The sequence below is a fragment of the Cervus canadensis genome, chromosome 24 (assembly GCF_019320065.1).
Source record: "Cervus canadensis isolate Bull #8, Minnesota chromosome 24, ASM1932006v1, whole genome shotgun sequence".
Taxonomy (NCBI): domain Eukaryota; kingdom Metazoa; phylum Chordata; class Mammalia; order Artiodactyla; family Cervidae; genus Cervus; species Cervus canadensis.
In genome coordinates, this window is record NC_057409.1 from 29,170,046 (window position 1) to 29,314,224 (window position 144,179).

Below are 144,179 nucleotides of genomic sequence, written 5' to 3' on the forward strand. Positions count from 1 at the left end.
TCCCTTTCTCTGCTCCCTCTCCTCTTTCTCTTTCTGTGTTCTCTCCTCTATTAATCCTTCTTCTCTGCTGTCTCTCTGTTTCTCTCTCACATATTCTCTCCATCTTTCCCACATCCCCATTTTCAAGCTTCAGGGTTCGCATTTGATGACTGACATGTTAGCCTGGTCCTCATTCCAATGTATTCCTCCAAGCTGAAGCCCAATTCCCCTCTCTCAAAGATGGATCCAGCGTTGTGACTTCAGTGACAAGCAGAATAATGGCCTATGTTACGCGGTGTGACTTCTAGGTCTGGGCTATAGAGCATGATTTGCTCTGTGTTTGCGTGTCTCTCTCTCCCTGGGAACCCAGACTCCATGCTCAGAGCAAACCACAGGAAAAGGATATACGTAGGGTCCTGGCCACAGCCCCATCAATGTCTCAGCTCATGGTCAGCATCAATAGTTATTCAAGTGAGTGAACAAGTCTTCAGATGGTCCCAACCTTTCAGCTGCCCCACTGGAAGTGTGATGGAGCAGAGATGAGCTGTCATCACAGAGATCTGTCCATATTTTAGACTTAGAGCAAAATAACTGTCACTGTTATTATAAGCCACTCAGTTTTGGAGTGGTGTGTTACACGTCAGTAACTGAAACACCTTTACCTCATCCTTCCCAACAGATAAAGTACCTTTACATTTTCTGAAATTCCTGACTCTGTCTTAAGACCCTCCTTCCTGAGTGTTCTAGTCCTAACCTGGCTGGCTTCCATGAACTGATCTTATGGAACACATCCTGATGTGGAAGCCCTTTTACCGGTTCCCACCAGTAATTAACTTTGCAATGACAATGGTAGCTTCGGGCGGTGTCAGTTTCTTTAAATGTGAAATGAAGAGGTTGAGCTACATAACCTCTAAGGCTTCTTCCAGTTTAGTGTGTGTCTCCTTTCCCATGGCATGGGATCTGCCATCAAGGGTGAGCCTGCTTTATAGAAGTTTAACTGCCAGTGACTGATGATGGCTAAGCACCACGTGACCTCTCTTTGTACGACTCACTGGATGTATCAGCTGCCTACAGGGCCTTTCTCCAGCAGAATGGGAGCATGGTTTAGACTCTGTAGTAGGTGTGGGGATGGCTGTTCTGTACTGGATGGAGGATTTTAGTCTTGACCTAACTACTTCTAGATATTTGGGAGTTGGCTTAGTCACTGGTTTCCTTCTCCTTTACATGTACCTTGAGATAAGTGAATCACAATATTCCCTGTCTGAGTATGGAAGTTTAATGCTCTACTACTTCTGGGAATGACCTGTGAGGACCTGGAGGGTAGATGATGTGTCTCCATGAAGAGACAGGGTAGATCTCTGAAATACTCCAGAGTTCTGGACCTCTTCCTGGTCCCATTGAAAATGGGGGCCTGAGCAGTGTTTCTCCCTTCCTAAAGAATCAGGATAGAACTTGTAATCAAATAAGGAAACTCCATGAGAAGTATTCATGTCCAGAGAGCAATCACTTCTTAGTTTCTCCTGAGAAACAATGAACTGGCTCAGAGAGATGGGGGGAAGGCCAAAGTATGTTGTGAAACCAAAAGCAAAAGAAGAATGAAAAAGAGGCTGGAAAAATAATAAAAAGGATTGGAACTCATAAAAGTCCAAACCAACAGTGGTAATTCTGAAAAGTGTAGGATTTGATTACACTGCCTCATAAAGAGTTTAGTCCTGAGCATGTGCTGCTAACCACACCCTCTCCCTCAGACCTTGGTTGCTCAGGCAGAGGGTCAAGCCTGCTGACTGGGCACTTCTAGTCCTTTTTTGAATCTGGGGTCTCTCCCTCACAGTAATGTTGCTGAAGGCTAAGATTGGTCTGAATTTACTAACTCTCAAATGCCAGATTTTGAGCCTGAGACTAGAGACTTTCCATAGCAAGCAGCTCAATGTCGTGTTCTTATCAGGGACACTTTTACCAAATCCAGATACAACTTGCCTCCTCTGTGGGGCCTTTTCTGACCTTTCAACCTCTGGAGGTGTCTGAAGTCTTCAAGTTCTTCCAACATCCCTTCATTCTCTCCATGCCTGTTACCCATGGGTCATTTTAAAGCTAACTCAATGTTAATAGGAATAATAAATAAAGGATAAATGGGAAAGATTGAAGGCAGGAGGAGAAGGGGACGACAGAGGATGAGATGGTTAGATGGCATCACCGACTTAATGGACGTGAGTTTGAGTAAACTCTGGATTTTGGTGACGGACAGGGAGACCCAGCATGCTGCAGTCCTTGGGGTCACAAAGAGTTGGACATGACTGAGTGACTGAACTGAAAATAAATAATGAGAAGAATAAATCCATTCTATGATTTAAAAAAGGATACAAAGGGATATATGGACATGCATGTGTATGTGTGTGTGTGTCTGTGAGTCTTTCCAGGGCATTTGTCAAGTACACCATCCTTTTAAGATTTGTAGGTTTATGGCATTTGTATGCTACTTTGTAATTATAAGACTTAAAAAGACTTTTTCAATGTTGATATGAATATTAAAATCAATAAACCGGATTGGCAAAGTATTATTTCCTCCAGACCTGGTAATGTATTTGGACCTACAGAGAAAGAGCAGAAGATGTCTCTTGTCACTGAAAAGAAAATACTTCAAGGCTCAAGATCCAATAGATACTGTTTTTAGACTTACTCTTATGCAGATTTATGCCACATATGGTGATACAAAGGGAGGAACACAAGTAAAGAATCCTGGAAGATTCTAAGATAGATAACTGAGGTCAAAGGAATATAGAGAGTGGAAAATGATCACCAGTGTTTTCTCATCAAGGGACTGTGGCAAAAGAAGTGAGGACAGAGAGGGAAGCAAGATGCTGAGCAGATGGGGTGGTAGGCGGAGCAGGCCTTAGGCATCCCAAATACGTAGATATAGGGGCTGCCTCAGTGGCTCAATGGTAAAAATCCACCTGCAATGCAGAAGATGCAGGAGACACAGGTTTGATCCCTGGGTCAGGAAGATGCCCTGGAGGAGGAAATGGTACTCCACTCCAGTGTTCTTGCCTGGGAAATGCCATGGACAGAGGACCCTGTGGGGCTATAGTCCCCGAGGTCTCTTTGAGTCAGATGCCACTGGGCACACACATGCCACAGTAGATTGAAGGCAGGGAAATCTCTCCCCTGTCTTCCGGAGGGGCTCACCTGGGAAGCACCAACCAGGAGGTGGCCACAGTAAAACCAAACTGATGATGCCCAACAGTTTGGGAGTGAGAAGGCCTGGGTTTTGTTCTCTTAAGACGCTCTGGATTCCTGTGTAACTTGAGCAGGAAGTGAATGTTCTGGGCTTGCAATTGGGAAGGAGAAGTTGGCTGAGAAGCTGGAAAGGAACTTACTGAGGGCATGAGAATGGATTTCTGGAACAGGGCTAAAGAGCCTTGTAGCTGTGGAATAGATTGCTGTGCGTGCATGCTAAGTTGCTTCAGCCATGTCCGACTCTGTGACCCCATGGACTGTAGCTGGCCAGGCTCCTCTGTCCATGGGATTCTCCAGAGAATATGGGAGAGGGTTGCCATTTCCTTCTCCAGGGGATCTTCCTGACCCAGGGATTGAACCTGCATCTCTTATGTCTGCTGCATTGACAGGCAGGTTCTTTACCACTAGAGCCACTTGGGAACCTCTTGGAATAGATTATTTGAAAACATATTCTGGTTCAAAAACCAGAGGAGTTTCCAGCTAGACCTCAACAACATCGATAGAGACAGTAGGAGCTCAAGTAGGACCAGGCCAGGGATTCTGGGCTGAAAGAGGTTAAACCATGAGGTCTACCAGCTAATGCCCTGAATAGCCAATTCCAGCAGTTTGCCCACAATAGAACAATCTTCCTAAAAGGTCCTTCTCTACCTCTAAGGTCAATAAGGATTCAGGGAACACTATGTGGATTCAAGAAAGTGTTCTCTCTTCACTGATTTGGGGACATAACAATTCATCCTCATAAGCCTTATTGGGCAAGAAAAGGGTAGGAGATAAAGTCAAACTCTGAGACGGACCTAGAGATTAGCATGCTAAATGAAATGAGTCTGACAGAGAAAGGCAACTATTATAAGATATCACTTTCTTGTGAAATCTAAGTTCAGTTCAGTTGCTCAGTCATGTCCGACTTGTTGCGACCCTATGGACTGCAGCACGCCAGGCTTCCCTGTCCATCACCAACTCTCAAAGCTTGCTCAGACTCATGTCCATAGAGTCAGTGAAATCTAAAATGTAGTACAAATAAACCTTTTTATAAAACAGAAACAGACCTGGAGACACAGGAAAAAAAAAAAGTTACCAAAAAGGAAGAGGAGTGGAGGGATAAACTGGGAATATGGGATTAACAGATGCACACTACCATATATAAAATAAGTTAAACAACAAGGATTTACTGTATAGCACAGTGAACTGTAATCAATATCTTGTAATAAGCTACAATGAAAAAGAACAGAAAAGCAGAATATAGATATATACACAAGTCATTGTTGTTTTGTTGCTGTGTCCAACTCTTTTGCGACCCCACAGACTATAGCCCACCAGACTACTCTGTCTATGGGAGTTCCCAGCCAAGGATACTGGAGTGGGTTGCCATTTCCTTCTCCAGGGTATCTTCCTGACCCAGAGATTGAATTGGTGTGTCCTGCGTTGCACATGGATTCTTTACCACTGAGCCACTAGGGAAGCCCACACACACATATATTTATAACCAAATCACTGTGCTATACACCTGAAACTGACACAGTATTGTAAATCAACTCAGGTCAGTTTAGTTCAGTCACTCAGTCATGTCCGACTCTCTGTGACCCCATGGACTGCAGCACGCCAGGCCTCCCTGTCCATCACCAACTCCCAGAGCTTACTCAAACTCATGTCCATAGAGTCAGTGATGCCGTTCTAACCATCTCATCTTTTGTCATCCCCTTCTCCTCCCACCTTCAATCTTTCCCAGCATCAGGGCCTTTTCTAATGAATCATTTCTTCCCATCAGGTGGCCAAAGTATTGGAGTTTCAGCTTCAACATCAGTCCTTCCAATGAATATTCAGGACCGATTTCCTTTAGGATGGACTGGTTGGATCTCCTTGCAGTCCAAGGGGCTCTCAAGAGTCTTCTCCATCACCACAGTTCAAAAGCATCAATTCTTCGGCACTCAGTTTTCTTTATAGTCCAACTCTCACATCCATACATGACTACTGGAAAAACCATAGCTTTATCTAGACGGACCTTTGTTGGCAAAGTAATGTCTCTGCTTTTTAATATGCTGTCTAGGTTGGTCATAACTTTTCTTCCAAGGAGCAAGCATCTTTTAATTTCATGGCTGCAGTCACCATCTGCAGTGATTTTGGAGCCCCCCAAATAAAGTCTCTCACTGTTTCTGTTGTTTCCGCCTCTATTTGCCATGAAGTGATGGGACCAGATGCCATGATCTTAGTTTTCTGAATGTTGAGTTTTAAGCCAACTTTTTCACTCTCCTCTTTCATTTTCATCAAGAGGCTCTTTAGTTCTTCTTCACTTTCTTGCATAAGGTTGGTAAATCAACTACACTTGAATAAGAAAAGGTCAAAGTCTGAGAACCTGAGCATTTTACCTAAGGGCATTATTATTGCTTATTGTACTTGACTGAAATGACCCAATTGGATTACATTTACTTTTTTCTTTTCTCAGCACACGTGGGCATCTGGGGAGGATCATATCAGTTATAGAGACATGAAGCTACCCTTGCTCAGCACATCAGGGCGTAGTATGAGTCTCTGACCACAAGAGGTCTGAGTTGTTGTTAGATGTTGTTTTCTGTAACCACCCAGAGCAGAAATATCTGGCAAACATCCTCTGGCCTAAGTAGGCCTGTACTGTCCTATAACAGAGTTGGGATTATTCACAGTCATGGGGGACAGGGAGAGGCTGAATCACTGAAGCTTCTAACAATAATTCAAAAATCTCATTTTTGCTGAGTGTTGATCATTGACCAAACTTTCCAGTTTCTCAGAGGTCACCAAATGGACTGATTTGAACTGTATCTCTTTGTTGCCTCTATCAGAGGAGTAAAGAATCTGTGAAACAATCTGACATGATCACAGCTTTCTCTGGGCATGGGGGTGGGAATTGAGGATGGTGTTTGGGGGCTGGTGCTGGCCTGGATCTCGGAGTCGCCCTAGAACAACACAGGGATTTCTCTCATGGTATGCACAACCTTGCTCAGTGATTCCTCGGTGCACCTAGAATAAAATCTAAGCTTTCCAGGCTGCCTGCCTTCTCACCTCACTGTGTCATTGTCTTCTGCCTAATTCTCTAAGGACCAGAGGCTCTGTTTTATGTCAAAATAATTTTTGTCTTTTATACAATTCTTAGAAAAGTGCAAGCTCTTTTCTGTCTTTCAGAGTTGTTTCTCTGTTTTCTTCTCCAAGTCTCTTCACTTCTTTCTTTCCATTTTTTTTTCCTATCTCCATGTCATCCTCAATATGTGTAAATGTCTTCTCTACAAAAAAGCCTGATGTGACCTTCTTGGACTTCCATGACCTCTTTTGACCTCCCATGACTCTGACCCCATTATTTCCTTTCACAGCACTCAAGTTATTGCCTAATTAAGCACTTATCACAGGTTGGAAGGACATTTATTTACAGACTCACTCCCTTCCCTGTCCCCATGTCTGTCCTGCTTGTCACCTTGGGACTGTGGCTAGCATAATGCTAGGCAGAAACTTTGCTCCCAGTAGACAATTGTTTTTCTTTTGCTTCCCTCTGTAAAATATACAGTTTGTTTATTTCACCAAAATATACTTCTCATACATCTATTATTTTCTAGGTCATTGGAATAGTACAGAGCATGTCAGGTTTATTTCAGTGTGAAAAGACATCTTGTATGTATCTCTTGGGTCTTTGAAGACCAATGGAACCTCTCTAATATTTGCTGATTTTTTTTTACCTGGTTTTTATGGAAGTATAGCTTCTGACAACTGTTGAATGAATAAAGTGGCAGACATTATTTAATTCTCTAAACTCAGTTCAGACACATAGTAGCCGAAGAGAGGAAGAGGGACAAATCATCTTAGGTAGTCTGTAAACAAGGCAACACCCCTCCAAGAGACTGCCTTGGCTGCCCTTGGAGGAAATGGATTAAGTGTGGAGGACAAGACAGGCTTCCCAATGGCAGAGGGTGGGTTAAAGCTGAGGAGAGAGAGAAAAGACAAATGAAGTCTACTGAGAGCAAAACAGATGTTTCACCTCATATCCACTTCGTTTCCATGAGGAAGAGGGGGGGTGCGAGTGCTGGAGGAGATGATGGTTATCTGCCTGGACTTCTCTTCCTCCTGAGTTGCCCAGTCAACTGTGGATCTAGGACCCTTGGCTCCCTCCTCCCTTGACCCCTCCTGCCTCACAAAATGAGACATTTCTGTGCAAAGCACAAGTAGTGACAGAGGGGAGAGACCTGGAGAAAACCCAGGAGCTGGCTTCTGAAAGGCTATGAAGACATTCTGACCTCCAGGGGGCAAGTGTGTCTGCCTTCCAGGCCCCAGAGGGAAGCGTTGTGCCTGAATGCTGGATGGTGGACCCTCGAGAACAGTGTAGTTCTGGGGAAAATCGGGGCAAGTTCTTTAAATGGTAAGGTTCCCATGTGTCAGGCCATGAAAAGCAAGAGAGCTCCCCTCAGTCTGAATGGACAGAAAATCCATCTAAAGCAGAAAAAGGTCAAGATACCTGGTCTTTGGCAGGATGATTGATCATTGACAGGGTTATTATGGGGTGTAACACTAGAGAGACACACAAATGTACTCTGACACAGCTGCTCATATTCAACACTCAAAGACTATTAACTAGGTACCTACTATGTGCCAGGACTTGATCTCATGATCTTATCCTTGAGAATCTGCAGTGAGCAAATGACAAAAGCTGACCCTTATGATGCTTTCGTTCCAGTGGGCTAATGCTTTATGAAGGTTCACAGAGTTTATATGCTATGTGCTCATATCTGAAGGGCACTCTAATGCTCCACTCTAATGGGGAGAGTAAGCTCTCCCCATTTGGAGCTCTATAATCAATTGAGATATTGGTGACATTCAATAGCTGCAGTGACAGAGGCAGTGGCAGTTAAGATCTCCAAAGAGGGAAAACTAGGAGAAATGACTGCTGAAGCCCATTATGACATTACAAGTCATGACAACAAGGCACCAAAGAGCTTCCCGAAGCCAGGATGGAAGTGGTCCTTGGAGCAGATAGCGAGCATCTAGATTTGCTTATTTGTTTCCGTGAAGAAGGTGGGATTCTCCCTGCTCCTCACTCTTGCTTCTAGACCACTTGCAATTCCCGCTCCCCCGCTACCTCCTGAGAGGTATCAACATTTAATTCTGTCAGCCTGCTTGCCTTCTCAGCTCTGCATCTGCAGTTTTGTTATTCTACATTCAGGGCGGGCTGCTACCAGTGGCCTTTCTCCTTTATTCTCACCACTTCCCACCTCTTCTCTCTAATTGTTGTAGATGTGATTTGTTGGTTAAGGCACAAAGGGGGTGTGCTGCGGCCAGTCAGGAGATGGAGTCTCTAGGGGGTGCTGAGGAAGGATCAAGGCCCAGAGAAGCAACCATTAGTGCCTTGCCTCTTTTCACTGAACTTTAGCAACCCCTTCTCAAGACCACATTCTGAGTGTTCATGTCTCCCAGAGCTCTTCTTCTGATGTTGAAACCACCCACTCCCCTCACTGACTACAACTTGTTTTTCTTTGCTCTACTACTTGAGCAGAGTCTTGGATGGCATCACGTCTTTGCTCCCTCAGATACACTAGTTGATCACCAATCCCCTCTGGTCCAACTTTACTTCTTTCCTACTAAGCCTAGACCCTGTGTTAGAACAATTCAGTTCATTGTTATGAGAGAAAAGGACACCCCTTTTAACTCAAGCTATTGTTACATTATCTGTTACTTGCAGCCAAATATTTCCTAACCAATGTATCTGATCTCCTCCCTTCTTTTGATTTTTGATGTTGCTATGTTGTAGCTGCTATGAGCTCCCATGTATCTCTTCTAATTTTAAAACTTCCATATTTAATGAGACTGTCAGAACTGGAAAAGCCCTTAGAAATTAACACCCAGACTCCTAGCTTTATATATGGTAAATCAAAATGCACAGAGGAAAAGAAATATGCAGAGTTGGTGGGACAGCCCGGCCTGGAGCCCAGAAATCTTAGAAATGAGCTCAGTGTCAGTGCCAGCCGTCTTCCTATCTCCTTTATTTGAAATAATAACAAATGTTGAGGGTGTGAAGAGAATCCCTGCTCTCCTCCTTGTGGCCACAATGGGCTACATTGTGGATATACACTGAGTGTATTCATGTGCCCTGAGGCTCTGACCATCTTGTGGAAAGACAGACCTTAAAAGCATGGGCAGTGATCACCGCCCTGGAGAGGAGGGGGCCCCAGGCATTTGCTCACTATGCTTCTTTCTCTGCTCCTCTGAACTGCTTTCCTGGAGACAGATTCAGCTGGTGCTCAGAGTCTTAGAATTCAGCCCCCCAGTGCAGCATTCAAGCGTGAGCTGTGTGACTGTACCCTTACAGGCTCCAGGAGCCCAGGCTAATTAACTAGGACAGTAGCGCACACAGGAAACATGCTGCTCACCGGCTGTCCAGTTCTCTTTATCTCTCTTTTAATCTTGATTTCTGTTAAGTCTCATAGAAGCATTCAATATCTTACTTTTCTCTCTTCCATTTCCATCTGTATGTGTGATATCTTAGACACAGCCGTCATTCTGGACATTGAACACTTACCGATAACTACCACGTTATTAATTTTCTTTTTATAAATCCCAGCTTCAGGTTAAGGCTTTGAGGATCCTGCTCCTTCTTCCAGGAAAGCTCTCCTTAGGTCCTTTGGCTGTCCAGTTTGTGCTATTCCAGTTTCTGCATAAACACTAACTCTGTGGGTGTGGTTTTGCCCATCATCCCAAACTGCATGTTGTCCACCACTCTCTAGCAAGGCCCCTTCTTTCCCTGCTTAGTCTAGACATTTTCTTTCCTTCATCGTAATTGGCAGCAGTGGAAATCATCTTATTCGTATGTTTTCTAGATTAGTTTCCATTTCTCTTGTTAGAATGCAAGGATCTCTTCTAGGGTACCATCCTGATGCTTTCCAGTGCTCAAAACCGTGTCTGTCTTGACATAGATATCCATAAGTTGCTTATAGAACTAAAGCAGACTGGAGAAAATAGACTTTTGAAATGAGTCTGTTCCATACTATGGGTTGTTTGTGCTGTGGGTATAGGGCAGTCATCAGACAGCAAGTGGCCAACTCTCATACCAGCTCTTAGTCTTAAGTGCCAGTATAGTAAAGGACCTCATGCAGTGAATTCCCTGCCTCCTTCCCAGTGTTCTTTCCTGCATACTTGAGATATCAGTTGTAACTCACAGATATTAAAGCAAGCCCTCTTATATCCATTCCCACCCAAAGAGTGATTGTTTTCTTTTTTTTGGTTCCTTTTCTAGGATAGAAGAGATCTCGTTCAAAAGCTTGATTAGAGGTACATGCTCTCACTTGCTGGCCACTAATCCCACCTCTGCCTGACTGAGCTCTTTTGAGAAAGCCCTTCTTCTCTCTCCTTGATCTGCCTGCACTGGAAACCCTCAGGCACCAGCAGAGTCCTCATGATTCTCCTTAAGAAATCGTAACTTCTTGCATGCCTCCACAGATGTTTGGGTGGATTTCCAATTTGGCTGCATAAATCCCCTTGTATTAAAACTGCTCTCTTCAATTTGAGCTCTAGGAGGTCCATCTCCCTCACGTCCCCAGCCCAGTTTCACCGTGTAACCATCTCCCACAATTTGCAGCTCTCCTAAAATTCTTTCTGGTCCTTGCCTGCATGCCTCAGTCCCATGCATTCCATTCCCTGCCCAACACAAGGACCTACAGAGAACTGTCTTGTTGTTCTTCAGTCACTAAATCGTGTCTGACTCTTTGTGACCCCATGGATTGCAGCCCACCAGGCTTCCCTGTCCATCACTATTTCCTGGAGTTTGCTCAAAGTCATGTCCATTGAGTTGATGATGCCATCCAGCTCTCTCATCCTCTGTTGCCCTCTTCTCCTCCTGCCCTCAATTCTTTCTCAGCATCAGGGTCTTTTCCAATGAGTTAGCTCTTTGCATCAGGTAACCAAAGTATTAGAGCTTCATCTTGGCCTCTCCTTATGTCTTCTTCCTAGTCTACAAATCCACACTCAAAAAGTCATCCTGTGGAAGAGCTTTCCTGATTCCTGCTCTCTGACTTTCCCTGCCTTGACTAATTCAGTGACATCTGCAACCTATCTATCTGGCTGCACAGAGCTATCTCAACGGGGTACAAAAGTGCCAGATGTGGAAGAGGATCAGATTTTGGGTCCCCGCTTAACCTTCTCATTTGATGAAGTGCTCTTCTGGGTAAGAGGTTTGATTTTCTGAGTCTGGAATGGTAACATGTCTGCATTTTTTTTTTTTTTTAACTAATTCCTTTTCTCTTTAGCAGACTTCAGAGTGGAAATAAATAGGAAGACCATAAATGAGTAATCGTCATGATTCCAGCCTCTATTCCTCCTCGTCATTCTCACCACTGCTGATCAGCTCATGCTCTCCATAGTCCTGTGGCTGACAAGTTGCGACTCAGAGAAACGACTTTGAGTTAAACGGTAAGTCTTCTTCTTAAGGCAACCCAGCATAGCTTGGCAGGAGGGGGCAGAAAGGGAAAGAGCCTCTGCCCTCAGGGGTCTTGCAGTTTATCAGAGAAGGGAAGTCAGCAAACAGACATAAAGGAAAACACAGGAGAGGGCTGAAGGGAATGGCTGGAAATTGGGAATCTTGGCTCTTGAATCTTTGTTTCACCCCCATTGACTCTCCTGGCAACTGTCTAGGAATATTTCAGAGTCACTTGGGTAGAGCCCGAGAATGAATCAAACGTCTCTTTTCGTAGACCCACCGGGCTGGGCCGAGAGCTGTGAAGGTCATTCTGTCCATTCCCTTGCCCCCAGGCCAGACCACATCAATTCAGCCTGCCTAGTCAGGGGCATCTCCCGTTTCCAAACCTCATCGGAGGCAGATCCTGCCCAGATCTCTCTGTCTGCTCTTCCTGCCCGGTGGTTTTGAGCCTTGGTAATGAATGACTGAGACGGCTGCATTCCTTGGACAGCCTAGTAGTTATGCATATTTGTCGAATGCTCCCGGGGAGGGAACTCAAGGGGATCTAGAGGCAAAGGTCTGTAAATGTCTGCAGAATCATACCCAGTTTTTCCCATTGGAGCTCTCAGCTGCATTCGGTCCATGCTCCAAGGTGGAGAGGTGGGTCCCATTTGCAAGGAGATGAATGCTTCTGTTTGACTTCTTGCTGTATCAAGGTCCAGAAGCCCTGGCAGAGAAAATGTCTCTTTAATTTGGGGTGGGGGGGAAGGACTTTGAATCCCACCTGCCTGCTCAGTCTTTAGCATCTCTTTTTCTTGTACCTTACTTTTTCTCTCTTCTCTCATATGTCAGAGGAATGAAGGGGGATGAGAGATAGGACTTTCTGATTGCCCTGTCTTTGCTTAGGGCCCTGCAGTCCTGATGCCCTGCAGGATGGGGGGCTGTCAGCTCATACTGCTCCAGAGGCACTGAAAGGAAGAGGGAATATTCTTGGTGAAGAAGTTCCATCAAATAAACAGAGTGCTGATGGAAAGCTAGGGTTTACATACTTTTGAAAACAAATACCTCTAAGATACTATATGTCTTTGCTATAGAAAATTCCATTCCTTCCAGATCACTTCAGCTTTTCTCTTCCTGAAGAAGGACTCTGTAAAGTTTTGTGGTCAACTTTGTAGCTACTGATGGATGTAAGAGAGACCAGTTCAACCCCCTGGGTTAGGAAGATCTTCTGGAGAAGGGCATGGCAACCCACTCCAGTATTTCTGCCTTGAGAAGCCCATGGACAGAGGAGCCTGGTGGGCTACAGCCCATAGGGTTGCAAAGAGTTGGACACGGCTGAAGCGACTTTGCACTCACTGATGGTAAACAAGGAGTTATGACCATTACACACGCTGCTTCTTCTTCTGGGATGTGTTCTCCACCCTCACCCCTTTAACCCCTTTGCTACACCTCTAGCCATGGCAGTCCTCTCTGTCTTGAAGCATTCAGGTCTTACAAAGGTGCTGCTTCTTCAGCCCAGGCACCTGCTCCTCCTACGTGCTGCCATTTCAGTCCCATAAGAGAAGGACTGGGAGAAAGTGGTCACACAGAAACCAAGAAGGGAGGGGCCTTCAGAAGTGCCTCCATGAAGTTGTTAAGAGTTGAGAAGTTTGATAATTGAGTTGATAATTCAGCAGGAAATCAGTAATTTCTCTGAGAGAAATTTCAGGGTTTAAAAGTTGTTCACTGGATTATAGAAGGTAGAGAGTCACTGAGAAAAAATTATCAACAGTGCATTTAGACAACTCTTTCAAGAAGTGATTTGTGAAAGAAAAAGGGCAAAAAGGCAGAAGCTAAATAGGGGTATGTGAAAAAGGAAGACTTCTTTTTTGTATTTCAAAGATGGAGATGGATATGACTTGAGAAATGTGTAGTCTTGGGATAGGTGGTATTTTGGATATTCTCTATTTACAACATCCAGATCCATTCTTTACCCTTTTTCATTCTGCTGTGTATCTTGAGCAGCTGACTTTTGTGACATTAAGGGGCCTCTTGTAATCCAGCTTCCAGTTAGGTTTGGCCAATGGGAAACACCAATAGGAGATCAGCAAGGCAAAGGGGTGTGGAGTATCTGCTCCCTTACCCCTGTCTTCAGAGAAGGCAATGACACCCCACTCCAGTACTCTTGCCTGGAAAATCCCATGGATGGAGGAGCCTGATAGGCTGCAGTCCATGGGGTCGCTACGAGCTGGGCAAGACTGAGCGACTTCACTTTCACTTTTTCACTTTCATGCATTGGAGAAGCAAATGGCAACCCACTCCAGTGTTCTTGCCTGGAGAATCCCAGGGATGGGGGAGGCTGGTGAGCTTCCATCTATGGGGTCGCGCAGAGTCGGACATGACTGAAGAGACTTAGCAGCAGCAGCAGAAGCAGCCCCTGTCTTTGCCTGGCTAAGGTTTGGCAACAGACCATTATTCTCTATCAAAGTTCACGACTCATTCTGGGCAGCTGTCTCCTGTAGCCACAGCTCTAACTTTCTACTAGTTCTGTTAGTAGATTTTTTTTTTTCTCTGCTTCTTTAAGCCTAGGTGGTATTGGGTTCCTGCTGTTGCTATTCTTGGGAGCTTCACCAACCCTTTCTGATTTCTCTTAACTTTGACAACACCCTTGCTAAACTCTCTTGAATTATCCCATTTTAGTATTCCATCTGTTTCTTGTTGGGGACCTAACTGGAAAAGGTGGGGAGGTGATTAAAGGCTCTATTTTCATTATAAGACTCTAGAGAATGCTAAGAACGTGGAGCAAGTATATTAGAAAGGCTGAAGCAATAGAGCTTGAAAAACAATAGAAATGGGGGAGTTTTAGTCAAAATGGTATTGTTGGTTCACATTTGAGGCATGAACTCTGCTCCGACACATCACAGTGATCAATAAAATACCAGACATGTAGATATGGCTGAATCTCCAGCCCTGTGAAGCCACAGGTCATAAAGCAGGCAGGGGCAGCTGCATATTCAATCCTGTCATTATAATAATGAGTATAGAGAACCTTATCCCTGCCTTGGTTATCAAGTCATAAAGAGGTTGGAGAAAATTGCACAGCCTGAGTCTGTAGCTTATGTAAAGCTATATGCCCAGGAAAGCAGAAGACAGGACTGAGCTAAGACCTGAGTCAAAATGCCTGCTGACTTTAAGATTAAGTCTGTAATAACCCTAAATTCACACAAAGATGAAAATTCCGAGCTGTCCATACACAACCTGGTTTTGAAATGGACTCATACAAAGTGAACCGGTAAACCAAAATTCTGAAATACTTTAGTAATATTAATAAGATAGATATCTAACAAAATAGAAAATAAGAAAATGAATTAAAATTAAGTTAAAATAATAGGGCAATCTGAAATAATTTAAAAGTAAGTCTGTTTAGGATCATCAAAGAGATAAAGGAATTATGGCAACAATAAGAAAAATACTAAAAAGATAATGAAACAAAGGAAGCAAAAATCAGGTGCATGTAAGAAAATATTTAAATAATAGTAAACTATGGTACTAAAAATGTGGCATTTTATATTATTGCTCTCTTCTTGACAGTATGTAGCTTACAGTTTATTCCATTTGTTGAGTAATTTTTTCAATATGATAAATGCTGCATTTTTAGTATCATGGGTGTGATGATTAATTTTATGTGTCAACTTGACTGGGCCATGGAATGTCCAGATAATTAGTCAAAAGTATTTTGTATGTTTCTATGAGAGTGATTTAAATGAAATTAATGTTTTAATCAGTAGAAGAAAGCAAATTTCCTCCATATTGAGGGTGTGCCTTATCTAGTTAGTTGAAAGCTTGCATAGAAAAAAAAAATTCAACCTTCTCCCAAGTAAGAAGGAATTCTCCAGCAGACTGTCCCTTGGACTTTATTTGCACAATTGGCTATTCTGAGTCTCAAGTCTGCTGGCCAACACTGCAGATTTGGACTTATCAGTGTCCATAACTGTGTGAACCAACTCCTTATAATCTCTCTCTCTTCATCTATCTATCTACCTATCTACTTACTATTGATATTGTTTCTCTGGAAAACTGACTAATACAATAAAAAAATAAAACTCAGAGATATAAACAAAATACAGATAGAACAAGAAATTATATATACATATACAAACATATGATGGACAGTTAAGAGGCATAGGAAATGGACTGAGAGCATACAATATATGCTTTATTAGGAGTTCCGGGGGTGGGGGGGAACAGAGAATGATATAAATTTTGAGAAATAAACTCATGAATACTTAGGTTGAAAGTTCACATAAAGTGCAAACAGAACAAGTAGAAATGAAATCACATCCATTATGTTGTAGTGAAACTGTAGAAATATTAAATACTAAAATACTAAAGCTGACCTAAAAATTATACAGTGGAGGTGATGAATAGATTCAAAGGATTAGATTTGGCAGACAGGGTGCCTGAAAAACTATGGATGGAGGTTCATTACATTGTACAGGAGTCAGTGATCAAAACTACCCTCAAGAAAAAAAATGCAAGAAAGCAAAGTAATTGTCCGAGGAGACTTTACAAATAGCTGAGGAAAGAAGAGAAGTGAAAGGTATGTGAGAAAGGGAAAGATATACCCAACTGAATGGAGAGTTCCAGAGAATAGCAAGGAGAGAGAAGAATACCTTCTTAAATGAATAATGCAAAGAAATAGAGGAAAACAAAAGAATGACAAAGACAAGAGGTCTTAAAAAAAAAAAAAAACTGGAGCTATCAAGGGAACATTTCATACACGGATGGGCACAATAAAGGACAGAAATGGTAAGGACCTAACAAAAGCAGAAGAGATTAAGAGGTGGCAAGAAGACACAGAAGAGCTATACAAAAAAAAGGTCTTAAAGACCCAGATAACTACAATGGTGTGTTCACTCACTTAGACCAGACATCCCGGAATGTGAAGTCAAATTGCTCTTAGGAGCATTGCTAGGAACAATGCTAGTGGAGGTGATGGAATTCCAGCTGAGTTTTTTGAAATCCTAAAAGATGATGCTATTAAAGTGCTGCTCTCAATATGTCTGCAAATTTGGAAAATTCAGCAGTTGCCACAGGACTGGAAAAGATCAGTTTTCATTCTAATTCCCAAGAAGGGCAATGCCAAAGAATGTTCATACTACTGTATAATTGTGCTCATTTCATATGCTAGTAAGGTTATGTTCAAGATCCTTCAAGTGAGACTTCAGCAATATGTGAACTGAGAACTTCCAGATGTACATAATGGGTTTAGAAAGGGCAGAGGAACCAGTGATCAAATTGCCAACATTTACTGGATCATAGAGAAAGCAAGGGAATTCCAGAATATCTATTTCTGCTTCATTGACTATGTTAAAACCTTTGACTGTGTGGATCACAACAAACTGTGGAAAATTCCTAAAGAGATGGGAATACCAGGTCCCCTTACCTGTTTCTTCCTGTTGTTGACTCTGTATGTGAGTCAACAAACAACAATTAGAACTGAACATGGAACAATGGATTGTTTCAAAATGGAGAAAGGAGTATGTCAAGGCTGTATATTGTCACCCCGTTTATTTAACTTCTATACAGAGTACATCATGCGAAATGCTCGGCTGGGTGAATCCAAAGCTGGAATCAAGATTGCCGGGAGAAATACCAACAACTTCAGATATGCAGATGATACTGTTTTAATGGCATAAAGTGAAGAAGAACTAAAGAAACTCTTGATGAGGGTAAAACAGAAGAGTGAAAAAGCTGGCTTAAAATTCAACATTCAAAAAACTAAGATCCTGGCACCTGGTCCAGTTACTTCATGGTGAATAGATGGGGAAAAAGTGGAAGGAGTGACAGATCTTGTTTTCTTGGGCTCCAAAATTACTGTGGATGGTCATTGCAGCCATGAAATCAAAAGATGTTTGCTCTTTGGGAGGAAAGCTATGACAAACCTAGATAGCACTTTAAAAAGCAGAGATGTCACTTTGCTGACAAAGGTCCATCTAGCCAAAGTTATGATTTTTCCAGTAGTCCTCTATGGATTGAAATTTGGACCATAAAGGAGGCTTAGCATTGAAGAATTGATGCTTTCAAATTGTGGTACTGGAGAAGACTCTTGAGACTCTCTTGGGCAGCTAGGAAATCAAACCAGTTAATCCTAAAGGAAATCAACCTTGAATATTCACTGGATGTTGTAGCTGAAGCTCCAATACTTTGGCCATCTTATTCAATAAGCAGACACATTGGAAAAGACCATGCTGCTGGGAAAGATTGAAGGCAAAAGAAGAAGGGGGAGGAAGATAATAAAATGTTTAGATAGCATCACTAACTCAATGGACATGAACTTGAGCAAATTCCAGGAGAGAGTGAATGATGTGGGAGACTGTCATGCTGTAGTCCATGGGATTGCAAAGAGTCAGACATGATTTAGCAACTAAACAACAACCACCACAACCTACAAAGAAATAACAAAATTGACAAAGAATGATCATCAGCCACATAAGAGCCCTGTGTAGCTCAGCTAATATCTTCAAAGCACTAGGGGAAAAAAGTTAACTTTAGAGTTTCATACACAGCTAAAAATTATTATTCAATTGTGAGGACAAAACAGGGACACAATTAGCTACATGAAGAACAAGGAAATTTACTCCTCATGGACCCATGTACATAAGTCAAAAAGGGGAAAAGTGAAATTAAAGTGAAGAATTGGAAACAAGATAAAATAGTTGCAAAGTATTTCAATAAGTCCATTAATTATTAACAGCATAAAAATAAAATATGCATTTAAAAAGTGGGGATGTAAATCTAGACAATAAGCACCAAAGAATGTTGGCGGAGGGAGGGCTGAGCAGTTAGAACACACTGACATCCTTCTCTTGTCTCAGGCGGTGCTAGAGATAATGAATAAATTTAGACATTAGAAAAAATGTGCATATTAACTATGTGTATTAAAAGTGTATGATTGACCATTAGAAAACAGAAATACAACCTAACTTCTAAACCAGAAGCCAAGTGGAGAAAAGGTGGTGGAGGAAGGAAGAATAGCTATAGCTCTATTAACATAACTGAAGGCAAGGAGGAAGAAAAAATTGAGGGTTTTTAAAAAAGAAGCATGAAAAGAGCAAATGCAAAATAAGTCAAAATGAACATTGATTTTTTAAAAAAAAAATCAAGCTCCAAAATCTTATGTACAATATGACACCATTTATCTTTAAAGTTACTGAACACACAAAATAATAATAAATGTTTTGTATAAAAATGTAATAAAAATATAAAAACCTATGCAGATGGGATATATACATTTAAGAGCACGGTTACCAAAAAGGAGAAGGTAAAGAGGATAAGGGGGCTTCAGTTTTATCTTTAATGTTTTATTTATTTTTAAAAGGCCTGAAATGCACAATGATATTAACATTTAACAGTACATGTGGTGGTGCATGTATGTTTTATTATTCTTTATGATTTTCTCTATCATGAAATATCTTATGATTTTTAAAAGACTTTATTTTTTTTGCATCACGTGGTATTCAGGATCTTAGTTCCCTAAACAGGGCTTGGACTTGTTTCCTCTGCAATGGAAATGTGGAGTTATGGAGTCTTAACCACTGGGCCACCAGGGAAGTCCCAATATCTCATGATTTTTAAGGAGAAACAACTGAAGGGTAGAAGAAATCTGCAGAACCAGATTTAATACCAGTATGGGTTGAAGGCAATGGGGAATTTCCTTTGACTCAAGATAAGACTCGGAAAGGATTCCCAAGGTCACAGCCAGGTAGATACAGGCTGCTTTTGTGGATCAAGGAAATTTATACTTATGGAGGTTTTCCCTCAGTCTTTTAAGAGCTAAGAAAGTACAAGGAGTGAGTTAAAAGTCAACTAAGGGTTAGTTCAGAACAAGGAGTAGCCAAGAGAGAGATCTGGTGTATGGGAAAATCAGTAAGTGGCTATTTAACTTTCTTAACCATACTCTTGAAGTGACTGCAGACTTTTTACCTAGTGTTCATTGAGTACTTGTTATGATCCTGCTATTCTGCTAAATGATTGACTTGTATTATCTCATTTAATCATGTTCATCCAATGAAAAGGTAAGCACTGTTTTTTATAGACTGTTTCATTAAGAGTCCATTATAGACTGTTTCATTAAGAGTCCATTAATTATTAACAGCATTAAAATGCATGGTTTGGTCATGAATGCTAAAGTATTAGATCACAGCTTTGTTCCTGAGGAGTTGTGTGACTGTGGCAGCTCACTTAATTTTTCTGTGCTTTATTTTCTTCATTTCAAAGTGAGAAGTATAATAGTAACTACCTCACTGCATTGTTAGGGTTTCCCTGGTAGTTCAGTTGGTAAAGAATCTGCCTGCAATGCATGAGTCCCCAGTTCAATTCCTGGGTTGGGAAGATCCCCTGGAGAAGGGATAGGCTACCTACTCCAGTGTCCTTGGGCTTCCATGATGGCTCAGACAGTGAAGAATCCACCTGCATTGTGAGAGACCTGGATTTGATCCTTGGATTGGGAAGATCCCCTGGAGGAGGGCATGGCAACCCACTCCAGCATTCTTGCCTGGAGAATTTCATGGACAGAGGGGCCTGGTGGGCTACAGTCCATGGGGTCACAAAGAGTTGGACACAACTGAGTGACTAAGAACAGCACTGCATTGTAGTGGAGATTAAGTGCAGAGGCATATGTGCAGTCTTAGAAGACTGATTGGCATATAATCACTATATGCTGGGCTTAGTTGTTGCCCAGTTGTGTCTGACTCTTTGTGACCGCATGGACTGTAGCCTATCAGGCTCCTCTGTCCATGGGGATTCTCCAGGCAAGAATGCTGGAGTGGGTTGCCATGACTACCTCCAGAATCACCATGTAAGTGGTTACTATCATTTACTGCCATTTTGGATGAGAAAATAAAGGTTAAAAGACAAAATAACCTGCAAAAATTTACAGCTAGTTGGACATTGTGGTGTTTGGGTAAGACTGTGTTAGCCTCTTATGGCTAAGTTAGCCCAAGGATGAGCTCACACAATGAGGGTGGTAGACCAGAAGGATGGTAAGAACCGGAACCTTGTTGATGTCATCGAGCTCTGACTTAGCTAACCTTGGAATTTCCCTGCCCAAAGACTTTTGTTATGGGAAATAAACATGCTTTTGTAATTGTTCAAACCAGCTGAGATGTATTAATTGCTGCTCAAAGCACACAAATTATTTCAACTACCATATTAAACTCTTTCTATTTAACATGGGGGAGAGAAATACATGGCACTCTTGGATCTTTAACTATTGAAGGGCAGCCCCAGACCTATGGTTTTGTCCCTGAGAGTAGGGAGTGGTTTGTAGCATCACTGGATGACTGTGGAGCTTGGTTTTTTACATCACACTAGAAAAGGTCATACCATGAACTGGGTCATGAGGTGCTAGAGAAGCAGAGTTCCCCCAGCTCTTTAAACTGAACAGCTCCTGTAACAACTAAAAAAAGCAGGAATCTAGGCTGGGGGATGACAATGCTCCCTACTCAGATTAAGATGCATGAAGGTAATAAAAACCACCCCAAAGGAACTGTGAAAAGAGGCTTTGGGAAGCACATCCAAGAGGGTGAAAAGGAGGGAGAACAGAAGGAACCCGTGGCAAGAAAATGTTCCAGACCAAATGATGGTCCAAAAATAATGAGACCAAGGTTCAAAGAGGTAATTTAAACCAAATACGGCAGGGGAAGGCTGAGCCAGCAAGGGGCGGGCTCTCTCTGCAGGGAGCAGGGAGCAGTAGCTTTGGAGCTGAGCAGAGTTCAGTTTAGGACATTCCTTGGGTCAGAAATGAGAAAGGAGTTCATCTGATGGCCTGGAGCTCCCACTGCCCAGGTCAGTGAAAAGGGTGGGGCTAGATGGTGTTCTAGAGCCTCCCCAGTAGCAAGAAGACTGAGTCATGGTCTCTGCCCCCACCACTGGCAAGACTGCTTGAGTTTGCAAGGCTTGTCCCATCTAGGTGGGCTGCCCTTGCAAGAGAGAGCCCCTGAGACCAGGCAAATGAAGGAGACCTTGCCTATTTGGAGCCAAACTTCTTTTAGGCACTATTTTACATTTCATTGCATCAAAGAATTACAGAGACACTAGGGATGGTGGATACTAAACTCATTAACTACCTGATTAATTTTGGATTTGGACTTTTGCTGATTCTACATTCTAGGTAATTGAGTGAGTGAAAGAGTGAAAGTCGCTCAGTTGCATCCGACTCTTTGCGACTCCATGGACTATACAGTCCAAGGAATTCTCCAGGCCAGAATACTGGGGTGGGTAGCCTTTTCCTTCTCTAGGGGATCTTCCCAACCCAGGGATCAAAGTCAGGTCTCCCGCATTGCAGGCAGATTATTTATCAGCTGAGGGTTGCCCAGCAGCTAAATGTTAGAGCACATTTCTGGCTCACATGTGTATTCTGCATGTGTGCACATACAGAGTTAAAAATATATTTCTGTTTCATATATATATATATACCATAGTCTCCATTCCAAATTTAAACTCCATATTTTCTACAACAGCCTTTTGAGCCATAACATTGAGTTCAAACAAACAAACAATATAAATGGTTTCACAATAATTGAGGATTTAAAGAGATAATGAGACAGACACGGAGAATTAAAATTCCTAAACAGCCCTAGAAAAGACCCTGATGTTGGGAAAGACTGAAGGCAGAAGGAGAAGGGAATAATAGATGATGAGATGGTTGGATGGCATCATTGATTCAATGGACATGAGTTTGAGCAAGCTCTGGGAGATGGTGAAGAACAGGGAAATCTGGCCTGCTGCAGTCTATGGGGTCACAAAGAGTTGGACATGACTGAGTGACTGAACAACAAAACAGCCCTAGAAAGGTCTTCCTTCTATGTACCTTCCTTGATTAGGATCCCTGATATTCTATGACATGGGACAAAACTGAACTATGTATCATGGCTACACTGCATTCAAATATACAAAGGAAATGTGGCTCAATATAGCTTTCAAAATTTTTCCATGACTGATCTAATATGAGTCCCTATTGCACTGGCTGGTGGGAAAACAATCTTGCTATCTTGAAGATAGCTCCATCTCCTCCAGTTAAGTAACACATCCCAGAGAGACTCGGCGTTGTCTGGAATTCTCCTCCCTGCCCTGTGCTTCTCCAGGGTGGCACCTGGAGTTTAAGGGGGACTAAAAAGACTTCATGTAAGTGTGTGTCTTAGTTGCTGAGTTGTGTCTGATTCTTTGTGACCCCGTGGACTGTGTCTGCTGGGCTCCCCTGTCCCTGGAATTCTCCATGCAAGAATACTGGAGTGGTTTTCCATTTCTTTCTCCAAGGGATCTTCCCAACCCAGGGATTGAACTCAGGTCTCCTGCATTGCAGGCAGATTCTTTACGATCTGAACAACCAGGGAAGCATGGTGGAAGGCAAAAAGGGTGTTCTGAGCCAAAATAGCATCCCCTGTATTCCCACTAATCCCCACTGTGGAGTGGCTGGTCTGCTCTGATTCTTGGACGGGTGACCAGAGGTCTCGAGTGGCCAGTGGGGTCAGTGTGGCATCTTCTCAATTCTCTTAGCCCTCTCAATACCTCCTTGGCCGCTCTTTGGAGCAGTTGTGAAATTTTGGGTACACTGCTCACCACCGGGGTTCTAGGTAGTGGGAGAGAGAGAATGCTATGTGTTTGCCTACCTAGGCCACTTCCCTGTTCCACTGCTAAGCTATTGCCTGGGCCACACTGACTAGGGTTTTGTGTGAGGTTCTGCCAAGAAGCTCACATGCTCCTCCAGACTCTGCTTGAGAAAGAGTGGCCCTGGTTGCCTACCTGAATGTTCTTAGGTTCCTACTATACATGCCTGAAAATTTCCACCATGCCTCTTCTGGCCTTCGGGTTCACCCAGGAGTGGAAAATAAAGACACATAAGCCTGACCTCCTTGTCCTGCTTCTGTCTTTCTTTTCTCTGCTTGGAACATGCAGTTAATTTGCCTTCTATTCTGCTTTGCAGGGTACAATATTTTTGGAAAGTTCCTCTACCCTCTTCCCATCTTGGATATTCTTTACCCATTCTAACTTTCTGAGACAGAAAGGCAAACATGGTGCAAAGAATGAGAACTTGTTTTCACAGATAAGTGTACATTGCTTTTGAAATACTTAGAAAAATATAGCAATTACATTAGCATATATAGGCCCTTGAGGTTGGCTGGATCTCTGAGCAGATAAGGAGCTTAATAAAGTCTGTTTTCTGGCTAAGAAGGGACGGGAAGGGAAGCAAAAGGAGGTCAGATAGCATGAAGTAACTTGTTTAAGATTTCTACAAGTTTCTTTCTGAAATACAGGACTCTTAACTGTTCCTATGTTCTTTTAGTTTCAAAATGGCTCACACATCTTCATCTCTTAATCTCCCTTATGGGCCTATAGGAAGTTCCCAGATCAATAGCCCCCTGGATTAGTTTCTAGGCATCACAAGTGCAGGGTGGCATGAATGAAGATGCCCACAGGAAGGACTTCCCTTTTTTAAGTTTAAAAATGTTGAGAGAATAATATAATATGTACATCTATTCACTCGTATTTGAAATGTTTACTTGCTGTCACCTAGCCTTCAGATAATTTTTTAAAATAATGTATTTCATTTAATTCTCAATTTCATTCAAAAATGGATAATTTGAATGTAGTTTGAACAAATCAGTAAGAGGAAGTTAATATCTCATAAAAAGTGAACAAAGAACATGAATAAGCAATTCACAAAGAATACAAATGAACAGTAAAACATTTGAAATGATATTCTCTCACATGTATTCAATGAAATAAAAGCAATAAGAGAAATATATTGGAAAGAAAAAGATTGCTCAGCCTTAGAGAAGATGCATTCTAACTAACATTAAAATGAAACACATTAATGAAATGTTAAACAAGCATTCTCGTGCACTCCTGATAGGAGTATAACAGTATGTTTTTGTAGGACATTTAACAAAATGTATCAAAAACCTTTTAAAAAATGTATATACCCACTCTCCAGGTACTTCTATTGCTAGGAATTCACCTTATAAAATAATTTTATGTATCTTCAGTGATTTAACCATATAGATGGTCATCATACCTTTAATTATAATAAGGAAAATTGAAAACAACTTATATGTTCAAGAAAGGAGGATTAAATAATTTTTATCATATCAATAAGCCTCATACATTGAATGTTGTTCTAAATAAAAAACCAATAGTCTTATTTCTTGCATAACTGTAATGTCTATTTTCCTTCTTGTGTTTATAACATTTGTAATTGGATATATAGTACTGAAGTTGCTCTATCATCTTCTATATTCCCTAAACTAGCTCCCCTCATATTCAGAGAGCTGCATTTCTTATTGAACCTTAGACCTTGCTTCTGAGGTCACATTTTCCTTCCAGGACTACATATTTTGTATTATCTATTTTTAAGTTATCTGAAAAGAATCTTTATTTCACTCTTTCTTAAAGGATAATTTTGGGAGGTAAACAATTAAAAATTTACAATTCTTTTTTTCTCACACCTTTGTAAAATTATTCTGCTATCTCTGGCTTCCAACTGTTACTATTAAAAATACATAGTTAGCTTGGTTGTCATTTCTTTCTATGTGGGGTCTCGTTTCTTTTTCCATGCTTTAAATATATTTTTACCTTTGGCATTGTACAGTGTCCAGTCATGAACTGTTGTATTCCGATACATCTAATCATGAACATCTTTAAAAAAAGCTACATGGTATGCAATGTTTCTTCAATATATGAACTCATCAACATGAGTTCAAGTTCCTCAATTTCGAAAGTTCTCCACCATTATCTCTTCAATTTGGTCCAGTTTTCATGTTCTCTATTCTTTCTTCTGGGACTTAAATTAGATATATATTAGACTTTCTCATCTTATCTTCCACAGTATATATATTTTTTTCATATTTTTCCTATCTTTTTTTTCTATGTGTGTGCTGAATTCTAGGCATTTTCTTTGGTTCAACTTCTGGCTCATCTATGCTATTTCAATTTCTTCTAGAGTGTTTGTCCATCAATTATATTAGTTTCCACAATTATATTTTCATTTCTAGAAATTTCAATTGTCTGTACTAAAAATATGTCTTGTTGGTAATTCCCTGATGGTCCAGTGGTTAGGACTCCACATTTTCACTGCTGTGCATCCAGATTTGATCCCTGGTTGGGGAACTAAGATCCTGCAAGACATGGAATGTGGCCAAAATGAATAAATAAAAATATTTGTCATTTGTTATAGTCTCTGGTGGTATAACCATCTTTGTGAATCCATGCTTTATGTTTTTAAACATTTAACATATAGATCGTCTATGTACCTGAACATTTTAATACTTGTAGTCCATATAGCTCTAAATGTATTAGTTATTGTTTCTACTGACTCTTTCTCATGATGCCTTATCTCCATGAATGCTCAGTGACTATGATTCTCTTCTCTCTTAAACTTGTGAGAAGGAACAAAGCCCTAAAGACTATTTGGAAATTAAAGTGTGTCTCTCTCTCCCCCCAGTCCATATGTTCTCTCATCTCCGCTTCTCTCTCTAGTTCTTTATATTATTTTCTCTAAGGACATGCAGTTCTCTACTTCTCTTTACATTTGCTGTAACATGCTACTCCACAGTTCCAGTTACACACACAGACTGGCTGACTGAGAAAGAGAGAAACTTGATTGGTCTGTCTTAGGCAAACATATCCCATGATCCAATCAACTGTTCCTGCCTTAACCATTCCACTGTGAATAACTGCAATAATTTTCTAATTTCTTAATTCCAGCCTTTCCCTTTTCAATCCATTTCCCACCAGAGTGAGCTTTAAACAATGAAAATCTCAATATATTGCTCTCATAATAAAAACCCTTCAAAATTTTCTACATCTTCTAAGACAATATCCACTCTTCTTAGCTTGACCAGAAAATCCTAACTAGTTTGGGTACTAAGATCTACTCCAACCTAATCTTTCTCTCTACTACAATCCTTTAACTTTTAGACATTTCAAACTACTTTTTGCTCCCACAAATTAATTGCGTGAGACTATTATTACCCTGAGGCTTCCCTGGTGTCTCAGATGGTAAAGCGTCTGCCTACAATGCGGGAGACCCGGGTTCAATCCCTGGGTTGGGAAGATCTGGAGGCCCTTTACTCATGCTGCTCCATCTACCTACAAGGCCCTTCTCCCCTTGCCAATCTGGCCGTTTTCTGTTCACCTATCCAAATCAAGCTTCTTTTCTCTTAAATGCCTTTTTGAACTCTCTCTTAGAACTGATCACATCCATGGAATTTTCCAGGAAAGAATACTGGAGTAAGTTGTCAGTTCCTACTCCAAGGGATCTTCCCCACCCAGGAATTGAACCTGCATCTCATGTGTTTCCTGAATTGACAGGTGAACTCTTTACTGCTGAGCCCAGTTCATTCTTTTTAAACTGCTTGAAAGTGTTCAATTTGTGAATCTATCATGTAGTTTTTATTAACTTCTCACTGAAAAATATTCAGATTTTTCCCCCCATCTTTTATCCTGGCATTTTATTTTAAATAACAGGAACTACTGGCTCATCCTTATCTTTCATCTCAGGCCAAAATAGGCTAGAAGACTTTGCTATCTAATTGTCCTTCAAGTTGTTGTCAACCAGCAGGTATCTGAGCACACACATGGGCCACACAAACTTACTGACTGCATATCCCTGGACCTTTCTGTGACTCAGTTCCCTTATCTGGAACATGGGATAATTGTTTCTATCTATTTCAGTTGTGTGAGCCTTGTGTTAATGGGAAAGTATACAGTAATTGGTACTTCCCAGATGGCTCAATGGTAAAGAATATGTCTGCTAAGCAGGAGAGGTGGGTTTGATCCCTGGGTTGGGAAGAGCCCCTGGAGAAGGAAATGGCAACCCACTCCAGTATTCTTGCCTGGGAAAGCCTATGGACAGAAGAGCCTGGTGGGCTTCAGTCCATGGGGTTGCAAAGAATCAGACATGACTTAGCAATTAGGTAACAAGCAGCAGCAATATCTCCTTTCATTAATATTAAATGAACAGAAACTTTATGGACTTCTTAGGTAGCTCAGTGGTAAAGAATCCGTCTGCCAATACAGGAGATGCAGGAGACATGGGTTCGATCTCTGGGTCCGGAAAATCCTCTGGAAGAGGAAATGGTAACCCACTCTAGTATTCTTGCCTAGGAAATTTCATGGGGAGCTTGGTGGGCTACAACCATCCACGTTGTCGCAAAACAGTCAGATATGACTTAGCGATTAAGCAACAGCAACAAATAGTGATTAACATTGGGGTAGAGCTAGAAGCCAGGGACTTCCTGGCTGATGTTCTTTCAGAGACATTCTCTGCCTGTGTTATCGTGGTTGGTAAGACCCTGTCTCAAATAGTTTGCAGTCTGTGAGGACACAAATTCAACCCATGGCAGGCAGGGGCACAGGCAGAGGCAGTAGGCTGTTGTGGTAAGTACTGGGCTAACAATGCCAAATGTCCTGAGGACTCACAACTGCCGTCAGCCAGCAGCCGTACTCTAAAGTGCTCTGAGTACAGCCTTGCAGGGCCTGCTTGGACCTGCTCCAGTTCAGCTGCCTGTAGGAGGAGGATTCACGGATCTTGCTCCGGGCCTATTTGCACAATTCTGGCCAATCAGAGTTCTGTTGCTACACAGTCCCTGAAGGCAGTGCTTTCTCTCCATTTCTGCTCACAGCCAGCCTACACTCCACAGACATCCCTTGGCTGTTTTTGTTTGGATTGATTTATTTAAAAGCACCTAATATATACTTTTCATTGTTTTTCTTTTTTTATTACATTCAACCCCCAAGCAAAGCCCGACTACACACACACACACACACACACACACACACACACACACACAGAGGAATCAAATCCAGAATGATTAACAAAGAAAACTTGGGTCTAACACAGAGGATGAGCTTTAAAAAGACTCTTACTCTAAGCTTGGCAATGCTGGGAAAATCTGCTCTTTCTGATATTTGGGGATACTAATTTAAAAGTAGCTCCATCGCCACATATTTACCTTCCCACTCTTCCTGCTCCCAGGAGTAGAGAAATCAACAAGACAGAGATAGATGATAAGGTTTCAGACAATCTGCCTCCCACCCTTTATTACCAGCTCTCCCAAGATCCCAACCACAAAGCTAATGTCACTAGACACAAATCATCAGCTTGGCTGGGCTCAGGGCTCTGCCTCTCTCCTCCTGTGAGAGGACATTTAGATGTTATCTGCTCATCTTCTCTGCTCCCTCCTCTCTCTGATAAGAGAATGGACAAGCACTTGCTTGAGAGTGAAGGGGCTGCAGGCAGCAGGGGCTCCTGACAACACCTGAGCCCTTCCCCTGCCCCACCAGGAGGGAAAAATGGCAGAGAGAGGATTGAGAGGCCAAGATGGTGGGATAAAGTGGCATGGATGAAAGGGAAATTTCTCTGGAGGGAGAAAGGCAAGAGGGGTCAGAGCGTTTGCAATGGTAAACAACAGGAGGAGGTGAGGATTTTAAAAGCAATCTTGGTCTATCTCCTTAAACCTCCTGAAATATTTAGAGAGATGTGAGTAAAGGCTGGAAGACCAGGGTAGCTGTAGTGTTTTGAACTCAGTATTGCTTTAGCATTGAATGCATTTTTAAAAATCTTTTTATTTTATACTAGATTATAGGTTATTAACAATGTTTTGATGGTTTCAGGTGGACAGCAGAGCAACTCAGCCATACACATACATGTATTCACTTCCCCCAAAACCCTCTCCCATCCACGCTGCCACATAACATTGAGCAGAGTTCCCTGTAGGAAACTACACAGTAGGTCCCAGTTGGTTATCCATTCTAAATATAGCAGTCTGTACATGTCAGTCTCAAACTCCCTAATTATCCCCCATCCCCATTCCCCTGAATGATTTTTTAATCATTACAGTTTACTTACTCTGACACCTACCTCCTTAAGGTTTTAGGTAATTTTATTAAAACATTCACACATAAATAAATGCCAATAAAATAAGGGTTAATATTTTAAAAGTCACAAGGTACTGGACAGGTTTTGGTGAGGAGACTAATTTTCTAGAAGCCTGGCTAAAGCAAGTTATTATTGCTAAAAGAAACAGGGAATTAGGCTGAAAGCCAGACTACCTTCCTTCCACTGGGTTTTCTCCAGAGATCTGATCTTTTTAGTCTCTTTCTTACGCTTTTCTCTTACTGTGTAGCTGTGCCAGGGGAGTTTCAGTGCTACTTAGACAGCAAGCACAATGTAAAAGTTTCAAAGCAGAAATGTGCATAATAGTTCAAACACTTGGTGAGTCCTGATTTTATTTTTAAGAACATAGCTTTAAACACATGTAAAATACAAGTTCTAGCCTGAAAGCCAGAGTCTAAAATAAATAAGAGTTTTAAAAGATAGTGATTCTCATATCATAGCATTTAGCAACTCCTTTTCCCCACCTTCCTAAACAAAGGGGGTTCTTTTAGGAATTAAAGTCTCATGTGGAAAAGAAACATTTTTCTGCTATTCAGCAACTTCTTAAGTTTCATAATAGCCTTTTTCTTCTTTTATATTCAAGCAAAATTAATACTTTTGATTTTTTAAAAGTAGAAAGTAGTAAGATCTTATTTTAAAAAATAATAATTATCTTCATACTTTGAGAGAATGATTCTTACTTAACATTGATGAGGGCTATTTTGATAATGAAATATTAGGAGACCCTTTTTTTTCCCACTTCTTTTGTATTTTTCAGTTTTGTGTGATTTTAAAAATAAAGGCTGTGTGTTGTTTTCCTTAGAAGTAGCATAATTTTCTTAAAAAAGGGGGAAGAAATTAGACAATGTCTTGAGGAGTAATTGAAAGCCAATGACTTCTCCCTGTAGGTTTCATAAGGGGGGTGTGTGTGTGTGGTGAAGATAGCAGTGTTTCAGTGCCTTGATTCCCAGGAGACACTGCAGTATCAGAGTTCAATGGAATGAGGACCCGACAGAGCGGGTGGAAGTAGTGATTGTGAGGAAAAATGGAGACCAGAAAACTAAGCATGACTCAGCAAAAACACACTACGAAATTTTCAGAAAGGTCAAAGTCTCAGTTATCCATCCCCTTGTTTCTGAATAGAATGGTCCTGGCCCTAGCAAAGTCAGGTGGTCGCTCCAGCCTAGGCTGAGGGAGTTTTGAGAGGGAATGGGAGAGGAGACTGAGGAGAGTGGAAGAGCAGGTGAGTGGTTTCTCACCTGTCAAGGTGCAAACAGGGGACAAGCATCCTTCCTGCAGCGTGATTGAATTGGAGGGGTATCACAGGCTTGGAGGCGCTTCTCAATAGCCAGGACTTCTCAGAAGTGCAGCGGAAGTCTCCCAGACAGGGCAGACAGGCTGGCATCCCTTTCTGAGAATCAGAAGGAGAGGAAAGAGTGAGGTAGGCTCAGCCAACATACCAGGGACAGTGGTGAAATCTTGGGAATCTGAGGGGTCTGCCAGCCTTGCTTTCCACTGCCACTTGGACAGCAGCTCTCAGGGCCCTCACCTGGAGAACCCGCATGAACTTGGCTGCGAGACCATAAAGGGAAGTCCCTGGACTGACGGACCAACTGCCCCTTGTAAATTCCCTCACTGGTGCCCTTACTGGTAAATTCGCTTACTGGATCTATGTAGATCCGGGCCCTCTATGGGAGTCCTAGGACCTATAGGAAGGTCAATCCTTGTGTCTGTCATCCTGTATTACTATCTCTGTTTTGCCTGTTCCTCTTTTCTTACCAGAAACACACTCTTCTCCACCCATCAACACCCAAATAACACCTGTATCTGATATAACCAAGTGCTCAGACTTATAACTGAAATCCAGTTCCCCCAAAGTCTCTAGCTCACTAGTCTTCCTCTTTTAGCCTCATTCCTCATAACCTACAAAGACAAAAAAACAAACAACACATACAAACAGAAAGTCAACAGAGAACAGAAGGGAGATTTCCTGGCCTTAGGCTGGAAGCATAGAAGGAAGCCGTAGTCATACAAACTGCTCTGTGGCCAGACTCATGCGTCATGACCGTTAGGTTGAGCAACTCAAATGTAACTTGAGGGTGTTGAGGTGCTGAAATCCACTCTCTTGCCCTCCAGTAGGTCAGTCCTTGGCTGTAATGTAATTTTATAGATGGAAAATTCCAGAGAGAAGTGACTTTCTCTGTGTTATGCAGCCAGGCATGAGTAAAACAAGAAGTGACATGGGCCTAGAGCTAATTATTTGACATCTTGAGACTCTTCTTTTATGGTTTGTAGTGGCTTAGGTTGGATGGAGGTTCAACAAGCTATCAGATAGGGGGCCAGACTGACAGACCTCATTCTCTTCAACTCTCTCATTAAGTTACATTAGCCTTTCCCATCTGAGCTTGGGATGTAAAGTGGAAAAAATACTTTGCTTGGAATTAAACCTAAAACAGAAAGTAGAAATCCGTGTTTTAGTGTTTCCTTGGTCTCAGGGTAGCTGATCTCTTTTCTTCTGCACATAGTCTCTCATTCAGGACCATTTCTCTTTTACTGTGTATGAAATATCAACCCAGTCTATTCATATATATCACTGGTAATTTAATGGACCCTCCAGTTGACTCAATTTGTGCATCACAAAATGAGCTTCCCACCAAGACAGAAGAGGAGGTGTATAAATGAATATAAATTTACAAAAGTAAAAGAAAAATATGTAGGGATGATGTAGTAACATCTTCAGAGTGGTAGAACTTGCCATGAGGCCATGGCAGCTTCTACAGATCCACAGCCTAGACCCAGAGAGATCACTCATATGGTGTGAAAGCAAACGTAGTACCCAGTCTCTTGGTCACCACCTAAGTGATCCACTAATGCGTGTTCTCTTTTCACTACAGGTGAATGTAGCTCAGGATAAGAAGCTCCAAAGGCTTACTCAAATTCCTTATTGGCACTACTATATTTCACTCTGTAGTGTTATATAAAATTGTTTAGCCAGACTCTTATTTCATACATTCCAGGTTCCTGGCCAAGGACTCAAAGTTTGATTAGATGCCATGTACCCTCAATTAAATTTTATTTGATGTGCAGTTATGTATTGAAATATGTTGTGTTCATAGAAGTGAGAAAGGTGAGAAAAAGGAGATGAAGAAAGACTGTGTTGAATACCTGGGATCAAATCATAGAGGAGTCTTATAGATAGACCAGAGTGCCCTTTACACTAGATAAATAAATAAACCTATAAAACTCAGTCAAGAGCCTGTTAATAGAGAACCCTATTGGTCACAATTTCCATGTTAGTACTGCTTAAACTTTCACTACTCCTCACTTGCTTTGGCCTCAATAAACTGGTATGATAGATGCAGGTCTTACTCTAAATTTGCCCATGTAGAAAGTGAGACATCAGAGGTTGGTATATAAAAAAATCTCCAAGCTAGTGATGAGTAGAAGCAGAGCAACACCCTACTTTCCCATCTTCCCCCCCACTTGATCTCACTGCCCTACAACAAGATATCCAAAGAAGCCACAATCATCTCCTCTTTGTGGGACAAACGTGGTCTATCTTGGCCTAATACTCCCAAGGAAAGCAGAATTAAAAAAAGAAAAAAAAATTCTCTGTCTTGCCAGATGGCTTTAGGATAAAATTCTTCACCAAACAAAATGTCAGAGTCCAGCTTAGTGTTTGAGGGAGGGCAAGAAGAAACAAGGAGAAGTATTTTTAATTCTCCTCTTCCACTAACACACCACTTCATCCAAGCTTGATGGGAGCATGTCCTGCCAGGGCAGGCAAGATTGTTGAGATGAAATCAAGAGGATGGGTCTTTGGCAGAAAGGACCTTTTTAGGGATGAAGATTGGATGTGAGGAAAATCCACAGTCCACAGCCCTCAAGTTGCATGCTGGACATTCTCATTTTCCAGACCTCCTGAAGAGGTGGCTGGGCAACACAAGGATTAAACTGAAGTGGACTGAGCTCTATCCAACCTGTCTGGAAACTCACAGTGGAAAATAATGGGGGTAGTTACCTTGGGACAAGGTTCAAGAAGAACCCTGACTTCTTGAGATCAGTGCAAACCTCTGTGCTTGTCTGCATACTTTGTTCGACTTTTCATTTTGAAAAAATGAACAGTTAGCATTAAGAATGGTTACTCATTCTTAAAATGTGTTGGGAGAAGCCAGAACTTGGAGAAGCCAGTTCAAGCAAGGGCAGGATAATCAAGGAAAATAGCTTTCCAAGAAGCATGAAGGAGCTGGGTGTTTGGTCTCTAACTGTTATACCAAACATTTCAGTATTTGTGCTTGATTTTTTTTTTTTTGTTGTTGTTATTTTTAATATTTACTTTTATTTATTTATTTATTTGGCTGTGCCAGGTCTTAGTTGTGGCATGTGGGACCTTAGATCTTTATTGCAACATGTGGTATGACCAACCTAGACAGCATATTAAAAAGCAGAAACATTACTTTACCAATGAAGGTCCATCTAGTCAAAGCTATGGTTTTCCCAGTAGTCATGTAGGGATGTGAGAGTTGGACTATGAAAAAAAAGCTGAGTGCCAAAGAATTGATGCTTTTGAACTGTGTTGTTGGAGAAGACTCTTGAGAGTCTCTTGGACTGCAAGGAGATCCAACCAGTCCATCCTAAAGGAGATCAGTCCTAGGTGTTCATTGGAAGGACTGATGCTGAAGCTGAAACTCCAATACTTTGGCCACCTGATGCAAAGAGCTGACTCATTGGAAAAGACCCTGATGCTGGGAAACATTGAAGGCAGGAGGAGAAGGGATCGACAGAGGATGAGATGGTTGATGGTACCAGCAATGCAATGGATATGAGTTTGAGTAAGCTCTGGGAGTTGGTGATGGACAGGGAAGCCTGGCGTGCTGCAGTCAATGGGGTAGCAAAGAGGGTTAGACATGACTGAGTGACCGAACTGAACTCAATGGGATCTTTAGTTGTGGCATGCAGGATCTAGTTCCCTGACAAGGGAGGGAACCTAGGCCCTCTGTTTTGGGAGAGTAGAGTCTTAGCCACTGGATCATCAGGGAAGTCCCTATGCTTGGTTTTTATAATAGAGTTAACATTAGGATCCTTGAATTCATTCATTCACAGGACATGCATCATGCTGCTGCTGTGTGTGTGTGTGCTGTTGTTTTAGTAGTGTCCAACTCTTTATAACCCTTTGGACCATAGCCCACTAGGCTTCTCTGTCCATGGGATTCTCCAGGCAAGAATACTGGAGTGGGTTGCCATGCCGTCCTCCAGGGGATCTTCTCAACCCAGTGCTCAAACCTGTATCTCTTACATCTCTTGCATTGGCAGGCAGGATCTTTACCAGTAGCACCACATGCTCCTAATTGACACCAAACACTGGTAAGGTCAAAAATGAATAAGACATGACCTCTGCACCTCAGGAATGTTAAAATTTTAAGTAGTTTCTGATCAAATGAGACTGAATTGCTGAATAATATTGAGAAACATTCAATTATTAAAAAACAACAACACACAAAAAATTAGTAGCAATATCTCCTCTTAACACTAACCAGTGTGGCACCAACCTCTCCTGAGAATGTCCTATTTGTTCTCAGCTTGCTTACATCCAGTTGAACTTACAAGTAGGCTACTAGAATAGACCAGAGACCTAGGATACTAGTTTGCTACAATCCTCCCTTAGAAGATTCATGAATTGTAAAAATGGATGAAACAGCTTCTTGAATGGCCTTTCCAATTCAGTGTCTCCCACTTTATGGGTTAGCAGCGTCTAGAAAACTCAATCTCGATTTACCTAAGACAAAACTTCAATTATGAGTCTCATAAATAACAGAAGACCTGCAATGGATTCCCCAGTCTTATCCCAATCAAATGAAAATTGTCTAGTGAAAATGAAAGCCTAGAATTTCCTAACAAGTCTTTATTCTGTCTCTGCTCTGTGCTTTCTCTCCTGAAATTGCTATTACCTAAAATATTTACATTAACTTCACATTTTGAAGATCATATTTATCTTTCAAAACCTATTCTTCTTTTCCTGGGATTCAAGCTTTCTCTTTCTTTTTTGATTCCCAGGAGTATTATGTTCTTGCCTTGTCTTTGAAGAACTTCACCTCAGTAGGGACAAGGACACTTTACAGAATTAAGAGAGAAACTGAGTCTTTGAGAGCACAGACTTCTGTTTAGATGTTAGTTTTAACTGCTTTTTCCTTGCTCTTCCTTTATCCTTTTCCCCTGCTCTATTCTTTCTCTTCTCCCCTTTTCTTCTCATCTTTTTTTCAAACCTCCATCTAAGTGTGCTAAATGGGAAGCAGTCTAGGTGGTTATAATTCACAGATATTGGTAGAGTATCCACCTGGCCTGAAGATAAAGTTTGTACACCAGACCCTCAGTGTAGAACACCCACAATGGGGTCAGGGGGGCATTCAGGGAAGTCTCTGTGTAGAGGCTGATTCTAGAGGCACCCACCCTGAGATATATCTGGGAATTTATACTTTGCTTCAGGACTTTCACAACTTCATCATTCTGGGAAGTCTAGGAGGATAAAATAAGGCAAATTAGTTGAAGATTTTTTCTGCCTCATCCTGACCAGGGAAGGACAGACAGAACCAGGAAAGAGCAAAAGTTCCTAGAGCCTGACCATGCATACGTGGGCCCCACAATCCTTGGATGCTGCAGTGAGCTGCCTGCGGGACTCACACTCCTACCCTGGGTTCTCCTCCCCACCTCCAGGGTCAGTTTTCTCAGGTGTTTTTTTCTCTTCCTCTTCCTCCCAAGCTCCCACGTTCTTCAAGGGCTGTGATCTCCTCCCAGTTTTACAAATTTGCTCTCAAAGCATCCATTACATGCTGCTCTCCCTCAAATCTGAATGTCTCTCCTGAGCTCTAAGCCTAACTGACTACCGGACACTGAGACTGAATTTCTCTCTCAAATAGGAAGTAGAGTCTCGCACTCCTAACCTGTCCCCATTCCTGTGTCTCCCATCTTTTAAGTCACATTGTGGATGCAGTCTTCAAGCCAACAATCTACAGACATCCTAGATTCCCTCCTTTCTGTAATCTTCCTTAAAGTCACAAAGCATGGTTGATCACCGTTTCTAAAAATCAGCTGAAGCCAGAACCTTGACTTGGTTCTCACTTGTTTCTTGTGTTCTTCAGACTCTTTCAGTCCTGTTTGCAACTTTAACAGTGACTTCTTAACCTGATCTTCCCACTGATGTGACTATGAAACAAATCCTTTAACATCTTTGCCATTTCTTCATCTAAATCTAGGGAAGCGAACTACATCTCTGAGAGCTTTTTCAGCTCTGTGTCTCTTCATTTGTCAGCTTGCAAATATCACAGTCTCCAAAGTAAAAATCTAAATTTCATTCCCTTTCACTCATTCCCCACCTCCCAACAACCAATTCTTCCTCCTCTTCCATCCTGCTAAAGGAGCTTTTGATTATAATGTGGCAGCCCTGGGACCTAAGGGCTTCCCCGGTGGCACAGGTGGTTAAGAATCCTCCTGCCAATGCAGGAAACACAAGTGGGGCAGGTTTGATCCCAGGGTTGGGAAGAACCCCAGGAGAAGGAAATGTCAACCCACTCCAGTATTAGTTGCCTGGAAAATTCCATGGACAGAGGAGGCTTGCAGGCTCCAGTTCATGGGGTCACAAAAGATTCAGCCATGACTGAACACACACACACACTAGGAACCAAACCTTTAGCCAGAATATGATTTCTCAGACATTCTTGATGGAGACAGCCTTGTGTCCTTTCCTTCTGCCGTCACAGCAGGGGAGGAGTGGCCTGGAGCCATGACTTACACAGAGTGGCCATTGTTTTCCTTTTTATCGATGCTGTTATTGTTTTGGGCTGCTGCTCTTTTACTCAGCAGAAGCAGACAACATTGAAGTTTTAAAACATTTTTCCTTGCTGAAAATTAACTAGAGAGTGAATATCAATTCCTTGTTCTCATTCCAGGCTCATCTCTAGCTCTTCAGCCAGAACACGAGGCTTAGTGAGGTGGTTCCCAAGGCTTGGTGTTGCCCTGACGACCAGGGCTCCTATGGTCTTAATTTAGAAGCTTCGCTGAAGGAAAACCAAAGGGAATGGTGAGATGGTGCACCTGCTGAGAGCTGGTGAACTCACCATCATTTTTGAAATAACTCCCTCCTCTCCACCTGTGAGCAGTTGCATTCTTCTTGGCTCCACTTGGCTGGGAGGTGATAGGGAAGAAACTGGATTTTCATTCTCCAGTTTTCCAAAGTTGGCATATCCTTCATATTACCTTGTACCCTACAGTGTGAATGGACAGAGTTTGTCTTCAATACTTTCCATCACCTTCCTCTGTTCTGCAAGAATTATGATGAAGTGACTTTTTTGCTTTTTATATACTGTGGTGTGTGTGTGTGTATGTGTGGTCCCATTTTACTACATCTAGGGGCTGTCAGGGAAAGGAAAGAGAAGTATAAATGCATCCCATGATGATTCTTGTTGAAATTTCTGGTAAAAAGCTGGCAAAAACTATTCAAGGGATATTAAGACATCTCTGAACTTGATATAAATATGAAAACCTGAATAGGAACTTGAACGTATCTATGCTCTCCCCAACTGCATCTGCCATTTTGCAGGTATGGAAAATAACACTTAGAGCAAATTAGCAGTGCACCACCAATTCTGTGTACTTTCTGTTACAATCTGCTTCCTAATTGCAGGTGGATCTCCTTATTCCCCAGAGCCAGGGAGCATCAACATTTGGCTTCCGAAATGCTCCTAAATCCTGAATAAACCAGACAGAATATGCAAGGTAGTGCTCAGGATCTCATACTAATAAATCAGAGGCAATGCTTGTGTTCAACCCTAGGCTCCAGGGTTGCTCCAGCGCTTCCCCAACTTTCCTTTGATAAGTAGGGGAGGAAATGTGGGGCTGTCAGACATTCTCATGCCCCCCTGGCCCCTACTAAGACCTCACATTGACTTTAAAAGATGGGAGTGTTTTTGTTTGTGCATATGGAGCAGAGAAAGACTTTCCTCAGTTTTGGTCAGCAGAGTTTGTCTTGGATCTGGACCAGATGGAGGAGAGCTCAGTTGGAGTGACTCGTGGAGGACTGGGAGGGCTTTTCTTTTTCTTCCCACAAACCACAGTTGAAGTTACAGTTCACCAGTGGAATTCTCCTAAGTAAAATATTGGGAAGCATACTAGGTTAGGAGTCATAATTCCTAGTTCCCAAGCCTGGTTTCCTCCTTGTAACTAAAAACCTCATCCACACATTCATTTATCTAGGAAACAAAATAGTCATTGAGTTACTATATGCTTAGTGTTGGGCTTTCCTGGTGGCTCAGACAGTAAAGCATCCACCTGCAATACAGGAGACTCGGATTTGATCCCTGGGTGGGGAAGGTTCCCTGGAGAAGGGAATGGCTACCCACTCCAGTATTCTTGCCTGGAGAATTCCATGGACAGAGGAGCCTGGCAGGCTATCGTCCATGGGATAGCAAAGAGTCAGACACGACTGAATGACTAACACGCTCAACTTTTCACTTTTCATACTTTTTATTCTAGGTGCTGGGTTTTCAGTGTAGGATAATGCAAATTTCCTGTTACATAGGTCTTACATTGTGGTAGGGAAAGTCAACAATTGCCATGCAAACGTATAATGTAATAATATCAAATGCTACGAAGAAGACAAAAATTGAATAAAGCAATAGAGAATACCATACAAGAAGGTGTGTTTGTGTAAGAATGTGCTTTAAAATATGCCCTCCATTTCTTTTATGCTCTCTTCTTTGCACGTGGGCGCACTTAGTTGCCTCATGTCCAGCTCTTTGTTACCCTATGCACTGTAGCCGGCAACAAAAGAAGCCAGAGCAATGAGCAGACTGCACGCCACAACTTCTAATGACATAATGAAGTTGAAGTGAAAGGGTAGGATTTTTTAATAAAATGTACAGTTGATTTACAAGAGGGAGTATGACTTTGGAAAATAAAGTCACTGGGTCTTCTCTGGCTTTTCTTGGATTATTTGCTTTGGGGGAAGTTAGCTGTCATGTTGAGAGGACACTTTAGCAGCTTAAGAAGCTCATGTGGCAAAGACCGGAGGTCTCTAGCCAGCAGCCTTGTGAAGGAGACATCTTGGAAATTGATTCTCCAGTCCCAGTCAAACCTGCAGATGACTGTAGCCACGGCGGATATCCTGACTGTCCCGGAATGAGAGACCCTCAGTCAGAATCTCTAGATTAAGCTGATCCTGGATTCCTGGCTGAAGGAAATTGTGAGATACTAAATATTTGCTGTTTAAAGCCAGAGCTTATGGGGATGATTTGTTAAATAGCAATAGATAACTAATGTACGCACTGTAGGAAAGCTCTCTGATAAATAGTTGAGCAGAAACTAGAATGAGAAAATGAGCCAGATTATGACATGGATGAAGAAAATTTGAAGCAAAGGGAATAGACCTGGAAAGACCCTGTGTTAGGAACATGCTTGGAATTTCCAAGGGCAGGATAATACTGAATATCCTTTCAGTGGAGGACTGGAAATTTTCTAGGGTGTTTTCTAGAGATTATCTGATTATACTGAGATATTCCCCTCTGGCTGGATTTCTGTTACCTAAGTTATTTTATAATTCTGTAGAGGCAGAATTCAACTTGTAGAAAACTGAGAGTGGTGCAAGTGATTCTTTCCCAAAGCATTACACTGAATTTTGTCCAGTAGAGATACAACTGAATACTACCCTGTAGAAAAGATGGCCACAAATAACATATTTTAAGCAGCTTTATTGAGATAAAATTTTCATACCATACAACTCACTCTTTTAAAATTTACTATTCAGATTTTTTAGTATATTTACAGGATTTTACAAATATCAATACTATCTAATTTTTGTCTACCTTATAAAGAGACGCCATACCCACTAATAGAAACTCCATGTTCTCCACCACCATTCCCCTCCTCTTCCAGGAACCCTAAGAAACTGCTTAATCTATTGTCTGTCTATATAGATTTGGCTGTTCTAAGAATTTCATATAAATGTAATCATATAACATGTGGTTTTTTGAAACTGGCTTCTTTCACTTAGCATAATGTTTTCAAGGTTCATCCATGTTGTAACATGTATTAATAAATACTTCATTGTTTATTAATATAATAATATTCAATTGTATGGCTATAATGCAATTTGTTGATCTCTTCATCAGTTGATGGGTATATGGGTTTTTTTCCCCTACTTTTTCGATACTATAAGAAGTATTTCTATAAACATTCACATATAATTTTTTGTATGGATATATGTTTTAATTTCTTTCGGGTGCATACTTAACAGTAGAATTGCTGGATCATATGGTAGGTACATGCTTAGTATTTAGAGTTATTATCAAACTATTTTATAGAAAGGTTGCACCATTTTCTATTTCCTTAATCAGTGTATGAGGATTCTAAATTATTGACATTCTTATCAACACCTATTATCATATTTCATTTTAACTACAGGCATTTTAGCTAGTGTGAGGTGATATCTCATTGTGATTTTTAATTTGCATTTCACTAAGGATTAATGATGCTGAACATCATTTCATGCACTTATTGATAATTTTAACATTTTTCTGGAAGCAATGTCTATTTAAATATTTTGCCCATTAAAATGTTTGTCCTTTACTATTGCATTTTAAGAATGTATATCCTGATGATCAATTAATCTGCAACAAAGAAGGCAAGAAAATACCATGGAGAAAAGATAATCTCTTCAATAAGTGGTGCTGGGAAAACTGGACAGCTACATGTAAAAGAATGAAACTAAAAGATTTTCAAACAACATACACAAAAATAAACTTAAAATTGATTAAAGACCTAAAATATAAGATCAGAAACCTAAAACTCCTAGAAGAAAACGTAGATGGAACACTCTTTGACATAAATCATAAGCAATATGTTTTTTGGATTTGTTTCTTAAAACAAAGGAAATAAAAGCAAAAACAAACAAATGGAACTTAATTAAACTTAAAAGCTTTTGCACAACAAAGGAAACCACTGACAAAATGAAAAGAGAACCTACAGAAAGGGAGAAAATATTTGCAAATAATATGACAGATAAGGGGTTAATATCCAGAACATACTAACAGCTGAGACAACTCAACACCAAAAAAACAAACAACCCAATTTAAAAATGGGCATAAAACCTAAATAGACATTTTTTTTAAAAGAAAAAACATAGACAGCCAAAAGCACGTGAAGAGATGCTCAACATTGTTAATCATCAGAGAAATGCAAACTAAAATCACAAGAAGATATCACATCTTACCTGTTAGCATGGCTATCATTTGTTATCAAATAACAAATGTTGGAAAGGATATTGAGAAAAGGGAACTCTACTATGCTGTTGGTGGGAATGTAAATTGGTGTGGCCACTGTGGAAAAAACAGTATGGAGCCATCTTAAAAAACTAAAAATAGAAGTACCATATGACCCTGCAACTCTACCTCTGAGTATATATCTGCAAAAAACAAAAACACAAGTTCAAAAATATACATGAACCCCAATGTCCAGAGCAGCATTATTTATAATTGCCAAGATATGGAAGCTTCTTAAATTTCTAAGATAAAGAAGATGTGGTATATACATATATATATATACATATATATATGTATATATATATAATGGAATAGTACTCAGCCATACAAAAGAATGAAATTTTGCCATTTGGAACAACATGGATAGACTTGGAGGGTTTTATGCTGAGTGAAAGAAGTCAAACAGACAAAGACAAATACTGTATGATATCACTTACACATAGAATCTAAAAAAAAACTGAAACAAGCTAGTGAATATAACAAAGAGGAAACACACTCATACCTATAGAAAACAAACTAGTGGTTATCAGTGAGGAGAGGGAAGAAAGGAGGAGCAAGATAAGAGTAGGAAATTAAGAGGTACAAACTACTATGCATAAAATAAATAAGCTACAAGGAGACATTGTACAACATAGAGACTATAGCCAATATTTTAAAATGTAGCCTTCAATATATAATCCATAAAGCTTATATATTGAAACATAACCTTTAAAATTGTGAATCAGTATGTTGATGGTAGTTGTTGCAGAGTAAAACTTAAACTATAAGTTTAATTTATCTATTTTTTTCTGTTGTTGTTTGGGCTTTTGGTGTTATTTTGAAGAAACCATTGTCTGACCCAAGACCATGAAGATTTACTCCTATGGTTTCTTGTAAGAGTTTTAGTATTTTAGCTCTTACATTTAGATACATGATCCATTTTGAGTTAATTTTGTGTATGTTGTGTGTCAAAGGTCCAGATTCATTCTTTTCTTGTGGATGTCCAGGAGGCCCTCCACCGGTTGTTAAAAAGCCTATTCTATACCTACTGGGTTGTCTTTGCCCTGTTGTTGAACATCAATTGATCATAAATATATGGGTTTATTTATGGAATCTCAGGTCTATTTCATGGATTAATATGTCTATTCTTGCACTTGTATTCTGGTGCCAATGTACCAAGCAATTGGTTTATTGTAAATTTTGAAATTGGAAAATAAGTTCTCGAACTCTGTGCTTCTTTTTCAAGATTATTTTAACTTTAGGGGGTTACTTGCATTTCTATATAAATTTGAGGATTAGCTTGTAAATTATTGTAAAAAGGCATCTGGTACCTTGATAGTAATGGTTTCATATCTGTAGATCAAAGTGGGGAGTAAAGTCATCTTAACAATAGTAAATTGTCTAATGTGTGACCATGGAATATCTTCCCATTTATTAACATGTTCTTCAATCTCTTTCAATGATATTTTGTAATTTTCCCTGTATGTCTTGTTTTTGTTAGATATATTACTAAGTATTTTATTACTTTTGACACTATCATAAGTAGAATTGAATTATTAATTTCATTTTCAAAATTTCCACTGCTAATGTGTACAAATACAAGTGACTTTTGTATATTGATCTTATAACCTGCAACCTTGCTGAACTCATCTGTCAGTTTTAATAGTTTTTAGTGGATTTCTTAAAAGATTCTATGCAAAAAATCCTGCTATATTCAGATAGAACTTTACTTCTTCCTTTCAGATTTGAATGGCTCCCCTTTCTTGTCTAATTTCTCTTGCTAGAACTTTTATACTGATGTTGAAGAAGTTGCAAGAGTGGACCTTTTTGTCTTGTTCCTGATTTGATGGTGAAAACTTTCAGTCTTTCAATATTAAATATGATAGCTGTGGGTTTCTCCATAGATGGTCATTATTACATTGATTGAATTCCTTTCTTTCTGGTTTACTGAGTATTTTTTTTATCGTCTAGAGTGTTAAATTTTCATCATTTTTTTATCTTTCTAGATAGCCATATAGTTTTGTCCTTTATTTTATTAATATGGTATACATACATTAGTGATTTTCAGTTGTTAAACTAACCTTGCATTTCTGAGAGAAATCCAAGTTGGTCTTGGTGTATAATCCTTTTTTACCTTACTTGATTCGAGTTGCCAGTGTTTTGTTGAGGTTTTATGTCTGCATGTCTGTATATGTGTATGTGTGTCTGTGTTCGTATTTTCTTATGGTGTCTTTATGTGTGAAGACCCAGTAATAACAGTCTCAAATAATGAAATGAAAAATGTTCTCTATTTTTGTATTTTTTGAAAGGTTTCTCTTGAAGGATGTTATTAATTCTTTGTTTGGTAAATTTTAAAACTACTATTTCATTTGCTTTACTTGTTATAGATCTATTTATATTTTCTGTATCTCTTGAAGAAGTTTCTATAAGTTATGTATTTCTAGGAATTTGCCCATTCCGTGTAAGTTATCTTAATTTTTTGTTTACAGTTGTTCATAGTATTCACTTATAAACTGTTGTATTTATATACAACAAGATTGGTAGTATATCTCTTGTTTCATTCCTGATTTGTATGTCAACTTTATTGATGCAAACATTATACTTTATTGTCGTATATAATATTAGCCAGTTTTGTATCTATTAACAAATTTGCTTCATTGTTTCTGATAGTCTATATATATGTGTATCTCTGTTCTTCAAATTTGTTTTTGAACCAATCTTAAGAGCTTTCTGATTCTCACTAATTAGTGGTTGAATAAAATATTTGACATGTTAATTTCATATATTTATTAAAATTATGTTTTTAGGCTTTGGAAAATTATATGTTAGCAGAACGTATGAAAAGTAAATGAAGAGTCAGAGAGTGGTGGGAAATGAGGTTGCAGAGAAAGATATAGGACAGATCACACAGGTCCTTGCAGCCATGCTAAAGACATTGGTTTGCATTCTAGGTGAGATGTAAAGTTATTGATATCACCTTAGATGAGTCTGTTTTATACTGAGGCCACAGTTATCTGTAATATGTTTCTGTGCTACCTAACAGGATGACTTTGAGAATGGTGTGCAATTACAGAGTTGAAAATTGTGCTATTATCCTTAGGGCTCTGTCAAGTCACATATAAGTTCTGTTTTCAGCCACTCATGACCGGGTCTAAATTTTTGCTTTCAAATCCTTACCTATTGGCAGATTCCTGAGGAAGGAAAACATAGGAAATTCCAGAGAGCTATACCCTAGATCCTGAGAAAAGTAGTCTTGTCCATGAAGATGCTGGGAATTCGTATATTAATATAAAGTGCTACACTTAGTCACTCATTGACTCTTTGCAATCCCATGGACTGTAGCCCATCAGGCTCCTCCATCTATCAGGATTCTCTAGGCAAGAATACTGGAGTGGGTTGCCATGCCCTCCTCCAGGGGATCTTCCCAGTCCAAGGATCGAACCCAGGTCTTCTGCACTGCAGGCGGACTCTTTAATATCTGAGCCACCAGAAAGTGAAGTGAAAGTGTTAGTCACTCAGATTTTTCTGATTCTATGTGACCCCATGGACTGTAGCCCATCAGTCTCCTCTGTCAGGCAAGATACTGGAGTGGGCTGCCATTTCCTTCTCCAGGGGGTTTTCCCAACCCAGGGATTGAACCCAGGCCTCCCGCATTGCAAGCAGACTCTTGACCGACTGGGTCACCTTGGAGGAGCTGAGCCACCAGGAAAGCCATTAATACAAGGTATAGATCATTAAATCTCCCAAAGAACAGGAGGATGGGGCTGGGGAAATTTGAGGGCTCAGAAGGCAGGCTTGCCTTATCTCACCATCTTTGGTTGGGACTGGTTCTTTGTGATTTGAGAGCTAAGATGGTAGAGAGGCAAGTCTGAGACATGGACATTCAGGTCAAAAGAGGGAGGCTCATGTGTGTTAAATGAAGTTGACAGACAGCCTCAAAATTCAAAGGTCAGAAGTTGAGCTTGAAAAGAAAAGTAAATGCTAGAAAGGGATGAATCCACAAAACATATTTAGGATGTGAGGATATTATGGTGCTTTGGACTGAGAGAAACAAAATCCAAAAGGAAGGAGAGCATAGAGAAGAAGAAGGGAAAAACAACCCTTCAGAAAGTTTGCCTTGCACAAATTTTTGAGCATCTCTCCTTAGCCTGCATCTCAGAGTATTCATAGATGGGAAAATGAATTTGATAAGCATCTCTGTCATTTATTTTATTTTTATTTTATTCTACCCCTAGCTTAACCTAAATCTTAGACTATTCATGGAGATTTAAAACTATTCTAGCACTCAAAATACTCCTTGGAAACCTTTTGCTGATTGTATAACTTAAATTACTATTTCATACTAACTCTTATTTTCTCTTTTTGGGTCCAACTCTTTGCAGTTCCATGAACTGCAGCACACCAGGCTTTCCTGTTCTTCACTGTCTCCTGGAGTTTGCTCAGATTCATGTGGATTGAGTCAATGATATTCTCTAACTATCTCATCCTCTGTCTCTCCCTTCTTTTGCTTCAATCTTCCCCAGCATCAGGGTCTTTTCCAATGAGTCAACTTTTTGCATCAGGTGGCCAAAGTATTGGAGCCTCAGCTTCAGCAGCAGTCCTTCCGATGAATATTCGGGGTTGATTTCCTTTAGGATTGACTTTTTTGATTGTCTAGCAGCCCAAGAGACTCTCAAGAGTCTTCTCCAGCACCACAATTTCAAAGCATCAATTCTTCAGTGCTCAGTCTTCTTTATGGTCCAAATTTCACATCCATACATGACTACTGGAAAATCCATAGCTTTGATTGTGTGAACCTTTGTCAGCAAAGTGCTGTCTCTGCTTTTAAATACACTGTCTAGGCTTGTCATAGCTTTCCTTCCAAGGAACAAATGTCTGATTTTCATGGCTGCAGGCACTGTCTGCAGTGATTTTGGAGCCCAAGAAAATAAAGTCTGTCACTGTTTCTACTTTTTCCCCTTCTATTTGCCATGAAGTGATGGAACCGGATGCCATGACCTTAGTTTTTTGAATGTTGAGTTTTAAGCCAAATTTTTCACTCTCATCTTGATGAAGGTGACTTCATCAGGCAGCTCTTTAGTTCCTCTTCATTTTCTGCCATTAAAGTATTATTATCTGCATATCTGTTGATATTTCTCCCCTGGCATTATCGATTCCAGCTTGGGATTCATCCAGCACAGCATTTCGCATGATGTACTCTGCATATATGTTAAATAAGCAGGGTGACAATATACAGACTTGCCATACTCCTTTTCCAATTTTTTGTTGTTGTTTTTTTTTAAATTTTTTTTCCTTTATTTATTTATTTATTTTTTCAGTGGGTTTTGTCATACATTGATATGAATCCGCCATAGATTTTTCCTTTTCCAATTTTTGAACCAGTCGTTACTCCATGTCTGGTTCTTACTGTTGCTTCTTGACCTGCACACACATTTCTTAGGAGGCAGGTTAGGTGGTCTGGTATTGCTATCTCTTTAAGAATTTTCCATAGTTTGGTGAGATCCATGCAGTCAAAGGCTTTAGTGTAGTCCGTGAAGCAAAAGTAGATATTTTTCTGGAGTTCCCTTGTTTTCTATTGTCTCTTTCTCAATAGTTGCACAACCTTTTTCAGAGTCCAGCTAACATCCTGAGAACTAGATGCATTTCAAGGCAGTTTTACCAGGTTAAAACAGGTAGGCCCTCTGGAAATGATCTAATGATATGATCCTGGTTGCTAGATGGTGGTAACCTAAATCTCTTTGCTCTCAAGCCTAGTAAGAGTGTTGTTTATCAGCGTGATCTATGCACAGGGACCTATAAAGTGTGTTCTTCAAAGATTTTCTTTTCTTTCTCTTTCTCTCTTTTCAGTTAAGAGTAGAAATCTCCTGGAAAGAATCATATAAACATAAGGGTAGAATTAAGATAAATGCATTCTTTTTGCTAGGAAATTTTCCATGATGAATGAACAGTTCTTTAGCCCTTAGTGAGGAAGGTCAAGAGCTGGTTCTTTTAAGGAAGACCTGCTTTTCCAGAGTCGATGCTGGGGTTTGGGGCTGGTAACCTTGACATTGAAAACCTGTTTCTAGAAAAGGGAAACCAAAGGCTGGTCCTGATTTCTCCCAAGAGGGTTGCTATTCCTTGGAAGTTTCACAGTTGCTAGTAGATGACTTGGAGTCTCTCTCCTGGCGGCCCTCTAAAGCTGACCTGACCATTCACGGCTGAAGCTGTGAAGGGTGAGAATACTTTCAATAAAGGGCATCGTGCTTATCCCAGATGGAAACAAACCTTGTCTTTCTCCTTTGCATCAAAGAGTGAGCAAGTTACATTACATCTAGGTAATGTAATTCAGAAATCTTTGTGGAAGAATGGAATCAGAAAATGGAATCAGAATGGTATCAGAAGACCTGGGCCCAAGATCTGGCTTTGTCACTCAAGGAACCCCAGAGAACACAAGCAGTGTCCCCACTCGCCTGGCTGACTCCTCAACCAGTGAAGCTGGCAGGAGTCGAATCGTAATTTTAAGCTCTTTCCAAATTCTGACATTGTGTGTCTGAGTGTCATAGAGAGCCCTGGAATGTTCTTGAATGTCCACTTGCTTTCTCTAATTTCCCCTCTATGTTCCTTCTCCTGTGGCAGCTCTTTGGAGGACTTGGTCTAACAAAATTAGTAAGCCACTTTTTAGCAGATAAAACAAACTACCTGGGGTATCTTATTCTGTTTTATTTATGGCATACTCTTAATTGTGGAAAAAAAGTAGGGATATAAATACCTAAAATGTAGGGTGCTTGATATCTAGGAATGTCAGGCCCAAAATGCACCCTAGAGTGAAATCTTACACAACAGAAAAAAACATATGTTTGGAGGTGAGATAAGTAGAGGAAAAGTGGAGAAGTCCATCTTTATGGCTGTGCTCATTGCTTGCTAATGCAGAGATTCTAGTCTCAAGGGAAGAGATGCAGATGGAAGCACAGCTGGGCAAGGAGAAAATGAGATGGGAATGCAGTGGTGAGTCATTTTGTACCTTTAAGGGGGTTTTCAAGACCTTTGGCCAACACTCTAAGAGGTGAACCTCCACGTGGGCCACACTACTGCCAAGAAGCGAATGGAATCCTAGACCCATGGTTGAGATGATTGACTACTGCAGCCTGGAAAGTTAATGGGAGTGGATTATCATGCCATAGACATTATTAAAATGAAAATGGAAAAGAGAAAGAAAAAAGGAAAGGGGAATAGTTCTATCAAAACAGGCTAATGCTCTCTCAACACTTAAGAAACTTTGTTTTATCTTTTAAATAAATACATTTATATATCCCCTGGTATCTTTCTCACCAGTTCTTAAATGCTGTTAATCATTCCTGAATATATCCAAGGTCTTAGTACCATATTTGTTTAAAATATTCCTTTCCACTCACACTGAACCCTTTCTTGAAGTCCAACTTCTTAGAAGCTTGTCTGCTTCCCTGAAACTTTTGGCCATACTTCCATAAAAATAATCTCAAAAATTTTCAAATATTTGGCAGTGGTAACCCAGAAAGAGTCCAGTGATGGGCAAAGCTGGAGAGGCATGACTAAACTTTCTTAGAACTCTTGGTTTTCAAACAGTCCTGGAAAGTAGAAAAAGAGAAGTCAGCATTCTGCCTTCTCCACCTATTTCTTGGTTCTTATTCTTTTCTTTGTCCCTCTCTATTAATTTGCTTCTTCAAGAAGAATATGGCATTAATACAAACTGCTGTGTTGGCACTATTGAAAAGTCATAGGATTACATAATTTTTCTGGTTCCTCAGGGGTTAATTAACTCTCTGAGGTGCTAACAGGCTGTATCCAAGTCCTTCTCCCACTCACTTAGGCTTTGGCTTACAACCCAGAAATTCCCACTCTCTTTCTCAGTCATGGTTGAGGGCAGACAATGAAACCAGTGGGTTGAATTGGAGGGCAGTGATAGGGATTGAAGACTACTGGGAGAAGAGTTTGGAGACAGATGGTCTAGCCAGTGATGATCCTTTTAAGAATATGTACCTTACATGCAACCGCTTGGGCTGGAAGAGGTATAAAGAATTCCTGTAAGTTGGTTCTAAATATTCTCTAATACCTATGGGAGTGAAACTCCTTCAACTTAAGAAAATTAGAGAAGGAGGGTGCAGAGCAGCATGGGAGACTCAGGATCACTGCTGAGTGGTTGGATTCCCTCATTAGAATGTGACAGATGGAATTGGAGATGTTGACCACAAAGGCAGGCCACAGATTCCCCTGGGATAAATTTAGTTGGGGGGTTTAACAAGAAAACCAGTCATAAAATTGTGAGGTAGAAGGTTAAAAAATATAACTAGAAACTAAGACTGGTTTTAGAAGATATGAAGGAAAAAACCCATAGGCCACACTGGAGGGGAAAGGCAGAAACAAAGGTAGAGACTCACTGCCATATACCTACCCTACTTGTCCATACCAGGCAAGAGCGGATCTCCATGCTTCTAATTCTCAGGAAAGAGTAAGGAAGACAAAGAGTCATGGTATAGAATGAGGCTACATCTCTGGAGAATTTGACTTTAGAGGTTTCTAGTAGGAGTACTCTAAGGTCAGTGATTTTATCTATCTTGTGGATCGTCTTTAGATGATCAAATTTTCACCAGTTCCAGCTAGAAGCATCAAAGTTGCAACTCAAAGGTTGTACCATCGAATGCCTAGAGTATGATTCTAGCAGCTCCCAAGTTCTGAGTTACAACTCTGGAGACTACCTTGTGGTAGATAGGAAGTGGTAGAAGGGGAGAGAGGTGTCCAAAGAAATGTCAGCTACCCAAGAAATGGCCAGTAAAAAGATGTGATCCCAAAATGCACATTAGAGAATAAGCTAGGGTCTGAAAGCAAAATCAGGTGGCATGGGTTTTGACATATTCTAAGTGTCTCATGTTGTGGACATAACTTACAAACAAAATAATTTAAATCCCATTGACTGGTTGGTGTAGAGCATTGGATATTTTTCTACCTGATGATAGCATCTTTTTTGAGGGGTTTGGTTTCTTTCACTCAAAACAATTATTTTGAGATTCATGTATATTGTGAATTAATTAATAGTTCTTCTTATTATCATTATACATACAAGATATATTACATCTTGTTTAATCTTTTACCCATTGAAGGACATCTGGATCATTTCTAGTTTGTAGCAATTATAAATCAAGCTGCCATCTATAGGTTTTCTGTGTGAAGATAGATATTTAACCTATGAGATTGCTGGGTTTTATGGTAACTATATATACTTAACTTTATGTGAAACTTTCAAACTATTTTCCAAAGTGAATGTACCATTTTGCATTCCTATGATATATGATATCATATATGTTATATATATATATGTTATATATATATCATATATATGTTATATATATATATGATATCATATATATATGATATATCATATAAAGATATATGAACGTTACATTGCCCCAGGTCCTTTCTACCATTTGGTACGTATTGATGTATTAAGTGTTAGTGATTCCAACAAATGTAGAGCAGTATTTCATTGTCATCAACTTGCATTTCCCCAATAAACAGTGATGTTAAGCACCTTTTCATATGCTTATTTGCCAATCACACATTTTCTGTAGCGAATGTCTGTTTAAACCTTTTGCCTATTTTTATTGTTGTTGTTTTGCTTTATTACTGAATTTTAAAGGGTAAGAAGGAATCAGCTAGATAGAGTAGAAGCAAGAGCATTGCAGGCTTAGGGACAATGAGTGTAAAAGCTCTGAAGCAGGAAAGAAGAAAGAATCTAAGAAGGCAAGAGGCAAAAGAAAAATTGACTTAATTTTATCATCGAAGCATGCTATTTCCAAATCTACAAAGTACAGGAACATGTAATAGCCATAAGGACTGAGGACTTCCATATTTGGCCTGACTTCAGCTCTTCTTAGAGTCAGTGTAATGGATAAAATAACCTCTGGAGAAGACTTGCTGTCCCAAGAATTCTATCCCTATTAAGTTGTGGAGATATTGTTCCATCCTTAGAATGTGCTGCTGTACATCCTTAGTAAATTAAATTCTTTATTCTTGAAAGCTTGCCATAAGAGATCACTGGATTATTATTCTTTCTTTTAAATGATTTTTTTTTTACTCTAAAGAAACTTTCCAGATTGACCTCAAATAACTGATTCATATCAACTATATTTCTTTGCTTTTTCCTTTGCTCTAGCCTTGCTGAATGGGGCTCTTTGATTCTTGGTGACAAGACTAGAATGATAAATCATGGACACAATCTGGTGCCATCCATTTTCAACTTTATTCTTTTTCATCACAAAGGATCTGTGATGGAAAATGTTCCCTATTAGAGCCACAGCTGGCTCCAGGACCACAGTGAGTTAGTAAACATCTGTGAAAGACAAGCTGAAGACGTGCTTCCCTTAGATTGTTTTCTCCAAGCTGGCTCACTGAGGAATTGTTCTTTCTATCTCTGGAAATCTTTTCCTGTACTTTTTCTCCCCTCGGGTTCCTCTGAGCTTTCACCAGCTCTTCCAGTGCTGTCCTCAAGTGAATGATTCACATTTTGAATATTTCTCTCATGTCAGTCTTGGGAAAGTCTAGATAGCATTCTATCTTTTCTCTTAGTGATCAATACCCTTCTCTCAGGGTCTATATCACAGGTACCTTAGACCATTGCTTCACCTTGCAGTAGAAGATCAGGGAAGACTCAGCTTTCATAATTTTTGCCTATCCTTCAGGACCAGTCTGGAAGACTGCAAGATGGGATCAATCAGAGAAATCTTACCATGCATGCAGTTCCCAGGATGGAACCATTTCAAGAGGGGAAATTATGAATTCTGTTCCAGTGGGGATGTCCCTGTTCTCAAATACAGAATGTTATGATTCTCTCCAAGTCTTTAAATATTCTGAGGAAAGGTCTTTCTAAAGTTCATTTTTCTGGGTATTTTTCTCTTTCCTCCGTTCCTTCTTAGAAAATCCTTTCTGATAGCTAAGGGAAGAAACAATTTTATCCCTCACCCCACATTTGCTCTTTGGCTCATATGGAAGGAATATAGTACTTCCATCTCATCCCTCAAACTGCCTCTTTGCTCCTCCCTAAAGGCGGGGGATGGTGAAGTTGACTAGTCGGAGCTTGACCTTCATTGAATCACAATGACTAGTGGGGGTAGTGACAGTGATGCTCCCACACTTTACACATGGTATTGTTTCTGTGTTCTCTCGTGGGAATTGAAGGCTCATGGTCTTGGGTCTTCTCTTTGTGATGAACTTCATGTGGTAAGTTTCCCTGGGAAAAGTCTCCCAGTATGGAAAGGCAAGGGAGGGTCTCCATTCTTTCTCTGTTTTCTAGCTGTTCCAGGACAGGCCTGTAGAGACAGGCCTGTTGTCCTTGAAACTAGCTAGGCAGATGGGTTCACGTCAGACTCAGGGATCAGCTGTTCAAACAGATGGCTCTTAAGACCAAGATTTGGGTAGTTGGAATAGGAAACCCTATTAAGCTTAAAGTCTAAGTCCTGCTCTCCAAAGTTGCCTACAAATCCTACTTTCACAGAGTGGTTGGGTACTTCCTTCACCAATGAAGAGTCTGGTCCTTTGACTTCCATTTCAGTCTCATAAACCTTATATATTTTCTCTCAATGGGGCAGAGCCTAGAGGAAGAAATTCAAGTTGCTCTTGCAGCCTCCATCTACATGTTTTATGTTAAATGTAGCCTTTTAAATGAAAATGATTTTTAAAGTTGTGCCAGTTGATTGTCTTCCAGAGCTCTAAATATTCTTGTCGTGTGTGTGTGTGTGTGTTTGTGTGTGTGTTGTTACCTTTAATGTTTATGACTGAAAAACTCAGAAGTGGAAGGTTCATGCATCCAAACAAATGGGGACCCAGAGAGGTCAGCTGCCTTGAGTAGAGTCATAGACACATTGTCAAGCCCTTTCTCTTCACATCATTCCTATGGTATTTTAGTTGGCACAATGTATTGACATTTTGTCTGCTTAATATTAGAAAATAAAGATGCCATTATAAAGAGGTCAAAATTGCCTCAATTCCTTCTGCATACTTGTAAACCACACTCTTGACTCTACTTAGAGTTCCATTCCCCAAATCTTGGACAATCATCCCAGGTAAGTCTTCCAGGTCCTTGAGAAAATGGATTAAACCACTAGCTACATCATCAGCCAGTGCTGAGGATCCCATTTTTTTCTCAGTGGTTATGACCACGGATGTATAAGCTGCAGACGGAATGTGGTTCAGGTCTCAGGGAGAAAACTTTGGATATGCTTAGTTTCCTGCCACTGTCTGTGACAAAGAGCTAATTCCATGTCTTGTGATCAATAACTGTAACTTTGTAAAAACAAAATGTGTTGGAATAGAGATACTCAGGGTCTTTGTGTGGCTTGGAATATTGCCAGGGAAGTTCTGGGGTCTGAGTGAGTGTTTTTATTTTATTCCTGCTTTATTGCCCTGCCTAATTCTCCCATTTCAAAATGTCGTGGAATAGGCTGGTGTCATTTGTTTTCATAAATTAACGTCGATTCAATTTATGGCCAGATGGGCCCTGAAAAATAAGAGGCTTGTGTGTCTTTTGGAAGGTTTAAAGAAAAGCAGTAGGCATGCTTGGGGTGAACTTTTGCACTTCTATGCTTCATTCTGCAGAGAGAGTAAATACTTGTGAAAAACCCTGTTTTATAACAGCTGGGCACAAAGGACTCCTTATTAGGATTATTTTCTGGTCACTGCTTGTAATTCCTGTAACAACTACAAAAAATGTAAATATTGTAATTCTTCTTACTGGGAAGCCATGTGTATGTTAGGGGGCAACTTCACTTTGCCTGGAAATCAGAGGTCTAGAGATTGAATCCCCCAGATAACTCGACAGCCAGTGACGTGGGATGGTGGGAAGTGGGGTACAGAGTGGATCGTAGCATATGAAAGCTCTGACTCAGTGTATACCTCTTTTTGCTACTCCTTCATGGGTCAGTGAGAAGAACTGGATTAGTAAGAGGCACAGAGAAAAGAAAAGAAAAGAAAAGAAAAAAAACACTAAGAATTTGATGAGTCTATGATTCTAAGAAATAATGGCTTGTGGGAAGCTGGAATCCAAGGTCGGCTTGGCAGCAGTCAAAGAGGAGGCTGCTTGGCGGCTGTAATCATTCAGAGACCACGTGCAGCCAGATGGTGCTTCCTCCCACAGGGCACATGCCTTGGGATATGTGAGAGATAGCACTGGAAGACCCTGTTTCTAGGTCCTCTTGCTGTGTAGCTATGTGATAAGTCACATAGATTATCAGTTAATGTGCTTTCTACTAAAACAAAGTATCTAGACAAGACAAGCTCCAGGGTCCCTTTGTTTTATGGAATGGTGTTAGGATCAGAGTATACTTTTATTCCCTAACTCAAGTAATTGGCACTTAAATTCCTCTTAATAAACATAACATGAGCTTAATACACTCAATGCCCTTGCCATATTTTTGTAGACCCTTACAATGTGAAAAATCATTTTCATATATAACGCTTATGTGCTTAGTTGCTCAGTCGTGTCCAGCTCTTTGCAACCCCATGAACTGTAGCCCACCAGGCTCCTCTGTCCATGGGGATTCTCCAGGCAAAAATACTGGAGTGGGTTGCCATTTCCTCCTCCAAGGGATCTTCCCAAACCAAGGGTCAAACCTAGGTCTCCCACATTGCAGGCGGATTCTTTACTGTCTAAGCCACCAGGAAAGCCATATAAACCTTTGTAAGGTAGATAAAACAAGAAAAGCAATTTGTTCCAGACCTGATAACTGGACTGGTGTTTAAATTTGGTCCCTGGAGGTGTTGTTGCTCTATCACTCAACAAAATCACTCAAATATTTTTTGAACACAAACTAGATGCAAAGTACTATTTTTAAAATGAAAGAAATGTGTCAGTGAATGGGATAGGTACAATCCATATCCTCAAGTTGCTCATGTCTCGTGAAACAACACAGAATTATAATAAAGTGTGATGAGTGTGATGAAAGAGGATCAGGACATCCAGCCGCAGATTTTAGTCCAGGGTAGAGGTCAGTAAAGATCTTATTGGAGAAGTGACATTTAATTCTCCTCAAGAATGGAATTGCTTTAATCAGGCCAAAAAAGGAGTTAGGAAAAATGTTCCAGGCAGTGGGAATAATATGTCCTTTGGATTAAGATAGGATTTCTCTAATAATATGTGTATGGGTTGGAGGAAGGAATGTAAGGAGAAGAAGAAGTGGAACCCAAGATAAACAAGGGACAGCTAGAAGATCATTTCCCACTGTGTTTACATAGAAAATTACCTTTAAGATTGATAATCTGTCTGAATAATTGCAGCTACCTTACATCAAATTGGTAAATTTTGGATAATTTAATAAAATATCAAATCAGTTTTTATAGTGGGCAGTCCCTGAAACTCTGAATGCCTGCCATATCCATAACCCTCACCAATGGAAAAAGTCTGCAACAGATATTCTATTTTCTAGTGGTCAATAAGGTGTATACCAGCTGACTTGGAGTCATCCTATTGGACCAGGGGTATATGTCTGAGCCATTGATAGTCATCAGAAGTGGCCCAGGGACTGGATAATGACAGAGGGAGTCAGTGAGTGTCAACAGAAACCCAAGAGTGTCAAACAGAGTGTCAAACCGGAGGCCAAGAGACACTGTGGCTTCAGAAAGCTGCAGAAACTGCTAGTAAGAAGAAACCAGAAGAGGGTGCAGGGGATTAGAGAAAGAACAAGAACAGGTAGCTGGGGGCAGAGGGCAGAGTAGAGGACAGGGAGGATGAAAGCAGAAGCACCAAGAGAAAGAAGGAGAATTGCAGAAATTGGGAAATGACTGAGAAGTCATTTATTCAGTTAGAAAGCTATAAGACACCAATGTTTTGGGGTGGATTTATGCACTGCTGTTGGGAGTGTTGCCAAGAACAGTTTTTCTGGAGAGCAGTCTGACACAGCTTAGTCAAATTAAAATCACCATAACTTATATTTCCCAAGTGTATCTCACGTAGGTCCATAAGGGGATGTGTGTGAAGGTGTTCCTTACTGTGTTGTTTGTAGTGACTGGCAGTTGGTGGCAATCTGGAAATACATCAGTGGAGATTAGATAGGCAACATATGGTTGGTATATGTCATGGAGAACTAAGCAACAGAATGAACAGCCCAGGGGATCTTCTAATAATATGGATGAACTTACAGTGATGGGTGAAAAAAGTAATACACAGAAAGAGATATATAACAAAGTAGCATTTGAAAAGTGCTTTTGTGTGTTCTAAGTCGCTTCAGTTGTGTTCAACTCTTTGCGACCCTATGGACTGTAACCTGCCAAGCTCCTCTGTCTATGGGATTCTCCAGGCAAGAATACTGGAGTGGGTTGCCATGTCCTCCTACTGGGGATCTTCCTGACCCAAAGATTGAACTTGAGTCTCTTAGGTTTCCTGCATTGGCAGGCAGGTTCTTTACTGCTAGCACCACCTCGGAAGCCCAGGATGAAAAGTACATGCATTTAAAAAGAGCACATTTTACAAGAATGCATACAACCAAAAGATACACACCAAACTCAAATCAGAGTGGTTGCTTCAGTGGTGGGGGAAAAAGACTAGGGTGTAGGAAGAAGGATAAAAGTGAAAAATTAAAACAAGATAGAGAATAGCCATACCCTGAGGATCACAATTTATTGAACCAACAAAAGGAGAAAAAGATGGAAAGGAGAGAAAAGTAAGGAACAGGGAGTAAAGTTGGTGACAGGCAGACAAACACTGTTTGGCCATATGACAGGTTATGGCTGCAATAGCCTAAAAGGTGAAGAGTGATTTTCCAGATCTCTGAGGCCTGGCCATGCAGCTGTAGAGTTTCCTGGACTTCTTTTATGCCACATATCTTTATAATAAACCCGAGTCCTCTGAGGTCATCTGGACAGGTCTCCATTGTTTGAAACCTTAAAGCACCTAATGAGAAGTTAGTAGAGAAAGGACATACGGACACTGGGGAGCAGGGGGGAAGGGAAGGTGGGGTGAATTAGGAGAGTAGCACTGACATATATACATGTATAAAGCAGATAGCTAGTTGGAAACTGTTGTGTAACAGGGAGCTCAGCTTGGTGCTCTGGGATGACCTAGATGGGTGGGATGGGGGTCAGAGGGAGGTTCAAGGGAGGGGGGGTATATGTATACACAAAGCTGATTCATTTCATTGTACAGCAGAAACTAATACAACATTGAAAAGCAATTATCCTCAATAAAATAAAATAAAATAAAAACACGTAGAGTATGATTGAATAAAAAGTTGAAAAATGCAACATAATGGCATATCAAGCTACTTGTATAGGACAGTTACATGTACCAGGCTCTGTCCTAGATTTTTTTAATTTGTAAAATAGCATTTAATCCTAACACCAACTTCATATGTAGGTACAAGGTCACTCTACAAATGAGGAAGCTAAAACACAGAGAGTCTAGGTCACTACGCAAGATCATACAGCCAGTAGGTAGTAAGATGGTAGTCAAATTCAGGCAGTTTGGTTGCAGAGCCTGCACATGTAACCACAAAGCCTTATCACAAGACACTCTGAATAAACTCCATTTGAGTGGCTAGTTTATACCAGGGTCAGGCTTGATTAACTTCTCAAAATTCTTAGATTTTTAAAAATTTTACTCAATAAACCCAGCAGAGGCAATTAATAACACAGGCTGACTGTGAAGAACTCAGATTTGGAGAAAGGAAATTATGTATGGCATGCCATATTCATTCCCCAAACCATGATCTTTCTATTCCATCCTGAGAGCTAAGACGGAGAACACTAGATTTGGAGTTAATGGTTCATCTCTCCCAGGTCATCTGACTTTGGGTGAGTCATCAAGATTTCTTAGCCTTAGTTTCCTAATTTGAAAAGCTAGGAGAAATAACAGCTGTCACATCCTTTTTGGGCATCAAATGAAGTATCAAAAGATATATAGTAAAGAACTTTGAACTTTGCACAGCCTGTGTTTGATGCCTGGAACATACCATTTGAGGTGATCATTCAGGCTCTTCTCTTCCCACACTATGCCTTTTGTTATATCTCATTATCAGGTAGGATCCTTGGCATCCTGTTAAATTAGTGGGATTTAGAAAAGAGGGAAGAAAAGGCAGAGGAACCAGAGATCAAATTGCCAACAGCATCATAGAAAAAGCAAGACATTTACAGAAAAACATCTATTTCTGCTTTATTGACTATGCCAAAGCCTTTGACTGTGTGGATCACAACAAACTGTGGAGAATTCTTCAAGAGATGGGAATACCAGACCACTGGACCTGCCTCTTGAGAAATCTGTGTGCAGGTCAGGAAGCAATAGTTAGAACTGGACATGGAACAACAGACTGGTTCCAAATAGGGAAAGAAGTACGTCAAGGCTATATATTATCACCCTGCTTATTTTAACTTATATACAGAGTACATCATGAGAAATGCTGGGCTGGATGAAGCACAAGCTGGAATCAAGATTGCCAGGAGAAATATCAACAACCTCAGATATGCAGGTGACACCACCTTTATGGCAAAAAGTGAAGAGGAACTAAAGAGCCCCTTGATGAAAGTGAAAGAGAAGAGGGAAAAAGCTGGCTTAAAACTCAACATTCAAAAATGAAGATCATGATATCTGGTCCCATAATTTCATGGCAAATAGATGGGAAAACAATGGAAACAGTGACAGACCTTATTTTCTTGGGCTCCAAAACCACTGCAGATGGTGACTGCAGCCATGAAATTAAAAGACACTTGCTCCTTGGAAGAAAAGCTATCATCAACCTAGGCATAATATTAAAAAGAGAGACATTATTTTGCCAACAAAGGTCTGTCTAGTCAAGCTATGTTTTTTTTCTAGTAGTCATGTATGGATGTGAGAGTTGGACTATAAAGAAACCTGAGCCCTGAAGAACTGATGCCTCTGAACTGTGGTGTGGGAGAAGACTCTTGATAGTCCCTTGGACTGCAAGGAAATCAAACCAGTCAATGCTAAAGGAAATCAGTCCTGAATATTCATTGGAAGGACTGATGCTGAAGCTGAAGCTCCAATACTTTGGCCACCTGATGTGAAGAACTGACTCATTGGAAAAGACCCTGAGGCTGGGAAAGATTGAAGGCAGGAGAAAAAGGGGACAACAGAGGATAAGATGTTTGGATAGCATTACCGACTTGATGGACATGAGTTTGAGCAAGCTCTGGGAGCTGGTGATGGACAAGGAGGCCTGTTGTGCTGTGTGGTCCATGGGGTCGCAGAGTCAGATACAGCTGAGCAACTGAATTGAACTGAACTAAGGACCCATGACTGAGAACACTAAAATGTGACTTTTTGCTGTGAGAGACCATGGTCTGGTGGAAAATATAAAGGGAAGCAAAAATCTAAATCATAGTAGGAAAAAGAAAGGTGACAGAAATTTGAGCAAATGGGAGCAAGTGGAGCCTAGTGGAGTCAGAATGAATTCAAACCCAAGTTCTCATGCTTAGTAGGTTGGGAACCTTAGCCTCCAAGTCTTAATTTCCTCATTTGGAATACTATTTACCTTATATGGCTGTTGTAAGGATTAAATGAGATAATGGATGACAGACACTTGGCATGGCCCATGGTCCATGCTGCTGCTGCTGCTGCTAAGTCGCTTCAGTCGTGTCCGACTCTGTGCGACCCCATAGACGGCAGCCCACCAGGCTCCCCTGTCCCTGGGATTCTCCAGGCAAGAGCACTGGAGTGGATTGCCATTTCCTTCTCCAATGCATGAAAGTGAAAAGTGAAAGAGAATTCGCTCAGTCATGCCTGACTTTTAGAGACCCCATGGACTGCAGCCTAGCAAGCTCCTCCGTCCATGGGATTTTCCAGGCAAGAGTACTGGAGTGGGGTGCCATTGCCTTCTCTGCCATGGGCCATAGAAAGCACTAAATAAATGTTGGCTGCAGCCATTGTTCTCTATTACTCAGTTCTTCTCATCTGTAAAATGAGGGTGGTAATTTCACCTGCCTCGTGTGATTACCAAGAGAATCAAATTATGTAATGCACAGAAGGTGCCTGGCACAGTGCCTGACAGAGTAAGTACTCAATAATTGTTAGCTGTGGTTCTTGTATGAAGTTAAAAAAAGCAGGGAAAACAGAAATGTTAGAGGTGTAATGTGCTAATGTCTACAACTACCTTGAAGGGCCTCAAAAAATTAGATGGATCAGGGAGATGAATAAAAGGTATGAAGAGGTGGGCAAATACGATGTAAAAACAGCAAAATCTTCATTGTAGAATCTAGATGGTGGATACAGATCTGGGTGTACGTACATGGGTGTTTCATGCTTGAAATTTTTCATAATACAATGTTGGGAGGAAAAAGGGAATGACTGAATGTTTGCAAGATCCTTGAAGTAGAACTGGAGCAATGGCATGGAAGAAACTAAAGACCTGGAAAGAACTGTTCTTTGCTCTACTTCTCTGCTTTTTAAGAGAACAACAGCAAGTGTCAAGGCTCAAGAACATGAGAGAGATGGTATTTTTTTGGGAAGATGAGTACTTCTGTACTGAGATGAGAGTGCTTGAAAGAGGGGTAGAAACTGTAGGCTAAGAGCACAGACATCCTAGATTCATAGGATGTACTCACTAACCTTGTTACCTGGGAGAAGTCACTTACCTTCTCTGTGCTTTGATTCTTTGTAAAAATAGAGATAACATTATCTAGCTTCTAAGACTGCTTTCAATTTAGATGAGTTAATGTCATCATCATTGTCTTCTTATTCTTAGGAAAGTGTCTCCTCTCAGCTCCTCAAAGCTTAGAATCTTCTCCATGGCTCCACCTCACCCCTGTTGAATGAGAAGTTTCTAGAAAGACTCAGCTGGAGGAGGAAGGGGGGTAAGAGGAAGGGTCATATTGGGTGAAATCTGGGTAAGAAATTGAATGAGAGTATGGGGTCCAAGAAAGAAAGAGGAAAACTAAGGATAGATGAACACAAGAGACCCCAGAGGGTTGCTTGCCTCAGGGTTATGCATGCGGCTTCTAATGATTTATATAAAATGCTGATGAAATTGTAATCCCCTTGTAATTTCTTTGGAGGCTTGTTCATCAACCTGGGCAGTGTGTGTGCCTGGCAGCTAGCCAGCATCATCCCCTGACTTCTGCCCCCATATGACTCAGCACAATCAGGTACTTTAATAGCTTCCGATTCCAAGTTTGGACTTGCCCCCAAATGAAATCCTGCCTCCCCCATCCACTTTTCCCCCACCTTCACAACCCATACCCCACTTTCAATTTATCAGCTAGTAAATTCTGTGTTGAACTTGGAGCCAGAGTTTCATTTAATTTTGGCAAAAAATCAACTTCTTCCAAGAAAAGCCAAAAAAAAAAAAAAAAAGAAGAAGGGAAGGTTTAAAAAAAGCCCAGCTAAACAAAAAGGGCTCCTGGAAACAGCCTCACAACATAAACTCAGTGCAGAGAGCGCAATGCTTTTTGATGCATTAAGTGTGAGTAAATTTAAAACAATGTTGGAAATATGATGAACATGCAGCTGAGGTTACCAACGAAGCACAGATGGTTCCCGGTTTGGAGAGGTTATGGGGTCACCAGTCATTAGATGGTGATTTCAGAGCTGAGATGAGCATTCGGAGATGACCATGGCATCCACAATCATTGTCATTCTGGATTGTGTGGCTACAGGCCATGTGACATTCTTGTGGAGAGCAGAAGACCTGTTGATCTTAAAGGCAGCCCTGGTGAATCTGTCAACCCCCTGAAGAGTAAAAGACATTTCTGGCAGTGTACAGTATTCTGAGTTACAGAAAGAGACAGAGGAATATCTCAACCCCATTCATAATGGAAAAATGCAATCCCAAGTATCAGACTGGAAAAAAAAATTGTCTGATAATAATTATTAGCTTGGAAAAAATATTTCAAAGTGTAATAACATTCACTACTTTAAATGGTATGGAAAAATGGCCACTCTCTTATATTGTAGGTTTTAATGTAAATGTGATTACTTTTTGGAAGGAAATTTGACAATACTTTTCTACACCTCCTGCTACTTTCCCACCATTTGTTCATTAATTCATTCATTCCCTTCTACACTCACATACCAACTTTCCAGTTGTATCTGACTCTTTGAAACACTATGGACTGTAGCCTACCAGGCTCCACTGTCCATGGGATTTTCCAGGCAACAATACTGAAGTGGGTATCTTCCAGGGGATCTTCCTGACCCAGGGATTGAATCCAAGTCTCATGTCTCCTGCATTGGCAGGCGGGTTCTTTACCACTAGTACCACCTGGGAAGTCCTTTTGCATATATTCTTGCAAAATGTAAAACATTGTTTTTCCCCATAGCTGTTTTTTAACCTCCATTTCATTTCTAATTTTTAATATTTCCTTTCTTCTGCTGAATTTGGGCTTTGTTCCTTCTTTTTCTAATCCCTTTAGGTGGTGGGTTAGGCTGTTTGAGATGTTTCTTATTTCTTGAGGAAGGCTTGTATTGCTATAAACTTCCCTCTGAGCTGCTTTTGCTGCATCTCTTCAATTCTGGGGTGTTATAGTTCCATTTTTATTGTCTCAAGATATTTTCCGATTTCCTCTCTGATGTCTTCATTGACCCATTGTTTATGAGTAGCACATTGTTTAGTCTGTACATCATGTTTGTGCTTTTCCCATTTTTCTTTCTGTAATTGATTTCTAGTTTCATATCATTTGGATTGGAAAAAATGTTTGATATGATTTCTATCCTCTAAAATTTGTTGAGTTTTTTTGTGGTCTAGATATGATCTATCTAGAGAACATCCCATGTGCAATTGAAAAAAATGTATTCTGCTGTATTTAGATATAATGTCCTGTAGATATCTAAGTCCAACTGATCTGTTGTGTCATTTAAGACCACTCTTACCTTACTGATTATCTCTCTGGATGATCTGTAAATTAATGTAAGTAGGGTATTAAAGTTTCCTACTATGATCATAGTATTGTCAGTTTCTCCCTTTATGTCTATGTTGTTTAGTCATGTTTGACTCTTTTTGAGACCCCGTGGACTGTAGCCCACTAGACTCTTCTGTCTATGGAATTTTTCAGGCAAGAATACTGGAATGGGTTGAGATTTCCTTCTCCAGGGGATCTTTATGACCCAGGGATTAAATCTGCATCTCCTACTTGGCAGGCAGATTCTTTACCACTGAGCCACCTGGGAAACCCTTATAATATTTGTTTTATATATTTAGGTACTCCTGTCATTGTCTTTGTACAGGGGATATAAAGATTGCATGGAAGTAGGGAGAGGCTTTCACTTTTCATTTTCTCTCTTCTCTGTTTCTAGCCATGTACATGCATTATTTTTATTTTCAAAAATGTCATGTGTTATCTGGGTGGTGAGTTCATGAAACATGGCTTTCTTCTTTATTATTCTCTGATATTTTGAAAGTATTTGTAAGTTTGAGAATGAAGTATGTTACTGAGAAGTGCACTGTTCTAGAATATTCCAAGTATCAAAATTGGTCTAAATAGTGTTTTGAGACCATTTATTTATTACCAAAGGGTCATCTTGTCCTCACTTTCTCTTTCTTTCTTAATTCAAGAATCTATGCCTGGAACAAATGAATTCCAACATATGGAAGCAGTAGGAAGGGGTCTTCATAATGCAAAGCAGATTCTTTTTGAGGGGAAACATATCTATCTGTCCATATATGTTTCCCTGGGATTTTCTGGCTCTGAATAAGTGGATTTTATGGATATGTGCAAATACATATACATACATACACATATTATTCAACATGGCACAATGTCCTACAAAGAGTAAGTGGCTGGGTTCTGACGTCACACTGGCTAGACTGTAATTCTTGCTCTACACTTAACAGCTAGTAATAGTGGGAAAATTACTTAACTCCTCTAAACCTTGATTATCTCACCTCTAGGCTGGTGATAGCTACCTACATCATAGGAACTTTGGAGGGTTAACTGAGATGAACATGCCTGGCACTTCAGTGTGCTTGAGTGCATGCTAAGTGTTTCAGTCATGTCCAACTCGTTGCAACCCTATGGACTATAGCCTGCCAGGCTGCTCTGTCCATGAGGTTCTCCAGGCAAGGATACTGAAATGGGTTACTGTGCCCATCTTCAGGGGATCTTTCGATCCCAGGGATCAAATCCATGTCTTCTGTATTGGGAGGTGTATTCTTTACTGCTGAGTCACAAGGAAAGCCCCAATATATGGTAGCTGTTTTATTTACTGTTAAAAGTAACAGTCCAAACCAGCTTTTCCCAGTGAAAAAAATTTGTTTTATTTCAACCGAGTCTCACTAACTTATCAATCAGGAAATTCCCTTGAATGGAAAGAGATAGACTGTGTGGAAGTGGGTATCTTTTAACATGAATCCCTATAGAATGCCAAGTTCTCTGAGCTCAACTATTCTTCTAATTTCAGTCTTCCCATTAGACCAATGAGAAATATGATATCCATGGAAGTTCAGTGACCTGTCCAACCTCACAAGGCTGGGACTATAAAACCAGGTTTCCTGACTTCAGCAAGCTACCCTTAAAGGATTTAGAACTCCATCCCTACATGACCACTAATGATTCTCTGTAAAGGAGGAGGGGATGGTACCCACAAGAAATTCTCTGTGTGGAAGACCTACAAAAGGTCACCTGATCCATTGCCCTTCTTCCACACTTCCTCTCCTGCCGTTTCACTCCCTCAGTGGCTGGGATCAGGGTTAGCTTTCAGCACATAGGATGGAGCAAAGGTGAGCAGGCTACAACTCTGACCTACATGTCCCCTTACTTTCTTCTCACAAAATAAGCTAATGCTTTTCCTTGGGGCAGAATTCCACTCTTCAAATCAAAACACTTTGTAGATTCTTTGGAGTTAGAATCACTATTCCTCGTTATTCTTTTCAAGTCTCGACTTCCAAAATAGCAGACATCTTTAATGTCTCCTGAGCTGGGCACCAAGTTCTACCACCCTGAAGGGAGTTCTGCTCTGTTGTGATCTCCAGTAGAAAGGAGGTGTCATATGAACCAATGTCACCACTGTGATCATCACAGAGACTTTGGCAGACCAAAAGCTCTGGGCATAAGCTCAAGCTAAGTAATTTTTTAAAAATGTCTCTGCCTTCTAGATCCTGGCATATCTTTGGTTCACTTTTAAAAAATTTCTCATCATTAGAACTGTCTGAAATGAAATAGCATGTTTCTCATCTTTGAAAGTGTTTAATCAGAGACTGGCAAACCACTTGATATAAATATTGTAGAAACATTAGATGACCTCAGAGTCCCTCATAATAAGGCAAGGCTTTATCTTTTTCCTTAACTACCAAAGAGGGAGTAAATAAAGTAAATCCTATATAGACAAGGCAGAATTTAATCAGATATCCCATACCAAAATTATTTCCATGAAGGAAAACAAATGTGGTGTATAGGATGAAGCTCAGGCCTCGCAGTTAGGACATCTGCCAGGATCGATCAACCTGCTGAATTGCTTTCTATCTTTCTACTCTCTGGATCCTTTTGTCCTTACCTAGGAAATGAAAGCTTGGGATCAGATCAGCTCTAAGTTTCCTGGTGTTTGGAACTTTATTTGGGAGCTCATAATTGATCAGAAAATAAAGCTCAAACATCTGTATGCAGATAAACATATGCAGATTCATGGTGAGAGAGTAAAACCCACAGAACTTTCCATGGTATACATGCCATTATTCATTTACATTCCTGGCTAAGAAAAGTGCACATTGGTGAAGGAAGTAGGAGAAACAGTCTTAAAAATCTTCTGCTTCAATAGTGCTTAACTTTCTATGGAAGCCTGTTCACAAAATGTGGCTCTTTTTTAGTAGCTTGTGCTTCTGGTCAGAGTAAAGAGGTTCTGTGTTTTAAATTCCCAGACACACTCTCTTCTGTGGACTTGGAAGATACTCCTGCTCCCATTCATGCTCGGACTGCCATAACAGAGTACCACAGATTGAGTTCCTTAAACAACAGAAATTTATTGTCTCATAGCTCTGTAGGCTAGAAGCTCAAGATCAAGGTGTCTGCAGGACAAGTTCATTCTCAGGCCTGTGAGAGAAGAATCTGTTCTAAGCTTCTCCTCTTGGCTTGTAGGTGGCCATCTTTTTCCTATGTCTTTTCACACTGTCTTCCCTCTATGTGTATTTCTGTGTCCAAATTTCCCTTTTTTTATAAAGGACACCAGTCACATCAGATTGAGATCCACCCTAACAACCTTATTTTAACTCAGTTGCCTTTGTAAAGACCCTATCCCCAAATAAACTACTTACTGGGTAGTTGAAGGTTAAGACTTCAACATGTGAACAGTCAGGGGGAATAATCCAACCCATAATGCCATTCCTTCCACTCTATCTGCTCCACTGGACTTTCTGGGTCATGTCACAGTTGGCAGAGTGGGTCACTGGTAGTGAGTCATGAAAATGACTACAGACTCATTTAGGCTCCTTCATCCCTTTTGGTTCTATTTTCAGCTCAGATATTTCAAGCAACATTTGTTTTTTATATTAAATAGTCCCTTGAATTAAGATGAGTGGTGTATATGTGTGTGTATATGTTTGTGTGGGGGCAGAGAGAGAAAAAGACAGAAAGAGAGAAGATGAGATACATGAGCATACGAATCTTCCTCTCAGTACGTCTGCTTAGTAGAAAAGTACAGCATTTTCTTTCAGGCTGTGTATGTGTCCACTTTCTGCATAAATAACCAGCTTTGGGCTCTTGTCTGAGTTTCCCTGGGAGCAATCTTGAATTATGAACGGTAAAGCCAGACTTCATGGGGTGAAGAAGAAGCCTGACATCCACACCAACAGGAAAATGGGCTCAATGTAAATCAAGTCTCAACTTAGTAATTACTCTGCTGGGCATTTATATTAGGTTGGGTTGGACTTCCCTGGTGGCCTAGACAGTAAGGAGTCTGCCTGCAATTCAGGAGACTCAGATTTGATCCCTGGGTCAGGAAGATCCCCCGGAGAAGGAAATGTCAACCCACTCCAGTATTCTTGCCTGAGAAATCTCATGGACAGAGGAGCCTGGCGGGCTACAATCCATGAGGTCACAAAGGGTCAGACACAACTGAGTGACTAAGACTAGACTAGACTGGAACGCTATCTAGGGGACAGAAGGAGGGAAGGCCCTGAGGAAGCATCTGCTGCTGTGTGCTTTGAGTCCTCAAAGACTGGGGTCTCTGGACTTTGTTGTGTTCAGGTATCTGATCAATGCCCAACAGTTCAGGGACATCAGCAGGTAAGAGCTTCCAAGTCCATGCTCCAAATACATTTTGGATCATTTTTTAGGTTTTTTTTTTTTTGTTGTTGTTGTGCTGGGTCTTCATTGCTGTGCTTGGGCTTCCTCTAGTTGTGGGAGAGGGATCTATTCTTCTCATTGTGGTGGCTTCTCTTGTTATAGCGCATGGGCTCTAGGGCACTCAGGATTTAGTAGTTTCAGCACACAGCTTAGTTGCTCTGCAGCATGTGGGATCTTCCCGGACCAAAGATCAAATCTGTGTCTTCTGCATTGGCATGTGGATTCTTAACCACTGGACTGCCAGGGAAATCCTCCCTTTTTTTAGGTTTAACTGACAAGGTTAATCCATGATCTTGTTTACCATGTGACTGGCCAAGTATTTAAAGTGCCTGGAAATAAGTATGTCAAGCCTACCTCCCCTAAAACAGTTGCAACTGTATGCAGCAAACTTTATAATTACACAAGAGTGAAGCAAAAGCAGGTCATTTTGAACAGGCAATGATTCACGTAGGAAAGGCTAATGTCTTGATTTTGGTCTTCAGTGACTCAGCAGAGGAAGATGAGAACTTTAACTCCTGGCTTCTGGCTTTCATTCCAGTGGACCACCCCACTCTTCAACCTGACTCAATACTGTAAAACTGCTGGTTAAATATTCTAAAGGCCATAATGAACAACAAACTCAATGTCAACTTCTCAGATCTGTCAGCCTTTCCCAGTTTTCAGAGATGGAGAGAGATTTATCATCCTAATGTAATGTAAGTCTAACTAGGGGATGTCAGACTTAACAGCATGAGCTTTACCTATCTGGAAACAAGCATGCAACACAAGCAAACTGAGGGACAACAGGTAGTCAAGAAAACCCAAGATTCTCCATCCTCTGAAGAGCCTTAAAAGTGTGATAGAACATGCACTACATTGCCTACCAACTTCAGAGTTAACAGTAATAAAAGGCAACATTTATCAGGCATGTGGTATGTGCCAGGCATTATGCTAGGTGCTTGTACATTTCTCATTGAAACCTTATGAAAGTCTTTGACGTAGGAACAATTTCTAGAGTGACGAGGATCAAGTGAACTAATGCACATAAAAGTGCCTAGGAAAGATGAAGTGCTATAAAGCCTCAATTATTCAATGTGTGCTGTTATTATATTAAATGACCCCTGAAATTCCTTTTAACCTAACACTTACCTAGTGAAATAACAGATGCCTAGAAGGTATGTGATATAACCCTCTCACACGCCACAAAGCATCACTTAGAGAAGGGACATCATCTTGTTAGAATGGGATAGAAATGTTGTGCAACCTGCTCAGGGAGCCACAATCATGTAGAACCTTCTTTCAATACCCAGGAAGGCACTCAGCTCAAACAGGTTGGCCATTGACCAAGAAACACATGTTGTCAACACTTAGACCAGGTGGCAAAGAAGTCAGGCTTTTCATTGCCTCTGCATCTTGGTTAGTGGCTCTAATCAGGGATATAGAATATATAAGGTTGGATCTCTGTAGGACTCAGTTTTCATATCCACAGAATGGGGGTACTAGTTTGCTTGTTCATACTAATATGTTAAATGAGCTGCTGTTTTTGAAAACATCTATCAAAGTGCTCACATATAGGAAGCAATGAAAATAATAATTAAACACCCACTGTTTCAGTCTGGTTGGGAAATGATGACTCAGAATTAGTGGGGCTCATGCATGGTGACACATTTTTTAAAGTGGGTGGTATTTGAAAGGAAGTGAGTCGACAGGTACTGGAGCTAGAGGAGTATAAATACCCTTTGGGCAAGAGCCTTGTTCCTTATTCACACAATGCCACCCACCTCGTCATTGAATCACCCCCTCCTTGTTGGTAGTTGTTTTTTCTGGAGCATGGAGGCCTATGAAGGAGTTTGTGTTGGGATAGAGTGGAGTTGTTTTTAATCTTATTAAGACATATTAAATTAGAGAGCCAGAACTAAAGCTGACAGCATTAGACCAGCTATCAGAGGTGAACAACCCAGGTAAATTGCTTGGGGAATATATAGCTGCCCTGTTGAAATGGAGGAGTTGGAATCTGATAGATGTGTTTGTGGGCAAATTTCTGAACTTCCCTGAGCCTCCGCTTCAAGAATTAGATATGTTCATTCATGTAAAGCATTTGACCAGTGGGGCGGGAGGAGAGGGGAACAACAGAGGATGAGATGGTTAGATGGCATCACCAACTCAATGGACATGAGTTTGGGTAAACTCCAGGAGTTGGTGATGGACAGAGAGGCCTGGCATGCTGCAGTCCATGGGGTCAGAAAGAGTCAGACATGACTGAGCAACTGAACTGAACTGAATACATGTTCCATATTTTGAAGGCACTTTTATATACATCATCCTGAATTATTTCATTTTAAATGAAGATAAACAGGATAGGAATCAGATTTCCAGATGAATGAGTTTCTTAATATTTCTAGCTCTGTGTTCTAATGCTGGTTCTGACAACAACAACCCAATCAAGTATCTTGTTGGCCTGCCCTTTGCTCTCTGATCGAATTTGACTAAATCATCTCCAAGTGATGTCATTTAAAGATGACTATACAACCACCTGTGTTCCAGAAGTGGGACATGAACTCTGTCCATATTTGGAAATTGAAGGTGAGACGGCAGAGGCGGGGGGGGGGGGGGGGGGGGGGGGGGGGGGGGGGGGGGGGCGGGAGAAGGTGAAGCCACATAACTGCCATTCAGTTATAGGTTCTTTTTAACGATGGGCTGATAAGTTCTGAAAGGCAGATCAGCTCTAGTACTTAGTTCTCAGAGTTGTGGAGGCAGGGCCCCAGATGAAGAGATTTTTGGCTCTTTCCCATAGCCTTAGTACTGCACAAAGTCCATGGGAGTACTGGCAGCAGTGAGATGAAGGGAATAAATAGAGACATAGATCTGGATAGATCTGGTAACTGCTGGTGACTGAGTTCTTGTCGGCTACAGCTCATCACATCTAAGACCCCAGATTGGATATTCACAGGCTGATTCTTGTCTGAGACCCCTGGAGGTCTCCTATAAGGAGACAGTTTCCCTGATTTAAACTTGGTGGAAAGTGAGTCTGGTCTACAATGCCACTGCGCCCTGAGGACTTCTGCTGCCAGCCCCGAAGCCTGTCTCAACAACTTAACTGTCGACCAGATGTGAGTAGGCAGCATACATAGCGATGAGGAGTCACATCAGAAGAAGCACCTGGGATGAGCGTCTCTGTTGATCTGATCAAGCCTTCTTATTATACATGTTCTCAGAAAATGTGGCTCGTCTTGTCCCCTGTGAGCTCAGTGGGAAAACTCAGAAGATTTACCTGAAGGTAGCCAAACAAACACCAGGGCTTCCCTAGTGGCTCAGTAGTAAAGAATCCACCTGCAAATGCAGGAGACACAGGTTTGATCCTTGATCTGGGAAGATCTTCTGGAGGAGGAAATTGCAACCCACTGCAGTATTCTTGCCTGGAAATCCTCATGGACATAGAAGCCTGGTGAGCTACAGTCCATGGAGTCACAAAAGAGTCAGACACAGCTTAGCAACTGAACAAGAAACAGCAAAAGTCAGACATAATATTGGTGATGGCAGAACACAGGAAGCAAGGGTAGGAAAGCCAATGGTTTTCTGAAAGCCCAGCATCTTCCCTCCTAGAGTGGGCAACAGTGGAAATTTGCTGCTGCTGTCCAGCCATTCTCCACATTCACACACAATACATGGCTATTGTGAATGAAGTAATAGAAGTTTTTCTTTTTTCAACATGTGTGTTCTGTGTGTCTGATGTTTGATTATTTGTTTAAGGTAGTGTTATACCTCAAATAAAATTCTCCTGGCACTAAGGACCCCATATTTCAGAATTATTCCCTGTACTTGTAATCATTCTATGGGCGAACAGTCCATCTCAAGGTGATCTCTCAAAAATTATTCTTTTTTTGACATCGGATGGAGGAGGGCTTGGACAGAGTGACATATTCTAATTTCTGGGCCTCTGAAAAGCCTTTATTCTTTGCCAAAGAATGGTCTGAGATTTTCCTCCTAGAAATCTCAACCTTTAGAAATTACTGTCTTAAACTTAGCTTTGCTCCCTGAAAACATGATGGAAAAGCTCTGTAGGAAAGGACTCAGGTTAACTGCTGGTTTCTCAGTTACACTTGAATAAGGGTGAGTATGAGCTTTTACATAAATTTAATTTTGCAAGGGAAGGGATAAGGGTTGTTTGACTGGGTTGGTAGGCAGAGGAATAAGAAGAGGATGAGAGAACCAGGAATCAGGCTCACCTTATGAGGATAGGGTGCAGAAAATGCTGTGTGATGATGCAGAAGCAAAGCTTTCGTTTTTTCATAATTTTGAGAAAAATCTGCCTTGATGGTGAGGACTGTGGATGTATTGTGTCCTGTGCTTTCTCTTTAGCAAAGTCATTATTAAAGAGTAAAGTCATAATTCTTAGGCATTATAAAATGAACACGTATCAGAGATCTTCTGTTAATCAGTAATTAATGAGGGAACCAGCAAGAAGGTATAACTGGTTTGAAGGAGAATTCAAAGAACCACACAAATATAAGCTATGCATAAGGCCAAAATCAATAATAAACAGTGACATTTCCTGAACTTGCCCAAACTTGAATGAAACATCCTATTGACAAAAGCGTTTAGCACCCTCTTTATTAATTGTGGGGTTCAACATTATCTCCATAAGTGCAACTTTTAGTTTTTGAAAGCAATAATAAAAATTTGATTCCGTTGTACTTAATCATATAGAAAAGTGTTAGTTACCCAGTCATGTCTGACTCTCTGTGACCCTATGGACAGTAGCCCATCAGGCTCCTCTGTCCATGGGATTCTCCAGGAAGAATACTGGAGTGGGTTGCCATTCCCTACTCCAGGGGCTCTTCCTGACCCAGAGATCGAACCCACATTGCAAGCAGATTCTTTATCACCGAGTCACCTGGGAAGGCAATTATATAGACGATTGTTACAAATTGGGTTCCCCAGTGTCTCCCTGTAAGGTGCCATGTTGAATCCTGGAGAGGAGATGGTCTTGCCTTGGGAATGATGACACAGATGGAGAGCTCTTTTTTCCTCTGCACTAATGCCTTGTGGGATCTAAGGGGATCCATATCTCAGTTTCCTGTCCCCACAATTAGGAATGATGCTAGCCTTGACTTATTTTTCCAAAAGACTGTGCAAGAAAATCAGAAAAATGATTGGCAGGTGAATTTAAATGACCCCCAGGCCCAGCACCCCAGTACAGAAGTTGCTTAATTAAGATGCTGGTTAACCCAGTAGAAATTCAAGTAAGGAAGAGGGAGACCTTCCATGGCCCTGCCCAGCCTGATTGGTGGAAACCTCTTCAACTCACAAACACCCTTGTCATTTCTCCTGGCAGTCTTCCCCAGGCTGTTTGTTTGCAGTGACTTGACGCACTGGCGCCTGGAGACCAGGCAGGGCGGGGAAGGCTTTGGAATCTGCACAACTCATTGCCCTCCCCACCCCCCCCCACCCCACCCCCACAAGCCCTGTCCTCAAGTTCCGTCTCTGGGGCCCTCGGATCAGATTGCTTGCTTCCAGGTGCCAGAGAGACACTTTTCTGTTTGCTGTCCCACCCAGACTGCCCTCAGTTTGTCCTTCCCTTAGGTGGGAGTGGCAAGCAACAGGCTGTTTTGAAAAGAATCTTTCTTCTTCCTCCCTTCTCTTTCTTCCCCCACCCCCTCAAACTGCAAGAACATGTTGGCTTCTTTCCATCACTTGGGGCTCATGTTGGAGATCTGAGTCTGCCCTTGTTCCCTGTAAATAGCCCAGAACTTAAGGTAGGCATACAGTCTTTGGAGGTGAGGTGTTCTTGTGGTGCAATCAGGAATGCTCTGAGCTGATTGCACTGGTGAGGGTAACACACTTTTGATCCCAGTCCATGCAGCTTATTAGTCCTAGACCACGTGGTCCTGTCATTGACTTATTTTCTAGTCCCCCAGGCATAAAGTATTACCTAATCTGAGTACCTTTCATGTCCTAAACACCTGGCAGAAGTTCTTTGTCCTGTTGTTAATCTCTCTGGCCTATGACTCTTTCCTAAGAATGTTTTCTTCTTGAAAAGGACACCTATGCATCTTTAAGATGGCAGAACTTCTACATTAGTGAGCAAGTTTTATGTTGCAACCCAGCTTGAACTAATTTAAACAAAAACAGGAAGGTGATGCTTCATACAGCTGAGGAGTCCAGAGATGTAAAGTAATGCAAAGGTTCAAAAGTGGTCACCATGACACAGGCTTCCTGCTGCTTGAGTTGTCATATTTAGCAAATAAAAATACAGGCCATCTAGTTAAATTTGATTTTAGAGACAGAAAAAATTTATTTAATATAAGTTTATCCCATATTGCTTCCTAGCGTTAATCTCTAGCTGACATCCTACGTCAGCTTTCTCCTCCTCTTCCTGTTGGCATTAATATATGGAAGAATCTAGCCATGAGATGATGGAATGACAGCTGGAGACCCTAGACTCACATCTCAGAGCCCAAGGACAATGGAAGAAGAGCCCATTGTCCCAAGGGTTCTAGCAAAAGTCCTAGGGATGCATCTCATTGACCTGGCTTGGGTCTTGTGGTCAACTGGGAAGTAAACAAAGGGATGAAATGCTATCTAGATCTGAGTCATGTTTCTACCTCTACAATGGGGATGTGGAGTTAACGACCTCTGAACCACTTTGATTAAGAGTCAGTAGGAGTGTTCCCAAAGGCAAACCAGAGTGCTGTCACCAGAAGAAAGATGAATGCTAGCCGGACATCCACTGTATGGTGTAGTGGTAGGTACTCAACTAGAGCAGATGTCTCTGGAACTCCTCATATCACAAAGTGGTTTTCTGGAGTCTGATACAGATCATAGAGCAGTGGACTGTGGTTTTGCTCCTAAAGAATGAATTTGGAGGATAGAATGCAATCTAGGTAACCCCTGAATCAACAGAGATAATAGTACACAGATGTTTATTTAGTACATTTTGTGTGTGGCCTTTGGTGCCTAGAATGAGTCTTACATAAAGATAAAAAAGAAGATATTGTTGAATTGATGAACTTACTTTCTAGTGAGAGAAACTGCATTGTATCTTATTCTAAAGTCTCATAATGCTTCTTTTGTTTTTGCATGCATGCTCAGTTGCTTAGTTGTATCCAACTCTTTGTGACCCAGTGGATTTAGCCTACCATGCTCCTCTGTCCTTGGAATTTTCCAGGCAAGAATACTGTAGCAAGTAGCCATTTCCTACTCCAGGGGATCTTCCCAACCCAGGAGTCCAACCTGCATCTCCTGTGTCTCCTGCATTGGCAGGTGGATTCTTTACCACTGTGCCACCTGGGAAGCCCCTCTTTTGTTTTTACATACAAGTAAGTATGAGTTTACAAAGAAAGGATGAATTAATTCCAGATAAGGCCTTCTGGAGGAAATGCATTTGAGCTGGATCTGGGCAGAGTGTAAACAGGCAGATACAGAAGACAGAAAAAGAAAAGTTCCAAATAGAGGAGCTAGAAGAAGCAACCTTTTGATTTCGGGTTGCTGCCTGCATTGGAGGGCACTGCCTTTTAAGGAGATGACCTTGATGTGGTCTTTTGACTTTACCCAGTGCCAGACTTCTAGAAACATTAAGGAATATTGGGAAAATAAACCAATTGATTAGGTCCTCTGTGTGAGTTAATAATTTGGTGCTTCTTCAAATGCTTGCTCACAGTTTATTTAAAGAGAAGACTGAGTGATGTGAGGGTAGGGGAGAATTGGAGAAGACGGACCCCAGGTGGGGACACTCAACCCCTTTCTGTTGTCCATGGTAATTCTGCTCTAGCCCCAAACTTGCATACTTCACTCAACAAGTGAAAGACTTGCAGTTAAATGGATTCATCTTCCTTATTTAGCAAGTATCTAAGGTTACTTAAGCCTGACCCTCGCAGGAAGAAGAGTCTTACCTCCTTGCTTCTAGGTGCTTTAATATACCATCTAAATATTTACAATACTTACAGTACTCTTCCTGAGGCGAGCTCTGATAAATTCTATTTTCTCACTACCAGGATATTTTGTTTCACTGATGATATTTAGTGTGATGGCCTGCCTCATCCTCCAGATTTAACACTACCCTAAAGGGTTGAAGATTGGAAATTTTTCTCCCTTCAGGCTATGGCTACCTGAGCAAGTTGTTCAGAGGAGATCTGAGTGTGCATCACTGGTTCACTTAAGCAAAGACATTTTGGAGTATGAGCTTTTCTCCTGGAATAACCATCAAAGACTGCAGTAGAGGCTAAGGGCATGGGTGGTGTTACCAGTGGGGTAAGATTCCTGTATCCTCCATGTAACCTATGCATATAACCTATATATGTAACCAATGTAGAGTGACCTGGAAATTCAGAATAGTTGATAGCTTGTGGTCAACTGATGGCCCTCTCCTGAGGATTGCATCTTCAAGGATGGACAGCTGTTTGGTGGTAGGACAGATGTCCATTGCTCTTCCTATTCACAGGTCGCATTAATCTCCAGTCCAAAGGTCTCCTTCACCCATGCCTTCTATCAACATTGGCCTGTTAAAGATTCTCTGACATGAAAAACCCCAAATTAAATTTTGCTTAAGAAACTGTTCCTATTATTTCAGGTTTGCGCCTTTAAGATATATTGAAGGCAGATCCCTCTGTGTTACACTGAGGATCCACAAATGAAAGGAGCTGGAATATGTCGTTCTAGAAAAAGGCAGTAACAGACCAACAAAATTGCCTAGAAAAATAATCAGTTTGACTCATGGTAGGGTCAAGTTATCCTTTGAGTCAATGATTGAAAATTGAATTAAACTAGACAAGAAAAAAACAGCATAATAGAATAACAGCTGTAGATGGTGTTGTGTCATATTCCTGCCCCCAGGAGAAATTGTACCTACCCTCCTGTTGGACAACTGAGTTATATTCTTTATGAATAGACTCAAGCTCCCTCTGCCTCACAGCTGTATCTCCCCGTGGTATGCACAGTTTATTTGTTCTCATACCCGTCACCTCATGCCAAGGTTACTCCTTTTATCCTGAAATCTTCTCTTCCAGAGTGAGTTTGTCCTGTATGTCTCTCAGATATCAGAAGCCAAAAACAATAGCACAAAATTTTCCTAAAATTTTCCTTTTGTTTATTCTCATGCCCCTAATCTCTCTTGAAAGGCACAATTTTCTTGATGTTTTAAAGACTCCTCCTGGAGGAACCATTAAGAACTTAGGTGAAGGCAGCCAGTCTGAAAAGGCTACAAACTATATGATTCCAACTATATGACATTCTAGAAACTATAGAAATAGTAAAAAAAAAAAAAAAAACAAAAGACTGGTGGCTTTGGAGTAGGAGAAGAGGAGAAGGATGAATATGTGGGACACAGGGAGTTTTTTGGTCTGTGAATATTATGTATGAATTGGTGGAACAGGACATTGTGCATTTATCAAAACCCACAGAATCATTACAACATGCGGTGAACCCTAATTTAAGTTATGGACTTTAGTTGAAAATAATGCATTAATATTATCAATGTACCACACTAATGCAAAAGTGTTAAGAATAGAGCTGAGGGTGGGAATATAGGGGAACCCTGTGCTTTCTGTTCAATTTTTTATTGTAAACTTAAAACTATTCTGAAAAGTAAAGTTTATTAATTAAACAAGGAAATCTCCTTTTACCTCCAGTATTTTCCCCTATTTCCTCTATCTCCCTTCAGGAATGTTTGAGTTAAAAGTGACTTAGATTTATTGAGGGTCAAATCTAGATCACCAAATATTCCTGCATCACCAGCATTTCAAATTATTTAAAAAACACGTGAATTTATTGTTCCTGTGCTAATTGTAAATAATTGGCACATGTTCACTCAAACCATGAAGCTGAGTCTCAGGCCAACTTCAAGTTAACAAGATGTTCTTGTTCCTCCAATTCCATCCTTTCAGATCATAACGTCTTGGTCCTTCTCCTCCTCCCCATGCCTTCTCGCTGACCTAAACACTGTCTGTAAGAATTTATGTGAGGAGCTGGTGGGCAGGGACTTTGGGTAGAACTTTACAAGGGTCGTTTTTCCTTGGTCTGGTGGTGAAGAACTTCACTGCAACCCTCTCTGACCCCTCTTGACCATCCTTCGATGACTCACAAGAGCCAAATTGGGAATCCACTGAGTTTGACTCAAGAGTGTGGTTCATTATCTTAAAAACCCTGGTCACACATATCTGAGATGATCCCTGAAGACTCTCCAGATATTTATTTAATGAGAGCAGCAAACCCAAACAGAGAGCTGTGTGGTTATAAGAAGAATTTTAAACAAAGTCCCTGAGTAGTGTTCGACCCCTCTCTTCTATAAACAAGCCCTCTCTGTCATCACGCTGGCTGTTCCACAGGGGCCAGAGTTATCTGTCTTGAGGCACTGAAATTGCAGAGTACTGCTCTTCCTCAAGGCAGAGAAAAATAGCCCCAGATCTTGGGGAAGGAGGCTTCTAGGCAGATCGTTTAACAGGATTACCTTAGAAACCAGAATATTGTCGTTTTCCCACTTTCAGCCCCCAAAGTAAGCTTGGGGGCTGAAAAGTAAGGAAGCAAGACTCTGCGTGTTCCTACAACATGTCAGGCATCATGTTAGACTCTTTATATAAGCCAGCTCATTTAGCCCTTGGAAATGGGTATCAGGATTCCTCAGTTTACAGATAAGGAGAAAGATGAGTGAGGAGAGGAAGCAACACAGCCCAGGTGAAGTGGCAAGATCATTCCTCCAGCTTGGCACTTTCCAATGATAATATTTATGCAATGCAAAATACAAATGTGAGCCACTTCTAGGATTTTAAAATTTCTAGTGGCCATGTTTTCTAAAAAGTAAAATAATTAGGTAAAATTAATTTTAATCATATTTTTTTATTTAACTCAGTCCAGTCAACATATCTTTTCAACACACAATTGATGTAAAAACTGTTGAGATATAGTTCCTTTTTTTTGTTGTATAAAGGCTTCAGAAGCTAGTGTGTATTTTATGCTTACAGCCCATTTCAGTTCAGACCAGTTACATTTCAAGTCACATGTGGATCATAGCCTCTGTATCAGACATTCTAGATCTTTTGCTTTTATCCTTGGGTTCAGTGGCTCCATTCAAGGTCTGTTTTGCCCTAACCCTTCACTGAATTGTGTTTAAACAGTATGTCCTTGACTTTCGGTGAAAAATACAGCCATACAAAATGTCACAGCCAGCTGAAGCAAGCAAGTTACTGACTGCTTCTCACAGCCTCACACCATTTAAAGGAAATATTTATTGTCCTTTCCAAAGTGATACGCCTCCTTCTATGTCATAATGAATACTTAGTAGCTGATTCTTTGTTTTGCTTTAGCTATTAGGAAGTCTGGTGCAAAGTCGGACTCAATTTTAACTGTGGATAGATTAGTGATTTAGTGAAGGAATATGATAACATGTTTTCTGAGATATTCTGAACTGCATGAATATACATAATCTTCTCAGGGTAAAATTTTTTTCTTTCTGGTAATGGACTGTATCTATTTCCTTGGCAAAGGGTCTTACATATAATTTAATATGGTGGACAGCTCTGGGAAATCTGCTGTTAAGTTATGAGACATATAATTTTTTTTTTTACTCTACTAATTTATTTTTGAGGTTTTCAGTAAGTTTTTCTTTCTTGAAAACTCTTAAACTATGTTTTAGAATTAAGTATACCATGGAGTACTATTCTCTCTTTGTTGAAATATAAAGAAATACAGAAAAGAGAGAAATATTTTTTTCCTAATGAAAGCAAGAATAAGAGCTTCCTCTTTTGTAGAGTGAGTGAGTGATAGTCACTCAGTTGGTTCTGACTCTTTGTGACCCCATGGACTGTAGCCTGCCAAACTCCTCTGTCCAAGGAATTCTGCAAGCAAGAACATTGGAGTGAGTTGCCATTTCCTTCTCCAGGTTCCTTCATAGAAATGATACATAAATAAAGATGCTTTCTGCTCCTCTTCAACTTCTGTCATTTTTACAGCAAAGTCTGGTGCTATTCAGTTTATGTCATGAAGACTTCCCAGAGATGTCTCCATGGCTGGTACTGTTGTATTGCTGTATTGCAAATAACAGATGTGATGGATCTGAAAGGAGCCTTTCAAGTCTTGGGATTATCCAACCCGTTCATATTACAGAGGAGTAAACCATCGTCGCATCTATCAGCAGGGATAGGAACATTCACAACGATGTCCTCTATCAGAGTTGCAAAGAGCGGATGGAAACTTCAGGTGCAATGGAAGGCCATCTCAGAGACATGGGAATTCGTGGGCTACATCTTTTATCCAGACTCCAAACATGATCACTGAGCTTATTTCAATTCCTTTTTGGTATCACTACCAACTCAAGCCCAAGTCCTCATGACTTAAAGAATCTTTATTCTTATCTGAAGTGTATTATGTTATTTATTCATTGTGTGTTTATTTGGGCCACCATTTAGAATGTGAGGGAGAGAGAAAAAGAGACAGAGAGAGAGGAGAGGAGGCAGGAGAGAGGAGAGGAAGGAGGAGGAAGAGGAGAAGAGGGAGTAGCAGTGGGGGAGAGGGGAGTGAGAGGTTAAACCTGAGATAAATGACAAAAATAGTAGTGTATCTATTCTTTTCAATTCCTCAGGCAGGTAGTAAGCACCCACCAAGGTCACGCTGGTGTATATACAAATGAATAAGACCAGCTCATGTTCCTTGCTTTTAAATATATACAATGGAACCTTTCTTTTACCTTCTTTTTTCCCATACTATTACTATATCTTTTCCTCTTAGTCTCTTCCATCTTTAGTAAAATATATCACTCTATAATCTGGTATATTAACTAAAACTCAGAATCATTCTTGATTCCAAATTCTCTCTTGCCCCCATTCCAGACTCTCATCTAGTCATCATTCTTGTGCTTCTATCTTCAAAATACAGCTCACTTCTCTCCATCTGCACTGCCATCGAGCTAAGTGGATGCTGTTACTTCTATTCGAACCCCTAGAATATTCTGGTTCCATTTTCCCTTCTCTATGATCCATTCTTCACAAAGCAGCCAACATGAGCTCTTAAAAACCAAATCAGATTAAGTTACCTCCCTGTTTTAAAACCCTTCAGTGTAGTGTGAAATAAATGCAAACCCTTTAAGGTGGCTTATGAGGTTTAGCCCTTTCACACCAGCAGCCTCATCTCAATCTACTCCCTGATTTGCTAGCAAGACTTGAGCCACACTGGGTGCCTTTCATCCCTTCTGGTTCATTGTCTGTAATTAGCCTTTCATATAAGCTGTGTGATGTACATGATAACTGACAGTGCAGCTTAGCTTCTATCTACATTCTAAAGGGCAGTTGTCATTTAGTTGCTAAGTTATGTCCAACTCTTTGCAACCCCATGGATGGTAGCCCGCCAGGCTCCTCTGTCCATGGGATTTCCCAGGCAATAATATTGGAATGGGTTGCCATTTCCTTCTCCAGGGAATCTTCCTGACCCAGGGACTGAACCACCGTCTCCTGCATTGCAGGCAGATTCTTTACCACTGAGCCACCTGTGAAGCTAGGTAATATTTAAATCACCCTAAAAAAATGCCATGTCCTAGAAATGGCCTCAGCAAGTGCTTTATATATTAATTTCTAAATCTGCGTTAGAGGATATATTAATTAGTATAAGAAATTCTTCAAATAACTCTTTAGTGATGAAATGAGTGGTGTTTAAGATGTGTGATTGGCTGGAAGGTGGTATAGCATGTCCAACTTTGCATGAAGTATGAGAATCTAGCAGGCCCAGTAACCAACACTTTCTAAATGACCTCCCTATCCTAGAACTCCATTTGGTTTGTGTGCCCCCACTCAGTGGAGGACCCCAATAGCAAATTCTTGCTGTCAGAATACTGTTGCCTCTATCTATTTCAGACAAGGTATTTGTGGGTTGCCCCAAAGGAGAGAGCACTTTGTACAGCTATCTTTTCTCATTCTCAGTAAGAAATGTTTGGGCATCTGGTGGAATTTGGTTTGAGGCTTGCTTCCATTGCAATATGCCACCTGGCACATGGTTATAGAAGAGGAGCCATATGGCTAACTCTCTATTCTGATTGTTTAGAGAATGCTACTGCTATGGCTAGCCAGGTTGGCCTTAGGTGAGGCCCCATCACCCACAAAGAGGCAGAGTTCTTTATCACTTCAGAAACTTTCCATTGCAGTTCCCTTTGCTGGGAATGCTCTCATTGCTTGGCAGTCATCTTCTGATTTAGCTTGTTTCAACTTAAATTTTGCCTTCTCCAAGTAGTCTACTTGACTGCTCTTTCTAAATAGATTTCAAGCACTTTCCTGATTGCTCTCTCATCCAATCAATCCATTCCTGTTCTTTTCCTGTTCCACTCCGAACCCAGAGAATTAGCTGGAGCCAGATTTGGCCAAGGGAAGACACTAGTAGAACCCTGGGGTGGGGATGAGTGGGAGAAGCCAGGGTGCCTTTTCTCTCTTGTGCTCTATCTTGGTTGGCATCTCTGACAGATAAACCCTCACTTCAAGTCCTGATTTCCATGGGGCAGCACCTCTTCTGTGACTCCAGCTTCTGGGCTCTGGTAGTACCACCTCTTCCTCTGGCTTCTTCTGTCCTGGGGATGGCAGTGGACTTCCTGTTTTGATAATATCTAATGGCTTTCACTGTCCTCTCTTCTTTCCATTGTGTGTACGACTCCTTGTATTAAATCCCCTCTGTTTATGACACGTGGATGGCTTCTGTTTCCTAATCAGACCCTGTTCTCCTACACTCTATAATAGTATATTGTTATCATCTTGCTTTGTCCTTTCCTCATATTAGTTTCTTTCACAAGTTATAATTATATACTTGTTTATTTGCTTACTAGCATCTTGCCTATTTTCCATATCACACTGTGATCTCCATGAAAAGGGATACTGTCTTATTTGGTCACCATTAGATCCTCAATGTCTTTAGAGTCCCAAGTGCTCAGTAATAATTTATCAAAAGAATAAATAAAACTAGTCCCTAGATTTTGAAATCTTGGATCTATGAACCACCCAGAGACAATTGGATGAGCTTCAGGAGATAAATAAACCTTTTGAAATTAAATACAAAAGTTAGTATGGATTTCTGTATGTATTTTTTTCCCCTCATGGGCAAAACCCCACAACTTTCATTAGAGTTTCAGCATATTATGACCTGAATTTAAGAGACAGTGCACCTAGTGGGAGAGATATATACATGCACAATTGTTATTAGAGTTTCATAATATTGAAGTTAATAAAAGTACATGGGAGCCCAGAGGAAGAGTAAGTCTCTCTTTCCAGTTGCTCATGCCAAAAACTGAGAAGTTAGCCTTAACATCTCATTTTCTCTTATTCTTCACATCCAAACATATCAGCAGTTACATCAGTTGGCTCTACCTTCTAAACACATTCAGAATTTAGTCTCTAGCATGGTCACCCTGGTCTAAGCCACCATTTTCTTTTCTGGATGAATGAAAAAGACTCTGGGGCTTCAGCTCTTCCCCTAAAATAGTCTGTTCTCAACAGAAAAGCTTAAAATCTGATCATATCACTTGTTTGCTAAAAATTCTCCAACGGTTCTCATCTCACCCAGAGTTTAAGCAATGGCCTCCCTAGGCCCTCTGTGAGCCAGCTTCTTGCTGTCTGTCTCTCTCATCTCCTTCCTCTCTCCCACCTGCCTCACCCAGTTGCCTTGTTGCTATTTCTTCTTCTCCCACAGGGCTTTTGCTCCAAGTTTCCTCTGCTGGAAAGCTCTTCTCTCATACAACCTCTTCTTTATTCCTTCATCCCTTTTCAGGTCTCTGCCTACACAACAAACAATGCCCCTCCTCCTCCCTACCTCTATCCTGTTCATCTTGCTTTATTTTTATCCATAGCACAGATCACCATCTGACATACCATTTATTTTGTTTTTTTTTTAAATTTTTTTTCCTTTATTTTTTATTAGTTGGAGGCTAATTACTTCACAATATTGTAGTGGTTTTTGCCATACATTGACATGAATCAGCCATGGATTTACATGTGTTCCCCATCCTGAACTCCTCCTCCCACCTCCCTCCCCATCCCATCCCTCTGGGTCATCCCAGTGCACCAGCCCTGAGCACTTGTCTCATGCATCCAACTTGGACTGGAGATCTGTTTCACACTTGATAATATACATGTTTCAATGCTATTCTCTCAGATCATCCCACCCTCACCTTCTCCCATAGAGTCCAAAAGTCTGTTCTATACATCTGTGTCTCTTTTTCTGTCTTGCATATAGAGTTATCATTACCATCTTTCTAAATTCCATATATATGCATTAGTATACTGTATTATTGGTGTTTATCTTTCTGGCTTACTTCACTCTGTATAATGGGCTCCAGTTTCATCCATCTCATTAGAACTGATTCAAATGTATTCTTTTTAATGGCTGAGTAATATTCCATTGTGTATATGTACCATAGCTTTCTTATCCATTCATCTGCTGATGGGCATCTAGGTTGCTTCCATGTCCTGGCTATTATAAACAGTGCTGTGACGAACATTGGGGTACACGTGTCTCTTTCAGTTCTGGTTTCCTCGGTGTATATGCCCAGGAGTAGGATTTTTGGGTCATATGGCAGTTCTATTTCCAGTTTTTTAAGGAATCTCCACACTGTTCTCCTTGGTGGCTGTAAGTTTGCATTCCCACCAACAGTGTAAGAGGGTTCCCTTTTCTCCATACCCTTTCCAATAATTATTGCTTGTAGACTTTTGGATAGCAGCCATTCTGACTGGTGTGTAATAGTACCTCATTGTGGTTTTGATTTGCATTTCTCTGATAATGAGTGATGTTGAGTATCTTTTCATGTGTTTGTTAGCCATCTGTATGTCTTCTTTGGAGAAATGTCTGTTTAGATCTTTGGCCCATTTTTTGATTGGGTCATTTATTTTTCTGGAGTTGAGCTGCAGGAGTTGCTTGTATAAAAATTTATTTATTTATTTTGATTGGAGGATAGCTGCTTTACAAGATCGTTTCAGTTTTTGCCAAACATCAGTAAGAATCAGCCATAGGCGTACATGTGTTCCCTCCCTCCTGAACTCCACCTCTCACCTCCCTCCCCACTCCCTTCCTCCAAGTTGTCACAGAGCATTGGCTTTGGGTTCCCTGAATTATGCATCAGATTTCCACTGGCAATCTATTTTACATATGGAGAAAAGAGAACCCTCTTGCACTGTTGGTAGGAATGCAAACTGATACAACCAGTATAACAGTATAGAGATTCCTTAAAACACAAAGAATAAAAATACCATATGACCCAGCAATCCCACTACTGGGCATATGCCCTGAGAAAGCCAGAATTGAAAAAGGCACATGTACCCCAGTGTTCATTGCAGCGCTATTTATCTATTTATTATTTATCCCTACCAGCAGAACATGAACTCTAACAGAGAGAGAATTTTGTTTCATTCAGGCCTGGAACAGTGCTTGACACATGGTGGATTCTCAATATGTATTTGTTGAGGGAGTGTGATGGTGGTGACACTTCAGAGAATCTTAAAAGATGAGTAGGATTTGGAGGGAAAAAGGAGAAATGTAAGTGAGAAGCATCCATCGAGGCTGGATTGGGATAGTCTTTGCCTCCTGAGTATGTTTTAGCTTTAGAAATTTGTATACATCCATCACCCTTTTTCCCTCCACAAAGATAAGTTCCTAGATAAGTTCCTAGCTGGATAGAGATCCTGCCTCCTGTGTAGAATTTGGCTGTATATTATTTGTTTAGTTCATGGGTATAAGCGGCAGAATTCAACTACCAGGCTAGAGGGATCTAGACTTTAGTTAGTTATTGCTGTTTCGGGATAAGTTCTTCACACACTTGATGAATAATGCAACAGGTGAGTTGGTTAGGGGGCAAGAATTCATAGTGGAAATAGAGCAAGGTTAGTGAGAGGGAAGGAGAAAGAGAGAGAGAGAGACTGAGGCATAATAAAAGCTTACTGAAGAGTCTGAGGAGTTCCAGTTCATCCAATAATTCTTTTCCAGCCTCTCCCATCTGTCACCCTGAAATGCTGGGGAGATTGACTTCAAGGAACACAGTCAACTTTTGTTTTTGGAGACTGCAGGGTAAATATTACAGATCTGGAACTGTTGGCCCAAGACTTCAAAGTCTTGAATAAAGCTGGTGGACGATTTGGAAGCCACCTGGCAGGAAATTTAACTTTTGCAGTTTTTTTCCTTCACAGTCCTTAATTCCTACCTGCCTTCCCCATCCTCCCCAACACCAAATTAGCTTTTTGGATGCCATAGATGCAGTTTAGACTTGGGTACCAGCCAAGGTCACGGGGCTCGGTGTATAAGAAGTGACTGTCCGCTGTATTTTAGACAGAATTTCCAAGGCCAGAGAGGCAGCGGGAGGGAGGTAACGGGCTTCTTGGGCCTGGGTTATTTTCTCTCTTCTACACACACACACATACACACACACGCATGCACAAACACACACACACCACAAACACACACAATCCCTTTCTACTGCTAATTTTCTGCTTCCAAATAGAATGATGTGACAACTTCCTATCCTTTTTGTCTAGATTCAGTTCTCATGGTCCCCCTCTGCATGGATGCACTAACTCTACACATGAAAGAGTAAAAATACAGAATAGTCAGTAAGGAATCAAAGGAACAAAAATAATAGCTAGACCAGAGGAGTCTCCAAAAGCTAACAAAAGCCTTTGAAATCTAAATCCACACTCTGGAGGGGGGCAGTAAGTGTAATAAAACTATGAGAACTCAGTTCAAACAAATACGTGATTATATTTGTCAGGAATTATATAAACATGGCTCTGATTCATGAGTTTGCTAATTATTGTCACTGTTTCCAATGTTAAAACTAAGTTCAAGGCTTTCCTCTGTATTTTATTTAACAATAAACTGTATCTACCTACCTATCTATAAAGGCTTCCCTGGTGGCTCAGATAATAAAGAATCTGGTGGCACTAGTGGTAAAGAACCTGCCTGCCAATGCAGGAGACATAAAAGACTCGGGTTTGATCTCTGGGTGGGGAAGATCCCCTGGAGGAGGGCATGCAACCCACTCCAGTATTTTTGCCCGGAGAATCCCATGGACAGAGGAGCCTGGTGGGCTACAGTCGACATGGTCTCAAAGAATCGGACATGACTGAAGCAGCTTAACACACAATGCATATCTATCTATATCTATATAATAGCTACAGATATAGTTCATTTACATAAAAGCTCAGTGTTTGCATTCTGTGTCGATGTACATTCTACACGCCTGCAGTCGCGGTGACCTACAATCCGTCTGAATTTCTGCCTTCTAAATGCTTAAAATTAGTTCTGTTCTTTATGGTGCTGAACATTATACCATGATACTTTGAAACATGATCCCAATACAAATCTGCTTAATACAGAAAACTATAATGAAAGTGAAGAATAGTCTTCAGATATTAATCCCAATTAGTTTAATTGAGCCCCTCCTTCTGTCTTACTGCGAATGTCATATTTGACCTAGGGTGTCTGGCCTACAAACCTCAGCCCATTCAAAGCTTTAAAACACATTTAAGCTAGTGGATTTATAAAAGTGACTCATTCACTCACCAAGTACTTTTTGAGTATCTGCTATATACAAGGAACAATGTCAGACTCTGAGAATGCAAAGTAAAAGGAACATAGTCCTTGCCTCAAGGAACTCACATGGCTAAAGGATTCTGGCAACAGCAATCTGAAGAGATGAGTGCTGTGATGTGGGTTGTAGCTCAAGATATGGTGGGAGCCTTCAGGAGGTGTACCTGACCTCCAAGACATCCTCTGGGGAAGGGATTCTGGAGGAGGTGAGGACATTTTAAAGATTAGAAGGACTTTGCAGGGTAGAGGGGTTGGAGTGGGAGGTCTAAGAAAGTGTGTTCAGAGAAGGGTGTGCAGTCTCCTCAGGAAGATTTGTGTTACTGAGATTTTGTTCTTGGAATCTCCAGTGGAAGGGGGCAGAGAGTAGCAAGATAGTGAGAAACAAGATTTCCAAAGGTTAAAAGGAAAACCTAGGTACACTGTAAGCCAGAGATTACTATGATTGATACTGCATTTTGGGAAGATCTTTTTTTGTTTAATATAACTCATCATCATCTCAAGAACTGAGTCTGCATTTTACCAGTTGACGTTCATAGCTCCTGCAGAAATGACTCATTAAATTAGACTCTGCAGAGTAGTAAACACCAATGTAAAACAGAACCGAGACCAAATAGAACTGTTGGGTACAACACATCTTAATTTTCAGAGATATAACCAACATTGTTACCACCAGATATCAACTAACTTGTTAGGTTGGTGAACTTTTAAGGATTGGCAAGTTTTTAAAGTCTTTGGTAATGGAATGTTAAGAGATAGTGGTCTTCGGGGACTCTGACAAGCCGTAGAGTGGATGGTCATCTTTGGCTCTGCTCCGTGGAGGGGACAGAAGATGGAAGAAGAAGAGGAAGAAACCTTTCCAGCATGACCTCAGTGAGAGGACAGGTGTCTAGCTTGGGGATGGAGAACATGGTTTGGATCCAGCCTGGAGGCTTGTCTTTGGGTTTAGTGGAGGCCTCTGGAATTCCTCTACTTACTAACCAAGAGTCCTTCTCTTTGCCTCTGTCTTATCTATAAACTGAGGATACTTGCCGCAGCCTACCACTCAGGACTCTGCAAGAATTAAACATGTTAGTGTGTATCCAACACTTAGACCCATGCTAGCCCCTGGTAGGCTTTCCATAAATATTAGCTATCACCAGACTGTGTTGTTCTCTTCAAGAATGAAGGGAAACACCTTGCATATAATTAAATGTAGTGAGCATTCATTTCCTGTCTCATTCGATATTAAGAAAATAGATACAAGGTGAAAGGTATGATGGAAAGAAGTGGTCCAGGAGGTAGGGAGTTGGGCTGGATGACCTACTAATGACCCACTCAGTTCTGAATCTGTGGCTCTCTAAGTAGAGATAGAGGTTTGCCCGTCATGTGTGAGTCTGCATTTGTTACTCTGTGGAGCCCCCTGCCCTGCCTGGGGTAGAAACACAAATCAAAACTCTGTCTTCTGGAAAATTGCATCCTTGCCAAGGCTGGCAAGTTGCTCTGTGCCACCCTATTTCCTGTTGGCCTCAGGTTTTCTTCTTCAGTCCAAATGTGTTTGCATTGTTCTCCAAGTCTGACTGAGGCTCGAGGGGATCCCTGAGCTGGTTTCCTCTGATTTGAAACGCACACACGCAGGCACACGCACGCACACACTTCATTCTCACCAGCATCCCAGGAGGTGAAAAGTCCACCTTAGGATGTGCCAGGTTTAGGCTCTGAGGAGCCCAGAGTTTTCTCCAATACCACAATGGTCTGATTGTGCAAGCTTTTTTCAATCCCAATGGCAGGTCTGCAGGCCAGCTGAAAGCTCATCTTGAACAACCACCTCAAACCTTAAACCCAAATCCCACAGCAGCCCTCCTGGAACCAAGTCTGTTTTCATAGAATATCTGGTTACATTATTTTAAAAATGAGCAACCTTATTATCAATAGTGTTTCTGAGAACCCAGCATTCTTTTAGAAAATGCTAGCTCTCCAGGGCTGGCAAGAGCTGCAAAGCAGACACATTCTCTCACTTGCCACCCTCTCCCTCAGGCATCACCCAGCCAAATCCAACAGCTTAACAGAAACAAACATCAAGACTCCACATCTCCTAAGGAGCTGAGTCCTGGGTGATGGAAGGAGGGAGTGGGATCTCTTTCCCTGGTTGTCTTGAAGAATAGGAGAGACTTTTGTAACACATGTGCTGAGTTGGAATTTTAAAGAACTCAGTACACAGTCCTTACTTTCTTAAATAGGAGATGGTAAACAACATAATTTAAACTTTCCTTCATACATGTATTGTATGCTCATTCTGTGCTCAGCGTTGTGTCAAAAGCAGTGTTTTTATTTCAAAACACTTGAGAGTGTGCTGAGTTAGCATCCTGGTATTAGTGAGGACATTGGATGAGACCCTGGGTTTCATTCTTCAGTTTTAGCCTGTATTTGGTTAATCATCAACCAAGTATTGAAATTTTCCATGCCTCAGCTTCTTCACCTGTAAAATAGTGATCATTATTGTGAGGGTCAAATGAAATAATGCATGGCAAAATGTCTTGCAAATTAGAAAGCCTTCGACACTTAAAAATGTATCTATTTCTTTTAATATGATCTTTCTTTATGTCCATATATGGGAATACTTAGAACTTTCTAATTCCTCTTCAACTAGATTATAGACCCTTGACAGTTTTCAGTTTGGTTCAGTTGCTCAGTCGTGTCTGAGTCTTTGTGACCCCATGGACTGCAGCACTTCAGGCTTCCCTTTCTATCACTGACTCCCGGAGTTGCTCAAACTCATGTCCATTGAGTCGGTGATGCCATCCAACTATCTCATCCTCTGTGGTCCCCTTCTCCTCCTGTCTTCAATCTTTCCCAGCATCAGACAGTTTTAGAGGACAAAAAGGCAGTTTGAAATAAAAACACTGCTTTTGACACAATGCTGAGCACAAAGTGAGCATAAAATACACATATGAAGGAAAGTTTAAATTATGTTGTTCATCATCTCCTATTTAAGAAAGTAGGGAACTACGTACTGAGTTTTATAAAATTCCAAATATCTCTATATATCTCTATTTCATCAATCTATATGCTATCCATGTATCTATGTATCTGTGTATCTATGTATCTGAATATCTATCTATCTGTCTATCTATCTACCATGTACATTTATCTTCAAAGTATGAATATCAGCTCCCAAGGGTTTCTTGTTTTTGAGACAGCTCAGTGGCTCATATAGAGATGAGGACTCATCACTGAGATGCCAATTCAAGAGTCCTGCTCCTCACTAGCTGTAACTTAAGTCACACTACCTAACCTCTCTGTTCTTCAGTTATGACATCGGTAAATTGGGTCAATGTTTATCTCACCAATTATGGTGACGATGGAATGAGATAGCATATGCAAAGCATCCACTATCGTTCCTGACACATTACACATTCAGCGCAAGTTTGACCTTTTACCAACATGATAAATGGGGGAAGAGGAGGGAAGGAAGTTACAGACACATATGGGAATGACACATGTGGCAGGGATCAAGGTCAAGGTCAAAGGTGAGAGGGAATGCCCTTTGATGGTCCTTCTCAAAAACAGTCCAGCCTGATGCTGAGGTAAGGCTAAGGGTACAATGAAATCAGAGCTCTGAGACTGTATATACTCCCATTTCAGTGAGATACCTACAGTCACTCAAGATTGGCTTATTAAGTAGAGGAGACTCATTCAAGAGATACCAATCAGCCTGTTCAAAGCAATAGCTGAAGTTCTGACTTCAGGCAAGTTAGGAACTGAAGTAAGAAACGGGAAACATAATAGACATCTTTTCTTTTTCCGTTTTCTCCCTAGGAGACATCACCACGTCGCAAAGCTTTAAATATCTATGCGCTGGTGGGGGACTTCCCAGGAGGCGCTAGTGGTAAAGAACCCACCCGAGAATGAAGGAGACATAGAGATGTGGGTTTGATCCTTGGGTCAGGAAGATCCACTGGAGGAGGGCATGGCAACCCACTCCAGTATTTTTGCCTGGAGAATCTCATGGACAGAGGAGCCTGGCAGGGTACAGTCCATGTGACTTAGCACACATGCACGCATGTGCTGGTGACTGACTGCCACTTTGTATGTCCACCCTTCACGTCTTGCCAACTTTAGGTTTATAAATTCAGTGGTCTACTCTATAATTCCCTTTGTATATGTATTTTATACCTAAACCTATATCTGGTTCTGGATCTGGATCTAGATATCTACTTTAAAAGTACAAAACTCAGTTGCTAGTCTTGTTCCCTCTCTTCCTATATAACTCCCTCCTAACATCTTTTGACTCTCATAATTGGTTCCATGTATTATTATATAAATTTTAAAAGCATTAATGTATCAATAAATGAAATTTCAAGTTCTGTGCTAAGTACAGGGAAAATAGAATAAAGGATATTCCCTGCCATCAAAGGGCTCACTAGGTAGTAGGGCAGACAGTACATTGTCCTGAAGGTGTTTTTCTGCACATCTCAATGTTGTAAGATCTGCTGTGGGACAGAAAGGACAGGGAGATGTCCCCACAGAGTGATAATGAGAAGCTGACATTTTGAGCTGCTTCTTGAAGGATGATGAAGTGGCTGTTGTCTGGTGTGTATTGCAGTGCTGTGGTTTTCAATTAGCTACTCTCAACTTAGTTGAGAGGATTACACATACCCACCCCACAGATTAACTTTGGCCATGCGACTTGCATTTGCCACACGGAATGTGAGCAGAAATGTGGGCTACATTTGAGCAGAAGCCTTAAAAGGCATCACCAGCTTTTGTTGGTCTTCTCCTTCTTTTGTAAGAATACCATGTTCCAGAGAGGGGCTTCTTCTCCAGCCTGTATCTCGAGATGAAGAAGATCCATTGAAAAGAGCCACAGCCAGTGTGAATCAGTGAGAAGTAAGACTTTGCTGCTGTAAGCTCCTGAGATTTTTGGGGGTAGTTTACTGCTGCAACATAAATGACAAATGCCAACTAATAAAAATCTTGGTACCAGACCTGGAGTGCAATAGCAAACCTACAACATGTGCCATTGGCTTCCAGGTTAAGTGTTACAGAGCAAGGAAACTTCTTGGTGACTCATTTATTCAGTGGAGGAACATTTGGTAAAATTGTTACTTGCAATACCTTGGAGGGTGACAGATTATGTTCCTGTAGAAGATACCTGTATCTGTATTTTTATCTTATATAGAATATACGTGTGTAAGAATTTTGTTTTCTTCCTTTTCTTTTGGTTTTATTTTACTTTTTAACTTAGTATGCTTCCTTTTTTATTGGAATATAATTACTTTACAATGCTGTGTTAGTTTCTGCAGTACAATAACTATATATATAAATACATATATATCCATATCCCCTTCCCCTTGAACCTCCCTTTCACTGTCCCACTACATCCTACCCCTCTAGGTCATCACAGAGCACCAAGCTGGGCTCCATGTGCTATGCAGTTGCTTCCCACTAGCTATGTATTTTACACATGATGGTGTATATATGTCAATGCTACTGTCTCAATCTGTCCCATCCTCTCCTTTATTTGCTGTGTCCACAGTTCTGTTCTCTACATCTGTGCCTCTGTCCCTGCCCTACAAATAAATTCTTCAGGACCATTTTTCCAGATTCTATATGTTAATATATGTTATTTATTTTTCTCTTTTATTTCTTATTCATGTGTCTTCAAGTTGTCTGGAGTTCATCTGATCTAAACTGGGCTGGGCTGGGCTTGCTGCCAGATATATGTTGATTTTGTCTACTCCCGCATGTTTCCCCAGCTCCTCAGAGCAGTGGCTAAATGAAGAATATATCACCCATGAAGTGGGTAGGGGAGGCACTAGATATGAGCTAAACAATGATACAATCTACCTGAGTACCCTAGTGAACTTGTGGCTTTGGGTGGAAAAGAGCATGGAAATTATGGTCCCTTATGCTATTCTATTTGTGGCCCAACACTTAGTAGATGCTTGCCTCAGGCAAGCCACAATGTCTCTAAACTTCAGTTTCCCCATTTGAAAATAAGTGAAAAACCAGTATTTTTTTTTTTTGCCAAGAATGGAAATTCCAGATAGCGCAAATGAAGGTAGTGATTGGATGATGGTGTTTCTCATCAGAAATATTTTATGATGCCCAAGGGAATTTCAACCTCAACTCTAACCAGGACTTGGGACGGAGGAATCAGCAGGCTAGGAGACCCTCTGTGTACTGTAGACCTTCAATTACTCTGCCTTTTATGTACCTTGGCTGAACCCCATGCGTTTGTTTCTCTTCTACTGAACTTTGATTTACACACGTGTTTGTGTAGAGACACATATGTATTACAATCTCATACACACACCCTCTCAACTCTTTTTTCTGATCATCAGAAGATAATTCATTTTCTCCTTGGAGCAGGAGGAAGCAGAGATAAAAACAGAATGGTTCAACACCCAAGTCTTCAGTAGAACTGACTAAAAATAGGATGTTTGGTATGAGAATATTTTTTTCCTAAAAATGTGTCAAGCGATGGCATTTCAAGTTTGGGTTGGTGTGAGGTGAAACAGAAGTAGTACTTGCCTGGAGATTAGCCAGAGCATGGAACTGTGACTACACAAACCCGGAGAAAATAACAGATATTATGCAGGAAGCTTTGGGCTTTGGGGAAATTGCAGTCAAGTTTTCCTAAATCTGATTAGCCCTCGCCTAGACAGAGGCAGCCAGGATCCCACTTCTGGGCTCTGCACTTCAGAGTCCTCCTTTCCAGCTCTCCTCCAACAGCACCCTCCCTGTGGAGTGAGGAGTTTGCAGGGATGAGAATATGCCCATCTGAAACCCATTTCCTTCTGGCTCGATGGCACCTGGAATCCCTGATCCTATAAGTCCCAGGCTGGCTTCTTAGGCCCACACAATCTTCTTGTTCAGGTCCCTCTGGAGAATAGATCACCATACCAGTGTGTACATTTGCGGAGTACCAAGGAGTTTGGTTTGCAAGGATGGGGATGGAATTTGGTAGCTGGACCTTAGGAACTTCATATTCATACATGTGAGCCCCTCCTGGTGCTGGATGGATCTTGGAATGAAAGAGAAAAGGCTTAGTCCATTGGTACTCATACTCTGGTCCCTGAAAATCTGAGAAGGAAGTTTATTTCTGAAGGACAGAGTGAGCCCAGCTGACATTCCATGTAGTATAATTTGAGGGTTAGTTGCTCAGTCATGTCTGACTCTTGGCAACCCATGGAGTGTTGCCTGGCAGGCTCCTCTGCCCATGGAATTCTCCAGGCAAGAATGCTGGAGTGGTTATCCATTCCCTTCTCCAGGGCATCTTCCTGACCCAGGAATCAAACCTGGATCTCAGCATTGTAGGCAGATTCTTTACCTTCTGAGCCACCAGGGAATTTGAGAGGCACCTATAATACAAAGTATGCTTTGGGTAAACCTGCTCTGAGAATTAACCACAAACCTCCTCCCTAACTGGGTTGGAAATGAAGCAGCAAGAAAAATCCAGCTACAATTTTAATTTTCAAAATCTTATTATGCATTATGATCTTGTAAGAAAAATATTTCATACACAGACACCTGTAAAGTGAAATAGGCTAAAGGCTTGGTTCTCACACACAAGGCAATACTTTCTCCATTTGGAATGCAAGCAATGTTCTCTCCTCAGAAAGTTTATAGAGCTTATATCCTGCCTGTTCTTCTTTAATAAAGAAATGTTAAATATTTTAAAATAAACTTTCTTTAATGAGCCAGAAATACATGTCCTCCAGGTCTTTTGCTTCTTTAAACATCCTGAGGGCTATAAAATCCTCTGAGTTGGACTGAATGCCATGTCAGGGGTGTGCTCTACTTGTTTGGTTTGGGGGGGGTTCACTCTGGTTTTCAGGGCTACAGTTGGGGTGAGAAGATGATTCCAAGCACCTCTGTTCCTTTATTTGTGTCTGTTGCCTAGCTCATTTCTTCCTGAGACTTGACTGAGTAAACGGAATGATGTCTGGCTTCTGCGCTTACATTTTTTAAAAATTAATTTTTACTGTAGTTGCTTTACAATGTTGCATTAGTTTCTACCATACAGCAAAATGAATTAGCCACACGCACACAGATATCCTTTCCCTTTTGGACTTCCTTCTCATTCAGGCCATCACAGGACATTAAGCAGAGATCTCTATGCTCTACGGATATTCTCATTAGTAACCTCTTCTGTACCTCAATAATGTATACGTGTCAATCCCAGTCTCCCAATTCCTTCCACCTCGCCTTTCCCCCTTGGTATCTATACATGTGCAGGATGTGGAAGCAACCTAGATGCTCATGAACAGAGGACTGGATAAAGAAGATGTGGTACATATATTCAATGGAGTACCACTCACCCTTAAAAAGGAAGGAAACTGGGTCATTCGCAGAGATGTGGAAGGCCCTAGAGACTGGCATACAGCCTGAAGTCAGAAAGAGAAAAAACAAATACCATATATTAACACATATATGTAGAATCTAGAAAACTGGTATAAGGGATCCTATTTGCAAAGCAGAAATGGAGACACAGATGTATAAAACAAATGCGCTTACTTTTCTTCGCTTTGAGAGACTTAAGCTCTCTACCATATGTCCACTGTCCCCACAGAACCCTTCAAGTATGAAGCAGTGTTTAAACTCATGTCCCAGCTATCCCTCATCCCTTAGGAGGAACGTGTTTCTAACCTACAGAGAGGAAAGGGTACTGAATCCAGATTTCAAGTTCAAAGCCCTTCATTTACTAACTGGGAAATGCTGGGCAAGTCGGTCAAAAATACTATTAGAAAGAAGCCAGGCATTCACTTTCTCCTTCAAAAATTAACTTACCCCAGACAATTAAATATTAGGCAACATAGACACCAGAAAACAAAGATGAAATGCCCATGTAAACAAAGAGTGAGCAATTATTCTGTGACTTCTACGCTTGAATAGATGAGTAACACCTGCTTTGTCTCCCTCCCAGGCATGTTGTGAGGGCCAAATGTGAGAATGTTCTTGCTGTGCCCTATAGACAGAAGCAGTCAATCATTAAGGAATAAGAGAGTGCTGGAAAAAGACCTTATTTCAGAGTTTTACACATGGTTGGTATGCAATAATGGTCTGAGATGAGTGTATCTGCTTTTTTTCAGGTTTATAACTTTGTTTTTTGTAATCTCTTCACACCTTCCTTTAAAAATATATGCAGGAGAAAACCAAGGTTGAAGAGAATTTCAGCAAGGTTTGTTCTGGTAATTTGAAAATGGGATGCCCCTGGGGTATTGCCAAACCAGGCTTGGGACCTGGGTCTTGGATTAAGTGGATGATCTTTCACATTCAGAGGAGAGGAAAGCAGCAGGAGATCTCCAGTCTAACAACAGAGATCACTGTGCCCTGCTGGGGCAATCAAGTCAAGAGTTAAAATCAGAGTAATCTGAATACAAATCATAACACAGAAGAAGGAAACTTCCCATCCCTCCACACTCCCTGAGCCGCTGATTGGAATTACAGATACTGCTGTTCTCTCAGCAGAAATGTATTAAGACCATATGTAAAGATAAATGTTCTGGTTGGAGCAAGATAGGAAAACAGAAAGCAAAGAGCAAATCGGTGGGAGACCTCATGGACTGCTGTGTTTCCACCCACACTAAAGAATACTCAGAACCATAGGAGGTTTAGATCCTCTTCACCTTTTCAATTTGCTCATTTATTCAATAAATATTTATGGAGTGCCTGCTGTGGGCTCGGACTTCAGAAGGAAGCAAAATCTGGCTTAGCCCCTGCCTTCATGTGTGCTAGCAAAAGACACAGACATTAATCAAACAGTCACACAGCCTCATCCGCAGCTGTGATGGTGACTGTGGTCAAGGTGAAGTGTACAGTACAAACAAGACTGTACTGAAAAGATTTGATCTCAAAAAGGAAGACACAATAGGGTCCTCCAAGGAAATGATGCCTGACCTTGGCTTCCGTTGTCATGCCTTTTCCTTTGTCTCTTCTGCCTTTCTCTCCCATCTTTTAGAGACTGTGGCAATTATGCTGAACACACCTGGACTACCCAGGATAATCTTGCCATCTCAAGGTCCTGAATTGAATCACGTTGGCAAAGTCCCTTTTAAAATGTAAGGTAACGTGTTCACGGATTTGGGGGTATGTGAGTATCTTTGGGGAGTCATTATTCTACTGGCAATACAAGATCATCTGTATTTAAACCTGAGGAGAAATTAGAGAATAAGTGGTATATGAAAAGACATTGGGCTTCTCAGGTGGCGCTCGTGGTAAAGAACCTGCCTGCCAATGCAGAAGACATAAGAGACGTGGGTTCGATCCCTGGATCGGGAAGATCCCCTGGAGGAGGGCATGGCAACGCATTCCAGTACTCTTGCCTGGAGAATCCCATGGACAGAGGAGCCTGGCAGGCTACAGTCCATGGGGTTGCAAGGAATCAGATGTGACTGAAACCACTTAGCATGCACGTATGCACGAAAAGATGTTGGCAGCCTTAGGAAACCGGAGACTGTAGTTTAACTGTATTAGGCTCAGCCAAAGAAAGTGGAAGGAAGGCAAGCTCTCAGCAGGAGTAGTACTGAGGAAATGAGAGGCAGGGCCCAGAGCTTAATGCCTGAATGAAATGTTTATGGTGTGTAAGGCTGGTCCATTCTAAAGGCAAATAAAATTCCTGGTAATCCAAGGGATTTGTGAATTGATTTCAGAGTACACAGGTTCTGGCACTGTGCCTTACTGTGTCTGTATCAGGGCTACCTATGACAATCCCATTCTCTAAATGCATTGCCCGTGTCCTGGGAAAGAGACTGGTTTCCTGTTCTTTTGGTAACTCCAAGATTGTGCTGTTTATTAGAATCACCACCCACTCCCTCACACACAACTCTTCCCAGAAGAATCTAAACTGCTTTAATCATATTGTATGTTTCCCTAGTAGAATTTTTCCAGTTCCAGTTTTTCTAGTTTGCTTCTATGGTCATATATTTTTTTCTTCCCTCTTCACTTTGCTCAGGCAATAAAACATAATCAGCCCATCTCTGGTATTGGATATCTACTAGAAAAACTCAAGGGGCTTTAGTAACAGAAATCAAGGGAGAGCAGAGAGAAGAGATGGGCTTCCCAAGTGGCACTAGTAAAGAACCCACCTGCCAATGCAGAAGACATAAGAGATGTGAGTTTGATCCCTGGGTTGGGAAGATCTCCTGGAGGAGGGCATGGCAACCCACTCCAGTAATTCTTGCCTGGAGAATCCTATGGACAGAGGGGCCTGGTGGGCTGCAGTCCATAGGGTTGCACAGAGTCAGACATAACTGAAGTGACTTAACACGCAGAGAGAAGAGATGGTAACAGGACACCTCCAAGTCTGTTAGTCTAAGTGGACAGCTGTTGTTAGCAGTACTCTGTACATGTAGACCCGAGACCACCTCCCTGTCACTCTACCACCCACAGACAGTTTACATTCTCTCCAGTTCCATGAATGAAACCTTTTCAAGGATTCAGGGCCACAAGAAGGTGGAGTAAAGGTAGGAGATCCCATGAATTGGCTGGGGCTTTTCCTGGAAGTCTCCTCAAGCTAACAGAGTCATCTCAGTAAGGAAGCACAAGGCGAGCATTAAAATGTCATCATCATCGGCTGGAGGGGCTGTAATTCAGCGGTTTCTGGAGCTGCGGCGGCGTAGACGGGGAGGGGGAGCCTGGGGTTCCGACGTCGCCGCTGAGGGAGAGAGCCCGAACCGGATCCCTGACGAGCACCCCAGTTCCGCGCTCTCCCCACTTCTGCCAAGGGAGACTCCGCGGCCTGAGGGAACCCCGCGGCCCGCACCCAGGCGCAAGCGCAGCCCCGGCCAGTCGGGCCTCAGCCCGATAAGTTTAAAAAAAAAAAAAAATGTCATCATCGGATCTGATTCACTGTGGAATCAGAGGTCTAATTTTTTTTTTTCTAGAAGTCATGTTTCTCTTTTCTTCCCCTTTGGAGCTTCCATACTTTAACATGAACTGATTTATTCTTTAGGAAGAAGAGAATATCAGAAAGCCTGAATAGGAGCTGAAATCCTCTGAGCGTCTGCTTTTACCATTGTAGAGACTGAGGTTGAACTTTGGAAGAGGTTGAGGTTTCTTCTCTTTGCCAACCCCTTGCAGGGTATGAGAGATTCCTTCCATTCTCCTGGCCTGTAAGAGGCAGATAATCATGCCCTATCTTGGGAGAGATGATGTATGATATGGTATGTAAAGCGCTTATAAGATAACTGGCATCCCATAAGCTTTTAATAAATGTTCAGTAAAAGGTAAGATAATACTGATGATGACAATGACAACTCCTCAGTTGTTCTGACCTTCTCTTCTTATTTGGGTTCTCAATCTTTAAAAAGACGAAGACACTCAGAAAATCTCTAGTCCTTTTCCCAAACTTTGCTCTATTGATAAAATTCTGGCAACTTATACTGCCCCTTACTTAACTGGCCTGCACATAACAGTTTTCTCAAGTTCAGCCTCAGTTCTTTGTTATATCTTTGTTGGTCTCTTTCAGTTATCATGCCTAAGTGGTTATCTGACCTCTATGGGGGTTGTTAATGGTGGAGTAGGATACCCTGGGGAGTAACTCTAGAGACACTGAGAATGCTCTAGCTTCTCTTTAGATCCTACCACATTCCTCCCAAAGCACTCCTTTCAAAATGTGAGCTATTAAACATGTTGAGAAGTTCTGGCTTAAATCATCAGGTCACACATTCCCCTGTTCGTCTTGGTTCACAGTGGGCTGTGAAGATGATCTGCTAAGTGTTCTCCTCCTTACCACATAACCGGTTTGATTAGAGACAGGCCAATGTCTCAGACTTTCCTGAAGGCCTCTTCATGACCCTTCTGCTTTTTCATGCCTTGCTCTCAAAGAGCCCTTTTCCATCCTTCCCAGAGAGTCTAAAAGCTCATTTACAAGACTCACAGAGGGAAAGGAAGAAAAAGAACACAGAGAAGATGGTTCATTGCTCAACAGGGCCCCTGACAGCAGATCCCCAGCTTCCCCCTCTTTGCAGCCTGTAAACCGCTCTGTAAAAATTAAAGAGTGGGAATTTACAGGGCCTGAGAGGAGCCAGAAGGTGAGGACCCATCGCCAACCAACAGGTCCGGCATACTGATGAAGCGGGAACCTGAGGCCTTGCCAATTTCTAGCCAATAAAACATCTTCTCTGCCTTTCCAGATCCTTGACCTTCTCTTTCCCACACATACTAAGTTGGGACACAAATGAGGGAGAAGGTTAACCCAAAAAACAACAAAACAAAGCACAATACCCAGTGTGTCCTGGTCTTTTAGGGGAATGGTTGGATCATAATGGCCTCCTTCTTGGGCCCTTTATTCCTCAGTGGATCCCTTGGTCACCTTGCCTGCTTAAGCACCTCCTGAGTTTTCATTGCAGGGAAGCCTGAGTTGGTTACTAGCAAAGACTGTTGCTAAAATAGTTCCAGGTGGAAATAGAAGCCCCAGGTCCTACAGAAACTGGTATGACTGGGCAAATCTTGGCATTGGTAGAAAAGATACAGGAGGTGGTTTGGGAGACCTGGCTGGGCTACGCTGGCATTGTGACTTTGATAGGTCATTTTCTGTGTACTTAGTTGCTCAGTCGGGGACTTTTTGCAACCCCATGGACTGTAGCCCGTCAGGCTTCTCAGTCCCTGGAATTTTCCAGGCAAGAATACTGGAAGGGAGTGCTATTTTCTACTCCAGGTGATCTTCCAGACCTGATAGGTCCCTTTAACCTCTCTGAATATCAGCTGCCTCACCCCTAAAAGGAGGAGAGTGGGGCTAAAATGGATCTTGAGACTTTGTCTGCTGCTCGCTAGTTTTTAAGTAGGTCTGAAACCCAGGGAAGAACAGGTAGAATGTATCAGTAGGACAAGCACGTTGAGACAATATAGGACTGAAGTTATCTAGGCTCAACCTTCTGTATGACCAAGTGTTACCTGTATTTTTTCACTTATCTAAGTCTGGCCAAGACTGCATTGATTGGTATTTACATGATTGCGAATCCTTCCAGTTATTTGAGTTTGAGACGGAAAGCGAGAGCAAGAGCCAGAGAGAGAGATGGAGAATGAATAAACGTGGATTTGGTAAGAGCAGTACTATAGTAGAGGTATCAAATACTCAGGCAGACCAAATTATGTTAACATTGTTTGAGGATAAAAAGTGTCTTCTCTATACTTTAGGGATGCAACCAGTCATTGCCCCTACATAAAACTCCTAAAGAGGTGATGAATTTGATTTACCATCAGTTATTATGTGGCATTTTGCACGTATGGGGCTGAGAGGTGGAGGGAGTTCAGAGGAGTTTCTGTTTGGGTAATGAATTGCTGCAGAGTCATCTGCCAGTAATGTGTATTTGGCAAAAACAGGTATTCCATTTCCTAGATTAGAGCCCTCCTTGGAACCTAGAGAGAGTTGCACTAGGTCATCTCTGAGTTCCAGAAAATAGGAGTAGCTTTTCTAAGGTCAAACAACTGGTTGGTTGGTGTCTGGAATTCATACCCAAGTTAATTCACTCATTTGCCAATGGATGTCAAATGTAGCATATTCTGGACAGAATGCTCTGTGCTTTAGTCTCTTGACTCCCTGCCTAACTCTTTCTCCATGAGTTTATGGCCACTTGATTTCTATTGAATGCACAAAATCAGCAAAGCTGTACATTTCCTTCATTGCCAAACCTTTGTTCCTTTTGTTAAGATAATATGATTGAGAAAAAAGTGTGGATGATAGATCTTTTCTATTTGGAATGAAAGTAGTGATCATGGGTTTGGATGGAGTCTCTCTAAATAGTTTATAAGTACTCTCCAAGTAGCCTGAGTTGCTTCTCCCAGGCCTACTTTACCAACAAAGTAGCCTGAGGTGCTTGACAAACAGTTATGGGGGTGGTCTTAGAGCTAGGGGAACATATTCAGAGGGAATGTATTAGTCTGAGCCTTGGAAAAGTGACTCAGAAAGAGTAAACCTTTGCACTAATGCCCAGTAAGTCAAAGCTGTTCTATAAAAAATATTTATTTTGTCTTTGGTACAGTCTTAAGTTTATTGATTACAAATTTCCTTTCTCTTAGTTTCTTTCTTGGTCGTATATGACTTCTCTACCTAGAAAAGGTGAGTTTCCAATATATACATCTGGAAGGTGTGTGTGTATGTGTATGTGAGTCTGTTGAGGGGAGGGTTTCCTAACCTTGTTATTTAGGGTAGATGGGACTGGATGAGGTCAGATGTGTTTTTGAGAGTTCAGGTCAAGGCTCTAACTTGCAGGGAGCAGTCACATCCTCCAAGCTTACTAGCCAAGTGCATGCTCTTCTGCAAGTCACTGAGCTGAAGATAAACATGGAGCCCATAATAGCTTTTTCACTTGATGTCCTTTATTACATGTTCCACACTTTAAATTCCTTTGCTTCACTTCTGTATTCATCTGGATCTTTCAGAACAAACATTGAAGTAGGAAAAAAAAAAAGCAAACTCCCCTCTTCTACCCTTCCCATCCTTTCTGAGTGACTCACTTCAACTGGAACAATAAATGTTAATCAGTATGGTATGACAGCAGAAAAAAGACATCCACAGTGAAGCCCTTTGGTGCCAAAGTCTTGGTGAAGCAACCAGCTCCTTCCTCTGGACTGCAGTGGGGGCAATGTGGAACAATTCGGTTGTTTTAAAAATAGTATTTTGCAAAATTAGAGCTGCCTGTATCTATGGGATAGTCAGCAGGTCAGGGGTTGTGAAATGCCTGTGCTAACCACCAAGCGTGAGCAGGCACTTTTAATAGTGTTGGCTGGAATGTGATACAGGCCACGAGACCCAAGCAATCAAGTCTACCTTTTCCAGGGGAGATTGAGGGCAAAACAATTCTTCATGTTTGCACTGGTGTTTTTCTCCATAGAACTCAGAGCTTCCGTGCGTGTATCCTCAACCATTATCCTCATTTTCTGACAGGTGCAATTACTCATCTCTTCTCCTCTGCCCATCTCCTGTTTTGTTTTTCTCTTCATGGGTCACATTTTCCAACAAGCCACAGCTACACCTGGTATTCTAGAAAGGCTGTGGTCAACAGAATGTACTTCTTGGAGATGGCTTAGTGGGTCCTGGAATGACCAGGAAGAACGACTTCATCACCTGAAGAATGTGGTCACCTTTTAATTTGAAATTAACTGGTTGAGTCCTCATTAGCAGAAAGACTTCTCTCAAGATCCAAGAACTCCAGGGACATAGTCCAAAGTGCACAAACCTGTTTCCAGATACAGGTCTGAGAGAGAACTTGTGTGTACAGTCTGTTCAACTATGAATGCATGTTGTTTCAGCTCCTTCCATGAATGCTTTTGTTAAAAGCTGCCCTGCTACAGACTAACAGAGCTATGGCCATGCTCTCATGGACCTGGATAGAACATCGGCCAGTGATTTCAAGGCCACACATGAGCACCCAGGTTCTAGCCACAATGATCCACAATGTGAGAAAGGCTGTATTTGAGGTAATGAGGTCATTGTGGTGATGTATTGGGAGAGGGGTTGGCAGAAGGGCTTCCAGTTCATTCAGGGTGAATTCTGCCCTTTGGGGCTATGATCTCCTTTCATTCTAGAAGATGTCAGTTGGGACCATCCCAGCCTCCCTGATGTTCTGTATTATTCTGTTCAGGCCATTATAACGGAATATCATGTCTGAGTGGCTTAAACAACAGACATTATCTTGTAGTTCTGGAGGCTAAGTCTAAGATCAAAGCTCTGGCAGCCCGTGTCTGATGAGGGCTCTCTTCCTGGTTTGCAGACGATTGTCTTCTCATTGTATCCTTATGAGGTAGGAAGCTCTCTATGTCTCTTCTTCTAAAGGCACTAACTTTGTTTACGATGGCACCACCCTCACGATCTAATTACCCTCCCCAAACCCTCACTTCCTAATACCATCACATTGGGGGTTAGGATTTAAACATATCAATTTGTGGGGAATACAAACATTCAGTCCATAATATGTTATGTTATAATAAGGTCTCTCTCCCATGAAACACTTTAGCCCTTTGTGAATTTGCCTTTCTCCTCTGAACATACTGTGAAAAGTATCCAATTCTCTTTATACTCCTTCCTCAAAGCAATGGGTGCCTGCTGGCCTTACATTCAGAAAACTAAGGGAAGTCACTTCAGTTGCTTTCACTATTTGGGGAAAAGTGCGGGGCTCTGCATGGCCAGGGAATGGAAAACTGGAGGGATGTCAAGAGAAGAGGCTGAAAATGCAGATGGGAAGCTGGTAAAGGCAGGCTGTGGGGTTTTGATTGGAATCCTTCCCAGTACCTTGCTACCTTATCTTCCAGGTAAAGAGTCTGACCTAATTGTTTTCTATATTCTGCCTCATTGTGCACACTATTCTACTGGGATAAGGAAGAAGATATTCCTTGATCAAATTGTGCTCTGGTGCATCCTACAGTCCTTTGTTGTATTAATGAGTCATTGGCATGAGATCAGAAGTCATAATGTAAGAGCAAGTTTCCCTCCCCAGCCCTGTATATTGGGTGTGTCAGTTCAGGGTTTGAGTGGAATATTTGCATGTATTTTATATATAGAAATGAGTGTATGTTAATCCCAAAGTCTTAGTTTACTTCCCCACTGCTGTCTCTTTTGGTAACCATAGGTTTGTTTTAAACATCTGTGAGTCTCTTTGTTTTGTAAATAAGTTCATTTGTATAATTTTTTATATTCAATGTATAAATGATATCATATGATATTTCTCTTTCTCTGACTTACTTCACTTAACATGGTAATCTCCAGCTCCATCCATGTTGGTGCAGATGGCATTGTTTCATTTTTTATGACTGAATAATATTCCATTGTGTAAGTATGTGTGTGTGTCTGTGTGTGTGTGTGTATAAGTAAGGTCCAAATTAAGTGCTTTGGGGATTCAGAAAAGGAGTTGTTCCTTAGAAGTGGGGCTGGGAACAGGAAGTTGAGGAATGATATTTGGAGAAGGTGAATCTTGAGTGAGACTTTGCAGGTGAGTGGGATGGGGATGAGTGGAGAAGGCATCCCACAGAAAGGGGACCATGATTGCAAGGACATAGAAGGGGCGTACTGAGGATGAGTGGGGAAAAGTGCAGGGCTTAGTATGGTCACGGGATGGAAAACTGGAAGGATCTTAAGAGAAAAGGCTGAAAATGCAGATGAGTAGCTGGTAAGAGTTGGGCTGTGGAGTTTTGATTGGAATCTTTGTCAATGGGGACCCCTGCAATAGAAGTTTTTTTTTCAATAAAAGTTTTAATCCAGGAATTTTAATCCCCCCTCTTCACTATTTCTGTTCTATATAGTCATCCACTTGTACACTTAATGGCATATTGAACAAGAGTATGATGGACAAGTCTTTTGGGATTTCAGAGATCCATGTAATAATATACTATAAAAGTTCAGTGTACTCACCTGTGCATTTTTGGGATGAAGATGCTGAAACTTGAAACACACAGTAGTCGAGATTCTTACTTTCACTGGTGTATTTACAGGGTCTAAAGGGTAGATCAGGCTCAGGCTTGGGCTGAAGCTGGAGCTCAGATGATGCGCTAAGGACGCCATACTCTGCACCAGGACTGTTCACTCTCCCATCCAGGCTACAGTTTCAGAAAAGTGCCCTAGTGGTGGTGAAAGAGTCATCAGTGGTTCTAGGACAGTCACTTGGGAAATTGAATGTTCCATTAAAAAAAGATGGATTCTGGAAGAGGTGAAAATGTCAAAGGGCAGACCTATCCCCAATATCAGAGATAGGTTGTCTCTATTGGAATTAGAGCTTGATTCTTAGAGTTGGTGATGAACACTGGGTGGAAAATATCCATTACCACTTGTTTTTTTTAAGCTCCCAGGGACAACACAGCTTGGATTTAATATCTTAACTCACTGAAAGAAGTCCTGTTTGATTCTTTCAAAAAAAAAAAAGGGGTGGGGGATCATAGCCTCACTCTCCATTCAGTGATGAGCTTTCAACATGTTTCAGTGTTTCTTCTCCTACAGAACTGAAGTGGGAAGCTTCCATGAGTACATTTCCATGAGGAGTACTCAGGACTAGACCTTGGCCTTCATTACCCAGAGTTCTGACAGGGAACTGAAACTCTTGTATCAAAGCAGTAGACTTAAAAAAAAGGAATCCCCTGGGGAATGAAAGATGGCATCTCAGCATTTTGGGATTTTGTTTCTTTCTTTCTTTCTCCCCTACTTGAATTAACATGAAGTCAAAACCAGATCTTAGAACGGAATTGGCTGCCACATAATTTAGACATGTTTGCATAACATTCTGAAAATAATTCAATAAGAATAGGTTTTTCTTGGAATTTATCACTGCCTGGCAAATTAGAGCCCAAACACAACAAGTTTGTGCTAAAAAGGCATGAGACAGAGCAAATGGAAATGACAGTGGCAGAGAGAAAGGAAACCCAAGCAGCCAGTCGACTTTCATTATCCGTGATGGTGTGAAACAGAAATAGCAAACACGGGGCAGAAGCAGGGACAAACACAGCTTGCGTTTCAGACTCCCCGTTTTCTCCAGGGCTCGGCAGCAGCTGAGAGACCAGGGTGGCAAGAGGAGGGCATCTTAGGTCTCGGAAATGGTTCTGAGAATTTTTCTTATGCTGTATTTTTCCATGTCTTCAGTTGAATTTTTCTTCTTCTTCTTCTTTTTTTTTTTAAATTATGGATTCTAATGGAGAGGACCCATAGGTTCAGAAAATAAAAAACTAACATAAATATATAGGAGAAATAATAGTAACTTAGAAGGACAGGGTCAGAGCATTAAGTTTAAAGTAGAAGACCCAGAATGATTGTCACTGGGACAAACCAAGTAACTTCTCTGAATGTAACTTCTCTACTCTAAAATGGGGGAGACTAGCAGGAGCTTGAATCACAGTGAACATTATTATCAGGGTAGTAATCCATAGCAGCAGGGCATTTTAAATCCATAGGATATATAAGGACACCTCAGGTCTAACTCAGAACTTTTCATAGATGTCAGTTCCTTATGGTGCCATTGTTGTTAGGCTAGAAGCTAAAGATCTTATGGGCAGAATTATGTGCCTGAGTTACCTGCCTGTGGCTCAGTGACCTTTGGACTCTTCCTGACTCTGGACCTTAGTGACTGTGAATATGATGGGCAAAGCTGTTTCTGCTCCTTTAAATATTGGTATCCTAAACCTCTTCTCTTCTTGCCCTTCCCCATCACCTTTCCCATATGTGCTACAACTGCACATTCCTCCTGTAAGGATATGGTGCAGAATTGTATCTTTTAGCCTAGACTTCTCATCTGACTCCTGGTGTCTACTCAACCATTGTGACATCTGGCAGCCCTCACACCTGCTCCTATCTGAAATCAGAGTTATTCTACCTTCTCTTCCCTGTCATAAGAAGTCTTAGTTGGTTCTGGCTGCTATAATAGAATACCCTTGACTGGCTGGCTTAAACAACAGACTATTAATCTCTCATACCTCTGGAGGCTAAAAAGTCCACAATCAAGTTGTTGGCAAATCTGAAGTCTGATGAGAGCCCACTTCCTGGTCTGCAGACATCGTCTTATTGCTGTATCTTCACCTGGTGGGGAGAGGAAGCACAGGTGTCTCATCCTCTTCTTATAAGGACTCTAAGCCCACAATGACCATCTAAACCTAATTACCTCCCAACATTCCACCTCCAAATGCTATCACATTGGGAGTCAGGGGTTCAATTTATGAATTTGGGGGAAACACATTCAGTCTATAGCACATAATGAATGATTCTATCATCACTCTAGGTAGTCAAGCCAGTAGGCACCCAGTAAGTATCCTTGACTTCTCTCTCTCCTTCACTATCCACTTGAAATTGATCGAGGTCATTTTGGCATCTGACTTCAATATCAACTGAATGTGTCTGCTTTCCTGTATCCTTGCCACCGCCACCCCAGTTCTGGGTCCTGCTCTCTTTCCCTGGGCAATGGCCACATCTGTCAAATTAGTGTCCAATCTATCTCCAATCTGTCCCCTTCTAAGCCCCTTCTCCGTGCCATAGCCAGGATATTTCTCAAAAGGGAATCAAACATACCTTTCTTCTGTTTCACACTCTTCACTGGCTTCCCATTGACCTCAGGATTAACTCTAAATTCTTTAGTTTCTATAAGCCTCAAAACACTGGCCTGCCTACCTCTGCCCTAACCCCTCTTTGGTACCTTACATGTGCTATCGCATCTTTGCCTCAGAGAGCTGAGTCTTCATACAAGATGTTCCTTCACAAAGCCTGCACCTTCCCCAGGCAATTTCCATCCTTCAGTTGACCTTGACTTTGTATAGGAAGCCAGCCTGGATTCTCACTCTTTAACTCCAGAGAAAGGAATTTCCTATTTCCAGAAGTAGAACTAATAGCAGTTTCTTTTCCTCTACCTGAGTGTCTTTTCTTCAGAGGGGGTAAACTCACCAGGTCTAACTAAAACAAAACCAAGTTTTGTTGCAATCTCTCAGCTCTAGTGGACCTAGTGAAGACAGATGGGAAATATTTAGCCCATGAGAAAGGAAATTTAGACTTCTAGACAGAATGCACCTACTCTGAGAGAAGAGCATATGAAACCCCAAGTACCTGTAGGTCCCCGTAGGGTTTTAGGTTCACCTTGCCTGGTTAGGAGAAGTTCAGCAGGTTCACCAACAAGTTCTATCAGTCAGTCAGTCAGTCAGTTTTGTCACTCAGTCATGTCCAACTCTTTGCAACCCCATGGACTACAGCAGGTCTGGCCTCCCTGTCCATCACCAACTCCCGGGGCTTACTCAAACTCATGTCAATCGAGTCAGTGATGCCATCCAACCATCTCATTCTCTGACCGCCACTTCTCCTCCCACCTTCAACCCCAGCATCAGAGCCTTTTCCAATGAGTCAGTTCTTCACATCAGGTGGCCAAAGTATTGGAGTTTCAGCTTCAGCATCAGTCCTTCCAATGAATATTCAGGACTGGTTTCCTTTAGGATTGACTGATTGGATCTCCTTGCAGTCCAAGGAACTCTCAAGAGTCTTCTCCAACACCACAGTTCAAAAGCATCAATTCTTCAGTGCTCAGCTTTCTTTATAGTCCAACTCTCACATCCACACATGACTACTGGAAAAACCATAGCTTTAACTAGACTCATGACTTTATTTTTTCCTAGTCAAAATTCTGTCAGTAATAATAGCAAAGACTTGAACAATGAGGGCTCCTTCTCCTTGACAGAAGCAAAGGCCCTTCTCATTTGCTAAACTCTTCCAGTGCAGTTAGGGCTCATGAACTAACTCCTCATTTACAAATAACCACAGACATTCTCAAATATTATATTGTTAAAGCCAATCATACTCTAACAAATTCAAAGTGAGTATTTGGGTCTCTGAACTTTAAGAGAGAGACATCATCTTGTTTATAACCAAAGGCTGTAGTTTCAGCTGATTTAAAAGACTGTTCTGGTGATCAGAAATATAAAGTCTCATTATAAGGTAGCATTTTCCTGGGACAAAGGTCCTAAAAAGATGGATTGTTCGAAGGACCACTATGTAGTCATCCTACTGAGTAGAGACAAATGCACCTTCCTCTTCTGGAGTCCCATATATCCCCTTACTTATCATACCCCTTAGCTCTATGCCAAGGTTATTTTAATACTTCTCACTCCTATCAGACCCTAAACTCTGTGAGGGTAGGGACATTAAGTGACTTTTTCAATGCTATGTCTCTAGTTTCTGAGACAAAATACATGCTCCGGAAATACTTGTTGAAGATATATATTCTCTTTTGCTGCTGCTCAGGATGCTGGTATGAATGAAGAATAAAGTCTCTGTAAGTATACTGTCTTCCTTCTGAATTAGATTTATCTGCTGCCTTTATTTCAAGACTGAGTATTCTGTCAGAACAGCCACCATCTCCTTGGGTTAAGAATATTAAATTGAAAGAAGTTCATCATTTTACCAACCATAAAAAGGTGAAGGGGAAACACATAGAGACGTGAGATTAGAAGCCCATAAAGAAAGGAGAACCTTGTGTTTGGGGTCAGAGGAGCTAGAAGCAGGTCAGAATCCACTTGATCAGTTTCTCCTGGGTTGCCTTAAGCTTCACCAGCAAATAGACTGATGGAATATGTTACAAATCCAAACACATCATTTCCCCGAGGCCCTGGTGGCTATGATGAATAACCTCCATTGTGAAGCAGGCTAAAGTCACTGTCCTGTCTGAATATAAATCTTGCCTTCTGTCCCTTCATCCATTTCACCCATCTCACTCCCAACCCCAACTCTTTAACTCCACTTAGCTTCACAAACTATTAAGTAGACATTCAGTAAATCATCCCAGTAAGAATAGAACTGCAGGAGAAACACCTCATCCATAACCAACCCATCACTCCTTTTGTCAACAGCAGGGTGAAATGAAGACTTTCATATCCTTGAGAAAAATTCAGTATTCAGCACAAATGTACTAGGGAAGACTCTGGCCCTTTATCTCCCAGTCTTAGATGAGGTGGATGATCACCCCATAAGTGGGTAGGGTGCAGAGTTGGAGAAACCATACATTGCTGCTTTCGTGTGGTGCCCCTGAACATCTCTAGGATGGACCATGGTGTTTTGAGGATGTGAGTAGGAAAAGGGGCCACAAGTGAACTAAGCTATGTGTTCAGGTCTTAGATGTGGACCTGAAGCTAGATTGCCAAGCTTTGACTCCCACTTGCACTACTTCTAGCTATATGATTCTGGGGAAGTTTCTCAACTCCTATAATCTTCTGTTCTTGTTTTATTTTTTTCTGTAAAATAGGGATACTATTTATGTCCAGTTCAAGGGCAATCGGGAATGTAAAATGATCTGATGCAAGAAGAGCACTTCACATAAGGAATAGCACAGAAAATATCCTCAGTACCAATCCTTTGTAAACTTTTTAAAGTGGTATGGTTAAATGAAAATAAATACTAAAATATTAAAGAAATACTGGAAGAAAATATGACTTCAGGATAATTTCCTGATTATATAAGAATACCCATGGTTTCTGGGTATGCAGTTCACTTAACTATTATATTTGGGGACTTGGAAATTTTATGAAGGCTTGAGTCAAATTCCCTCTTCCTTCTCTCTGTCTATCTACCTACCTATCTATCTCTAGCTAATAAAACTGGAGTCTAAGAAAACACTGTGAATTTTGAAACCAGAGTTCAAAATCTAGAATGCAGAATTTCTATTATTTTATTCCACTTATCAACTGATACTCACTTCTGAGGCACATAAGAAAGGCTTTCTATATGCCATTTGTACTCCTGACCCTGAAGAGAGGGCACAATTATTTGCATACTGCAAAGGAGGAGCTGGAAGCTTGGTAATTAAACTGAATTGATTTGAAGATCATAGTGCTATGATTCTGCCACCAGTTGCAGACATTGGGTGTATAAGATGTCTTAGAATGTCCAAGTAACTTTGTATTCTAACAGTGAAAGGAAGATGAAAGCAACAAAAGGATAGGGGTCTTCGATGGTCTGTCCACTGATATACCCCAAACATCTAGAACAGTGCCTAGCACTAGGTGTTCCATAAATATTTATTGAAAAGTGCTAAATGAGTAATCAAATGAATATTAAACATAGTAAAAAGATAAATTAAATATTATTTTTTAAATTTTTAAACTCATTAAAGTCATTGAGGTTACCAATTTGCCTCCATTATAATATGTTGCACTACTACTATTGCTATTTTTTAAAAGTAGCATTTATGGCTTTTATTATTTATATAAGTTATAAAGATTGGCAAAAACAACAGGTAAATTACACTCACTCTATATCTCAGAGACTTTCTTTTCAATTTAGAAAGTTTCTCCCACTTTGAATTTTGATGATATCAGCATTCATACATGATTCTGAAAATTATCCCCAAGTTTATGGTTCACAGCCCTCTCTCTCTGTATTCCTTCCCTTGGCAAATTCATTCATTATCATGATTTCCACACATCCTATGTGGGGAGAACACTTAAATCTCTAATTTTAGTTCTATCCTTTCTTCTAAGCTCTGGTTCATCATTTTTGATGGTGTGCTTGACATTTTTGCCTTGATGCCACTGTGCTGATTAGAAATGAAAGAAATTAGCTTCTTTTCTCCTGGCATGACTATTTCAATTAAAGACCTCCCTATCTTCCCTGGCAACCCATCCAGAAACCTCTGTCATTAGTGACTTTCTTTCTCCTTGGCTCAGCATATTCAATTAGTCATAAGATCTTGGGAATTATATCTCCTGATTTCTGTTTCTTGCCCATTTATAAGACTAGTGTCATCACCTGTATTTTATATATTGCTTTTAGATCGACCATCTTGAAATTCATTTGCTCTATCTCTCTCCACAGTCCATGGATTTATATGACCTGAAAAACAGTTGGAGCACCTAAGCCTGGCATTCAAGACTCATTATTTGACCTAAACTACCTTTAAATTAATTTTATCTGAGCTGCCTTCATACTCTAGCATAAGCATTTCTGAACACATCAAAGTTTTCAAGACATGCCCAGCTCTTCTTTGACTCTGTGATTTGCTCTTGCATTCCCTCTGTAAGGATGCTTCATTTTTGTGCTTCTTCCTCCTTCAATTTCTGAGCTGGAATAGAAAAGGTGGGTATAATATTCAAATACTGCTTCCTTGGTGCCTATCCAAACATCCAGAGCAGGTGTTATTTCTGTCCTCTGAGCCTCATGAGATGCCATATTTTGGGGGGCATTTCTTGTCATACCCAAAGATATGCAACCCTTATAAGTGAGTATATTGTGTCTAGCCTACTAGCCATTGAGTCCTTTAAGATCTACACCTGGTAAATATTATGGAGGCGCCAAAGGCCAGACATAATACCTTACACTTGAGATAGTCAATTTTTACTCCATCGCATTCCTTGCCCCCCAACCCCCGCCACTTTCCTCCTTCCTGAAGGTGGTCTTTGGCAAGAGTTAGTAGATGTTAATATAGTAGTTTATCAAATTTTATCATTAGAAGTAAGGTTGATGAACCTAAGAATAGTTTTAATAGTTCAGCATGGGAGTAGTGAGGAGAAGGAAATGGAATCCCACTCCAGTGTTCTTGCCTGGAGAATCCCAGGGATGGAGGAGCCTGGTGGGCCGCTGTCTATAGGGTTGCACAGAGTCGGACACGACTGAAGTGACAGCGGCAGCATGGGAGTAGTGAGAGGTTGGGCACTGGTGCACGGAGGTAAAAAAAATGGGAATTAAGAGGTTCTACTGGGAAACAAAGATACTTCAAGTGAGGTCCACTGGCTGTGATGCAATCAGTATAATTTCTTAGTGAAGTGAAAGTGAAGTTTCTCTGTCGTGTCCGACTCATTGCGACTCCATGGACACCAGGCTCCTCCGTCCATGGGATTTTCTAGGCAAGAGTACTGGAGTGGGTTGCCATTTCCTTCTCCAGGGAATCTTCCTGACCCAGGGATCTAACCCAGGTCTCCTGCATTGTAGACAGACGCTTTACCATCTGAGCCACAAGGGAAGTCCTTGCATTGGTGGATATTTCTCCCAAGAATGGTGGAAATCATCTACTGATGAGGTATTTCTCCTAACTCTTATGAGCAACCATTGTAGATTGAATTGCATGCTTGTAAAACTGGAACTAAGATTTTCTTTTTCCTTTGAATGATTCATAAGTGTGTTTACTCAAAAAGTCACAGAAATCCTAAGTTGTTTAAAGATATATTTACTAAATAAATAAATAAAGATATATTTACTTTTCTCACGTAGAAAGAAATCTAGAGGTAGGCACAGCTAGAGATCTAGAAGTAGGCATATCATGGATCTGAGACCCATCTTGAACCCAGGCTCTTTCTCTGTTTCAGCTGCTCCATTTTTAGGGCATGATTTTTGCCTTCCTGGTCACAGGATGGCTATTGCATCTCCCAATATCATATCTGTGCTTTACTCTTGAAGAAGTTAAAGGGCCAAAAAGTTTTACTTGAGGTTTTATTTACTCAGACATTCATTTGTGCCATGTTGGCCAGATGTGCATCACATAGATAATCCAGGCTGGAAGATGACTAAGAAAATCAAGTAGTTATCTATCTAGCTTCTCTTACAGAGGAAGGGGAGTGAGAAGTTAGAAATTATTTTTAAGTGAGCCAAATCTTTCTGATTATTAAACCTCTGACCTTCCTCTACTGCTATTATGGTCTTTGGAAGCAGTAACATCCTTCTTGATTGCCTTAACTGGGTCCTGGGAAATGCTGCTGCTGCTGCTAAGTCGCTTCAGTCGTGTCCAACTCTGTGCGACCCCATACACGGCAGCCTCCCAGGCTCCTCCATCCCTGAGATTCTCCAGGCAAGAACACTGAAGTGGGTTGCAATTTCCGTCTCCAATGCATGAAAGTGAAAAGTGAAAGTGAAAGTGAAGTCACTCAGCCATGTACGACTCTTCGAGACCCCATGGACTGCAGCCTAGGACATGGAGGACAGGCGCCTCCATCCATGGGATTTTCCAGGCAAGAGTACTGGAGTGGGTTGCCGTTGCCTTCTCCACATGGGAAATGTATGTGTGTATGTATGTATGCATGTAAGTATGTATCTGTTTGCCTACCTGCTCTAGAAATAGTTTTACGTGTAGGTCCATTGGTATATGCTATGATAATTCCACTTCTATTAATTCTTCTTAACATGTTTAAAATTGGGATATTTAAGAATTGGCTAATTAAGTGGGAATTTTCTGTATGACTCAGGAACTCAAACCCAGGCTCTGTGACAACCTAGAGGGGTGGGATGGGTGGGAGGTGGAAGGGAGGCTCAAGAGGGAGCGGACACATGTTTATCTATGACTGATGCATGTTGATGTATGGCAGAAACCAGCACAATATTGTAATTATCCTTCAATTGAAAATAAATAAGAAAAAAAATAATTGGCTAAATAATCCAAGACCTTGAAGAAATCACCTGCTTTTCAGTGAGAAGCTGTAGATGCTGAAGGAAGATTCCATTAAGGAGCATCTGAGAATCCTGCCGTGTGAGTCTAAGCAACAATTTTTTTCACAAATGGAGAAGATATTATTTAGATTTTAATTTCTGTAGTCTTTAATTTAAGAATGTTGGCCTTTAATTTTTTTGGATTATAAAGTAAAGGAGGATTTGAATTTTGGACTTTAATTGCTCACTGGGAGTTTAATACTGGGAGATAGTTCAAATTCAAGTTTGAGTCATCCATATTCTGCTGACACCATATTTTGGGTTGTATTGCTGTTACTTGTGCTTGCTATATAACTTCTGATGAAGTATATTGGGCATATCATGACTAGTGACAACTTGAGATGGGATAAAGGATAGGCAATGGATTTCCAGCCTAGGGTTTTTAACTCCTTTCAGAGCCTACTAGAGCAAAGGTTAAATTCTCTGTTATGACCCAGGGAGTTTACCCAGAAGAGGGAACACTGATATGAGAGAAGAGAGACCTCACCAAGGTGGAAGCAGGACCACCACAAGAGAACCTGAGGGATCATGAGTTTAATTACAACCTAAAGGGCTTCCCTGGTGGCTCACTGGTAAAGAATCCGCCTGAAATGGAAGAAACATGGGTTTGATCCCTGGGTTGGGAAGATCCTCTGGAGAAGGAAATGGCAACCCACTCCAGTACTCTTGCTGGGAAATCCCAGTGGACAGAGGAGCCTGTTGGGCTACAGTCCATACGGTCGCAAAAGACTTGGACTTAGTCGCAAAAGACTTAGTGACTAAACAACAACAATGGTTTAAGAGAACAAAATCTTGACAGTGTTAGAGGAGACATTCCCCACTTTTCATGTTTTTCAAAAAGGGGAGGACATTTCCACTACACTACTCAGAGAGGGAAAGCAGGGAAGAACTCTCCTCTCCTTCTCCACCCTAGTCTTAAGTGATTGTGTAATTGGATTTTAGGACTTAGAAACATGTGGCTCAGTCTCTCTGAGTTTTCTTTTTCATGGTTCTGTCTTTGCCCTTTCTTTCCTAGTGAGCTCATAAGGGTCAAAGGCCGGGCGTGACTAACTGCTAGAGTCTGTCTAGAGGACAGACTTTCTTTCCTGACATTTGGGACCTAATGAGTGTGAGAGAATGAGTCTGGGGAAAAGACTTTTCTCTGTAGACCCTCACACTCCATTGAGAATAGCTCCTGAGGTCTAGATCTGAGAATTGAGAACTGTTGAGAAGCTCATTTGTGACCATAGATCCAGGCCATATTTTCCAAGGTAGTTTTATTAGCTATCAAGCTGATATTTTTTTCCCAACACCTGACTCCTGCATCTAAGTCTCAGTTGGTTCCAAAGTAAAGTGGAAGAGATGAGATTCAGGATCACCTCTACATTCCAACAAATAGTAGCAAGAGTAATGTTTGTTGGTTCAGTAGCATATTCCCCAAAAGATCTGACCAGTCACATTCCTGGGGTGAAGCCAGGGGGTGGATATTCACTGAAAAGACTGAGGGTCCTTAGGAAAAGGAAGATGAAAAGGTGCCCCCAAAAGATGGAATTTCAGGATGTCCCCTGGATGAGGACTCTATGGACTGATAGGTAACTCACTGAGAAAAAAAGAAAAATGTTTTGTACTACAGTCTGGAGCTAACTTGGAGAAGGAAATGGCAACCCACTCCAGTACTCTTCCCTGGAAAATTCCATGGACTGAGGAGCCTGGTAGGCTATATAGTCCATGCGGTCTCAAAGAGTCGGACACCACTGAGAGACTTCGTTTTCACTTTCTGGAGCTAACTATTGTCTGTGAATGTCTCATAATAACATTTTTTTTCTGGTAACGTCCTGAAACTTCACAATTTTCCAAATGTCATGGAAATTACAAAAGGGATGCATATATATGAGACATTTAAGAAAAATCTATTGAATACATCAAATCAAGGTGAGGATGTCTATTTAATAGAGTTTATAAGAAATCCATCACACTAAAGGGACACCCTAATAAAAAAAGAAAACCAAAATCCTCTCTCCCCAGTCTAAAGCTTCTAAGTGGAACTCACATAACCATTAGATGGGAATGAGCAGGAGTGGAAAGAGGTGAAAAGAAATATCAAGTAAATATATTATGCCATCAAGTTGACCTGACATCTCATCTTAGATTAGACTTTCATATTAAAGTCTTTGTTGTAAATTGTTTCATCATCATTTTAAACTAAGCCCAGGGACAATACCCAGAACAACCCTAGGTGAGACTACAAATAAAGGAGAATACAAAGTATTTCCATTGTGTTAAATGGAAAATTGTTAGGGTCACAGACGCCAGGCTGAAAGACCAAAAAGAGAAAAAATCTAATCAGGAAATGCGAAAGCCAAGATTTTAGCAAATTAACTCACCCTGATGACTCATCCCAGATGTATTAAGTTTTCACATTTAACAACCTCTTCATTGAAAATACTAAATACCATCTGTCTCCAGCAGATGAGTTAATGCTAGTATTAAAGCCTTAAAGTTCACATTTCCTAATTCTTTTGTTTGAAAATAAATAACCTTTATGTTGCAGCAGCATGGTCTTGGGAATGCAATTTCCTTGTCCAATTGAGAGGAAGAAATAAAAAAATTCCAGAATTGAGCTCTTGGGTTGTGAAATGTTCTCTGGGTCAAAGAAGTTTGGTTCTGTGCACAAGTTGCTTCAACTGGATCCATCCCTGGAACTGTTTTGAAAATTAGGTTACTTGCTTTTTTCCCTGGAGGGGGAGGGCATGGCAACCCACTCCAGTATTCTTGCTTGGAGAATCCCATGGACAGAGGACCCTGGCAGACTGAAGTCCATAGGTTTGCCAAGAGTGGGAGATGACTGAAGCGACTTAGCACGCACACATCATTTGCTTTCTTAGCCAAATCTCAATTCTTCACTAAAGGTGAGTCCACATTGTGATATGGGAAATGAGAAATATCTGTCTGACCCCATAACAATCCTCTGAAAATGCTTCCAAAGGGTAAACAATACCTTTCCATTTATTCCTACCTTCGTTTTTCAACATGTTTTTCAGGTAGGAAAATTCTATTCCATTTCTACACAAACATTTGGCCTTGCACACTTTGGGTCCTAAGTGAGACTGGGGAAAGTAATAAAGAAAATGTATCAACAATCTTTTTTATATAAGAAGATAATTAAGGATAGCAAGAGAGAAAAGTCTGGCTGTGCTTTTGGGATCCTGGGCACTTGGGTATATACACAAAATTAGACTGTGATTTTAATGAGGATAAAGACTGGATCTCATGCTAAGATTAGATTCTGGTTCCAGTTCAATCACTAACTTGCCAGTGACCATGGGCAAGTGACTTCATCCCATGAGCCCTAGTTTTCCCTCCTTCAAAATGATGAGGTAGGACTAAGACAACAGACAGATGACATTGATGCTGAATGCTTGAATCAAAAGGGAATTAATTTATGTATGAACACATGATTCTTGGTGAGATGGATTGGCAGCTCCAAGACAAATACTCTGAGATTATTCACTGTTTTGCTTTGCCCCAGGCCCTTTGCACTTAAATTCTCAGCTTTCCACATCTCCCAAGATTTAACTTTAACTTACCTTTCCAATTTCTATTGATATTTCTTCCTATGTGTGGGCTTTTAGTTATCTTCAAATATTTGCTGTACTCCTTCACCTGCTATGTTTATGCTGCTGCCTCTACTATACTCTGCCTTCTACCTCTGCTTACCAAAATTCCACTTCATCCCCTAATCACAAATGTATTTTTCAGCATGTCCTTTCTGACATACCCCTGTTTATCTCTCTCCCCCCAAAATTGATACGATTTGTCTTCCTCTAACCCAGGGTTTCTTAAACTCCTCACTATAGACACTTTGGACCAGGTTCATTTTTGTTGTAGAAGACAGTCTTGTTCATTGTAAGATGTCAGTAGCATTCCTATCCTTTACCCACTAGATGCCAGTATTACCCTCCCACCTCTCCTCCACATCTTGCAAGTTATGACAATTGAAAATGTCTCCAGACATTGCCAAAGAGTTGCAAAATCACCCATGGTTGAGAATCACTTCTCTAACCCTTCATCCTACTCAGGGTACCATGTGACTAGAGGTGTCCAGTGAGTTGTGAATACAAGTGATATGTCATTTTCATGTTAAAGCATTTGAGTGCTGATACAAAACCATTCAGAGCTCTCTTTCTCTCTGCCATAATGACCAGCAATGTCCCAGATGGTGGTTGGTTCACTGGACTGAATCCTGCAGAGAGGATGATATGGGACAGAAACTATGGCCAAACAACAAGGGAGGTGTAGCATGATTGAGAAATAATCTTTGTTGTTTTAGGCTACTGATATTTGTGTGTGTGGTTGGGGGCAGGACTGTTATCATAGCACAACCTCATTCATATTAAATGATGCATATAATGTAGATGTAGATATAATATTCCCTGATCACCTTCTCTGTGCTATGTACTATGTTAAGTTTGCAGAGAAAGACATGAAATAATCAGTTGCAGAATTTATAACCTAGCTACCTCTTCCAGAAGGCCCAGAACAGCTCCAAATTCTCTAAAGAATTATTTGAAATCTCTTGTTTTTACCCTCTGATCTACTTCTAGTTTCTGCTGACCACACAGCACTTGCCTCAATATTAGAGGGTCTGAAAAATCTTTCATTCTCAGTGTACATCTACCCTGATAAATCCACATGCAAGAGAGCATATGTTTAAAGATGACAGAGACCCTGGAGTGTATCCAAACCACTGGTATCAGGAACCTCATATTATACCTTGATTTGCATAATGATACCTTACTAAGGCACAGTGATTTTTATTTACTTCAAGGCACTGTCACATAAATTATCTCATTCAACAGGCTGGTAGTTTTAATCTGACTGGTTTGGTTTTTGTTACAAAGTGAAATGTCACCCAGCTTGGTGGTGAAGAGCTAGAATCTTTCCAGATCTTTCTGCACTCAACATGGTCCCAAGCCCTCACTCTGATGCAGGGTGCTGGGCCAAGGGCCCTTGTGAGGACCACATCCTCTCAGTAGCTGGAGGTCCCTGCTGACGTGCACTCATCCTAAACATGACTCTTAACCCTCTCCTTCTCACCAGGTAGTACGATCTGTTCTCTCATCCAATTCATGACCAAAGTGGCAATTTACGTACTTTTGTCACAAAACTGAAGAGCTCACGTGATACAGTCATAGTATGAGAATCTGGAGTTCCTCTCATTTAGTACTTTCTCAATACTGGCTCGCATGTTGCAAGAGCAATCCCTTCTTCTTTCTTGCATCCTCCCTGGCTTCCTCACTCTGATCCTCATCTCTTTCTTTCCCTTCCTGTCTCCTACTCTGCATTCCTGTCATCCATGCTATGGATTAGTAATAGCTTTTCTGGACCACAGCAGGATTTGGATTTAGAAACACAAGTGGAGCCAATCTCCCACTCAGCAGAGGGTCCCTTTCAAAGAATTCCTGACAAAATGATTTGGCCTCGGTTTACACTGTTCAGTGCTCCATGGTTCCCAAAGGAGCCCATTCTCATGATTGATAGTTTCAGTAAAGATATAGTTTTCCAGTTTTTAACATTAGTGAAATAGAAAAAAATATATTGCCTGTTTTGTATGAGACTCTCATCTGCCCAGTAATATTACTATGTTACTTTTCAGAGGCTGAAAGCAGGGTGAATAGCTCATGCCTCTCTTCTTTCTAAGTAATGATTCTCTGATTTTAAGAAACTACAAGGGCTTAGTATCTGGGACAATTCTTCAGGGATTTATTATGCATTTTGAATTTCAAGAAACTTATGTGAAGTGGGCCCCAAATTGAGTGTGGTATTCAAGAGGGCGAGATTTAAAGGCCTAAGAGAGGGACAGTTGGCAGTTGTTCTCTGAAATTCTCTGCTTCAACTAAGACTGAAGTGATTGGATTTTTTAAAATTTGTTTTAATTGGAGGCTAATTACTTTACATCTATTTCTGCTTTATTGACTATGCAAAAGCCTTTGACTGTGTGGATCACAATAAACTGTGGAAAATTCTTCAAGAGATGGGAATGCCAGACCACCTGACCTGCCTCTTGAGAAACCTGTATGTGGGTCAGGAAGCAAGAGTTAGAACTGGACATGGAACAACAGACTGGTTCCAAATAGGAAAAGGAGTACATCAAGACTGCATATTGTCACCCTGCTTATTTAACTTACATGCAGGGTTAAGCGCATGAGAAACGCTGGGCTGGAAGAAGCACAAGCTGGAATCAAGATTGCCAGGAGACTAATTACTTTACAATATTGTAGTGGTTTTTGCCAGACACTGACATGAATCAGCCATGGATTTACATGTGTTCCCCATCCCGATTCCACCTTCTGCCTCCCTCCCCATCCCACCTTCCGCCTCCCTCCCCATCCCATCCCTCTGGGTCTTCCCAGTGCATCAGCCCTGAGCATTTGTCTCATGCATCCAACCTGGGCTGGTGATCTGTTTCACCCTTGATAGTATACTTGTTTCAATGCTACTCAATTAGCCTCCAACTAATAAAAATAAATGAAAAAAAAAAAAGATTGCTGGGAGAAATATCAATAACCTCAGATATGCAGACGACACCACCCTTATGGCAGAAAGTGAAGAAGAACGAGAGAGCCTCTTAATGAAAGTGAAAGAGGAGAGTGAAAAGGCTGGCTTAAAGCTCAACATTCAGAAAACTAAGATCAAGGCTTCTGGTCCCATCACTTCATGGCAAATAGATGGGGAAACAATGGAAACAGTGGCTGACTTTATTTTTCTGGGCTCCAAAATCACTGCAGATAGTGATTACAGTCATGAAATTAAAAGATGCTTACTCCTTGGAAGGAAAGTTATGATCAAACTAGACAGCATATTAAAAAGCAGAGACATTACTTCGCCAACAAAGGTCCGTCTAGTCAAGGCTATGGTTTTTCCAGTGGTCATGTATGGATGTGAGAGTTGGACTATAAGGAAAGCTGAGGGCCGAAGAATTGATGCTTTTGAACTGTGGTGTTGGAGAAGACTTTTGAGAGTCCCTTGAACTGCAAGGAGATCCAACCAATTCATCCTAGGGGAGATCAGTCCTGCGTTTTCATTGGAAGGACTGATGCTGAAGCTGAAACTCCAATACTTTGGCCACCTGATGCGAAGAAATGACTCATTGGAAAAGACCCTGATGCTGGGAAAGATTGAGGGCAGGAGAAGAAGGGGACAACAAAGGATGAGACGGTTGGATGGCATCATCGACTCGATGGACATGGGTGTGGGTGGACTCCGGGAGTTGGTGATGGACAGGGAGGCCTGGAGTGCTGCAGTTCACGGGGTCGCAAAGAGTCGGCTACTGAGCGACTGAACTGAACTGAATTACTTTACAATATTGTGGTGGTTTTTGCCATACATTCACATGAATCAGCCATGGTTGTACATGTGTTCCCCATCCCACCTCCCTCCCTATCCCATCCCTCAGGGTCATCCCAGTGCACCAGCCCTAAGTACCCTGTCTCATGCATCAAACCTGGACTGGCGATCTATTTCACATATGCTAACATACATACACAATGCTATTCTCTCAAATCATCCCACCCTCGCCTTCTCCCACAGAGTCCAAAAGTCTGTTCTTTACACACCTGTGAAGTGACCATCTTTTTAGTGACCATGACCTCCATCCACTTCTACTCATTGGCCTGCAAATACCTCTGACCTCTTCTGTATCTGTGTTTCTGCTTACGCTGCTCTCTTTGCCTACAGATTTCAAAACTTCTCTTGAGTTATCTACCTGGATTTCTGCCTTATATTAAAATAATGATATCCTTGTCTGCACTTCCTACTAATCCTATAGTAACACTAAATTCTCATCCACACAAGGGCAAGAATTATACACAACTTATTTTTTTATATCCTTACCCAGCACCTAGCACAGTGTCTTGGGCTCAGAATGGACGTGCACTAGCAGGAAAAAAAAAAACAAAAAAACCCAAAAACTTTGGTACAATTTATGACCTAGTTCATTCAAAGGTGAGGTCACTCAGCCAGGAATTTCACACAAAGGAAGTAAGTCCAGCCCATCTCTCCCAGTGACTAAAAACCACAGTTGACGAATTAGCCTAGGCAGGTTGTCTTTCCGGACCAGAAATGTTTGGACAAAGAGGACCAGCTTTTTGATAGAAAGTAGACAGTGCTAATGAGCAGTGACAAGGAGCAAGACTTTTTATGAATTTCCCTGAACTACTTATGTTACTGACTTATCAATAAATTGGTTTAAAAAAAAAAAGCTAACATGCCCAGGCCTAAATGGGATCCTTCCTCCAGATACTTAGGTACACAGGCTACAAGCCAGGCCTGTTCTGTGCCCTCTGGTGTGACTGTGGAGGGCAGGGCCAGGAACCAAATCCTGGTTACAGGAAACAATGGTATGTAAACAGGTCATATCCACTCCCCACTGATGTCATGTGATATAGTTTAAGGGTGACATTTACCTTCCTCTGCTGGCTTTGGAGACAGCCAGGGAGACACATGAGTCATGGAGGAGAGGAATGGGAATTAGTACACGATGGACTACAGGATGCAATCAGGGTGGGTGCGGGCTTGGTGACAATGCAGACTGAGGCTTATGGCAAGAGTGTTAGTCACTCAGTTGTGTCTGTCTCTTTGTGACCCCATGGACTGTAGCCCGCCAGACTCCTCTGTCCAAGGAATTCTCCAGGCAAGAATCCTGGAGTGGGTAACCATTTCCTTTTCCAGTGGATCTTCCCGACCCGGGGATTGAACCCGGGTGTCCTGCATTGCAGGCAGTTTCTTTATCATCTGAGCCATGAGGGGAGCCCTTATCCTTGCTAATCACGGAGGACACTACCCTGAGCCACATGCAAAGATGAAGTGGGTAAGAAGCTGTCAACATTCCTGCAGAACACCATTTTGCCATGGAAAGAGTTTTCCCCCCCTTCAATCTAGTTAAATAGAAGTTAAAAAGAAGGATGAGCAAGGATGTAGAGCCCAGGAAATTTTACTTGATGGTGGGAGGATAGAGTTAGAATGTTTATGCATATCCACCACTCCCAACACATGGGTCCCAAGTCCAGATTCATCACCCTTCATTTTCCTTTGCAGAAAGTTCTCAACCCACAAATAGCATATTATGATATGTTAGCTTATTGTCTAACTGTCTGTAATTACATAATTCACATAATAGCTTAATCTTTTGGTAGTTCCGGATAAACCTTTTTCTCCCTAAACAATTGTCAATGTCTAGAAGGCTTTAGATTGTTTTCTGGTTCTTTTTTTGTCTTATCATGGTTGGCATGGTTCTGGGCACATGGGTACTTCCCAGTGGATATTTGTGAGTGGCTCATTAATCAGTTTTATTATCTGATATTGATAGAATTTTAAAATTTTATATAGACTTTTTTTCTTTTTTAGAGTACTTTTAGGTTCACGGCAAAATTGAGCAAAAAGTATAGAGAATTCCCATATTTATGTGCAGGGGGTATATCAACAGAGTTTTATAATTTTCACTACACCATGACATTAAAATGTCTCCTAAGGGCTTATAGCCAAATTGGGAGTAAATATGGACATCAGTCATTATTCATGTAATTCTATCCATGCATAAAAATGGGCAGACAGGGTTGTACTGTTAAAAAGAGGCACATGATCAGCTCAGTGGACTGGCTGGTGATTTTTCTATTAAGCACACAAACCATTTGTCTAACCCCTAAGTGGGTGGCATATGTTTAATGTAAGCACAATATTAATAAGAACTAACATTTATTGAGCACTTACTATGCACCAGACATGTCCTAAGCCCTTTACATGTTTTAACTCATTTAATCCTCACAACAAACCCTGTAATTATCCCTGTGTTAGAGATAAGAAAGGCTGAGGGAAGTTGAGCAGCTGGCTTTTCTGAGTGGCAGGCCTGTCTTTGAACCCAGACAGCCTGGATTCTAAACCCATCCTTTTAATCACTGAGCTGTACAAGAAAAATACATTCACTCACATTTATACCCTACCTCTTGATCTGTTTGAAAATAGATATGAAAAAAATTTGTTTTTATTCCATTGCCAAGTGGAGAGGTTTTCCTATATTTTGCATCCTAAACTATAATGTTAGGCCAAGCACAGGACTGATGTTGGCAGTCAGCTTGGTATATAGAGTTGTTAGATGCACACTGCAGAGAACATCCTTGGGAAGGGATCTAGTGATTAAAGATGAAATGAGGCTAATGTACTGCTCTTGGGAAAAGATTAAATGTGCTCACAATGAAAGAGCAGACATGACCATAATTAATGAAGTAATAATCACTTTGGGGCTTAAGCAAGACCTGATTCTTTGATTACAAGTGTTTCCATTTGAAGTGAGTTGGAAGGACTCTCTGGTCTGCCGTAAATATCAGTAAAACTGTTTCATCTTAGGGTTGCAGTTATGCTTAATCAATTTATCTGTCATTTCCAAAGAGCTTCTGAGGTTTTCTTCTTTCCGTCTTTGTGCTTTCAATTGGTTTTCATCAGAGGCAAGATGCTGATTCAGCTTCTAGTCTGAATTTATTCAGCTGGTGCAAAGATTCAGTGACAAGGTTTCATTTACATTTTTATCACTGTCTCTTAAACCTGAATAATTTATCATGTTCTTTCCAGCCCCTCACCCCCTCATTTTACAGAACCAGAGTGAAGTTCTTGCTTTTGTAATCAAGCTTAGTTTGGATATGTCTGCCATTTCTCATAGACTTCTGACACTCTTTTCTGTGAACTTTGGGGGGAAAATCTTTTTCCTACTGACTGATTCATTTTAGATTTGTCATTGCCTTTCAAATATGTGGATTCTGCAATAAATTAACTGGCTACTAAATTAAAGATTTCTGGCTAAGAATATGATATGTTCTTTATAAATGCATTTTTTAATGAAAAGATCAAAAGGTGACAGTGAATTTCAGGGTGATAATCTTACAGACTTCTTCATTTAGGCTTCTTTCTTGGACAGTTTCACTGTTCAAAAGTGGAACTGATAGTCCTGATGTAATCAACAAATTCTGATCACGGACATTATGTGCATGTATATACACACGCACACTGTATACAGGTGTCTTAGATCTGAATGAAATAGCTTTATCTTTTTGTCAGTTAAGAAACAAGAATGAATAAACACAAGTTCATGCATACACATGATTCAAGTCAAGACTTTTTAGTATTTGACTTTAGAAACACATGACTGTTTCCTCAAACTAAAGTATCACTACATAATTTGTCATTTTATGAAAAAAATTTACCTTAGGGTTCATTAAAAAGCAAGCTCTTTTGCATATTTACAGTGAGTATTGAATCGCCAAAACCTTAAGAATTCCTCTGTCTCCTTTAGGGATCTGATTTAGGGCTAAGGCATACCAGGATTTATGACTGCAAGACTGTACTAAAGTGTGCTACTAAACTCAGTGGTAGGCTGGTTAACTTAATCTGTGAGCTTGACTAGGCTATTACTTAGTTGCTTGGTCAAACATCAGTTTAGAAGTGGATAGATGTGATTAAAATTTATATCAATAGACTTTTCAATAAAGCAGATTATGCTCCATAACATGGGTGGACCTCATCCAATCAGCTGAAGGAAAACCTTTAAGAATAAAAATTGAGGTTTCCCAAAGAAGAGCAAATTCTACCTCAAGACTGTAAAGCAGAAACTCTTCTTGAGTTTCCTTATCCGCTGAGTCTTATGGGGAATTCAGACTTAAGATGGCAACATCAAATTTTACTTGAATTTTCAGCCTGCTGAAGTTCCTCTCCCATTACAGATTTTTGTATTTGTCAACCACTATTATTATGTGAGCAATTCCTTAAAATCTCCCCTCTCTCTCTCTCTTTTCCCTCATTGGTTCTATTTTTGGAAGAACCCTGGGTAACACAAATGGCAGTCACTCCTCCTACTTCCCTATAGAAGTGACACCTCAGCCCAACACACTGTCATTCCTTTTAACTCAAAATTTTATTGCTCTTTTCTATCATTAGATCCAAACTGCAATTTGTAGAAGCTGATTTTTAATGGTAAATTATGAAATTTCTGCCATTTCCTTAGACAAATCTCAACTTCTAGCATCCTTGGACCCAGCTCCCATGCCATCTCTTTCATGAAGCCCTCCCCAAGACCCTTCCCATGACACTCTCAAGGCTGCATTAGGGTTTCTTCTTCTATGTTTTTACAGCGACCTCTGCACACATTTTTCTTTGGTGTATTTAGCATGGTGCACTGAAATATTTTAAATATGTATTTCTCCCACTATTATAAGATCTGTGAGGTTGGGATACCAGATTTTATTTATCTTGGTATCCTTGGTGGACACCAAAATATCTTCACAGAGTAGGTGTGCATATATTTTGTTAAATGAATGAATGAATGAAAGGACAGTGTAATGTTAATAGTTTCACATCATCTCTGGAGAGTTCTCTTTATAGCCTTGGGGTACATTGAAAAAACATAGACATTTGAATCAGACAACTCTGTCATGCGTTCTAGCTCCTCCACTTTATAGTCTTAGGCTAGTCTTTCATCACCTTTCACATTCCTTTCCTAACCTGTAAAACAGAAATGATAAACTGTACATCCTTTACCAGGGCACCATGAGGATTAAATGATATAAGTATATGATATTTCAGTAAATAAGAGGCGTCACCCTCCCCCCGTATTACTAAACATGTGTTCCAACCCACTCTAACTTCTCTGAAGTTGAATCTTCAGAACACACCTGTGGTCTCTGGCTATCCTCTCAGTTCCTTCATCTCCTTTTCCTTACTAAGAAACAGGCATGGGTACACGGGGCTGTGACTCAGCTCTGGTTCAGGGTAATCTCTCACTCCAGCCAAGATCCCTTCTTGGGGCCCCTTGTTCAATCTAAACAACTCAGTGCAAGCAGTGTCTAATTTTAGAGGCAGAGGAATTATTTCAGGTCTGTTCTCTGAGATTCTCTAAATTAGTTATTCTTGACTAGAGGTGATTTGATTTTGTTCCCCATGGGACATTTGGTAATGGTTGGGAAATTTTGTTTTGGTTTTTTTTTTGGCCACACCATCTGGCTTGGGGGGTCTTAGTTCCCTGACCAGGGATTGAACCCAGGCCATGGAAGTGAAAGCTCTGAGTCCTAGCCACTGGACTGACAGGGAATTCCTGGAGATGGTTTTGATTCCCACAACCGGAGTGGGTAGGATGCTATTAGCATATAGTCAGTGGAGCCTAGAGATGCTGGTCAATATCTTACAATGCAGATGATGTCCCTAGACAACAAAGAATTACCTGGTCCAAAATGTCAGTGGTGCTAGAGTTGAGAAAGCCTGTTCTAAGTAATAGAGAATGGACACTTCCCTCTTTGACACATAAAGGAAGACACAGAAAGTCTCAGCTATACATCAAAAGGAGGTTCTCCTGAATTTTGATGCTAATAAACATCTCTATCCATCTCATTTCCAGACTACACCACTATTTGTTTCTTCTCACTCTGTACTAACTTTATTCTCTGAAAGTATATATTAATATAAATATAAGCCTCAGGTAGAGGACTTGGCAGCAACAGAAATTTATTAGTACTGGATGGTTATATAGAACAACAAAGAAAGTGAGATGCAAACACCACTCTTACCACATCTTCTAGTTTTATTGGCAGATGAAGACAGAGGAGCACACTCTGGGGAAGAGCAGCATTTCTCTCCTCAGGCTGCTCCGGCGTCCTTCTCTGCTCCGCCATATAGTTAGCTGTGTGATATTGTGCAAGTTACCCAGTTTCTCTGTGCTTTGGTTTCCTCACTGCACAATGAGACCAAGACCTGTCTCACAGAGCTGTTGTAAATATAGATAATATAAAACAAGAAAGCAGCTGTCTTTACCCCACCTCTGTAACTTTCCAATTATGTGACCTTGGGCAAGTAATTGAACATTTTTAAGCTTTAAATGCCCCACCCATAAGATAGAAGTAAAGTAGTAACAGTATCTATTTCATAGGGATGTTGTAAACATTAAACATGATCACATATAGAAAATGCTTTTTTAAGGGCTGAGGAGAAATGTAGACTGTGGAGGAAAGAATTCCTTCTCCCATTCCCATCATTAGCAGCACATTCACATTCTCTTCTTCTGATGATTTTCTGCAAGTCCAGATCAGGATATCAGTTTAGTAACAAGAGTCAACATGGTGATAATTTGGGGAAAAAAAAAATGTTTTCAGTTGGCAACAATCACTTCTAAGTTAACGCCCTGGGACAATGGTCTTGTCACTGAGCGGGGCTGCGTGGCATTTCCCTCCGGCTTCTGGATAAGATCTGAGCTACGGTGTAGGGCAGTAATGTGAACTGTGCCTAATTGGTTGGGGTGAAGAACAGGGGGCCATCAATCTGTCTTTGGGCTTAGGCTTGCCCAAGGGCAACTGTAGGCAAATTAAATAATAATTCTGTAGATAACTGACATGAAGAGAATATTCCACTTGTCTGGTGCATGTGTGCTAAGTTGCTTCAGTCGTGTCTGACTTTTGTGACCCTGTGGACTGTAACCCACCAGGCTCCTCTGTCCGTGCGATTCTCCAGGCAAGAATGCTGGAGTGGGTTGCCATGCCCTTCTCCAGGGGATCTTCCCAATCCAGGGTTGAACCTGCAGCTCCTGTATTGCAGGTGGGTTCTTTACTGCTGAGCCACCAGGGAAGCCCCCGCTTATCTGGTAGCTGGCTATGAAGACTGACTCTGTATCAAGGAGGAAGATGAATGGGATGAACTCTAGCACTTTATTTTTATTAAAAGATTATTATTAGCACAGTGTGTGCTCAGTCACGTTTGGCTCTTTGTGATCCATGGTCTGTATAGTACGCCAGGCTTCTCTGTCTGTGGAATTTTCCAGGCAAGAATACTGGATTGGGTTGCATTTCCTTCTCCAGGGGTCTTCCCTACCCCGGGATCGAACACATGTCTCTTGCATTTGCTGCATTGGCAGGCAGATTCTTTACCACTATCACTACCTGGGAAGGCCAAAGGATTATTATTAGTGCTAATAATAGTTCACAGAGAGTCATGCCTTACATTATGTTTGGAGTACACAAAACCGTGGAGTGGTGAAAATCCAGAAAGCATCTAAAGTACTTGAAAGGAAAGGAGATTTTATGAATATGTCCCATTTCAGAACCAAATTACATCCTCCATACCTCATGCAAAAATCCAGTTTTCTTTATTGGACATCTCAAACAGAATAAAGAAACAAGAAGAGATGATAAAGATAACTGGGAAGACTTGGGAAAGATACAAATAGAACATAAAATGGTAAATAAAACAATCATTTCTAAACTATCAATAAAAAATTCAATCTATTCTGGTAGAAGAACTAACATTTTTAATTCTCTCTATAGAAAATGATTTACAAAATTGCCACCATAGGAAGATGCAATCAATAAGTCTTCAGCCAAAATTTGCAGGGAAAAAGTGTTATACAAGTAGAGTTAGTCCTTTAATGAATACAAATATTGATTTAATTCCTCATTTTTGTGATTATTTGTGGTCTCAGTCAGCCTTCAGTAAATTGTACTTTATTTTGATTTCTTCTCTTATCTCAAAAAATAACCACATTGCACCAAAAAAAAAAAAAACCCATAAATTTAAAAAGTAAAATCATCAAAATTGAATGCTCAGTGTATGGGAACACAACATATGAAGCAAGCACAAACTGAGATTATTATAGAGCTGGAAGATATGTATGAACAAATTACCCAGAAAGCAATGGAAAGAGACAAGGAGCGTAAGAAAATATATTAAAAGATAGGAAGGCAGAATGAAGATGTGGTAAGAGGGTGAAGGAAAAAAGTAAACATACAAAAAAGTGAACAAGAAAGTAGTAAAATGAAGATGGTAGAAACAATACAAACATTTTAACAATTCCAATAATCTGACTAGACTAAACCTAACTGTTAAAAGACAAAGAGTCTACTTACTGAAGTTTAAAAAATATTTAATGATACTCTTTAAAGAAACTCATCTGAAATATAAGAAAATGAAATGCCTGAAAATGAAAGAATGAAAAATGAAGGAATGGAAAAAGACATGGCAGAAAAACTACTAAAATCCTTTGACAAACATCTAAAAACTAAAAAAAAAAAAAAAAGTATTATTATATTTTGAGAAATAATCACTTAAAATGTTATTGAATTTATCAATCTTTCTTTTTGTATGTATATGTCTTTTTAAAAACAACTTCATTGAAATACCTTTAACATATAGCAGTTGTGTATATTTAAGATAAATATAAATATATATATAAGATTATCACAATCCAGCTAAATAACCTATTCATTACCTCTATATGGTTACCATTTTGTGTGTATATAAGTGAGTTTGTGTGTGTGTATACGTGTTATGAAGATTTAATAGCTATCCTTTCAGCAAATTTCAACTGTATATTATAGTCTTGTTAACTGCTTTTACCATGATGTACATTAGATCTGTAAAAAGTACCATTAAAAAGTAGAATCAAGACTAGCCACAGATTTAGAGATGATTTGTCATATATATAACCTTTTCAGAATGGATGGATATTTTCAGCTTGAGGAAAATAGGGATGGATATTTTCAGCTTGAGGAACATAGCCATGATTGGGTCAATAGAAAAAAATCTCATTTAAGTAAACTCTTCCATAATACTCATAAACTTATCTTCGAGTTTTTAAAATTTATATAAGTCACACCATATCATATTTACATTCTGTAAATAAAAAGGATTTTTAAATAAAAGTTACTACATGATAATAGAAGATTTAATTCCATAAGAATTGTTAAATAATAATTATAAACTTGTAAATACCTAGTTGCGTGCATGCGTGCGTTGTAGTCGCTACAGTTGTGTCTGACTCTGCGATCCTACGGACTGTAGCCATCAGGCTCGTCTGTCTATGGAATTCTCCAGGTAAGAGTGCTGGGGTGGTTGTCATGTCCTCCTCCAGGTGATCTTCCCAACCCAGGGATCAAACCCACATTTCCTGTGGGTTCTGTATTGCAGGTGGATTCTTTACCACTGAGCCACTGGGGAAGCCCAAACACTAGTTAGCTATGCTCACTATAAATAAAATAAGATACATCTACAGGTGGAAAAGTACAAGGTTATTGTCCTTACAAGTGATTTTAAACACACATTTCTCAGCTACTAATAGGTCAAGAAGTAAAATAATATTAGTAAAGGTGATGTTACTATATTAAAATATAGAATATTGAATCAAGAAGCTTGATTTGAAAACATAGGAGACATTTCCCGAAAGTAGCAATATACATTCATTTGATGCACATTTGAAACATTTATAAAAACTGAGGATATTCTAGGCTATATAAGAAATATCGGCAGATGTCTCTTATATAGATATCTATAAGACATGTTCTCTGATCAGAGTGAAGTTAAGATAGGAGTCGTTAACAAAAGATAAATTCAAATACATTTATATATTTGTTAATTTTATAAGCTCAAAATATCTTATGGGTCAAAAAGAAGTAATGCTAGCATTTAGAAAATCCTTACAAGTAAATGAGAATGAAATTACATTTACAATCATTAACATCTAGTGAAAAGTGAACTACAAAGGGAAATTATAACCAAGCATAATTATATTACCAAGAAGATGGAAAGTTACTTTTAGTAACTTCAGTAGCTCAAAATTAATGAGCTAGTAATTAAATGAAGACATTAAAAAAGAAAAGAGAATCAATCACAGGAAGTAGAAGAAAGGAAATAATAAAGATAAGAATAGAAATTAATGAAATGAAAAAAATAAATGAAACAGACCAACAAACAAAGCTTCTTTTATTAATGGTTTTAGAGAAATAACTATGCCAAGACTGACTCAGAAAGAAAGAACACAAGTAAAAATGCTGGAAATAAAAAAATGAACATAAGTATACACATAGCAGAGGTATATAAAATAAGATAATAGCATGAAGCATGTTGTGGCAATATGTTTGTAAACTTAAATGAAATAAATTTTTCAAAAAAATATCAAAATTGACTCATAAGAAATAAGAAGCTTCAGGGGTTCTATAAAAACTAATAAAATTCAATCTGTGGTTAGCAATGATCCTGTGAAGAAAACAGCAAACCCAAATTATTTTATAGGCTGGTTCTGCAAGGCATAATTTGAAATTGTTGACAATGAGTATAGTATGTCCTAAACAATCATATTTCAATGCCAGTCATAAACATTAGGTACAGGCATGCTGATGTCTACTTACTGAATGTCAGTCCTAGTTTTCTTCCATCCAGTATGAGGTCAATATAACCCCCTCTTTTTTTTTTATACTATTAGAGTTTAGTTGCTTTATGGTGTCACGTTATTTTCCGCTGTATAGCAAGGTGAATCAGCTAAACATATACATATATATCCCTTCTTTGTCATGACAGACCATTGAGCAGAGTTCTTTGTGCTACACAGTAAGTTTTCATTAGTTATTTTATACATATGAGGTCAATATACTCTTGATTTCAAAACCAGACAAGGATAGGAAGAAAAAGGAAAATTACAGGTTAATCTCAGAAACACGGGTGTAGAATTGTTTAAACAAAACATCAACAAAATAAATTGAATGGTATGTAAAATTATGATACATTAAAATTAACTTTATTCCAAGAAACAAGTGGTTGCACATCAGAAATCTATAAATGTAATTGACCACATGAACTGAGCCTAGGAAATATACATATAATTATCTCAATAGATGCCAAAAAACCATTTGATGAAATCCAATACATATTCCATAGATTTAAATATAGGTTTATACATGTACATGACATATATATTTATGTATATATGGGTCTATGTAATTATATGTTATATAAATATCTTTGTATAATGGTACAAGTATATTCTTAAAGTATATATAATTTAAGCATATGTGATACATACTTACATAAATGGATAGATTTTATTTATAGTCTATATATACATATAAGAATGTAAATATATTATATACATATGTATCATATGTATTTGAGTATAGATACCTATTATTATATTGGTACAAAAATAAGCATAGAGATGTATGGTAGGGTAAATTCAATTATTGTTTGATTTAATTTTGGAGTGTCTTAGTTAATCATAGCTCTGTGTTCTTCCATATAAATTTTAAAATAAACTTGCAATGTATCTAAATAATCATTTAGAACTTTTTAAAATGGGAATACTGAACTTATAAATCACTAAAGATGAAAATAATGATATCCTTATGATATTTAGTCACTTTATTCATTCATATCTTTTTTCAGTTAAAAAACTGAAAATATAAAGGAAAATATCTTTGTTTTTCCCTTTCTTTGAACTAGGAAAAGATTTCTTAAATAAGATACAAAAAATCTAAGCACAAAAAAGTGATAGATATATTTGACTATAATAAAAATTTCTATTTATTAAAGGATATTATGAAGAAAGTGAAAAACAAGTCACATATTATGAGAATATATTTTATTGACATATGAATTCACACACATTTATCCCTGGAATATGTGAAGAACTTCTACAAATCAGTAAGAAAAATGTAAACAAAAGAAAACAGGCAAGTTATTTGAACCAGCATTTCACAGAAGAAATTAAAAATGGCAAATAAGCATATAAAATTATTGGTCTTATTAATATCCAAGAAAATGCAAACCAAGGTCAATATGAAATACCCTTTAAAGTTTCTCAACTGGTGATATTAAGAAGTCTTGAGAAACCAAGCATTGGTGGGATTAAAGCAGATTAAAGGACCCTTAAAAGTTGAATCTACCTTAATACAACTACTTTGTAAGATCATTGTCATTCTTTGTAAAGTTGAATATTTGCAGTCTCTAAGATCCAGTAATTTTAATTTTAGGTGATATTCTAACAAAATTCTCACATAAGTATACTAGAAGACATGAAACAGTGTTCACAGTAGCACTATTCATGATTGTAAAAACTGGAGAGAACTTTAATGTATAGGGATAAAAGTGAATATTTATTTGTGCCATCTTTGCACAGCACAACAAAATAGATTGAGTGGAAATGATTGATCTACAGCTACATGAAGCAGCAAAGATCAATCTCAGAAACATAACACTCTGTGGAAAAAAGTCAGTTGCAGAAAACTTTGTGATATATATATCATTTCTGTAAAGTTCAAAATTTAGCAAAAGTGCACAAGTTTTGTTGTTGTTGTTTGTTCTGTGGGGTTTTTTTTGTTGTTGTTAAATTCCCCCATGATAAAATTATCAAAAGGAAATTATCAAGGAAATTATAGCACCTGAATGTAAAAGAGTCTTTGCCTCTTGGATGAGATAGGAAGAAGTACACAGGTAGATAGAATGAAGTTGGTAATGGTCTATCTCTTAAATTGGAATGGAGGTATATGAGTTCATTGTATTACTGTGATTAACACTTAAATATATTCTTTTTCTTGCATCTGACATGTAGATGTATTTGCATATCTACATACACATGCAATAAGCTATGTTCTTGACAGTTGGAATTGCATGCAGTCCTAACTCATACCATGTGGGAGCATTACTCTTCTTTTATGAAATTAACAGATTAGATTTAATTATAATATAACTAATCAGAAGAATTTTCCAAATATTTAGAATGAGAGTGGGCTCCAGTACTCTAAACTATTGAAATGAGAGTCCCTTGAGATTTCAAGCCCCTCGGGCTTCCCTTATGGCTCAATTCGTAAAGAATCTGCCTGCAATGTGGGAGACCTGGGTTCAATCCCTGGTTTGGGAAGATACCCTGGAAAAGGAAAAGGCTACTCATTCCAGTATTCTGGCCTGGGCAGCAGAGTCAGACACGACTGAGCGACTTTCACTGAGATTTCAAAATGGAGAGAGGAAGACACACTGTAAGGTGACCCCAGGGATCCACAATCTGTGAATAATTCCGCTGAGTGTGGAAAGGGCCCAGGACTTGCTTCCAACCCATAGAATACGGTAACGATGACGAGAGGGCACGCCCATCATTCAGTTCAGTTCAGTTCAGTTCAGTCGCTCAGTCGTGTCCGACTCTTTTCAACCCCATGAACCGCAGCACGCCGGGCCTCCCTGTCCATCACCAACTCCCGGAGTTTACTCAAACTCATGTCCATCGAGTTGGTGAGGCCATTCAACCATCTCATCCTCTGTCGTCCCCTTCTCCTCCTGCCCTCAATCTTTCCCAGCATCAGGGTCTTTTCCAATGAGTCAACTCTTCACATGAGGTGGCCAAAGTATTGGAGTTTCAGCTTCAGCATCACTCCTTCCAATGAACACCCAGGACTGATCTCCTTTAGGATGGACTGGTTGGATCTCCTTGCAGCCCAAGGGTCTCTCAAGAGTCTTCTCCAACACCACAGTTCAAAAGCATCAAGTCTTCGGCACTCAGCTTTCTTTATAGTCCAACTCTCACATCCTTACATGACCACTGGAAAAACCATAGCCTTGACTAGACGGATCTTTGTTGGCAAAGTAATGTCTCTGCTTTTTAATATGCTGTCTAGTTTGATCATAACTTTCCTTCCAAGGAGTAAGCGTCTTTTAATTTCATGGCTGCAGTCACCATCTGCAGTGATTTGGGAGCCCCCCAAAATAAAGTCTGACACTGTTTCCACTGTTTCCCCATCTATTTCCCATGCAGTGATGGGACCAGATGCCATGATCTTAGTTTTCTGAATGTTGAGGTTTAAGCCAACTTTTTCACTGTCCTCTTTCACTTTCATCAAGAGGCTTTTTAGCTTCTCCTTACTTTCTGCCATAAGGGTGGTGTCATCTGCATATCTGAGGTTATTGATTTTCTCCCAACAATCTTAATTCCAGCTTGTGCTTCCTCCAGCCCAGCGTTTCTCATGATGTGCTCTGCATATAAGTTAAATAAGCAGGGTGACAATATTCAGCCTTGATGTACTCCTTTTCCTATTTGGAATCAGTCTGTTGTTCCATGTCCAGTTCTAACTGTTGCTTCCTGACCTGCATATAGGTTTCTCAAGAGGCAGGTCAGATGGTCTGGTATTCCCATGTCTTTCAGATTTTCCACAGTTTATTGTGATCCACACAGTCAAAGGCTTTTGTATAGTCAATAAAGCAGAAATAGATGTTTTTCTGGAACTCTCTTGCTTTTTCAATGATCCAGCAGATCTTGGCAATTTGATCTCTGGTTCCTCTGCCTTTTCTAAATCCAGCTTGAACATCTGGAAATTCTTGGTTCACATATTGCTGAAGCCTGGCTTGGAGAATTTTGAGCATTACTTTACTAGCATGTGAGATGAGTGCAATTGTGTGGTAGTTTGAGCATTCTCTGGGATTGCCTTTCTTTGGGATTGGAATGAAAACGGACCTTTTCCAGTCCTGTGGCCACTGCTGAGTTTGCCAAATTTGTTGGCATATTGCGTGCAGCACTTTCACAGCATCATCTTTCAGGATTTGAAATAGCTCAACTGGAATTCCATCACCTCCCCTAGCTTTGTTCATCGTGATGCTTTCTAAGGCCCACTTGACTTCACATTCCAGGATGTCTGGCTCTAGGTGAGTGATCACACCATCATGATTATCTGAGTCATGAAGATCTTTTTTGTACAGTTCTTCTGTGTATTCTTGCCATCTCTTCTTAATATCTTCTGCCATTTCTGTCCTTATCGAGCCCATCTTTGCATGAAATTTTCCCTTGGTATCTCTGATTTTCTTGAAGAGATCTTTAGTCTTTCCCATTCTATTGTTTTCCTCTATTTCTTGGCATTGATCATTGAGGAAGGCTTTCTTATCTCTCCTTGCTATTCTTTGGAACTCTGCATTCAAATGGGAATATCTTTCCTTTTCTCGTTTGCTTTTTGCTTCTCTTCTTTTCACAGCTATTTGTAAGGCCTCCTCAGGCAGCCATTTTGCTTTTTTGCATTTCTTCTCCATGGGGATGGTCTTGATCCCTGTCTCCTGTACAATGTCATGAACCTCTGTCCATAGTTCATCAGGCTCTCTGTCTATCAGATCTAGTCCCTTAAATCTATTTTTCACTTCCACTGTATACTCATAAGGGATTTGATTTAGGTCATACCTGAATGGCCTAGTGGTTTTCCCTACTTTCTTCAGTTTAGGTCTGAATATGGCAGTAAGGAGTTCATGATCTGAGCCACAGTCAGCTCCCAGTCTTGTTTTAGCTGACTGTATAGAGCTTCTCCATCTTTGGCTGCAAAGAATATAATCAATCTGATTTTGGTGTTGACCATCTGGTGATGTCCATGTGTAGAGTCTTCTCTTGTGTTGTTGAAACAGTGTGTTTGCTATGACCAGTGCGTTCTCTTGGCAAAACTCTATTAGCCTTTGCCCTGCTTCATTCTGTACTCCAAGGCCAAATTTGCCTGTTACTCCAGGTGTTTCTTGACTTCCTACTTTGCATTCCAGTCCCCTATAATGAAAAGGACATCTTTTTTGGGTGTTAATTCTAAAAGGTCTTGTAGGTCTTCACAGAACCGTTCAGCTTCAGCTTCTTCAGCGTTACTGGTTGGGGCATAGGCTTGGATTACTATCTTATTGAATGGTTTGTCTTGGAAATGAACAGAGATCATTCTGTCATTTTTGAGATTGCATCCAAGTACTGCATTTCAGACTCTTTTGTTGACCATGATGGCTATTTCATTTCTTCTAAGGGATTCCTGCCCACAGTAGTAGATATAATGGTCATCTGAGTTACATTCACCCATTCCAGTCCATTTTAGTTCGCTGATTCCTAAAATGTTGACGTTCACCCTTGCCATCTGCTGTTTGACCACTTCTAATTTGCCTTGATTCATTGACCTAACATTCCAGGTTCCTATGCAATATTGCTCTTTACAGCATTGGACCTCGCTTCTATCACCAGTCATATCCACAGCTGGTTATTGTTTTTGCTTTGGTTCCATCCCTTCATTCTTTCTGGAGTTATTTCTCCACTGATCTCCAGTAGCATATTGGGCACCTACTGACCTGGGGAGTTCCTCTTTCAGTGTCCTGTCATTTTGCCTTTTCATACTGTTCATGGGGTTCTCAAGGCAAGAATACTGAAGTGGTTTGCTGTTCCCTTCTCCAGTGAACTGCATTCTGTCAGACCTCTTCACCATGACCCGTTCATCTTGGGTGGCCCCACACGGCATGGCTTAGTTTCATTGAGTTAGAAAAGACTGTGGTCCTGTGATCAGATTGGCCTGTTGTCTGTGATTGTGGTTTCAGTGTGTCTGCCCTCTGATGCCCTCTCGCAACACCTACTGTCTTACTTGTGTTTCCCTTGGGTGTGGGGCATCTCTTCATGGCTGCTCTAGCAAAGTGCAGCCACTGCTCTTTACCTTGGATGAGGTCATGAGGTCGCCCCTCCTGACCTTGAATGTGGAGTAGCTCCTCTTGGCCCTCCTGTGCCCGCGCGGCCACTGCTCCTTGGATGTGGGGTAGCTCCTCTTGGCTGCTGCCCCTGACCTTGGGCATGGGGTAGCTCCTCTTGGCCGTGCTTCTGCGCAGTCCATCATCAGGTTATGTTAAATGATGAAGGTAATGGAATGTCACCCTTGTGATTATGTTTCATTATGTAAGACTCTGTCTGAGACAACTATACAGAGAAATTCCCCTTCTGTCCTTGAGGAAGGAAGCAACCATGTTGTAAACTGCTTCTGCAGAGTGCCATGTTATGGGGGAACTGTGAGGATCAAGAGGATCAAGGATCAGAGGATCAAGAGCTGAGACCTTCACTCATACAGAAAAATGAATCTTTCCAACAACCTGATGGGGCTTGAAGTAGATTCGACCCTAGTTTAGATTCAGATGAGAAAGCAGCCCTGCCTATACCTTGCCTGAGCAGAGGACCCAGATAAGATGTGCTTGAACTCCTGACCCACAAAAACTGTGATACAAGAATTGTGTATTGTTTTAAGCTGCTAGATTCCCCAGGAATTTGTTATGCAGCAATAGAAAATGGATACATTTATGTATTCTCTTCCTATTCCTACAACACAGCACATGCTTAACTCATAGAGAGTGCAATTCAATGTTTTGTTTGTAAATGTGGACAGATGGATGAATGGAAGAGGCAAATAAGTCCTCCCTTCTCCAGACCCATCCACCAGGATGCTGAGTGGGTGCTCCTCGTGGCAGGGGAAGGCTTCCATCTTGGGAGGTGAGTAGGGATGAAGCGTGATCCACATGATGTCATGAGTTGGTAGGTAGGAGAGGAGAACAGGTCTGGATCCAGCCTGTTGTCTCAAGCCCCTAATACCTGGAGAAACATTCTAAATTTCAGGGGTAGATTTACCAAACAGCCAATGAGTGAACTTAAGTTTCAGGAGCCTTCACTAACACCTGCCTTTTCCAAGGCCCTGAGAGAGTATCTAGAAATTTTGCATTTATAATTTTGGGTTCATTTTATTTAAGAGGGCTTCATAGACTACAGGTCTTCCCCAGTGGCTTAGCAGTAAAGAATCTGCCTGCAGTGCAGAGATGTGGGTTCAATCCCTGGGTGAGGAAGATCCTCTGGAGAAGGAAATGGCAACCCACTCCAGTATTCTTGCTTGGGAAATCGTATGGACAGAAGATCCTGGCAGGCTACAGTCTATGGGGTCACAAAAGAGTCAGACATGACTGAGCAACTAAACAAATACAACACTATAGACTGCAAAAGCTGTTGTTTTGTTGTTCAGTCACTCAGTCATGTCCGACTTTTTGCAATCCCATGGACTGTAGCACACCAGGCTTCCCTGTCCTTCACCATCTCCTAGACCTTGCTCAAACTCATATCCATTGAGTCGGTGATGCCATCCAACTATCTCATCCTCTGTCATCCCCTTCTCCTGCCTTCAATCTTTCCCAGCATAAGGGTTTTTTCTAATGAATCAGTTCTTCACATCAGGTGGCCAAAGTATTGGAGCTTCAGCTTCAGCATCAGTCCTTCCAATGAATATTCAGGATTGATTTCCTCTAGAATTGACTGGTTTGATCTCCTTGCAGTCCAAGGGACTCTCAAGAGTCTTCAATACCACAGTTCAAAAGCATCAATTCTTCAACACTCAGCCTTCTTTATGGTCCAACTGTCACATCCATACATGGCTACTGGAAAACCATAGCTTTGACCAGTTCTACAAAACCTGGATCTTCCCTGATAAACTATAGACAATAGGGAGCCTATGGGTTAACCTCTGTACCTACAGAATATCAAACAAGATGTTAGGAAATAGAGGCATGAAACAAGTAGTTAAATTGAAGTGCCAAGTTCACAGAGGAAAGATTTCTTTCATTCACTTGTTCATTCATTTATCCATTCGTACATTTACAGCAATGCAGAAATACACTTCCTTGGTGCAGCTCTGACCCTCCAATAGTGTGTACCTAGGAGACTTCACTTTGATGCGTCATTCACACTTAGTTTGCCTGTCTCAGAAATCATGGTGATGTCTCACATTCTACACCTGTACCTTTACTCTGGCCATGCTTGTTCCCATCTCTGAGCCTGATGAGCAGAGAATTCTATTCTCCTAATTCCACTGGCTTCTCACCTGTTGCATGTTTTCTCCCACCATGTTGGCCAATGGGGTAGTTGTCATCTTTCTAGAAATCCTATTATGCCTGAGTGTCTGGGAATTAATGCTGGGTTTGCTTTTCTGAGGAAGGCTGAAAAGCCCAGTGCAACTGTATAGTTTGACACTACCAATTCTTCCCCAGATCTGTTAATGCACCCTGGAGCTGAAAGTCATAGGCCACAACTGCTCCACATTGAGTGTATAAACAAACCATAAATAACTCCATGGGAACATCGTAAACGTGGGGCCAACCTGTCTTTTCCAGCCTATCTGTCTCTAAAGGCTACAGCAGTAGTGCAAGCTAGGGAGCCTCCTTCTTGGGGGATTTAAGTAACAAGAAGGGATCAAAACTGAAACCAGAAGTTTCTCTTGTGGGTGGAGTGGAGCATTTGGGCTTCACCTTTGCTAAAGCCAGAGCAAGAAGAAGGGGGCTGAAATTGAAGGAGGGAGAAAGTATTGACAAGTTAAAGAAGCAAAAGAACCGAGACTCTATTCTAAAAGGGATGAAGGAAAGTGTTTTCCCTTTGGAAAACACTTAAAAATAAATATTTTGGAGGCTTCCCTGGTGACTCAGTGGTAAAGAATCTGCCTGCCAATGCAGGAGACACTGGTTTGATCACTGGTTGGAGAAGATCCCACATGCAGAGCAACTAAACCCCTGTGCCATAACTATTGAGTCTGTGATCTCGAGAACTGCCAGCTGCAACTACTGAACCTATGTGCCACAACTACAAAAGCCTGCATGCCCTAGAACCTGTGTTCTTCAACAAAAGAAGTCACAGCGATGAGAAGTCCGCATAGCAACGAAGACTCAGCACAGTCAAAAGTAAATAAATAAATTAAAAAATAAATCTTTTTTGCCAATGCATGTATATGAATATGTATCTGTGTGTCTATTTGTGAGCATATGTGCATGCATGCACACACACACACATGCACATATAGACTTCTGGATGACTAAAAGACTCCTTCATTTTTATCTGTGAAAGAACATTGTAACCAGACCTGCAGTTAGGTCAAAAGCAGGTTGAGATTGACCTGCATGTATTTTCTCTTTAGTCTACATAGGTTTATAAATACTTTGATATTAAATGTCTTTACTATATGTACTTTACAATTTGTTACAGCCCCCACAACTCCCTGATGCCACACATGACACGCCTCAAAGTGTCTGTTACCTCTCCGACCTCTAGAACAGGGTTTCTTTACCTTAGTCGTAACATCTCCCTGCTCTGGGGCTATCCTCTGTATTGTAGGATGTTTAGCAGCATGCCTAACCTCTGGGAATGCCACTAGATGCCAGTAACAGCCCCTGCACCAACAGTCATGGCAACCAACCATTTCCAATTATCTTTTGTGAAATAAAATTACCCCTAAGTTGAGAATCCCTGCTCTAGAGATATACGCGCTTACCATCCATGGTGGGGCTTCCCTGGTGGTTCAGATGGTAAAGAATCTGCCTTCAGTGCAGAGGGCCTGTGTTTGATCCCTGGATGGGGAAGATCCCCTGGTGAAGGGAATGGCTATCCACTCCAGTATTCTTACCTGGAGAATTCCATGGACAGGGCCTGGTGGGCTCCAATTCCTGGGGCCACAAAGAGTCAGACACAACTGGGCAACTAACACTTTCAATATTTTCGCTATCCTAGCTAGAGGTTCAAAGTCTGAAAGCTGGTTAGTGTCAGTACCAGGCATAGTTGTATGGTTTTACATTCCTGGCACAGTACTCTTTTTTCCATAGCATGAATAGCGATCTCCAGATCACCTATTTTCCCATTATATAAGAATTCCTTGAATCTTACAAGCAGCATTTAGCAAAGGCAGGTTACTTACCCATTTCAATATATATTTTGGGTTAAAATGGCCAGTTGTACGATTTTGAGGTGATTATCGCATCTCTGAGCTCAGTTTCCTTACCTATTAAAAGTAGCTATGGTAGTACCTGATATTAAGCCAGTCTGAACTAGGTGGCCAGCATGGTGGTTAATGCTGGCATCATTTTATTGGTTGATGGTTATGATGTACTTGTTAAATATTTCATTTATCATTTACCTGTTTTATTGGGATTGTTGTGAGGATCAACTAAGATGGTCTAAACAGTGATGGACACATTCTAAACTTGTGACACTGTTAGCTATTATTTTTATGCCACCATCAGAGGAAAGAAAGAAGCCCATACCTACCACTTTGACCTTATGTCTTGTTCTGCTCCCTTCCTTGGCATGCCCCAGGCACAATGAGACAGTCTTGTTTTTCTACCTTTGCTTCCTTCCTATTTCAGGGACTTTGCACTTCCTTTATTTTCTGCATAAAGTACTCT

At 40.7% G+C, this 144,179-nt stretch overlaps 1 long non-coding RNA gene across 2 annotated transcripts; it reads left to right on the top strand.

The window, feature by feature from the left end:
* The first annotated feature begins 11,216 nt into the window (after positions 1-11,216).
* LOC122426730 lies at positions 11,217-92,764 on the top strand. 2 transcript variants are annotated; one of them, XR_006265230.1, is made up of 3 exons: positions 11,217-11,383; positions 11,466-11,628; positions 91,349-92,764. It is a non-coding gene; the product is annotated as an uncharacterized LOC122426730 (long non-coding RNA). The 2 variants fall into 2 exon arrangements; XR_006265229.1 differs by having other exon boundaries at positions 11,469-11,628.
* The last annotated feature ends 51,415 nt before the right edge of the window (positions 92,765-144,179 follow it).